General features: G+C 43.5%; 2 protein-coding genes across 4 annotated transcripts; both read left to right on the forward strand.

Annotated features, from left to right (window-relative positions):
* The first annotated feature begins 694 nt into the window (after positions 1-694).
* On the forward strand, positions 695-13124 carry KBTBD8 (kelch repeat and BTB domain containing 8). 2 transcript variants are annotated; one of them, XM_073351049.1, is made up of 4 exons: positions 695-784; positions 3156-3315; positions 5593-6707; positions 9488-13124. In XM_073351049.1, exons 1-4 carry the CDS (start codon positions 769-771, stop codon positions 9949-9951), a joined length of 1755 nt encoding a protein of 584 aa, XP_073207150.1. In that variant the 5' UTR covers positions 695-768; the 3' UTR covers positions 9952-13124. The 2 variants fall into 2 exon arrangements, with proteins under 2 accessions (XP_073207150.1, XP_073207148.1); XM_073351047.1 differs by having other exon boundaries at positions 3105-3315; positions 9488-13123.
* Positions 13125-24814: 11690 nt separating this feature from the next.
* Positions 24815-85991, forward strand: LOC140915228 (monocarboxylate transporter 2-like). Of its 2 annotated transcripts, XM_073354801.1 has the most exons (5): positions 37908-37948; positions 40818-41077; positions 67822-67965; positions 78019-78894; positions 83577-85991. In XM_073354801.1, the coding sequence occupies exons 2-5, from the start codon at positions 40861-40863 to the stop codon at positions 83876-83878; spliced, it is 1539 nt and encodes a 512-aa protein (XP_073210902.1). In that variant the 5' UTR covers positions 37908-37948; positions 40818-40860; the 3' UTR covers positions 83879-85991. The 2 variants fall into 2 exon arrangements, with proteins under 2 accessions (XP_073210904.1, XP_073210902.1); XM_073354803.1 differs by lacking the exons at positions 37908-37948; positions 40818-41077 and adding an exon at positions 24815-24860.
* Positions 85992-144179: the final 58188 nt, after the last annotated feature.

Raw genomic sequence — 144179 nt, forward strand, 5'->3', positions numbered from 1 at the left:
TGGACCGGTATGTCGCGGCTGGTCTAGAGGGGAACTAGCTCGGAATGGCAGCTAAGCTGGGCCCAGGAGCTGGTGTGGGAGAAGCGCGCCAGGGCGGGGAGCTGGGGCGGGACCAAGCGCCCCTGTCCCAGGAGCTGGGGCAGGGCAGCTGCCGTGGGTTCGCTTCCCACCCCAGCCAGGCGCGCGGTTGCCGCCCCATGCGCCCTCAGACGGAGGGGTTGCCAACCCTCCCGGAGTGGCCTGGAGTCTCCAGGCATGAAAGGTGAAGCCGGAATGAAAGATTAGGCCCTGGGATGAAATCTCCAGGAATTCTTCCCACCACACCTGGCAACCTGGCCCTCCTCCAGGTGCCCGGGCCGGGCGGGGCGAGGGGGGTCTGGTGGCCCCGCCAGCCCCGCCCCCAAGGCCTTGGGGCCAGCGCCCCCCGGGGTCGGGAACGCTGGGAGGGATGACAGGGCCCCCCGCCTCAGCCACCCGCTGCGAACTACAAGTCCCAGCGGTTCCGCCGCGGCGGGCCTCAGGAACTACGCATCCCAGCATGCACCGCGCGCGAAAGGCCCGCGCCCCTCCCCGTCCCGGCGCGCGAGAGGGGAAGACTACGTTTCCCGGCATGCACTGCGGGCCCCCGCCAATCGGCGCGTGGTAGCTTGGCTGGTGCGGGGAGGCTGGTTGGCTGGCGAGGCAGTACCCGCCCCCCGGAGAGGAGCAGGGGAAGGGGAAGCGGCCCCGGCCGTGACATTTCCCTCGCTCGCAGCCCGGGCCCCGAGAATGGCAGCGCTGGGAGGTCGGTGCGGCCGGGCCGGGGAAAGGGTGTCTGGGGGGAGGGGTGCCGGGAGGGGGGGGCAGAGCTGGGGGGTGTCTGGGGGGAGGGGTGTCTGAGCGGGGGCAGAACTGGGGGTTGTCTGGGGGGAAGGGAGTCTGAGGGGGGGCAGAGCTGGGGGGGAGGGGCGTCTGAGGGGGGGCAGAGCTGGGGGTTGTCTGGGGGGAGGGGCAGAGCTGGGGAGGGGGGAGGGAGCTGGGGGTGTCTGGGGAGGGGCAGAGCTGGGGGTTGTCTGGGGGGAGGGGCAGAGCTGGGGAGGGGGGGAGGGAGCTGGGGGTGTCTGGGGAGGGGCAGAGCTGGGGGTTGTCTGGGGGGAGGGGCAGAGCTGGGGAGGGGGGGAGGGAGCTGGGGGTGTCTGGGGAGGGGCAGAGCTGGGGGAGGGAGCTGGGGGTGTCTGGGGAGGGGCGGAGCTGGGGGGGGAGCTGGGGGTGTCTGGGGAGGGGCAGAGCTGGGGGTGCCTGGGGGGAAGGGTGTCTGAAGGCAGAGTGAGTGGGGAAGAGAACTGTGGGTGGGGTGTCTGGGGAGTAGTGTCTGGAGGAGAGTGGTTGGTTGGGGGTGCAGATTTGGAGGTGTACCTGATGGGAGGGCTGCCTGTAGAGGGAAAAGAAAATGAGGGAGAAGGAGTAACATGGGGGTCAGAGTGTCTGGGGTGCTAGGTCAGGGGAATATATGTTGGGGAGAACAGAGTGAGGAGGGGAGCAGAGGTGACCAGTCGTGGAACTGATTGGAAAGGGAAATCAGGGAGAGAGCTGGTGGGAGGAGTTTGCAGGTCAGTGGTGTCAAATCCTGCAAATAAAGAAGCTGGGATGCAGGGGTGAGAAGCTATATGTTGCCAGCTCCATTTTTATGGGGAGCTTCTTTGGTTTTGCATGTTGGTTAGGCGACTGGCAGATGGGAGAGTTGTTCTGGACCTGTTCAGTGTTGGTATGTGGGAGTTTGCATTCCCGTCTCACACCTACAGAAGGAAGTATATGTTTTTTTGCAGCTCTCAGAGTTTGTGCTCTCTCTCCAGGCACGAGGAAGTGTTGGAGTTGAACTTAGAAAAGGGTTGCTGTTTTTTATTGAGTAGTATCACTGTTCTCAATACTAAACAAGGACCGGTGACTCACCTGTACTGAGGAGAATGCACTCTAGTTTAGAATATCAAAGTTGTCACATCTTGCTCAGTGCTGTGGAGAGACACTTTTACTGAATACTTATTTTAAGGGAAGTGCTTAAAGTTCTTTCTGGAAAAAGGAGTATTTTTTGAGAATTGCTCTAAGAATGATTCAATGAGATATTGAGAATCTTAGGCCCCAAGCCTGCCAGCAGATTCTTGTGCACATCAGAGCCCTATTGATTTCACTGGGACTTGTGGGACAAGGTTGTGTCTGGCTTTTGTATAGGGAAATGTTGCAGCACACTAGCACAAGACAGGTTTTAAATCTCCCATCTATCATGGTTTTTTTTTTTTAAATGTGTTTAGCCCTGAATGCATTATGACTATTTTCTGTGCAGTCAGCAGCATTATCTGACTTACAGTTTTCAACACTTCATTTTTCCTGTTGAGCTTTCCTTTGTTGTTGTTGAACAGAAGACTCATTTCCCTTACGAAACAGGTTGTTGCGCTGGAAACATTGCTCAATTTTCATTTTGGGCTTTACCTTATTAGGAACCATCAGATATTTTCAGAAGTGTACAGTTTTTAATTTCTTTTCATGATAGACGTCGAGTCCTTTCACATTTGAGTAATAATTTTAAGTGCTAGCCAAATAATTTTTGTAAAATACATACATATTTATACATAATATTGTTTAATATTTGCAGTTGTGCGTATTTGCTATTGAAAATGTAAACTGTACTTTAGGACTGTAATCTTGCCAGTTATTTGGAAAAGTCAGTAGCCAATGTTTATTTCCCATTTCATTGTTAAGCACGTACATAAGTGTTTGGAGAATCGGGAACTGAGTCACTGACTTGTTTCATTCTTTTGTAAAAATGGGATAATAAAATACTTCCAATAGCTCAATAAGGATTGGGATAACTGGGTGAAAGGTTATGTAATATATAAGTGCAAAATATTTATCATGTGACTGTTTCATCTTAAAGTTGATAGGTGTAATTTACAGATTTAGCCACATAAGAGATTGTGGAATTTAGAGAAATGAGGAATCTCAAATCAGTAGTCATTCTTAATGCTGATATATGGTGTATTTGTGTTAATATGGATATATTCTTGATAGTGTGCTCTGTTGCTTTTTCTTTATTGAAATACCAGTGAGGCTATTTTGTTTTTTTTAAATAGAACTAAGTAAGTTTTCACAAACACTGAATGGAATTCCTTCTTCAAACACAGTCAGCAGTGGAATGGATCCCTTTCATGCTTGCAGTATTCTCCAACAACTTAAAACAATGTACGATGAAGGACAGCTGACAGATATTGTAGTGGAAGTTGATCATGGGAAGACATTTTCCTGTCATAGGAATGTTCTTGCTGCAATCAGTCCTTATTTCAGGTATAGTATGTAGGTCCCTGCACTCGTATTTACCAAGTGCAAAATCACTTTTATAATTTATTAAATATTTTAATTATTGATAGCAATTATAAAACTTATACCCATCTGCAGCTGTATTCTGTGTGACTTCTGCTAGTGATGACATTTCAGATTTAAGAAACATCTCTGTTTCTTCAATGATCTCTTCCAATTTGCTTTTAAAATGAATGAATTGGCAGCACCTGCATTTTCAAGGAAACTTACTTTGGAAATGATTTCATCTTCATGTTGTCTTTTTTTAAAAGAAACCTCTGTGGGAGATCCATTCCATATTTTTTTATCATCATAGCATTCAAAATTTATTTATCTTTCCTTAACATCATTCATACATTCTAGCATATTGACATGCAGTGCATTACAACTTATGATCCTGGGTTGAGTGTGCCGATTGGAAATTTGAGAGAACCTATTTATGTGTGTAAATTGAGCAAACTAGATATGGAATTAATGAGACACAAACATGAAACTCCAAACTGTCATTTCTGAGTCACTTGTAAGAGTATAAGTGCACTTTATATTTAGGTAACTGACCGCGACAGCATTATATGAATGATGATCAGATATGTGCTGTTAATAGGGCTGTCAAACAATTAAAAAAATTAGTTGCGATTAATCATGCTGTTAAACAATAATAGAATACCATTTATATCAATATTTTTGGATGTTTTCCACATTTTCAAATATATTGATTTCAATTTCAACACAGAATAGTGCTCACTTTATAATTTTTATTATAAATATTTGCACTGTAAAAATAAAAAATATTTTTCAATTCACTTAATACAATTACTGTAGTGCAATCTTTTTATCATGAAAGTTGAACTTACAAATGTAGAGTTATGTACAAAAAATAACTGCATTAAAAAATAAAACTATGTAAAACTTTAGAGCCTACAAGTCCGCTCAGTCCTATTTCTTGTTCAGCCAATCGCTCAGGCAGACAAGTTTGTTTACATTTATAGGAGATAATACTGCCTGCTTCTTGTTTCCAATGTCACCCAAAAGTGAGAACAGGCATTCGCGTGGCACTGTTGTAGCCAACATTGCCTGATGCGCTAAAGATTCATATGTCCCTTCATGCATCAACCACCATTCCAGAGGACATGAGTCCATGCTGAACATGGGTTCTGCTCAATAATGATCCAAAGCCATACAGACCAAAGCATGTTCGTTTTCATCATCTGAGTCAGATGCCGCGAGCAGGAGGTTGATTTTCTTTTTTGTGGTTTGGGTTCTGTAGTTTCTGCATCGGAGTGTTGCTCTTTTAAGACTTCTGAAAGCTTGCTCTCAGATTTTGGAAGACACTTCAGTTTCTTAAACTGTGGGCCAAGTGCTGTAGCTATCTTTAGAACTCTCACATTGGTACCTTCTTTGCATTTTGTCAAATCTGCAGTGAAAGTGTTCTTAAAACAAACAACATATGCTGGGTCATCATCTGAGACTGCTATAGCATGAAATGTATGGGAGAATGTGGGTAAAACACAGAGCAGGAGACATACAATTCTCCCCTAAGGAGTTCAGTCACAAATGTAATTAACGCATTATTTTTTGAACGCTTGGAAGCGTGTCCTCTGGAATAGTTGACGAAGCATGAAGGGGCATACGAATGTTTAGCATATCTGGCATGTGGCTGGCTACAAAAATACCATGTGAACATCTGTTCTCACTTTCTGGTGACATTGTAAATAAGAAGTGGGCAGCATTATCTCCTGTAAATGTAAACAAACCTGTTTCTCCTTAGTGACTGGCTGAACAAGAAGTAGGACTGAGTGGACTTGTAGGCTCTAAAGTTTTACATTGTTTTGTTTTTGAGTGCAGTTATGTAACAAAACAAAATCTACATTTGTAAGTTGTGCTTTCATGATAAAGAGATCCCACTACAGTACTAGTATGCAGTGAATTGAAAAATACTATTTCTTTTATCATTTTTACAGTGCAAATATTCGTAATAAAAATGTGAGCACAGTACACTTTGTATTCTGTATTTGTGTTGTATTTGAAAAATGTAGAAAAACATCCCAAATATTTAATAAATTTCAATTAGTATTCCATTGTTTAACAGTGCGATTAAAACTGCGATTAATTTTTTTAGTTAATCCCATGAGTTAACTGCGATTTAATTGACAGCCCTAGCTGTTAGAATGGTATGTACGTTATGATAAACTATATTATAGTTATCTTTAGACCTGTAGATAGAAGGGAATTGAAAATAAACTGCTAAATATTTTTCTTTTGTAGATCTATGTTCACTAGCGGCCTTACAGAAAGTACCCAGAAAGAAGTTCGTATAGTTGGTGTTGAAGCAGAGTCAATGCATTTAGTATTGAACTATGCATATACCTCCAGAGTAATGCTGACAGAGGCCAATGTCCAAGCTTTGTTCACTGCAGCTAGTATCTTCCAGATCCCTTCCATACAGGACCAGTGTGCTAAATATATGATCAGTCATTTGGACCCACAAAACTCTATTGGGGTGTTTATCTTTGCTGATCACTATGGTCATCAGGAACTCAAAGACAGATCACAAGACTACATTCGTAAAAAGTTTCTGAGTGTCACCAAAGAGCAAGAGTTTCTCCAGTTGAGAAAAGACCAACTCATAAGTATACTGGACAGTGATGACTTAAACGTAGACAAAGAAGAGCATGTTTACGACAGCGTTATAAGGTGGTTTGAACATGAACAAAATAAAAGAGAAGTGCACCTTCCAGAAATATTTGCCAAATGCATCCGCATGCCTCTGTTGGAAGAAACATTTTTAGAGAGAATCCCTCCCATGTTTGCACAGGCTATAGCCAAAAGCTGTGTACAAAAGGGACAACCTAGTGCCAATGGCTATACACAACGGCTTGGAATGACTGCTTCTGAAATGATCATGTGCTTTGATGCTGCCCACAAACACTCAGGAAAGAAGCAAACAGTGCCTTGTTTAGATTCAGTCACAGGGAGAGTGTTTAAACTATGCAAACCACCAAACGATTTGAGGGAAGTTGGAATTCTTGTATCACCTGATAATGATATTTACATTGCAGGAGGCTACAGGCCAAGCAGCAGTGAGGTCTCCATAGACCACAGAGCAGAGAGTGACTTTTGGATGTATGATCACTCTGGCAATAGATGGCTACCTAAAGCTCCTTTGCTACGAGCCAGAATAGGCTGCAAACTGGTTCATTGCTGTGGTAAACTGTATGCAATAGGTGGTCGCGTTTATGAAGGAGATGGTCGAAATTCACTAAAATCTGTGGAGTGTTACGACAGCAGAGAGAACTGTTGGACAGCTGTCTGTCCAATGCCTGTAGCAATGGAATTTCATAGTGCTGTGGAATATAAAGAGCACATCTATGTTTTACAGGGTAAGGTACATTAACTGTGTAAGCAATCTTGTTTTATCAGTAGGGAAGGGAGTTGTCTAGTTCCAGTGCTTCTACTCCTTTGAACTTCCTAAATTGCTCACTTCCTGCAGATTTTAAGAGTGCCAGAGGAGTAGGGAACCGAGAAAATGGGAGTGGGGGAGAACAGAGGGGAGATGAGAGAGGTAGTGGAGAATGGAAACATGACATTTCTCCTCAAAGTGGGGGCAGCAATTCCACCTCTTGTACACTTTAAGAAGCTCATTGTGAGGGGGAAACTTATCCTCCTTTTGCCTCCACATCCCATGTAATCTGTAGGCTTATTGGGGGCTTTTACAACCTCTCCTCACTTCCTGAGAGGATTAGTAAGCTCAGTACAGCTGGTCAGAAAACTTTCATCCATTGGGGAAGAAAATCCAGTTTTTGACCACCTCTGGCAATGAGCCTCCTATTTTAGCACAAGGTTATACAAGATGGAGGAGATTAAATAGACTTTATGAAATTGTGATTGTTTACAAACATTAGGGATGTGTTGTCTAAAATGGAGTCTACACGTAAGCCCAAGGAGCAAGAGATTTTACAGTGAAGGGGAAATGCTGAAGAACTTGACAGAGTTTACCAGTAGGATGTGCAGCAGTCTGTTCTGAGATCCTGAATTCATTATAGTGACGTCAACTACTGTGCCATAATTAAAGGCCTCAGTTATTTTGTTATTAAACCATTACCAATGGAATTATATCACTCTGCTGTAAGAATATATGCAGACCTAATTGTAACATACTTCATAGAAATGTAGGACTGGTAGGGACCTTAATAGGTCGTCTAGTCCAGTCCCCTGCACTGAGGCAGGACTAAGTATTATGTTGACAAAATAAGTGTTTGTTTGTCTAACCTGTTCTTAAAAACCTCCAATGAGGAAGTTTCTACAATCTTCCTAGGTAATTTGTTCCAGTGCTTAACTACCTTTATTTCCTAATGTCTAACCTAAATCTCCTTTGCTGCAATTTAAGCCCATTGCTTCTTGTCCTCTCCTCAGTGGTTAAGAAGAACACTTCCTCACTTTCCTCTTTTTTGTAACAACCTTTTACGTACTTGAAGACTGTTATGTCCCCCCTCTGACTTCTCTTCTCCAGACTAAACAAACCCAGTTTCTTCAATCTTTCCTTGTTGGTCATGTTTTCTAGACCTTTTAATCATTTTTGTTGCTCTCCTGTGGACTTTCTCCAATTTGTCCACAGCTTTGCTGAAGTGTGGTGCCCAGAACTGGACACAGCCAAGAACTGGCTTTGTAGAATTTGAGATGATTATTTGAGTGGGAGGCCCAAGATCTGCAGAGAAATCCCACACATCTCTTTAAGCACCTGTAGAGGCTCAGGGCTCAATATGTCAGTCCTGGACCTTCTGTTGGCTACTTTTCCTGACAGGCTCCCCTCTCTGATCTTGCCAGTCTTTGTGAAGGGGAAACTACAAAAGATGCTGACAGTTCAGCATTACTTCCAGAGGGAGAAGAAACCAATGTAGGTTTGCAAAGAGGCAATATTGCAAATCAGTGCCATGATTCCCTCCCAGCTGCACACCACAGTTGCACTGAGTGGGATTGATAGGATTCCGTGGGATCTGGAGAGAATTCTACAGAGTGGTTGCTTTTTCTTTTTATTGTTCCTGGACTAAGTGAGCAGGGAGAGCCAAATTTTGTTAGTGAAAACCATGTGGTAGTATGTCAGTCTGGAGTTTCAGCTAGAATTCTGAGTTTACCAACTTTTTATTTGGGTTTAAGTCAAATGACCCTTAGGGTGTGTCTTATTGAAAAGGAATGCTAGGGGTAGATTTGGTGCAATGCATAGAATGTTGTTCATCCGTTAACATTTTGTTTCAGCCTGCTGCTTAAAAATCTACATTCCTCTTCTTAAAAGCTTTTTACAGAAAGTATGTCCCATTTAACTATTTTTCTGAAATAACTAATTGGTAGAAAACTTACAGAATTTTTTTAGTGAAATATGAGAGTATCTTCCAAGTGGGAACTTCAGAATAAGAGTATTATTGTTCACATCTTACCAGATGCATGAGAATGCACCTATGCGACTTTTGCTTTTGGATGGTTCTATGGGTTAACTGGATGCTTACACAAATAAAGAAGCTAATCCATTGTGCTACCCAGCCCCCAGTTACATACAGTATAACTGTTGTGCAGGGAAAGCCTCTGGTGGGTCGGGCCGGTTTGTTTACCTGCCGCGTCCGCGGGTTCGGCCGATCGCGGCTCCCAGTGGCCGTGGTTCGCGGCTCCAGGCCAATGGGAGCTGCTGGAAGCAGTGGCCAGTACGTCCCTTGGCCCACACCGCTTCCAGCAGCTCCCATTGGCTTGGAGCAGCGAACCGCAGCCACTGGGAGCCATGATTGGCTAAACCTGTGGACGTGGCAGGTAAACAAACTGGCCCAGCCCTGCAGGGGCTTTCACCGCACAAGCGACGGAACAAGTTTGGGAACCACTGCTATAGATGATTAAATGGTTTTTATTTCCCGGTAAAATAAAGACTAAGTGAATACTTGAAACACCTTAAGCTTTAGAGCCTTGAAGGACTTTTCCCAGAACCTCAAACATGGTTTAGAAGTAGGAAAGGATCGTTAACATGTACATAGCTAAAGCATTGCACTGCTGACAGCCTTCAAGCTCCCCCCTTTTCAACCTGATTTCAGAGTCTGGCAGCCACGTGGAACTGTGTTCAGAACGATAACTCATAACCTCCGTCTTACGCTTGTGGGTTTTTTTGTTTTTGTCTCTGTAGGAGAATTTTTCCTCTGCTATGATCCACAGAAAGATTACTGGGGTTTTTTAACCCCAATGACTGTGCCTAGAATCCAAGGCTTGGCAGCTGTATACAATGACTCCATCTACTACATCGCTGGAACCTGTGGAAATCATCAGCGTATGTTTACCGTAGAGGCCTATGACATCGAGCTAAATAAGTGGACTAGAAAAAAGGACTTCCCATGCGATCAGTCCATTAATCCCTATATTAAACTGGTACTCTTCAAAAACAAACTCCATTTGTTTGTCAGAGCCACTCAAGTCACTGTTGAAGAACATGTTTTCAGAACCAGCAGGAAGAATTCACTCTATCAGTATGATGAGGTTACTGACCAATGGCAGAAAGTGTATGAGACTCCAGATAGGCTTTGGGATTTAGGCCGGCATTTTGAATGTGCTGTTGCTAAGTTGTATCCGCAGTGTCTTCAGAAAGTTATTTAATTTTATTCGCTAACAAGCCTTAGTGATTTCAGTGGTATCTGATGTTAGAGAAAACATGTCTTAAAAGAAAACAAAGCAATTGTCAGTATTTAATGTCAGCGGAAAGAGAGAGTTTTTTGTACATGGGGATGGGTGCTCTTTAAAGGTTGCAGGCTTGGGAGGGAATTACTCGTTCATTTTAAAATTGCTGATATTTTCCAGGGGAGCAAGAAGGAGGTTACAAAGTGCAATTATCAGCATTTTTTTTTCTGGTAAACACTTAATCATGTCATTCTTGAGGGGTGTGTTTTGTGATAAAAGTAAACAAAGAATAGAAAAGCCAGGATAACTATGCACTACAATGAAAGAAAATTAGCATTAATAGCTAAGGACATCCAAGCTGGTCTGAAGTGACTTTTTTTTTTTAAAATACGGGTAAAATCCTGAGGCAATATCACTAGGTCTTTATGTTAGATCAACTGAAAGTACAAAGAGGAATGCTAGCTCCTGATTCTTTTTTTGTACTGTTTTGAAGTCTACTAAAATGTTCATAATGTTGTTTGTGCACTACCTTAGTTTGAGGGAAATATTGAAGTTGGAAGCAGAACATGAAGTATATTTGTTCGAAACAGAGAAGGCCTACTGTCATTTTCTATCTGTGGGCTTTGTTAAAATCAAGCTAACAGTATAAATAGCTATTTTCTGCCAATTACCGATAAATGTAGTGCTTGAAAAGTAGTTTTGACACTGCTTAAAAACATTTTCCATCCCATAAAGGGCTTAAACCCAAAAGTTGATGGTGCTAATACATTTTTAATACTTGTATGACTGAAATGAATGGGCCAACCCTACACCACTATTTAAAACAGCTTGCTATTATTAATGGAGTCTGTCTTCTTAGGACCCTATCCTGCCATTGTGGGGTTTTTTTTGTTTTTTTTTTAAGTAACAGTTTACTGCAGTGGGAGTTCCTGCACAGAATGACGACAGGATATGGCCTTAGTGGCTGTTAATTTTGTGGAGAGCTCATTCTGCCTCTCATAAAGGGTTTGCATGTGCTCAAGTAATACTGAAAAATGTGGCTTAACTTGATTATTCTCCTCCTTTTTCCAAACCCCCAATTACCTTTTACTATTCTGTTCTGACCTATAATGTGAAAATTTTGCACTACTGAGCTGTCCTCATGATCCAATTTATTAAAACAAAGTTATCCACAGAAATCCATGGTTTAAAGAACTTTAAATGCAGATGTAGAATAAGGATCCAATATATTATAACACTGTCTCTGTGGATTGAACATCTAACTTATTTTTCTAATGATAAAGTAAGTTTAAAGTTTAGCTTCTTCAATCGTTAAAACTGGATGTAAAAGGGAAATGTTTAATCCTAGAGCTCATATCAGCTCTGCTTTGCCAGGTGTAATTTGTTACAAAGCTTATTCTCTCCAGAACGAGGCATGTTGTATCTTCCTATATATTTAACTGATTAACTTCTCAAATTGAGGTAAAGGAAAGCTGTTTTATTTTAAATTGATAATGGTAAGTATTGTAGCAAAGGATGGCCATTATCTGAATTAACAGCTGTTTCAATAAGCCAAATGTTTCACTCAGTAATAGTGTAACACCCTGGCATAACTGTTGAGAGACTTGGGATAACATTAACTCAGTGTATGGCCTTGTTGTCACAAAATAGGGTTTTATTTTTTTTTAAAGAAACAAACTCACTTGGTTTTGTTTTTTAAATCTTGCACAAAATATCAAAAAATGAACTGTGAAACTAAAAGGAAAAGAAAAAAAAAAAAGCCTCTTTGCATTTACATACCTCATTGTCCAGAGATTGACCAGACTGCTTCTTTTAGGTGTGGGTGCTGGAACATCCTTTAAGATCGAGATCATATGAATAGTTGCTAAGAATGCATTTTTAAACAATGTTAAGGTATGTGGCTTCTCTTTTTGTTTAGTTCCTTCAAGATACTATTGTTATCCACTGCCCACAATAAGAATTTTTCTTATAAGACTATTTCCATGGCTTTTTTTTTTTTTTTTAACATTTTCCATAGTCCTTGGCTAGTTCTATTTGTGCTATTGTAGGACTCTAGCTGCAAGCTTTCTGAAGCACCCTCCCTTACAGTATTGCATTAGTGTGTAAAACCTTTTTTTCCTCCAAAAAGTGTTATGTAACTGTTGTTTTTTAAAAGCTTGGTTGACTATTTACAAGATTTCTTGCTGCTTTTTGACAATCTTCTATATTTATTTAGTAGAACAAATTTCAATATATTACTTGAAAATATTAAATAGAATTTTGAGTTAACAATTGACTGCTCATGTGATGTATAGACGTACAATATGCTGTGGTTAATTCTGCAGTAGGTTTGTTAATTTTGTTTATCTGCACTAAAGTACGAAGATCTCCATTTTCTTTAACCATTCAAAATAAGATTGTGATCCAAGACTGTAATGTGCTTAAAAGCTAAATCCTGGAACTTGCATAGGAGGAGAAAATACTGAATCTTATGCATGAATACTTTGTTTAAACAGAAATATAGCTGAGACATTTTGCCACTTCTTAAATGCTTTTAAATTCTTTAAAAGTCAGATAACTGAAGTCTTGCTGTAGCATCAGATTTTAAAAATTAAACTTGCACAGTGTGAGAACAATTGATTAAAACTGCACCAAAGGTACTCGTAATTTACATATGGCTCTCTGCATCCTCTCTCTGCCCATTTATCGTTTCTTCTGCTCTGGTTTAGACTGCCCTTATTAAATTGACACTTACTCTTATGCTGATACTTTAAATTTAAACATTCCCCCCTCCCAATCTTATCAAAACACACAATAATTTGTACTCCCCATTTTCTTCTAAATTTTGATGTTGATTAAATCACTAAAACTGATCTTGGTGCATCAGACATGTGTAGTGCGTATGATCTGTAAGAAATTGAAGAGCTCCCTGTTGCTGTTTAGAAATGGCATCCAATGTTCAGTGCTCAGGTATGTTAGTAAGAAGTACTGTAGTCCTATGAGGGCAAATGTGTGGATTTTTAAACATTTTGCCATAATTGCACAATTTTTGCATTTTTACTTAATGTCATGTTACGTTTCTTATAAAAAAATAAACCTATTGTTGAAATACAACGGACTTCAACAGTTTTTAATTGTAAATGTATTCTAAAATGAAGTTGGTAGAGCGAGCAAGTAGAAATTCATCCGTGTGCTCTCTTCCCAGCTCTGCAGTTCTACATCTCAAATATTTGCCATCCCTGCACTTTGTGGCACCCTGGCACACTGTGGTTGGGGAAGCTGGTGGGGCCTCTGATACATCTCTGCTCCATACACATGTAGGAATGTAGAGCAGCCAGAAACGCCTTTGCCAATGCAGGCAGGACCAACTTGAGGGTCTCCCCACCCCACACCTCCCTTGGGCTGTTATGACTTGTGCCAGTTTTGCAAGGCTGTTTATAATTTTGTTCAAATTGTCCTTTTTTGCATAGCACTCCCTATCCTAGGGTCACTGGGTACTTTACAAACCTTATATTGAGCTTTCCAGCATCCCTACGAAGTAGGGAAGTATTTCACAGGTAGTGAAAGAGAGGTACAGAGTGGTTAAGCAACATGGTTGAGTTCGCATAGGAAGTGAATTGGGAATATTACTGAGACCTCCTGCTCTTTGACTTTAACCACAAGTCCACCTTCTAAGTAACTAGTTAACTCGCTAGAACAGAATGGGTTGTAGCACCCTTATCAGCACAGTACATTCTCCAAGATTTCTCTCCTTGTAATGAATTTCACAGCACTTAAAGCTGCATCTGGAGAATCTCTGCTTGTATGTTACATGGTTTGTTTGTGAGCCTTGCATTCTTGCTGAAGGAATGCCAGATGATCTAGCGCCGATGGGCTGGCTCCGTGGTTTCCGGGGAAGGCAGTGTGAAGCAGTCAGTCCTGGGTGACTGTGACCATGTGCTGACTGGAGCCCACTCTGAGCTTCAGTTTAGAATGTTCTGCCTCCCGCAGCAATATTGAGTAGTACTCTGCAACTCCCACATGAAACCCGTTCTAGCTTTGGCACCCTTACAATGTGTTCTCAGTTTCTGGGCATTTTTTTTTAGTGACTCTAGGCAGGGTTTAGCCACTTGCCTTAATTAATGGTTGGCGTATCCTTCCTCTGATAGTCAATCTACTTTCCTCCCTGCTCACAGGTACTCAGTGATGTTAGTGCCTTTTCTGTTTACAAACTTGCCAATGGTTGTAAGAGACTCATACTTGGGAGGGAGCCATAGGAAGGGAAAGCCTCTTTTTGCCCTGTGTGGCCCAGGCTATACTGCAGGCAGTTCTGGCCATGCCTGAAAGGCTTCTGCCAAAACCCAGGAATGCTTCCCATTGAAGTCCAAGCTAAAAGGCTGATCAAACCAGCATGGAGGAGGTCAGTGAAGTGTCAGTCTGTGTCCTCCTGTGTGTCTTGTATGGGACTGAATACATTAAGAGTAAACGTTAAATTACTCTCCTCCCCAATAGCTATTCCTCTGCTTCAGTCTCCACTTCCAATGTCCCCACCAGAGACTGGGATGGAGTGATGACTTGCACTAGGCAGACAGGCCAGAGTACAGCCAGCCCGAGCTAGTGTGAACTAACATACAGCCAGTGGTGGAGGTAGATGGGAGTTCAAATTGATCCCAGGAGGGTTTGAAATAGCAGATGATTTATTTCCCATACAACTTCTGTCCAGTGTCTAAGAATCCTCTGCTAAGGGAGGATTAACCTGAATTCTCCCCTCCACTCTTTCCATTGGTTGATAGAAAGAAAAGAGGGGAAAGCCCCCAAATTCGGATTACTCATAAGGATGACGTCTCTGGTATGATAGTATAAACCCCTTGGACTAATCCATTACCAGAAAGAGGTGAAGCTGACCAAGAATACTTCACCTCCAAGAACAACACAAACCTTCCTCTGGATTCCCGAAGTGAGGGAGAGATTGCAATAGGGAGATCAGATTAAGTCCCAGTCTTCAATGTGGACAAAGCTGAAGCTTCAAAAGCTTAAAAAACCTATTCTCTCCACAGCAGGAGATTTCTAACCAAAGAGACAATAGAACTGAAGGATCACTGCACAGGAACGTAGGAAGCAGAACATGTATATCAGCCAGTGCCCTATAGTCCTAGCCTTATCTGAATGTTTTTTGTTCTCTGTACTTGCTTGGCTGTGGAGTTCATGGCTATTTCCAAAGGATATCAAAGGAGCTATGAACAAAATTGGCTATAGCGTCATTCAGAGGAGAGGTTTCTATAGATGCCTGTAAATTTTCAGCCAGTGTAATGGTTGCTAACTGGGTATCTAGAAGGCACTTTTGGTTAAGAATAGTAAAGGAGACACCCAGGTGAAACTGGGGCAAGACACTCCTGCAATGGATCACCCCCTTCCCCCAAAGAAATGCACATTATTTGGCTTCCTTGCCCCATCCCCCCAAAAAAGACAAGACAAAACTCCATAGAGGAAAATTGAATTTCCACCATGAGCTCCAGATGTTCCTTTAGTCCTTATGGAAAAAGAGAATATCAGAGACAGGACCTTATCCACCTACCCCTCCCCCGCCATAGAAAAATCCAACCCTGGATAAGATTCAAAAGAGGAAAAGTGAACGGAACATGGGTTGAGTGCTCAGTCTCAGAAAAGGGATTCTTTACTGGCTCTCCCATTCTCCATCTCTCTGGGAGAGCTTTCAAGCAATGAGGGCAGGTTATTCTATTTCCTGCAGCACTGAAGAAAATGCTCCTTGCCACATGTTTCAATGGGAGCAGAGTTAGGCTTGTGCTACTGTTCTCAGGCTTTTAAAAATCCAGTTAGAAAACCTGCAGCACAGCATGTAGGACCTAACACGTTTCTTGTTAAAAATAATAAAAATTACCCAATAGACAAAGTTTCATTAGCACAATCTGCTATGGATGGATTTATGAATGTTCAGCTAACTTTACACGGCCGGGCTGCATTTTGAAAATGTAATCCTCCTAAAATGTTTCACAAGGTTCAGACATTAAGGGCTAGATTGTGTCCCTTATGTCAAACCTTGAGCAGAGGATGGTGTGGGCTCTCTGAGGAGAAGTACAGGGAAGATTAATTGTGGCTCAGGCCTGCTTTTTGAATGGGAGCAGCAGGGGAGGTTGGGCCATGTTCTCTTTCTCCACCCCCACCCAAAGCAGGAGTGAGCAGCCCCACAGTACTGGGACTGCTGTTGTGTCCTGCACTGGAGGAAATGCTCCAGAAGATAGGAGGTTTCTTGTACATCCTTCCACAACTAAGAGCAGCACGTAGTTTGGCCCTAATCTCATAACCCGAGTAGAGCAAATGGAAAAAGCAGGCACCTAGCTAGAACTTCTTCCTATCATTTAATCTGATGAATGGACTCTGAACCGATAAAAAGACAAGTGCTTATTTAGAGCCGTAAGTGTTAGAGCGGCCCAGCAAAGATAGTATAATACTTAGAATCCACCCACCAGAATAGTACCAAATAAATCCAGAAAGGAATATTTTCCAAATGCCAGCATCCTGTATTCTGGTTTGTAGTGACAATTTGTGCTCTCTGCTCTACAGCTCATTTACTTTTGCAAAATGCTGTCAGTGCAGATTCTAAACATACTGCACCTACCTAGTTAACAAAGAAAATCCCAAGACTGAGGTTTCCAGAAACTTCATGCATATTGGTAAAATTAACTTGCTAGATTTTAGCAAACAATTGACAGTCTAAGCTAAGCTGACACAATAGAACAATTACTTTTGTCAAAGAAATCTGTTCATATATTGGATTAGTGTTGGATAACTTCTGCAATAGAACTTTTAATAAATATTTTGAGTTTTTTCAACTAATTCAGATGGTCTCTGTTTATGCTGTGTTAGTGATGGATTTCTGCAAATATACTGATGCACAAGTTTACTGAAAGGAATGTTTACGTGAACAGCAAATTGTGCATAAATCTTGAGAGAATGTTACAGTAAAATACATTTTATGTTGTATGTACTCCAAAACCCTGATTTTCAGAGTTACTTTCCTCCAAATAGGGGCGCTGGGAAGTACGTCATAGCAAAACTAACCAACACAGCTCCAATTTCAAAGTGGAAATATTTCCAGTGTTGGAATTTCAATGAAATTGTGAAATTTGAAAGAATGAAAAGGGAAAATATTTCAACATAACTTTTGCAAATTTTCACCCTTTATATTTGTCAACCGACTATAAAGCTGCTCTAACTTTTTTGATTTGTGAATTTTAAAAAAACAACGCCTCTATTTATTTCTGAACAGCTCTGTTCTCCATGAACTGCATGTCAACAAGCCAGAGTGCAAGAACTGCTTGTGGAAAATCTGAATAATTTTTTAAAAAAAATGCATATAACAAACCTAGAGATACATTCTGCTTCAACATTTTGTGTACAGAAACAGGAAGAATGTGTCTAATCATTATAAGTTATTTGCTCCGTTCTGTTTAGGATATGCATCCAAAAACCAAACTAAGTAATGCACCTTCTTTGGAGAACTCTAAATGAGAGAGCCAGATAAAAGTAGACATATAAGTCTCTGGAAAAAGTCTGACCACTCTACTTGTCTAACCTTTTCTTACCATTATTCTCCTTTCAGCAATCACTCAAAATATCTTGGGTAGCCAAGTAATGCAGAATGTATCCACTATGTACATGTAATGTACTCCCTCATGGGTGGTCTGCAAGGTTTCACCCTGAAACATTTGGATACAAAAGTACAAGCTTCTAAGGACTAAGCTCACAGGAGCAACTTCATTAGCTGATGGCAATAATAGTAGCTACTAGAAGAGAATTTAGCTCCACTTTACCCATGTGTTATGTACACACATTAGAAAAATAGTACAAATATTTATATTTAATAAATGAAAAATCCTAGCTGGTACAAGTTGTAAGGCACCAGCCTGGAATGGCACAGAGCCAAAGAAGCTTTAAACCTGGTGTGTCTGAGCAAAGAAGAAACAACATTTTTGGCCAAAGGCCAGCAATGCAGAAGCTGCTTAATTCTAAAAGTCTCAAGGAATTTCACCTTTTGCAAGGCCGGTAAGATTTACAAAAACATTATTTCTAAAGGGTTTAATCTCAAGAGAAATGGATCCTATGAGCTCTATTTTCCCTGTGACCACAATCGCTTGAGCAGACAGATTCCAGTCCAGTACAAAAATACACAGGACAAAATGTGTGTTGTGCACCATCTCAAACTGTCACTTGCTACTTATCACAGCACAATATTCTGGGATTAGCACGATGTAAGAGAGAGCCAATTCTCCAGATCATCTGCCCATCCAGTTTGTCAGTCCAGGAGGCTTTGTAAATCCAGTTTTGGAACACTCGATGTAAATAAATAAGACAGGAAATTCTAAAGTAGGAAGACTTGCTCTTGGAAATACCATTTAATTTACAATTAATACAAAGGGATAAATGTTCAGACATTGTATGCCAGATGTCAATATTTTAAAATGGAGTTGGGCATGCAATCCAACTTCCAGAGTGCTAATCAGGTTCCTGTAGATGAAAATTGGGAGGTAACAGGTAGGTTTACACATTTATTATGATCCACCAGGAAAGGAGCCATTGATGGAAAGTAGCATGGGCTAGTGCATGGGGCTGGGACTCAGGAGACCTGGTCCTGTTTCATTGACTAGCTGTGTGACTGTGGGTGAATCACTTCCTCTCTCTTTCCCTTTCCACCCATTGTCTGTCTTGCCAGTTTAGACTGTATGCTCTTCAGGACAGGGACTGACTCTCGCTATGTGTTCACAGTTGTGAACCAGCTACGAGCAATGTGCTTCGCACATGGAATTTTTTGCCCCTGTATCTATCTAAAGTGCTTGTGTGATCCTCTGTTACCATAGCATCTTGGTGTCTCACAGTCTTTAATGTATTTACCTTTGTGGTATACTTGTGAGGTAGGAAGTATTATCCGTGTTCTATAAATGGGGAACTGAGACACAAATAGGCTAGCTGGCTTGTCCAAGGTCAAACAGGAGATTTGTTGTGGTGCACCCTAAGCCCCGTTCCCTCTGTCTGTATACTCTACTACAGTACTTCAAAGAGATGCCTTTAAAAAAACAAATAGTTTGGCCTCACTTCTGGCCTCGCTTTTAACCAGTGGAAGATTTGTTTCCATGCTAACAGGAATAATATTAGTTGGCATTTTGCCTCTACAAAGCTCTTCAAAGTTTTCTGTAGCTGTTGGGGGAAAAGAACAAGAAGAATTTATTAAAACTAAGTTGTAAAGGGAAAGGTGGCTAATGGCTTTTAATCTCCAGTGTGCGGTGTTTTGTTCCTATGTTGTTTTGGATGGATACAGAAATCATTACCGGCCAGAATGTTTATAATCTTAAATTAGGTCAGATTTTGGCTTGAACTACTTGAATGTTCCTTTAAGTTCCTTCATGATAGCTGGTCCATGGAAGGCAAATATTGGGAATCAACTATATAGAGGAGTATTTCTTCATCAGTGCTGAAACCTCGTGTCTCAATGTATTACGGAGGGTGTCAGATCTCTATAGAATTTCTTAACAGTCCAACTTAAATGGAATATTCATATCTGGTGCAGTTTAATTCTCACCAGCTTGGACAATGAAATCATATTGACCTGCATATCATCAGCTTTATTTTCTTGGGCCTCACTACTAGGGTGACCAGATGCCCCGATTTTATAGGGACAGTCCTGATATTTGGGGCTTTTTCTTATATAGATTCATAGATATTTAGGTCAGAAGGGACCATTATGATCATCTAGTCCGACCTCCTGCACAACGCAGGCCACAGAATTTCACCCACCACTCCTAAAAAAGACCTCACACCTATATCTGTGCTATTGAAGTCCTCAAATTGTAGTTTGAAGACCTCAAGGAGCAGAGAATCCTCCAGCAAGTGACCCGTGACCCATGCTACAGAGGAAGGCGAAAAACCTCCAGGGCCTTCCAATCTGCCCTGGAGGAAAATTCCTTCCCGACCCCAAATATGGCGATCAGCTAAACCCTGAGCATATGGGCAAGATTCATCAGCCAGATACTACAGAAAATTCTTTCCCGGGTAACTTGGATCTTACCCCATCTAAAAACCCATCACAGTCCATTGGGCCTATTTACCATGAATATTTAATTACCAAAACCATGTTATCCCATCATCCCATCTCCTCCATAAACTTATCGAGTTTAATCTTAAAGCAAGATAGATCTTTTGCCCCCACTACTTCCCTCGGAAGGCTATTCCAAAACTTCACTCCTCTGATGGTTAGAAACCTTCGTCTAATTTCTAATCTAAATTTCCTAGTGGCCAGTTTATATCCATTTGTTCTTGTGTCCACATTGGTACTGAGTTTAAATAATTCCTCTCCCTCTCTGGTATTTATCCCTCTGATATATTTATAGAGAGCAATCATATCTCCCCTCAACCTTCTTTTAGTTAGGCTAAACAAGCCAAGCTCCCTGAGTCTCCTTTCATAAGACAAGTTTTCCATTCCTCGGATCATCCTAGTAGCCCTATAGACACCTATTACCCCTTATCCCCTGTCCTGATTTTTCACACTTGCTATCTGGTCACCGTTCTCACTACCCTGCTGCAGTGTCTGGATTATGAACACTGCAGGGGAATGTTTTAAATACCCAGAATGGAGTTCTACAGTGCAAGTAGTATGGAAACATTCCTATTAAAATTGGATTGTACAAAACTCTTCTATGAAAGTGTGCGCCTGCATTACCTGACATTGATCTTTAAATACTCCTAAGCAACCTATATATTTTGTGTGTGTGTGTAAAATTCACCCCAACTATGTCCTAAAGTTCTGAAATGTGAAGTTTATGATCCCGTCCCCTAATGGTTTCTGAACTATGGTCAATAGTTCACCAACTGCTGATGGATCACGGAGAGCTGTCTTGTGATGCGGTATTGGCTGTTTCTCCTTTCCAACTATTAAACTGTGTTAAAAGAATCTAAATATATATATTTTTTACTTTTCCATCTTAGCTATTGGAACCACTGGCAATGTGTGTAGGTGAAAAGCTGTATGATCATGTTTTTAGTGTAAAGTACATTCTCATTTAACTTTACTCAGTTTCTCTTTTCGCTTTGTTATATTAAGTGTATCCTGGTCTTGGTGTATTACATTTGGTCAATGACGCATATAACATACTTGACCTTATATCTACAAGACAACGGACAACGCTGAGATACTCACCCCAAACACATCACTAAACTCATCCATGTCATCCTCACTCATAACAGTTTTACATCCAACAGCACATATTTTGTCCAAACTATGGAAACAGCCAGGGTACTAAGATGCCAACATTTTATGGACCATCTTGAGGAAGATGACAGACTAAGAGACATCACATCAAAGCAGTGCCAGACCTGCCATAACATCTTTCAAGATCTATGGGTCCTACACGTGCCTTTCACAACAGGTGGTGTACCTCATCCAGTGCACGAAGTGCCCAATTAACAGCTGTGTGGGTCAAACCAGACAACCACTAGCCTCTCAAATGACCTCACACAGAAAAAGGTAAAAGACAAAAACACCATATCACCCATGGGTGAACACTTTTCACAAAACGAACATCTCTGACCTCTCAGTCCTCACGCACCTTGTCTCTAATATTCTGGGACCAACACAGCAATATACCGTACTTGATCTTATTTAGTCAAATTACATAGATGCTGTTTAACAAAAGATATGGACTTAAATTAACAATAAATACACTCATAAACATGAGACTTTAAAGGTATTTTAACTATAACTTTACAAGGTCAATGCTTTGGCTGCACTAAAATATTATCTTCTAGTTAATTCTCAAAACTAAGTTTACAATTCAGAGCTAGCCCTTCTGAATGGCAGGGGCCAGCAGAGGTGGCCAAGGGCATTGGAATGTTGGTCAATTTCCATACCTTTATTCTAACCCTTAAAAATCAAGCAAGATGCTTCCTAAAGGCAACCTATCCTGGAATAATTACCCATTGTTAAAAATGAGCACCATTATTACTTTGCTTCTCTAGAATTATATAACCTTTGGGATACATTTATGAATTTGGTGATGTTTATAATAACCAGTGCCTTATTCTAATTTGGCTTGAATTGTGAAGAATAGCCATTGGCACCAGACTATAATAAGGGGACATGCTCAGTGCAATAAGAAATGCACATATCCTAATGCCACAGCTAGCAAAACCCTTAAGAGATTTCACTGTGGAAGAGAACAGAGTCATTCCAAACCTCTGGCCTTGGAGCTGGATTTCAGAAAGAAAGACATGCCAACAGTATTAAAATTTAGTGAAAAATAACGATCAGAAAAGACAATGTGCAAAATTCCCGCCTTAAAAATCAGGAGAATGGGAAGTTTTGACTAGAGAAAATATTTTGTATCAGAGTAATTTGTTTATTTTTGGATCAAGAACACATGATGCAAGCATGGTTTCACCAATTCTTCCCAGAATGCTTTGTGCCATAGTGATCAGACCTGGCCATGGTAAGGGACCGTGGGTTTGCAAATGCTAGTTTCCCAGACCTTGAAATCATAATGCGCCATTGAAAATCCTGCATTGTGTGACAGTGACAATTTCTCGTCATAGGACCATAAGTTAGTGCTGCTTTGGTGTGGTGATGAACTGTTGACCCAGGATTATTACCTAGGCAGAACACCGAATTCTCTAGTGCTAACTCCATCAAATAAAACACAAGCTTTGTAAGCTAGTGCTTTTTTTTCTGGTTATGATCAGGTTTGGACAGCCTAAAGAACAGGAAGGAAGCCTAAGGAAGTGTGTTCTGAACATGGTCTGTGATAGGGTCTGGACTGGCGGGGTTAAGGAGGTCAGGTAGGCCTATTAACTCCACAGGCTGCACCTGGGGGAGGGGCGGGGGCAGGGAATTGGTCAGAAGCAGGTTCAGCTGTGCAGGAGCAGGCGGGGCCTATAAAGCCAGGAAGCTGGCAACAGGCAGGGGTTGTTGCTGGGAAAGAACAGTCGCGCCCTGGGAAGAGTGTTTAGAGGCAGCAGAGGTGGGTAGGTTGCAGCTGTGGTGGAGATAAGTAGGCTGTTAACCTGTTACAGAATGCAGGTTGCCCTAGACCTATTCAGTGATTCCAGGTGAGTGTGAAAATGATTTAATTGTTATTGTAAGACAAAATACTCGCTCTCCCAGGGGGCCCTACATGAGTCTGCCATTCCGTATTTTAGCAATACAGAAGTACAAATGATACTGAAAACCCCGTTTGCCCCTTGATGCTGCAGAGCACTTAAGCATATGCTTAACTTTAAGTCCCACTGAAGTTAAACACCTGGTTAAATGCTTTGCTGAATTGGAACCTCAACTTTGAAGAGCTGAAAGTGCTCAGCACCTCCCAGGATCAGGCTCTTATCAAAGGAAGGTCAGTGAGGAACGATACTGAGGGGTGAAGCAGAAATAACCGGCTGTTCAGAGCAGAACATCCAATTTTGCACTACAAAAGTGGAGGGATGGTATGTAACATTGATGTATGTATTGCATATATAGTACTGATTCATGTCTGTATTATCAGTGATTATAATATTAAGAATAACACATTGAAACCACCTTATCAAGAGCATGTACCTTTTCACATCCTTTAATTGCTAGATATCTTCTCGCAGTAACACATTCTCAGGATTTTATGCTGGCCTTGCTATTGCACCATCTCTCAGCCAGCCAGCCTCATACCAAATAACATCTCCATGGTGTGACTGACACTATCCTAACGTGGCATATGCCCATCCTTTGGGTCGGCTCAGACAACACTTGCTCACAGGCATAGCGCTCAGTGGGGTGGAACAAGGCATGCCACGTCAGGATCCGTGTGTTCTCATTACCAGGCTAGAAGCAATAATTCTACTTTTAGGAAAACCGAAGTGAAAGGGGAGTGGAGCATTTCTAACAGAATGTTTGTAAACACTATTGTCACAGAATTGAAAAAGAATAGATTTTTTTTATATTTATTTCAACAATTATGTTTTGAATCCTATGAATCAGAATGTCATTTAAAATAAGAATTAGAAGGAAACCAGCTCCCTATGCCTTTTAGAAGCCAATCCAGTCCCCTTCTCTTGAGAGAAAGCTATTTAATTGATGGGGAAAGACCCTCCGCTGGTATAAATTGACCTAGCTGTATTCTCCCTGAACTTTTTTTTCTTTGAGGGATTAGCTAAACTTCCCCATTTCTTTTTTTCTTGCCACTTACTGAACACTGTTTACTCTCTATTCTGCAGGGTGGTCAGCATCAGTCAGGGACAAGGTGACATTCTAATCCCCTTCCTCTGAAGACACAATTTTCCTTTAGTTTTATTCCCTTTTGTTGCAAACATAAGAGAAACATGCAGCTGTGCTGAGCCAATACGTGGCAGTCCACCTTGCTTCTCCCTCCTTGCTGTAGAACTGGCCTTAGAGAAGGCGACTGGAGTGGCTCCTAAAAGGCACAGGGCGGTGACTGATCTTCTAACTCTTATTTTAGTTGAGTGATGGGGGAGTACGGTAAGAATGTTAACCATGCAATATCCCCTCTGCTTTGTCTCGCTTCTGGACATAATCTGATATTCTGGCAAGAGTCCGGCATACTCCAAGGGCTGCTCACCAGGAACTTTCAGTCAGCTCTCCAGAAATTGTCAGTCATTTGCTGGAGATGCTGTGGAAGTCACTAGCTGGGAGAGTCAGATCCTCGCTCCCATGCGACGCTGGGGAGACGGACACCCTGCGGGGCCAATCACCTGCTGCTTATGCAATGGAATTATTCTTTTAAGCAGGGATAACCTGAAATCATGAGGCTTTTCCCTCCCATCTGAAAACTGTACAATGAAGCATTTACCCTAAAAAGAGGGCAAGCTTTGTTTTTTCCCTCTCTCTGGAGGGAAAGCTCGACTGCAGTAAGAACAGCTCCTAGAAACCAGCTTCTAAGGTAAGTCACCTCTGTAATGTTTCCATCACCTCTTAGTGTAGGGAGAGGTTCTGGGCTCCCCTTGTCCTTCAACTCCATGCCCATGTACCTCTGAGCTGCCAAGCTCTCCTGGGGCTCAGAGTGCCCATTATTTAGCCCAAGAGACCTTTGAGGAGGTGGGTCTTTAAATCTAGAGAATGAAATCAGTTAGGGGGCTGGGGAAGGTTCTTCGGAGAATCTGTTACATTGGAGTGGGGAGGCAGAGAAGCTATATGAGAATAAGAAAACCAGCATTACCCCTAAGACTCCCTGTTCTGTGATTCTGTGCCGTTGTTATATGACAGCCCCCATCTCTCTGCTGCCAAAACCTTTAGAGACCATCTATCTGAGATCCTCAAACTTGTGGGGACATAAATGGGGGTCCTGACACCAAAGGACAGGCCACCAGCTCCTAGCCCCTCCAAATCTCAGATGACCCAACTTCCCATTCCTGAATTGTTGTGTATACTTATCCCTGAGACCCCCAAACTCAGGGGTATTTATTTATACCTCTGCCAAGCTTCAGGGACCCCATACCTTACTCCTCAGACCTGACATCTGAGCCCCTTCCCACCACACTTGCTTCTCTAGCCCTTTCCCAGGTAGTCCTCATTTCCAAGCCTTTCCTCATCTACTTCCCATCTTTAAGCGTCTGTCCCCAAGAGCCAGCAGCCTCTCCCCTCTATACCTATTGCAGCATCTGCCAGGTCAAAGTGTAGAAAACTTCCAAGGTTCAGCATCACTCTCCAGTCTCCCCAGAGACCTTCACCAGCACCTTCTTCCCCCCTGAGATCCTCTCCCCGAGTCAGGGACCTGCATTAGTGTCATCCCTCTTCCCCCCACACACGCACACAGAGTGATATAAACCCCATCAAGGTTCTAGCGTTCCACTCTGCTGGTGTGGAGCCTCCAGAAGACTCCTGGACTGTCAATGAGTGAAAGATGCTTCCAGACAAGTGCAGGAGACGCACTTCATAGGCAACTGGAATGGCACTGTGTGTGTATGACTAAGCAATGGTCTTTTAACACATGCAACAGAAGCAGCAAGAGAAAGTAATGTTGGGACACAAATTTGCATTCTGGAATAGAGTCTAAGACCAGAAATATAGAGTTTAAGGCCAGAAGGTGTCACCAGATCATGTAGTCTGACCTTCTGTACATCACAGCCCACCATCAGCACCTGCACACTAAGCCCAATAATCGACATTAGTCTCCTTAGGGCTGTAATACTTTAGTCTAGACTATTATGTGCCATAGACAGAGAATAGGAGGGACTGAGGTGCCCCAATATCTCACTTTCACACAATGGCGATAGCCATCACCCACACACTGCAGAGGAAGCTGGAAAAAAACCCAAAGTCACTGCCAGTCAGACCTGGAAGAAAATTCCTTCCTGACCCCATATATAATGATCAGTTAGACTCTGAGCACATGAGCAAGAGAATGTTGTGAAGGCCAAGACTATAACAGGGTTCAAGAAAGAACTAGATAAACTCATGGCGAATAGGTCCATCAATGGCTATTAGAGTGGATGGAATGGGATGGTGTCCCTAGCCTCTGTTTGCCAAAGCTGGGAATGGGCAACTGGGCGTGGATCACTTGATTACCTGTTCTGTTCATTCCCTTTGGGGCATTGTCAGAAAACAGGATATTGGGCTAGATGGACTGTTGGTATGACCCATTGTGGCCATTCTTATGTTCTTGTGTATTACTGCTCCATGTAGACAAGTACTTACATGTAAGTAACCATTTCCAGTGTTCTTCTGGTGTTCATTGGATAAACATGGATTTCATTTTTTTAAATTTTGTATCGGTAGTGTCTTATCAGTGTTTAATGGTTAAAACCTAAAATCAGAAGACCTACGTTATTTTAAGTGACAGATTTGTTTTTCTTCAAATTTTTATCACAAACATTTTGAAGGGACAAAATAGATCTTCTTTTAAGATAAGATGTTAACTAAATAAAATATATGTGCTGCTTAGGAAACATTTTACAGGCTAGATCACATAAATGATTTTTGCAAACTAATCGAAAAGTAAACTTAGTCCTCCTCATCATTTTTCAATGGGGACTTTGCCTCCTGCACTGAAGACTGATGTTAATTCACCTCTTAGCTCTGACTAGCTGTATACACCTTACCACTAACCGACTGTAAAAAGTTAGAAACTCAGGCCATTATGCTTGGAATAGTGTCTTGATGTTTTAAGAGGCAGTTGTGGCAGGATTATGGCAGAGCAGTTTCTTCTTAATAAGTCAAGTTTCTTATTAACCCTGCCACAAGAACAAATGGTGACTTGAGAGACTCTGGCATTTATTACATATGAATTACCAGCTTTATGTGTGTTTTGATTGCACTTAGTACACACCTCCATAAAGTTGAAAACTAAATATGAACTGCTAATTTGTAGGTATGCACTTTGTTTTTCAGGACTCCCAGAGACCTGCTTTCTTGCCTGAAATCTAGGTTAGCCATGTCTCCCCCAGCTAACACAGACTTAGGCTATACCCCTCCTGATGGTGGATGGGGATGGGCAGTGGTATTTGGAGCTTCCATCTCTGTCGGATTTGCATATTCCTTCCCTAAAGCTTTCACAGTCTATTTCAAAGAACTCCGGATGGTTTTTAATGTATCCTACAGCCAGATTGCATGGGTGACTTCCATCATGTGTGCGACTACCTACGGGGGAGGTGAGTGAAACTAGACTAGCTTTCTTTGGGTCAGGAAGGGAATATCTCTACTTCAAAACTGGGTGGGGGAAAATGTTATCTTCTAGAAAGTTTTGGGGAGGCTTAAACTGAAACTCTGGTTTTCTAGAGGCTGTCCTTTAACAACATAAAGTGTTACCATGACACTTTAGAGACTATTGATAAATGTTTACATTAGAAAATGTTTTGGTGATGAAATCAATATATACATATTGCCAGTTCACATGGTTTTATTCCAAGTCTTGTTATATTTAGAGTGAAATCCTGGCCTCATTGAAGTCATAGGAGTTCTCAGCAAGCAAGTTTATTAGAAGTACCATTTTAAATGGGAAAGGGTGAGATGCTCCCATGGCTAGAGACGTAAGATAACTTTTTTGCAAGCCAATAATAATTGCCTTTACTCAAACTTCTTGATTTAATGACTGTTTTTTCACAAGGGGAATTTTTCTACATCACATTTTCCTGGCATTTATTATGAACATCTAAATGTTTTTATATATAAAAAAACAATTTTATTCATTTGGGGCTAGATCCTGTGAAGTGCTGTGTGCTCCTCAAGTTCCACTCAGATCAGTGACTGGGAAAATTGAGTTTTTTAAAAAATGAAAGCAGATCTTTAAAATGTAGGTTGAATTATTAAATTTTAATAAAAATAGGATCATATCAAGGGAAAGGTGTGTGCAGTCACTGCACATGGGTAATTTCGGTTGCTGTTTGTATTTAACGATGAATACGGCTGATTGAAAAAAGAAACAGTGGCAAAATTTCAGTCATTTTTGTCTCAAACAGGCTTATTTTTGTGTTTTAAAATTATAAAACTTTTTAAAAATTGAAAGTTTAGATTTCAAATGGTCATTACTGCAATTTTGTTTTTTCCTCTTTTATACCACATACACTATTTTTATAATTTGTAAAATTGGCACCTAGGAACCCTATAAAATCTGCAGGGTGGGTTTTTCTCTTTTCTCTTCTCTATTCTCTGCTCCTCAAACTTTTTGCCCCTCTAACTTTTCCAAAGTTGAGGACATTCTGAAAGAGAAAATGAGAAGGAGGGGGACTATGGGTACCCACTAGTGTTCATTCTACTGTATTTAATAGTAAAAAGGGTGGGGGGAATAAAGAGGAAAGCAAAATTCCAAATTTTCAAAAATTTGGGGGGTCTTATGGAGTTTATATTTTTGGTCAAACATTTTTTTTTAAAGACACTTTTTTCACAAGTTTCAATTTTGAAAAAGGCCATTTTTTTTCATAAACTATTTTTCATTATTAGCCCCCCCCCCCCCCCGGCTAATTCCAAAATGGCTTAACAGACATGGCTGACATTTTCTGGTTGAAAGCCTGGCTCTACTGAAGTCAGTGGACATTTTGACATTGAAATCCTAGCTCCTCCTCCTCTTCTCAAACATTCGCCTTTAATGTGAGTGCTAGAAGCCTAGAAAGTGTCCTCCCAAAGGGATGAAGAGGAGGCTAAGGGCTTAACGTAATTTTTTAGAAACCAGTTCCATGCCTGTGATCACTATAAGAATGTTGTCACAGTAGATTCCAACCATGTTAATGGAGCACCTGGCAAAAGGCGCTTGAAAGAAAGGGTATGTCTATCCTGCAGCTCGGAATGAGCGTCCCAGCCTGCGTTGGTGGAATAGCACTAGCTGGCCTCAATTTAGCAGGCTGAACTGCTCCATCTGAGACTCTCGCTAGCCCCCTGAGCTTAGAGCCAGAAGATCAGGTGGGCTTCCGAGTAGACAAACCCCTTCTTTAAAAGACTGGCATTTTTAGAGCTATTGGAAAGGCCATTCCATTGAACCAAGGTTGCAGAGAGCTTGAACGAGCACTACCCTCGGGACCAAAAGCCTCATCTTTTCTGTTTGAACAGGGTACAATGGAACAAAAGTGTCAAAAGACAGTTCAGTGACACTGAAGAGCAATTCAGGTAGGACCTTGAAAGTTAATAGTAAAACCTTATGCTTGATGTGGCGGACAACAGCCAACGAGTGCAAAGAGCAAAGCAGTGGGGGAAAACGTAAGCAAACAGTCAGACCATCTCTACCCACAGGAACATCAAGCTGCAGCGTTCTGTACGAGAGCTCAGGGGTCTGATCCCGTTTCAGACAGCCATGTATTTTCTTCACAGCTCTAGTCCAAAGCAAACCAGGCCATAGCTGATGTGCAGTCTAATCTCTCTAGGCATTTAATGCAGCGATCACCACTGTCCTATCTGAGCGTTTTCTATGTCCTAAAGGTAAACTCAATAAAGCATCTCTGCTTTCTTCCTCAGTTAGTTAGAACAAGTGAGTAGAGCTGGGTGGGAAACAGCAAAAGTCTTCTCAGGAAAGGAAAACTATTTCAAAGATGTATATTTTCTTTTTTCCTGTTCTGCACTGAGCTGAAACTAAGTCCCTTAGAAATTTTTCAAGGGAAAGACACTCAGAATCGCCAGTGTCCTGACCATCAGTCTACTCAGCTGGGGTGTGGAGGACTGAGGTTTAAGTCCTGGCTCTAAAACAGAGAGAAGAGGTACTTGAACCTGGTACCCCATGTTCCAACTGAGTGCCCCTAGCCACTAGGCTATAAAGTCAGTCTACCTCTTTCCATTTTTCTGATTTCCACTTTGTCGACATTCATTGCGCCAGAGAGAGAACAAGATACTGACTCACAATTCAAGTTAAACTGGTACAACTTTCTCTTATGTCAACAAGACCTTTAGACTCCTTTGCACCTGTCTCTCTTCCACTACTGGTCAGTCCAGGACTTAGGGACACCCTGTGTGATGTCACTATGCAACGCAACCTGTGTTTAGCTGGGCATTGTCTTCACTGCTAAAAATGGCATGACTTTAGCCTTAGAATAGCTTGCACAGGTCAGTTACCCTGAGGTAAAAACAGTGATGACTAGGCCCTTAGTTTTACAGCAGGGTAAACTAGGCAAGGTCAGCACTCTAATCCTGCCCTAGTTTACCTTGCAATAAAACTAAAATGCCTGATCTCACCTCATTTACCTATGGTAACACTGAAATGCCTTGTCTTCACTGTGGTTTTTAGCTCACATGTGTTCGCTATCCTGAGGTAAAAACGTACTTTTTGTTGGTAGTGAAGAAAAGGCTATAGTGTGGGAGCAGAAAGCCATGGAATGGGAATGAACAGGATATCCTAGATTTGTAGAATTTAAGACAGAAGGGACCATCAGCATCATCTAGTCTGACCTTCTGCACGATGCAGGTCACAGGTACTCACACACCCAGTCCTGTAATAGACCCCTAACCTCTAGCTGAGTTACTGAAGTCCTCAAATCACGATTTAAAGACTTCATGTAACAGCGAATGTCTATGTCCAGTGGCCTCAATAAACAAGCCCCTTTATATTCGTTGCAAACAACTGTCCTATTTCTTCTCTGTCCAGGGGGACACTGCAACACCCACTGACTTATCTGTTATTTATACATCCTTCTGCACAAGCCATGCATTTGGCCATGTATGTACATAATTTTAAATACTGCCAGCTTTTACTCCCAGTCATGATAGAATTAAATACAGGGGCTGAGATTTTCTAAGCTGTGGAGGGGATTTAGCCCGACATCCTCTTTTAAAATGAATAGCTAAGTCCCCTGCACTGCTTTGAAAACCTCAACCATGTTATTTCCCTCCTCTTAGGTAACCATTTTCCAAATCTAACAGAATAGGGTCCACTCCAGGGTTAAAAGGTAAGAAACGATATTTGCAATGTAGTAGCCAGGGAATAATTCCTAAGTGAAAACATTCTGGTGATATGATTCCTTTAAATCTAATCTGTTTTATCTCTGTAACTTTCTGTCTGGGTTATTAGAGAGACAAGATGGGTGAACTAATATCTTTTATTAGTTAGTGAAGATATTACCTCAACTACCCTGTCTCTCTAATATCCAGGGATCAACTTGGCTACAACAGCTCTATTCAGGTTATTCTCATTGAAACACTTGCTAAAACAAAAATCTCACTGCTAGATCTAGTTTCTGGTTTACAGGAAGCCATCCTTTCCAGCAGTGATGGTATATGTATCTAGACCTGGGCCTAGAGCTATTTAAGCATTTCCCGGGATAACAAATGAATTATTTCTTGTATGAATTCCTCTGGCAGTTTGGCCTCTTCTCTGCTATTTATACTGGAGCTTAACAAACACCAAGTTTCTGTTTTGACCGCTCCTTGACCCCTTGTACAGCATTACTAAATGGAAAGGGACGTGAGCTGGAGAAGATTGCCATGTCCCTAGCTACTTGCTGTACTGTTATCAGTTCATACCAATACACTAGAACTCTCTTCCAGGGCCAGTTGCTGCCCCTGCCAATCCTGCGTGAAGCATGTGAGGATGGAAATGTAGCAGGATCAGTGCAATTGAGCTCTGCAGGCTGCCTAGGCAGCGGGGTGCCTGTGGGCATGTCTGCATTGAAATTAGACACCCATGGCTGGCCTGTGCCAACTCACTTGGGCTCGTGGGCTCTGGTTGCAGCACTGTTTAATTACAATGTAAACATCCAGGCTCGGACTGGGCCTTGGGCTCTAAGACCCTGCAAGCTGGGAGGGTCCCAGACCTCAGGCTGCAGCCCGAGCCCAAAGATCTGCACCACAATTAAACAGCCCCTTGCCCTGAGCCCAGGTCAGTGGGAACAGGCCAGCTGCAGGTGTCTAATTGCAAAGTGGACATACCCTGTGTGATTCGGCACCCCAATTGCCATGCATCTCTGCTTTGTGGCAGCTAGTCCCGTACACCTGCAGAAGGAACAAGGGATTTCGGCGGGGGAGGCCACGTTTTCTACCAAAATACCCATTGGGTTGCTAGGCAAGTGTGCTGTCGAGGTTGGTTGCCCCTCTCTGGTCATCTATACACCCTTAATTCCCAAGCAACTTCATGTTTCTTAAGTCAGTCTGCTGGTAGCTATTCCTCACTAGCTGGCTCCTCCTTGCTGGTAGTGATGCTGCTTTGCTCCTCTCCACACCATGGAATGGACAGAAGGATCTGACCCTAAAGCATTTCCTAATAATGGGCCTATCCACAAACCTACCCCAATGTTATGTCTCAGTCTTTCTCAGACATTATCCTCTAAGTGAGAGAGTTTTTAATAAAATAGCCAACTGTATATGTCACAATTTCAAAGAGCGCAATCTTTGGATTCCCAAAGGCCTGTATCATAAATGTCCAAGAGGTGGGTTTTGGATTGCTTCTGGCACACTTATCTCCACGCTCTTCCACCTCTGCAGCTCCCCACAGCCCTCTGTCTGAATTGGGACCTAACCATCCCAAGAATTAATTTAGTTAGTGGATGGCAAATGCAGAGTTCAGAGGATGCAATGTCCCCTATTGCCACATAGTTTGCTTTAGTGGATAGGTTTCTTTTTCTTGCCTATGTCAGTGACTGTGGATGCCATCCCAAATTTGGGATCATTATCTGTTCCTCGTAGCTCTTGTGAATATCCAGCATCCTGGGTTATACCTATAGTCTCTATTTGCACTGTTTAATTACTTCTCTGCTAAAGAGAAACTCAGGGGGTGAGGAGAGTGAGCCAGCTGCCCAGGCCCCAAACATATCTCCAGTGATAGTGTATCTGACATCTGGGAGGACTTCAGGCCACCTGCATCTCACGCACAGAATGTACAAATGCTAAGCAGGTTGATGGAACCTGGGGTCTCAGCCCAATTTCATCTGAAAATGTGAGTCTTCGGGGGGAACTGAGCCTGAATTTTGGATGGAGATAGCTTTGTTTGTTTGCTTTCAGATTTCCCTGTGAAATGTCCACCCAGTTCTAGTTAATGGGGAATCTGAGCAATTATACAGACTACAGAACTTCACCCTGTGAGATCTAGTATCTAACTGGTGGGATACCTCCCGAAACTGAAATTCAGCGCATGAGGCGAATGCCCAAAATGAGTGGTTGACCCTCATATCTGATAAAGCTGATGACAGTCGAAGTTTTTGCCCCACCAAGAATCTCAGCTTGACCTAGATGGGTGAGGCAGACGTGGTACAACCGCCACTCCTGTTCGGAGCATGACTCTAGCCAGTGGCAGCCCATTCATTTGCAGTCCTCTTTATTGCTGGCTTCTCACTAGATCACAGCACTGGGAATTGAATAAGTAAGTTTTCATTTAATTAAAACTCCTAACTTGCAATTATTAGTGCTAATAAATCCCTAAGGGCTGGAGGGCCTGTGGGCTAAACGCTCTTGGAAGGCATTTTAACTTTGTTTAGTCATGCTCAGTGATGAGGAAATCCAAAGTCCTGGTCAAAAGAGGATAAAGCTATCACTGCCATAAGTTCTGCTATGGTTATTGAGAGAAACTATTGATATGTCTTCAAGCTTGAATGTAATGATTGTATCTGTTTTAGATCTAGTGCAAAGGACTTTCTGGAATTAAAAAACATTGTCTAATGATAATCCACAGTAATACATACTGATCCCTTCAGCAAATTAAGAATATTGTAAGAACTCTAAACACACATGACCATTTTCAAATGTACTAGGTAATCTCTTTCCCAAAATGAGGTCACACTGAGGAAATTAATGGAATTGTTGTACATGAAAAAGGATCTGGATTCCACTGATGTTACAGTTTATGGGGAGTTTCACGCTATTTGCCAGGTTGAACTACCAAATGTTTCCCTTGAACTGAAGTTGATATCTCAGATGTAAGTGATTACTCAGCATAGTGTAATCTATTGTGCCATCTTGTGTATTGGCCCTACATAGTAAAACCAATTAAAAAAAACTGGTTTGTTACGTAAGGATAATGAATTGTTTCTATGGAGATCAGTGAGTAAAGAACTTGGACTGGTTCAGGGATTTAAGATTTATTTATGGTAATTTTTGAATTGTAAGATAACCTTCAACCCTCGTGAAAATTCAATGGCACATGAAAGATTTGCCTTAAATACTGGTCTAAGCAAACATGGACTCTATTGATTCATTTTAGTTCTTGCACTCTTGTATGGTTGGGTTTTCCCTTTGGACTCTAATGACCATGCTTCCTGTGAAATGCATGGACAGCATTCCTCCCTATGACTTTACTAATGTAACTAAAAGAAAATAAAAGCTTTCTTCGATTAGTGGTATTATAAAGATATACATACTCAGGCCCAAAGAAGTCTCTTTTTAAAGGGAATTTTTACCATTTTAAACAGCTGTAAATCTACTTGTATGCAACAAAACAATGCACATTAAGTGGATTAATAATAAGATGTTTAGGGCTACATTTTCAAAAGTAGTGGTTTTGGGTACTCCGCTTGAGACACCTAAAGAGCCCTGATTTCCAGAGGGTGGGTTCTTAGCCTTTTTTGACAATCAGGCCCCGTTTAAATAAGATACTTTTTTAAAATTGCAATCACCAGGCTCTCTTGAAAAGGCAGGTTATAACTGTGATGGATTTGGAGCTGCCCTGTGATAAATTACCAATGTGGTATGTTGGCCTGGTTGTTGGGATGTTTACTATATGAATACATTAGGTTACCTCAATATAAGGCTGGCTGGAAAAACAACCAGGAATGGAAAGATAAAGTCACCCTTCAGCAAACACAAGAGCTGTTAAGGGACAATGCCTGAACCAGTGGCTCTGAGGACTCTGGCTTGATTTCCTGCTGAGCCTACAGGGCTGATTTTTTTAATGGGAGGGCCAAAGACCCAGAACACAGAAGAACAAAAGGAATATAGCAGGGTCTGAAAGGAAACTTCTCTCAAATGAGAGGTGTTAGTCATTCGGGGGAACCAGATTAAGATTCCAGTGGGGGTGCCTAAAGAAGTTAGGCCTATCTAGGTTACCATCAGGATGTGGAACATGCACAATCTAGATGTCAGAAATTACTTACATGAGCTGCTTTCATGCTGGAAAATATTCTCCCTAATACTAAATGTTCCATAAATACAGTGTACCTATTGCTTTATAAAAACAATGAGGAATCTGGTGGCACCTTAAAGTCTAACAGATTTATTTGGGCATAAGCTTTCACGGGTAAAAAAAAAACTTCTTCAGATGCAGGGAGTCAAAATATTGCTTTATGGCTATGAGACTATGTATGGCAACCAGGCTGTGTGGTTCTTCTGACTCTTAGAAAGGAGACCTGCCCTGTACCATCTAACAGACCACAATATTGTGATATGCTAGCATGTCACTGCACAGCATGATGATACTGCATAATAACATCATCACATTATGTCAAAAAAATAATCACAACAGGATGCTATTCCACAAGCCCTGAAGGTGATTTTGGGTTCCATTTACCCTGATAAACACTGTATGGTCCCAGAATTCCTGAGAATAGAGATTGACTTGAGTCACCAAATTCAGATTGATAACTGTATCTGCATGTCTCCAAATCCAGATTAAAATGTCTCTGGTGTGGAGATGGGTTTTGGTTTAGTGTGTTGTACAAAGAGGGACTAGTTGCAAAACTCAGATCTGGATGTGAACTGCCACAAAGTTTGGAGTGGTTCAGAAATAGCTGCCTTATCCCAAAGGTGGTAGATGGGGGGCCTTGAGGGCTTTTTATTGATCTCAAAGGGCTTTGAATCAGGCCCTTATATAAACCAGAACTGAGGAGGCAAAGTTGGACTAAATACGGGTGTGAGAAGGCAACCGAAATTTACTGGCAACTTGTGCTGCTGAAGAATTAAATTGTTACCAATAGGTTTCATAAAGAGAATTTTGATATGTAGGGATATAAATATAATTATGTATTGCACAGCAAACTGCTATGCATAAACATGGTGAGATATAACAAAATGTAAATGATATGCTGTTATATTACACAAACATGCATTTGTAATATGAGATTTTTAGATTAAAAGCAATCCATGTGCCGTTTTATGAGAAGGAAATTAGCGTTAAAGGAGATGTTACCTGCTTAACAGAAACATTGATTTTTCTACTCAGACAAGTGAAGGGATACTATTTAACAAAATCTACAAAACCATTTCTATGTTCACCTTATCATAGAATATAATATCTGGGATTTTGTGATAAATATTTTAAACTTTCTATAAATTCTCCTATCTTCCAAGGTCTGAGGTTTTCTGTTTAATCTCAGATTTTGTAATCATGCAGAAATAACATTTATTTATATGTTTTAAAGATACCTGGTTATGCAGAGCAGCGGGCATAAAAGAATATTAAACAAATAACACAAGACCCAAATGCTCTTTGGTTCATGATTGTTTTGCATTTTACAATGTTTATTTGGGCAATTTAGGATGTGTGAGGTGAGTGGAGATGCGGCTTGCCTGTCATAGAAACTAGGGTGGAGCCGGGCTGCTGGAACAATTTTTATAGTAGGGATGCTGAGAACCGTTGAACCAAACTGCAAACCCTGTAGATAATGGAAACCACTTTGAACCAGGGGGTGTGGGAAAAATGGAACTGAACCTTAACAGAACATGCTCGATCAGGCTTTGGCCCACTGTTTAGGCCCTTAGGTTTGCTTTTATACATAAAAGAACTTAAATAGCTCTATGGAATGTATTAAAAATAAGTGGAAAATAGATTATATTCAAAGACCAATTATTTTGTGCTTCAAATCTTTTCTTTGGCAACATTTTCAAAACTTTTGTACACTTCTTTTTTTGGGGGGCGGGGAGGGGGGGTGGTGTGGCCCTCCCTAGTACTATAAACGCCATTGCCTTTAAAAAAAAATGGAATAAACAGCTTTTCAGGGGGAAGTGGCCTTGCCGTTTCTGCAGTCGGCACGCTGCAGCCTCGAAGGGCTCCGGCGCGTGAGAGCGAGAAAGCAAAACCGCCCCGAGGCGCGGTGAGCGGCGCTCACCCCTGTGAATGAAACCAAGCAGGGGAAGCCAGCGGAAGGAAGCCAGCAACCCAGTCACAAGAAGCCGCTGCCCTTCACCGCCCCTTTGGCGATTCTAGTAGGGTGGGGGGGTCTTGGCAACCCGGGTAAGGAGAGTGCGGGTGACTGGGTCGGGGCCGTGCCCCTTGCAGCCAGGGTTCCCGCTTTTCAGACCAGATCCGTTGTTTGTACAGCGCACCAGGACGGCCCCCCCCACCCCGCCCCAGCGAGCTTGGCGGAGGCCTGGGCAGAGAGCCCTGCGTGGCTGCGGGGGGGCTTGCTCTCCGGCTGGGGGTGCGATTTTCAGCCCCATGCAGAGGCAGGGCGGGCCTGTGTGTGTGTTGGGGGGGGGGGTTCCCGGGGTGGGACTTGTCCCAGGGCAAGGGAGTCACTAGGAGTGTCCTCCCCCCCCCCCCCCCCCGCCCGGGTCTGGGCCGGGCAGGCTGGAGGAGAGACCTTGCTCCCCGGCCCCGCCCCCGCGGGGGTTTCTTGTCCCCCCCCCCCCCCCCCGCGCCGGTTGCGTTGAGATTTTCCGCCCGCTCGGGCGCTTTCCCGGCTCAGCGCGCAGGTGAGTGGCCGGCCCGGCGCGGGGGCCCGGGAAGCGGCCGGCGCGGGGACGGGGCTTGCCCGGTGTTTCCAGCTGGGAACTTGCTCGCGAGCTGAGCTGGTAGCGGGGGGTGCCCGTGCGCGTGGCCTGCCGGTGGCCTGCCTGCACAGCCTGTGTGCCACATGGCACATGCGTGTGTGTCCGCGTGTGCCCCCTGTGCGCGGCCCGTGTGCCACACGCCCCTGCCTGCCTGTGCCCCCTGTGCGCGGCCCGTGTGCCACACGCCCCTGCCTGCCTGTGCCCCCTGTGCGCGGCCCGTGTGCCACACGCCCCTGCCTGCCTGTGCCCCCTGTGCGCGGCCCGTGTGCCACACGCCCCTGCCTGCCTGTGCCCCCTGTGCGCGGCCCGTGTGCCACACGCCTCTGCCTGCCTGTGCCCCCTGTGCGCGGCCCGTGTGCCACACGCCCCTGCCTGCCTGTGCCCCCTGTGCGCGGCCCGTGTGCCACACGCCCCTGCCTGCCTGTGCCCCCTGTGCGCGGCCCGTGTGCCACACGCCCCTGCCTGCCTGTGCCCCCTGTGCGCGGCCCGTGTGCCACACGCCCCTGCCTGCCTGTGCCCCCTGTGCGCGGCCCGTGTGCCACACGCCCCTGCCTGCCTGTGCCCCCTGTGCGCGGCCCGTGTGCCACACGCCCCTGCCTGCCTGTGCCCCCTGTGCGCGGCCCGTGTGCCACACGCCTCTGCCTGCCTGTGCCCCCTGTGCGCGGCCCGTGTGCCACACGCCCCTGCCTGCCTGTGCCCCCTGTGCGCGGCCCGTGTGCCACACGCCCCTGCCTGCCTGTGCCCCCTGTGCGCGGCCCGTGTGCCACACGCCCCTGCCTGCCTGTGCCCCCTGTGCGCGGCCCGTGTGCCACACGCCCCTGCCTGCCTGTGCCCCCTGTGCGCGGCCCGTGTGCCACACGCCCCTGCCTGCCTGTGCCCCCTGTGCGCGGCCCGTGTGCCACACGCCTCTGCCTGCCTGTGCCCCCTGTGTGCGGCCCGTGTGCCACATGCCTCTGCCTGCCTGTGCCCCCTGTGTGCGGCCCGTGTGCCACATGCCTCTGCCTGCCTGTGCCCCCTGTGTGTGGCCCGTGTGCCCTATGCACGTGCCTGCTTGTGCCCCCTGTGCGCGGCCCGTGTGCCACACGCCTCTGCCTGCGTGTGCGTGCTAGGTGCAGTGACTGGCTTGTTTCTCGTGTACCCTGTGTGTGCCACATTCATGTGAGCTTCATGTATTATCCCTGTGCCGTATGGATGTACCTGTGGGGGTGCACTCTGTGTACAGTGCCGTGTGTGTGAGTCCAGGGTGTTTGCCCCATATCTGTGTAGCCTGTGCACTGTGCGTGTTCCATACGCCCATGTGCTTCATGTGTTATTGCTGTGCCCTATGGAGACGAGTCCTGTGTGTGCCCTAAGCGATGTGTCTGATGTAATCTGTGTGCTATGTCCCTGTGTGTGTCACAGATCATCCGTATACTGCATGTGCATGTTTCTTGCATTGTTTCTGTGTATCCATGTGCATTCACAATGCCTGCATGTGTGCTGGGTGTGCATGTGATTCCCATGTACTTGTTCTATGTGTATTCCAGAGGCATGTGCTGTGTGTTCTATGTGCATTCTTTGGATGCAGAGGTGTTCTTTGCATATGCATATCCTATTGTGTTCTTCAGGCATGTGCATTACACATAATAAGGTCCTTGAGTAAGAATCCTTTGATCTGATTTGCCCCTGGTGTGTTCTGTGTGTATGCACGTGTCCTACGTGTAGTCTGTGTGCATGATCATGCATGTGTGTGTTGAGGGTGCATGTTCCCACAGATGGTTCTGTAGCAGTCACGCTGTCTTTGTGCTCCTGGTGGCATTTTCAAGCTGTCCCTTTCTGCCTTTTCCTGCTTATGTGTGTGGTGGTGGTGGTGGTGGTGATGATGGGGGGGGGGGGTTTCAGGTTTTCCCTGAATACACACAGCAGTAGGAAGGAGATAAAGTGATACAATTCTGTTCTTTCCAAAAGAGTGGAACGTTAAACACAGAAGGAATTTTTCCTGGATTTGCATCCCAGAGTGAGCCAATTGAAGCCACTGGAGTTGCAAAGGGGTGTGGAAATGGTCAAAATTTGGGCTGTTATTCTTAAGTAAAGCAAAGATTTTGTCATGATATTTTTAGTAAAAGTCACGGACAGGTCACAGGCAATAAACAAAAATGAACGAAGCCTGTGACCTGTCCCTGGCTTACTAAAAATAACTGACAAAATGGGGAGGGAGGAGGGTCCAGCACTCACCACTGCTGGGGCTCCAGGGGCTACCCACAGTATTTCATCCCTCCCCCCCCCCCCCCCAGCTGCCTGTGGCAGTTCGGAGCTGCGGGCCCACAGCTGGGAGCTCCGGGGTCCACCTGTGGCGACTGGGCATCTGTAGCCCCGCCATCCCGGGGCTGAAGTGGAAAATGTCACAGAGGTCTCTGGAAGTCATAGATTCCATGACTTCTGTGACCTCCGTGACAAAATCTTGGCCTTAGTCTTAAGTAATAGCCACCTCCAAAAGAATAATTATGGAGATGCCTGGTATCTCATCGGTCCTAGGTAAAAGCGAGTGGGGCAGGTAGAGTCACTAGGGGAGGGGGTGTTAATAGATTTAGAATTAGCTGCTATCCATTGCCCTGAATAACCTACAATGTGATTTATCTAGGAATTGTGTTTTTCTAAAACAGTGTTTGAAATTTCTGTTGACTCTGCTCTCGTAGTTGCAAATTTTCCAAACCCTGACCACCGCGATTGAGTGAGTGAGAGAGAGAGAGAGAACTGGCTGTGGAGAACTTGCCCAAGGACTAACTTTGTGTGTGTACACTTTGTTTTTCAGGGCTTCCAGAGGAGTGCTTTCTGGGCTTTAATTTAGCCTGGCCATGTCGCCTCCAGCTAACACAGGCCTAGCCTACACCGCTCCTGATGGGGGATGGGGCTGGGCAGTAGTATTTGGAGCGTTCATTTCCATTGGATTTTCATATGCTTTTCCTAAAGCCATAGCAATCTTCTTCAAAGAAATCCAGGATTTCTTTGGCACATCCTACAGTGAGATTGCATGGGTGTCTTCAATTATGTTGGCCACTACCTATGGTGGAGGTGAGTACATCAGAAATACCCAGTTGTTTTTGTTTTCTTCTAATAAGGGAGTACAGGTACCTACAGATTAAAGAAACTGTAGATTCTGGTTGCACTCTGTTCATGTGTGTATTGGAGTATCATGCATCTTTTAGAAAGCTGTACTTGGATAATGAAATCAAAAATCTTGTGTTGCACAGATCATGTTTAAGATGCTGCTTTGAGTAAAAAATTCAAAATGTGACTTGGGAGCCTAAATGCCAGTATCAAAAGTGATTTAGGGACAGATTTTCAAAGGTATTTAGGTGCCTAAAGATGCAGATAGGTGCTTAATGGGTTTTGTAAGCACTTACATTAGGCACCTAACTCTGATTTCAATGGAAGTCAGGCACCTAATCTACTTAGGCAGCTTTGAAAATCTTGCTAGGTGCCTTTCTGCATCTTTAGGTGCCTACGTAACCTTTGAAATTCTGGCCATTGGGCACTTTGGAGCCTAAATCCCATTCACTTTCAAATGGGCTCTAAAGTGACTCAGTCCCTTTTGAAAATAAGACTTTGCCTCCGAAGTCAGGTAGGTGCTTTTGAAAATTTTACCCTTTTATAAAGCATTGTGGTATTTATTTTATGTCTTGTTCTAAGACTTTTAAATGTTGCAGTATGTTTAAGAGCTAAGCTATGGTGATTATAGATCTGCTTGGTAGCGATTGTCTTTGTAGAATTTGCTGTTGAGCAACCTTAACTCTGACCCAGCCAAGTGTTTGTTTGGGGGAAATTCCCTGTTTTGTTAAATAGGTAGATATCAGTATTGATAGGTAAGTCACATGGCCAGTTATCAACATTAATGTGCATTATCCTTCCAATGTCCCCCATGGACTCCATTCAGAGCTGTCATCCTCAACATCCTATTGCCTGTGTGAACAGGTGCAATATATGGGGACTCAGGGCGGCCGTGGAAGGAGAGAGCATGGGTGTAGCACGGTTGTGTGTGTGTGGGAGAACATAGGTGGAGTGGGGTAGTGAGAGGGGAGTGCGGCTGTGGGGGGACTTGGGCTGCATGGTCAGGGATGGGGAGAAGTGGGGCTGTAATGCCAGAAGGGCAGAAGGACTGAAAGAAATGAGCAAAAACCAAGTATGTCAATGCTGGAAAATATCAAACTGAGTCGAGGGACATGGGATGTGGGACTCAAACCTAAAAAATATTAGCCCCAGGCACCAAGTTCGTGCCATGCCCAGCGGCCTCGGGTGTTTGCAGGTGACTGGCCTGAGTGATCGTACTGAGGGCGCAGGATGTGTGGGGTTTAGCAGCGTTGCTCAATGCACCCTTGAAACTGCACTCTTCTGTTCTACGGCAGTGCAGTCTGGTAAGTTTTCTGCTCAGTCTGATGGAACATGCAGGGTTTTCCTGGCACGTGTGATGTTTTGGGTGTCCTCTTTTATCATTACACGGTTGTTCACCTTTGCCCCAATTTGCGGCGTACATGATACCGAGATGGTTTTCTGCTTGCTACACACTATGAGAACAACCTGTTTGACCTCATGTTTTGTCTGGCTTCACATACCCAGAGCAAATTTTACATGACTTCTGGCCCTTTATTGGCAGGAACTTGGACTTTGACTCTCTCTGCCTATGATAAAGCACCTGTTGAGTTCCATCCATAGGAGCCAATGAAAGCCTGCCCCACTTATTTCCCAAGTGTGAAGGAGACACAGGATGCCTGCTTTGACAGCGTGCCGGAAATGTTTTTCCTTGTTTTGGCCTCGATGGGTAACTTCTCCCAATCAAGAGGGCAGCTGTGAAACAATTTGGCCTGTACAGCAAGGGCATTAATGTCTTTGGGAGTAGCATTGTCAAATGTCTAAGGCCTTGATATGATGCCCATGGAAGTCAATAGGAGTAGCTGGCTATGGTGTTTGGGCAAAGCCAAACATTGGGCAGAGCAATAAATGAAGCAGTCCCCTGAATTGTAGCTTATTGTTTGTTGGGACCGGTTGTAAGTTCTGTAATACAATAGCAATAGCTAGTCACCCTCATCAGCTCACTGAACAGAGCATATTAGGTAGTTGTTACTTTTTGCTACTTCCATCATAACAGGCTGTGAACAACCTGGGCAGTCTTTGATAAAACTAATGTAACGGCATGTCAATACTGAATCCTGAATAGATATTACAGGTGGTTACTCCCATTTTTTATGGCAATAAACTGTCCCTTTGCATTCTTTAAAAATAAAATGACTACAGTTTTCCTCCCTCGTGGACTAATGCACTCTGGGAAGTTTAAAGGCATACACATGCTGAATGCTCTAGGGCTTGTATTTGTTGACCTAGTGCTTGATTCAAAAGCCCATTGAAATCAATGGGAGTCTTTCAGTGGACTCCAGTGGGTCAGTCCCATAGAGCCCAGCCTTGCAAGGACCTGGGCACATCCTTCCATGGGCCCGTAGGGCTCTCCTCACCTCAGAGGAGTGCTCGGAAACATGCAGGCCCATTAGCGCCAATTCACAGGAAGGATGTATAATTTTTGAAAGGTCAGTGGTCGGGGTGATGTTTACACGGTAGTAGTTTGGCAACTGAAGCTCTGTCCCACCAACCCCAGGCATAGCTACCCTGCCCAACCCCCTTCTCCCTCACCACAGTAGTCTCTCCATACATGAAATGCATGACTTGGCAGGGGCTGGGGAGTGCTGTGAGAGGTTCCTTTGTTCCCCTTGATGCTCATTATTTGCTGTGCATTTAATCCTTTTGCATTGATATTGATAAATAAACATAGAAGTGCAGGACTGGAAGAGACGTCGCTAGGTTATCTGGTCCAGTCCCCTGCACTGAGGCAGGACAAGGTATTATCCAGACCATCCCTGACAGGTGTTTGTCTAACCTGTTTTTGACAGTTTGGAAGTTGACAGTTTGGAAGTTTGGAAGTTTTTTCTAATGTGTAACCTAAATCATCCTTGCTGCAATTTAAGCCCATTACGTCTTGTCCCATTGTCAGTGGATAAGGAGTGCAATTTCTCACCCTTTTCTTTATAACAACCTTTTACTTACTTGAAGACTGTTATCATGTCCCCACTCAGTCATCTCTTCTCCAAACTAAACAAACCCAATGTTTTCATTCATTCTTTCCTCAAGTTTTCTAGACCTTTAATAATTTTTGTGGTTCTCCTCTGGACTTGTCCAGTTTGTCCACATCTTTCCCAAAGTGTGGTGCCTAGAACTGGACACAGTACTCCAGATATCAGCATGGAGTAGAGTGGAAGAATTACTTCTTGTGTCTTGCTTACAACACTCCTGCTAACATATCCCAGAATGATGTTTGCTTATTTTTGCAATGGTATTACATTGTTGACTCATATTTAGTTTGTAACCCTCTATAACCCCCAGATTCTTTTCTGCAGTACTCCTTCCTAGGCAGTAATTTCCAATTTTGTATTTGTGCAATTGATTATTCCTTCTTAAATGTAGTACTTTGCATTTGTTCTTATTGAATTTCATCCTATGTAGTTTAGACCATTTCTCCACTTTGTCAAGATCATTATGAATTCTAATCCTGTCTCCAAAGCATTTGCAGCCCCTCCCAGCTTGGTATCTTATGCAAACTTCATAAGTGTACTCTCTATGCCATTATACAAATCATTCATGAAGATGTTGAATAAAACCGCACCCCGGACAAATCTCTGTGGGACCCCTCTTGATATGCCCTTTCAGCTTGACTGTAAACCATTGACACTGACCATCAGACATTGTAATCATAATCAGGCATCTTAGATGCTAAAAACAAGCTATCTAACTCAGTGGTTCTTAACCTATTTACCATTGTGGGCCACATATGTGGCCCACAATGTGTTATGTGAGGTGAGGGCCGAGGAGTGAGACTGTGAGAGCGAATGTAGAGCTGTATGGCAACATAGTAACTGAAAAATGTTTCACGACCATTTTATTAGATTTAACTCTTGTTTTAAAATCACACAAATTAAAGTTGGCTACTCAAGCCTTCTACATTCTTCTTGGTTTCTTGTTGTACTTTTGCACAACTCTGTTAACAAACTTCTCGAATGCAATGCGTTCATCTTTGGTGGCTTCTCATGTGTCCAGTACTTCCAGTCCTTCATTAGTTCATTCACATGATCAGGCAGAAGGCGACTTCTTTCAGAACACAAAATTCTATTCAATGAAGAAAAAGAATGCTGAACTGTAGCTGTTGTGACTGAGAGTAGCAAGAGATGAGTTCCCATTTCTTTCATCCCAGGAAACATAGCACAAAGATCAGGTCGAGCCACTAGAGATGGTAGTAAAGAAGTTGAAGTCAAATCTTCGTTCATTCATGGTGTGACACTCCACTCTGTGATCAGATTCTCTGTGTTGTCCTGATCACTTGGCAGCCCCATTGCTGGTAATGCCTCACTTCACTCAACTCATAGGTGCTGGGAATGCTGCTGCATCCCCCTGTCTTGCAGTGGAGTCCATTGTCTACAGGGTTTACAGTTTGGTTCAGTGGCTCTCAGCACCCTCACTCTCAGCACCCCTGACTAAACTGTTGGTATTTTATATTTTATAAGATTGGTATCTGTAAAAGCTACATAGAGGTTGAGTAGAATCCAGAAGTTGCTGTTGTAGATTTGTAAGAATCAAGTCTGTGTACTTTTTAAGCTGGCTTAACAAACGCTTCTTGTCCTGAAAAAACAACGAGGCATCCTTGTGGCACCTTAGAGACTAACAAATTTATTTGGGCATAAGTTTTTGTGGGCTAGAACCCACTTCATCAGATGCATGGAGTAGAAAATACAGTAGCAGGTATATATATATACATAGTACATGAAAAGTTGGAAATTGCCTTACCAAGTTGGGGGTCAGTCTAACGAGACAATTCAATTAACAGTAGAATACCAAGGGAGGAAAAATCACTTTTGTAGTGGTAATGAGGGTGGCCCATTTCCTGTTAACTGAATTATCTTGTTAGACTGACCCCCCACTTGGTAAGGCAACCCCCATCTTTTCATGTACTATGTATATATATACCTTTTACTGTATTTTCCACTCCATGCATCTGATGAAGTGGGTTCTAGCCCATGAAAGCTTATGCCCAAATAAATTTGTTAGTCTCTAAGGTGCCACAAGGACTCCTCGTTGTTTTTGCTGATACAGACTAACATGGCTACCACTCTGAAACTTCTTGTCCTCTTCACCTAAGGATTCAATATAAGGGCCTTCATTAGTCAACTTCAGGACTGATGTCTTTGCTTCTTCCAGTACGTTTTCAATGGATATCTTTCTGATTGATCCAAGTGTAGCTTCTATTGCTGGAGAAAGATCTATGACTGTTGTAGCAGATGCCTGGATTGCATTGTTTAATGACCAAGTCTTAACAGTAGACTTATAAGAGAGAAAGACGATTGTATTCTCTGAACATAGTAGCCATAGCCCACCAGCCTCACTACTTAGATCCGTCCCATCTTGGTAGATAAAGCCAGTAATAATGGTTGCATTAATTTTAAGAAAACAGCCAAGGATTGCGCATGGGAAAGCCAGCAAGTTTTCCCAGTTTGGACTAATTTGAACTTCAATCCCAGAGAATCGTCTGTTTTTTCCAAGATGTTCAGTCTTTTTGGACTCTTCTTGAAAAAAGAATATAACAAAGACATTACATTTATAACTCTTTAAATGCCTTTTGAAGATTCTGCAGCTCGTACTAGTGCTAGTTGAGTAAATCACAAAATCAGAGGACTGGAAGGGAACTTGAGAGGGCGGAACAGCAGCATCACTGGCTGCACAAGGCAGTGGAGCAGGGGGAGGAGGGACACCCCTGCTCCAGAGGAGTCACCAGGCTGATCATCCAACTGCCCTGCTGTAGCTCGGGTCCCTCTGCCCTCTCCAGACGCTGCTGCTTGCCTGCTGCCTGCCGCCTCCGTCAGCCCAACTGGCTCTTGGCAGGTCAGGTGGGAATCAGGCAAACCCTGTGCACGGCGCCCCAAAGGCCAGCCCGCTTCCAGGGAAATTTGCAGCTCCATCAAATGCTCAAGCAGCCATCTGTTTGGGGTCCAGTTTACAAGCATTTAACTCTTCTAAGATGTGGAGTGTCACAGATGCAGCCAATGTGTCTTCTATAACCTGCACATCTAGAAATGCATCTACTGGTCTACCAATGATATCAAGATAATGTATACAATGACTTAATACTTGATGTCTATTTGCATCGGTGCATTCATCAGCCATGTATGCAAATTTTTTGAATGTGGTGAGAGTTCTTCATTTTCTCAGCTGCTGAGTTTTTCACTGTTGCATGGCATGCTTCTAACCAGTCAGTTGTGTTTCTTGCAGAAAGATAGTGAGCATTTGCTGGTCTTGTTCGGAAACAGTGTCCAACTTCAGGGTTAATAAGTGACAATGCACTTAATGTTGGCCTCCAGTTTGTAGTGTGTGGTATCTCTTGCTTAAAAAGAAAGTGTGATGCGACAGCCATGTTTGTTCACATAAACTGTCTTGTGTCTCCAGCATTCTTAACAGCCTCATTGAGCACTTCTAAAATTGGCTTTGACAGTGACTGGCTTATAAGCCTTGGTGCATCTCGATGTAGTCAAGATGTCATGTTGGTATATTCTTGGTTCTTGGAATGTTCTTCATTTTGGTTGGTTTGACCACTAGGGGGATGAAGGGGGAGTTCAGATGGAGTGTACACCCCTCCCCCCCCCCCCGGGGGGAATTCAGTGGCAGCCTTTCCATTGGCTTCAGGGGGAAGCTGGCCTCCTGTCCACGAATCTCCTGTCAAGGAGCCCACATCTCAAACCCAGGCCCGCCGAGTGGGAGCCTTATTGTCTGTGCCACTGAGCAAAATGCTGCTAACACTCCGCTACCAGGAGCGGCACAGGTTGACTCAACCAGGTCAGATGACTAACGGCAGCCGGCTGATTGGGCATCACCGGGTGCAAAGCTTCCTGTTCCTGTCCCATCCCTCGTCTGAGCAACTAGTCTCTAAGCCTGTTACTGCCTAGACCTCTGAGACCAAGTTCCTTGCTTCCCTGCCTGGTTTCTGCTCCTTGTTCTTGCTGTCTCGCCCTGTTCTTTGTTCCTGCCACCACACCTTGTCCCTGACCCTGTCACCACTCCCTGACCCAGTTGCTGATTCCAGCTTTCACCCTTGGTATGACCACAATTCTGACTCCAACCACTACTCCTGGCTCCAACCACTAGGTCAGACAGCGCAGGTTTCGGGCCCTGACATCAGTACACGTTCAGTGGAAGTGCTACTATGGGGACGTCCACACTGTGGAGACGTAGGCTAGATTAGGTGGTTGGGGAATGTCAGGTATGCAATTAGCTGTGGAACTCACTGCCACAAGATATCAATGAGGGCAAGAGCTTAGCAGAATTAAAAAGGGCATGTATATTTATTTGGGTAATGAAAATATCCAGTTAGAATCATAAGTGGTAAACCAGAAACGAGTTCTGGGAGGAATATAAACCCTTGTGCTTCAGGGGTCAATCTAACCTCTAACTATTGGGGATCAGAAGGAAACTTTCCTTCACGGTAGGTTATTGCATAGCTGCTAAATTCAGGATTTCTTGCACCTTCCTCTGACACTTGGGATTGGCAACTGTTGCAGAAAATATGCTGGGTTAGATACAGTACTGTTCTGATCCAATCTGGCAATTCCCATGTTCCTACATTGCAATTCATTTTCTTCTGGCTCTTACACTGTTCAAAACAATAGGGCTAAAATACAGTGTATGCTCTTTAAATAGGACCTTGGAATGGAAGGCATTTTATCCTAATTAGCTAACTGTCCCTTTGAAAGGATCTTAAATGTTACATATGAATTGCTACCACAATTGTAACACAGGGTCAATGAATGCATAGAAATCCATCTTTGGAGCAGCTGTATGATCAAGGCCTTCACCTTTGCCTTGCAATCCTTTAGAATTATGTACATTTATTTGTCCTCTGCTCCCCTTCTCCATTCCTGCATTGGGTTTATGTTTGCTTCAGTTTTCCTCAAGTTGGTGATGCCAAATTGCTTAGTGACTGCAGACTAAGGTAGCAGTGGGAGTTTACAGAACATTAAACACAATTGCCCCGGAGTGTATTTAACACATCTAATGTGATTGACTGGGTATTTAACACTAGAGCAGGCTGACATAAACAGCTTGAGTGATTTAGAAGATGTCATTAAAGGAACAGGGCACCAGTTTGTATGAGTTTTCAGAGTTTTGTTCTGCTAAAGCAGCTATTGCAATTCTCTGCAAGTCAATAAATAAATAAAGCCTGTTTTACTATGCAAGCTAGTTAGTAGTTTGACATCAGGTTTTGTAACTTCGTTTTTTTAATTGAAATAATAAAGTAAGAACATAAGCTTTTTTTATATGTGCACTTTACTAGAGCTGGTTTAAAAAATGTAATTTTCACAAAAATGTAACCTACTGTTTGCTGGTCTTATTAAAATTTTGATGAAAATGTCATCAGAATTTCTAATTTCAATATGTTTCAACCAGCAAAACAGAACAAAAATCTTGTAACATTTCCTGTAGTTACTGATGCAAGAGACGGAACCCAGAGCTAGATTCTGAAATGCCTCAGAAAGGTCAACCCAGAACTATAGACTGCAACTGCCCTGAACTTTGGAGAAGCTTGTGTCTGGATTTAGATTTGTACTCTGTGGTTCAGGGTCTTCTCTAAATAATACCAAATGCTGGCATCAGTGCTTATTATTTTTCTGACCGATAATGGTATCCTGTCCTCAGTGGAGAACTTTAAATAATGCTATTTCCAAAGTAGGAGAAATCCAAGCCATCACAGGTGACTAGATATTGCACTGATGGGCATGAAATACAAACTTGAATGGAATAATAAATTCATATATTCCAAGCCCAGAAGGGACCATTGTGATCATCTAGTCTGACCACTGTATAACACAGGCCAGAGAACTTCCCCAAAATAATTCCTAGAGCAGATATTTTAGAAAAACAACCAATCTTGATTTAAAAATTGTCAGTGATGGAGAATCCACCACGACCCTTAGTCTGTTGTTCAATTGTTTAATTACTTTTGTGTCAAAAATTTATGTCTTATTTCCAGTCTGAATTTGTCTGTTTTTAGCTTCTAGCCATTGGGTCATGTTATACTTCATATAATCAAATCTATCTTGCTGTAATTTCTATAATTGAGCCTAGTGCCGTACTAATATATTCTCTGTGTATATATAAAGTCTGCTGCAGTTTCCACGATATGCATCTGATGAAGTGAGCTGTAGCTCACGAAAGCTTATGCTCTAATAAATTGGTTAGTCTCTAAGGTGCCACAAGTACTCCTTTTCTTTTTGCGAATACAGACTAACACGGCTGTTACTCTGAAAACTGTAGGAAGAGGTAACTCGTCTCCAAATATTCATTTAGCCTAAATGAAGATTCATGAAACTTTAATATCTTCTTATGACCTGCTCCTCTCACCTCATTGAGTCGTTGTGGTTGACTCAGACCAAGAAACAGAACTGAAAGGCAATAACACTCCTTTGACAGAATGCCAAGGTTCAAGGGCATTCCTTGCCACAACCTTTCCAGCATAGTGGCCCTAGCTCGTCTGACCCAAAGATCTACCAGTGGCTTCAACCTCCTGACAGGGATTGCTCAGCTGGCTGCCGGTGCAACATCTGATCTTCCCTCAGTATCTTCGCAAACCTTCCCCCTCCCCCCACCACCCCAAATCTGTATATTTGGGCATCCAACTTGAGACCCTTTTAAAGAGGCCTGGTTTTCAGAGGGCGAGTGCTTAGCACTTTCTGAAAATCAGGCCCTTTCACAGTGTCTCAAGTTGGGACCCAAAATCATTGGTCACTTTTGCAAGCTTCGGTCATATATTCATCCTGCTTGAAACATGGGGTGAATGTGGGGTGTCTTGTTGTGGTGTTGTAAAACAATGCAGTCTAAAATGGATGGGGAGTAACCTTGCCTGGATGCCAGTGTAAATATGTTGTAACTGACTAGTGTGAAACTGAATTAAATTAGATTATCCAGTTGGTGTTAGCATGAGAAAGAGTGTATGTCCATACTGTGCCTTTAGGGAAGTGAGAGGACTGACTGGTTTCACACCTCAACAATCAGCCTTTTAGCAATGAAATCAAGGCACAAGACTTACCCAACCTCCCCCTGGAGCGGTGTGGCTCTGTTCGAACCCCCACGCCAATGCAGCCCTGTATGTATGATAACCCAAAGTTTGCTATGTTTTACAGCAGCGAAAGGGCCAAATGCAGTTATTTGGGATCCAGCCATGTAGATCAAAAGCTTTATTCAAAGTCAACAGTCTGTGCTGTTTGTTCATCTCAGTTCATTGACGGGTCACTGTCCTCCACTGGCACCTGGCCCTGAGCAACTTTCCTTCATGGAATTCCTCTTAATCCTGCGGGGCTGATAGAGAACAGAAGGATATCCTTGATTATCGGCTTGAGTAACTGCCTGCTCGTGTGCTGACGAAGATGGAAGTGGTAGCAGTGCTTGAGAAAGACTTCTTTAAATGGGATTTCTAAGTCTGATAGAGCGAAATAACTGTACAGCAGATTGAAAGGCATTGGAGTGGGATGCTGGAAACCAGCATAGCTCCATTGAAGTCAGTTCCCCACCAGTTGAGGAACTAACCCTGTATGTTTCAACAAAATGTAGAGACACTGATGTTCTGATTAATAATAGCCTTTATTTTCAGACATCCTCAGCCTGCTGTCCCTCATTGCCTTGACATGATCCTCATTATAAAGGTGTTCTTTCACTGCTTACATTATACCATGCTCTCTGTCTACATTTCACAAGTGAATCAGAAAGAGCTTGTTTTCTGGCACTTCTTTCATACGCCAAGCCAGACGTGCAGCTGGTGGAAATTGGTGTAGATCTGTTGACTTTGGTGGAGCATTGCTGATTTATAGCAGCTGCGGGGCTGGGCCATAATATCAAAGCAGCCCTGGTTTTGGGAAATAAGATTGAAGAAATGGAATACTTGTGTTTAATCATTATAAACAATTTACATTTTCCTTAACGTGTATTCAGGGAGGCAAACAACAGACTTTGTTTTAAGATGGAACTCAATAAGCTTAGGAATGGGATTCTGTGAAGGGGTTGCCTGCAATAGCAGGACTTGGACTCAAAGACTCGGAGTGGCCTTTTAGTCCTGAGTCCGGGGGTGAAGGCTGCAAAGTGCTGAGCAGATTCTGAACACCCGGTGATCAGTGGGAGTTGAGGGCATGCAATATCCTGCATAATTGTTCCCATTGTACTGCTGGCTCTAGATTGACAGGCCTAGAGAGTGTAGAATTTGGTCTGTCTTTCACAGACCTCTTTTCTAGCCACAGAACAGTCAGTACGCGGACAGTTGTCCCTCCAGTGGCCTGATCCAGAGAGTGGGTCGTTCAGTCTCCATATCTGTTCCTCCCGTGGCACTGTTCTAACACTGCTAGTTAACCAACTGCTTGTAATTTTTCATAGATTTTTAAGGCCAGAAGAGACCATTATGACCTCCTGCATAGCACAGTCCAAGTATTATCCCAGTTTTACAGATGGGAAACGGGCGCCTAAATGCCTTTGGACAAGTAACCGAGGCCCAGATCCTCAAAGTCACACTAGAGGTCCACAGAACAAGAAGGAACTGAATGGGGGTCTCCAGAGTCCTATCTGCCCCATGGCTATCGGCCTAATTACTGGATAGGGTGGCCACTGACGCATCCCCAGAATACCGGACATTCTGGTACACATGGGAAGGTGCAAGGTCAAGCCACACGGAAGACGCCATTTTGAAGAGTGTGCTGCACTGCCCCTGTTGGCGTGACCTCTGTGCATGATGCAGTGTGTCCTCCATGCGAAATACTGGACAAAACCATACCTGGTTTTGTCTCGGTGCCAGACAAGGAACAAACCACTCCAAAACAGGACTGTCCAGCTTCAAACCAGACGAATGGCCTACCTATCACTGGACCATCCTCCTTCTTGAGGATTAAAGCTGTTCTGGAAGCCTTACGCCAAGCAATGTGGTTTCTATCAAAGTTGACGATCCTTGCGGGAATGGTGCTCCATCCTTTCACTGTTACATTCGCATTGCTCTGCAACGCGGGGGTCTATCAGAGTAGCCATTCTCAGCCAAAATCACATGAGGTGTCTGGGTCTAACTGGCCAAACAGTCTATTAAAAATACCTGTTGAGGTAGTTGGTGCAGTTTCTCGTTAAATATGCTCATCATGCTCCGAGGCAAAGCGTGCAGAAGGGGTAAAATGTGCTCTCCACTGAAACTTGAGGGCTTGTACGGCATGCCCACTAGCACTTCCACTTGTCTTTTAAATAGTCCAATTGAGAGCGCTCGACTGGGATGCAGGAGACTTGGGTTCAATTCCTGGCTCTGTCACAGGCTTGCTGAGTGACCTTGTGCAAGTCATTTCCCCTCGCTGTGCCTCAGTTTCCTCATCTTCAAAACAGAGCTAGCACTTCACAAGGTAGGTCTGTGTCACTGTGAGAGCTATAGAGGAAAAGCAATATATGCCAGCGAGGTATTATTATATATATGCAAAGTATTACTATTTATATTACTATTATATATATGCAAAGTATTACTTTTACCTGTTGGAGCTCACTGTTAGAATGCATTAGAATTTGTGCAGGTATTTGCACCTGTGAAGCACAGATACGAATGTGGTGAAAAATATGAGCAAAGTGATAGGATGTGGCTCTTAATGGAACCAGTGTCTTCATGGATGACGTGACAGGAAGGTTGGTTGTGGGGTTAAGGCACAGAAGAGCCACTTAAGAGACTTGGGTTTGATTCCTAGCTCTGCTGAAAAATCCTTGGGAGACTGTTTAATCTCTGTGTGCCATAGTCTCCCCATCTGTAAAATGGGAACGCTACTGTTGTCTGTTTGGATTGTATACAATGTGTGTCTGTAGTTTATAGGAATTAGGTAGTCTCCCTTTAAATAGTTAGGGATTCCTTTCTGTCTTCTGTTGCAGAAGCCACCAGAACCTAAGAGAGTAGCAGGGTGTATATGTACGTAGGCCTTGTATGTTTTTAATGACAATTGTTTGCACCCTAGCTGTGTCCTTGTGGTTTCCTCATACTCTTAATGATGAGTAGAGAGCAAAAACAAAACTGTGTGTTTGTACAGCACCTTGCACAATGAGATCTTGGTCTCTTTTAGAGCCTTTAGCTGCTATTGTACTACAATTAATAAATAAACCAAAGGACAATCAAGGCAATGTCCACAAACTAATATTTATGCTACTGTTTTGAGAATCACTGTCTGAATGTTTTGAGATACAGGAACATACAAGCCAGCGTCTGAAAACTCCAAAGAAATTGTGATTTGTTTTTGAATAAACCTGTGATCCCTGAGCCAGGCAGTGTTTATTACTGTCAAAATTTATTTATCAATTTGAACTTGGAAGAAAAAGCCAGAGGATCTAATTCTGTAGATCCCCTGATTTGATGTTTTTTTTTCTCTCGCAAAGCTTGTAAACTCTTAATACAGCATCTGCTAAAACAGCAAGGCTGGGCTTGTATTGGACTTGGGAAGTTGAAAGTCAACAATTGACCTTGCACATTTTAATCCAGAATTTTATTGTTCCATTGTATTATGCTGCTAGTACTATAAATTACAATGAGGGGTATAGAAAGGACATGCAACTGCATAAGGCATTATGGATAATGGGCCTGATTCTGCAAACTCAGACGAAACTCCCCATGAAATAAAGGCTGTGGGATCAGGCGCAAAGGTAACTTTAGGCCTAATTCAAGAGGCACTGAAATCATTCCATCAGCTTCAATGGGCCGTGGAACAGGTCCTTTAACCTTTCAAATCACTGTACAAATATCAATCCTCAGGACACCCCTATGCCAAATATGTAAATAGTATTTTCCTCATTACAGGTGGAAAAGCAGAAAGGGTAAGTTACTTGCTCAGCACATCAGGTGACAACTCCGAAAGTCCCAAGCTTTATCCATTGGATCACACTGCTTGTTAACATTTTACAATGATCCTACTGCATATAGGTATTTTCATCTCTCTTTTCAACTCCCCACTTAAATGCAGATCTGTTCAAAGGGAGAAAGATACGGTGCGTGCTCCAGTTCAAGAAATGTTTCCTCCAAACTGCAGTTATTTTAGCAGGCATTCTGCTCCGGCAGGGGTCTGTTACCAGCGTGTTTAGTCTAGCGTCATCGAGGTTTGACAGCTGCAGCAGTAAGTGCTGCAACTCTTGCATTGCCTTCTCCAGAAACAAATCACCGCGCGGATTCTGCAAACGCTTATGCATGTAATTCTACTCATGGGAAACCAATGGGTTAGTAAAGATACACGTGTGCTTACATGGGTTCAGGATTGGGGCCCAAGGTTCTATATAACTTAGTCTAAATAGAGACAAAATGCCTATGAATTAGGTACTTAATACTGTTGAGGATCTTGGCCAAAACCACCACTTCAGGGTATATCGATGACTCTAATCCGTGGGCAGCATTAGCACTCAGCTGTTTGGTACTCACTGTTACCTGCTTGTAATGCCTATTTCTTATCTGGCCTATATCCAATCTGTCCCATAATACTGTCACGGATAGCCGTGAATTAGAGTTGTTGTTTGTGGAATCAGTAAATGTTGGTAAATGTCAATTTCACCAAACACATACAAATCGACGAAAAAATATTTCCATCAATGATAATAGAAATTTACAGACAGGTGTGACAGGGTCGGGCCGGATGGCTATAGGAGAGTAATAGAAGGCAGATATATTAGCCCCAGGTTAAGTAGGTCCCTTTTCCCTGGGTAAGGTAACAGGGGAGGTTCCAGAACAATCAGGAACCTTCTGGAGACAATTAAGACGGACAGGCTGATTAGAACACCTGCAGCCAATCAAGAAGCTGTTAGACTCAATTAAGGCAGGCTAATCAGGGCACCTGGGTTTAAAAAGGAGCTCACTTCAGTTTGTGGTGCGCGTGAGGAGCTGGGAGCAAGAGGTGCTAGGAGCTGAGAGTGAGAACGCATACTGTTGGAGGACTGAAGAGCACAAACATGATCAGACACCAGGAGGAACACCCTATGGTGAGGATAAGGAAGGTGTTGGGAGGAGGCCATGGGGAAGTAGCCAGAGAGTTGTAGCTGTCGCACAGCTGTTCCATGAGGCACTCTAGACAGCTGCAATCCACAGGGCCCTGGGCTGGAACCTGGAGTACAGGGCGGCCCGGGTTCCCCCCAAACCTCCCAACTCCTGGTCAGACACAGGAGGAGTTGACCTGGACTATGGGTTCATGAAACGGCCAAACTGAGGGCTGCTGTGAAGCTCCAAGGTGAGCAAATCCGCCAATAAGCACAAGACCCACCAAGGTAGAGGACGAACTTTGTCACACAGGCAAAGTAAGAAAAATGCTGTTTGAGAATTTATTAGAGTTTGATTTAAGAATATTTACTATATATTTTGACATGTGATGTTGACAATCTGTGTTTGAATGATTATAAGGCTAAAACTTTTTGAAACTGAATGTCTGCTGTCATTAAATAGTTACTGTTTCACCCTGCCCATAATTTGCTACAAGTGTGAACATTTAAATTGATAACAATTTAAAAAAATGCTTAAAATCCATAATTTTGCTCAACCATGAAACTTGAAATCGATAAAAATTGGAAAAAATGCTTAACAATAAACATTGATATTCTCTGTTGTAAACAAATAAAAATCAAATTCTGCCAAGCCTAATTATGATTAAGCTAGGCCCGGCGCTCTCCAAAAACAAAAAGAAGTGCATGGCCTTTGCGCTGAGCAGTTTATAATCAATGGGATTGATTCTCCACAGTCCTGCGCCTGGCTTCTGTTCCTGGCCCTGCCACTGTTCTGCACTTTGTGCCTCTGTTTCCCTTGTGCCCTCTGACTGCCATGCCTGTGTGTTTGCGGGGACTGTCTCACAGTGAGTTGGGGAGTCTCTTGGCGCTACCTTAATAACTACTAATAATTTGCACTCACTTTGGGCAGTTGTAAATTCTGGCAAAAGAGGGACGTGATGGAGAATCAAGCGCTAGGTTTAGCCATTTAGTATCAAGTTGAGGGCAACAACAGAATGGAGTGGGGAATGGAGGAGAGAAGGAAAGTCAGTATTTACAGAATACCATCACCTGGTGACTCACGATAGAGATGTGTTCAATTTCATAGTGCTGGTTCAATGACAAAGATTTTTTTTGTATTGTATATGTAAAAGTAACTAATTATCGCCTCGTTTCTTGTGGCCATCTCTGAAGATGTCTAGGGAGGGACTGGAATGATGAGAGGGTAGCTGCAGAAATAAGAACATAAGAATGGCCATACTGGGTCAGACCAAAGGTCCATCCAGCCCAGTGTCCTGTCTGCAAACAGTGGCCAGTGCCAGGTGCCCCAGAGGGAGTGAACCTAACAGGTAATGATCAAGTGATCTCTCTCCCGCCATCCAGCTCCACCCTATGACAAACAGAGGCTAGGGACACCATTCCTTACCCGTCCGGGCTAATAGCCATTAATGGACTTAACCTCCATGAATTTATCCCGTACTCTTTTAAACCCTGTTATAGTCCTAGCCTCCACAACCTCCTCAGGCAAGGAGTTCCACAGGTTGACTGTGCAGTGTGTGAAGAAGAACTTCCTTTTGTTTTAAACCTGCTGCCCATTCATTTCATTTGGTGGCCCCCTAGTTCTTATATTATGGGAACAAGTAAATAACTTTTCCTTATTCACTTTCTTCACACCACCCATGATTTTATATCTCTGTCATATCCCCCCTTAGTCTCCTCTGTTCCAAGCCTCAAATGCCAGTTGCTGAAAAAAACCTTGTTGTTCTACTTAGATGTAAAGTGTCTGGATCAGGGATGATCTTTTTTTTTCAGTGTTTGTACAGCATCTAGCACAACGGGGTCCTGGTCCGTGACTGGGACTCCTAAGTCCCGCAGCAATAGAAATAATTATAAATAATCATTATTCAGTATTGTTCTCATGACTTTTAATTCTGTTGCCTTTTCGTACTGAGTAGTTTTTTCTGGACCTTGATTCCATTTAGCATTTATAGGTCATGTTTTAATTCCCAGAATCTAAGGTCCCAATCCTGCCAGCACTTAAACACATAATTCACTTTACACCCGTTGCGTTCAATGGCTCTACTCCCGTAAATAAAGAGACGCATGTATGTAAGTGTTGTAAGGATGCGGAACTACGGGCCAGATTTTTAAAGGCATTTAGACACCTAACTAACTCCCATTGATTTCATTGGGAATTAGACACCTAGATACTTTAAAAGTCTACCACTAAGTCCTTAACTTGCTGTAAGAACAAGAACCCTGACTGTTAAATAACTTCATTATAATCTGAATCCTTCCTGTGCCATCAGATGGCTTATAGGGCATGAACAAGACTTTGCCATCCCTATGTATTGTACTGTTTACTGTTAACCCTTGTTGTATTAACTGTTCTCTCTGCCTGTAGCAGACAATAGTTTAGTCTCCTGAGGGCTGGTTTCAGAGTAGCAGCCGTGTTAGTCTGTATTCGCAAAAAGAAAAGGAGGACTTGTGGCACCTTAGAGACTAACTAATTTATTAGAGCATAAGCTTTCGCTCACGAAAGCTTATGCTCTAATAAATTGGTTAGTCTCTAAGGTGCCACAAGTCCTCCTTTTCTTTCTCCTGAGGGCTGTAATTCTTTGGTCTGAATCTGGTTGTTGGGCCTGGGACGGGGATGGCTGGGTAACATTTAGCAGCCTGTAATATACAGGAGGTCAGACTAGATGATATAGTATCCTTTCTGGCCTTAAACTCAATGGATACGTCTACACAACAAAAAAAGACTAGCGGAAGCAAGTCTCAGTGCCCGGGTCAACTGACTTGGGCTCACGGGCTGGTGCTGTAGGGCGAAAAATGGCAGTGTAAACGTTCAGTCTTAGGCTGGAGCTCAGGCTGTAAAATTCGGGGAGGGGTTGAGTCTCAGAGCCCAGGCTCCGGCCTGAGAAGGAACAGCTACACTGCCATTTTTAGATTCCCAGCGCAAGCCCAAGGCAGTTGACCCAGGGTCTGAGACTCACTTTGCAGTGTAGGCATACCCTGTGACACTATGACAAGGCTAAGTCGTGGGAAGTGTGGAGGAGCAGTCGGCTGGTTTTCCTTTGCTCCCTGCCTGTCCGGCGTGGGTGGCCCTACCAGGAACTAAAACTCCCACCAGCATAGCTCTCTGGATCGTTGGGGTACATAAGCCTTCCCACCAAGTCGAGGTGCAGTCCCCAGGAAAGGATCTTCATTATAATGCTGATTTATATTAAGAATCCATGCAAATAATGATTTTGGCTCTGTCATTGATGGTGGTCAGTAAATTTGTACACGTCTACTGAACATCACAGACCACTCCAGCCCTACAAGGTCACTACCTGTGCACTTCATTTTTTATTTTTTTTTAAATAACTCCATTCTAGTTCACAGCAATAATAGCACCAGGGATTCAGGTGAAATATTTTGGTGTTCTTGGTCTTCCGTCATCACAAAGCTTTATCATTTTGTCCTTCAGTGCAGCTAGCAAGGCCACCAGACAGGCGTAACAGAGTTGTGACAGACTTAAAAAAGGAGAATACTGTGTGCTAGTAAGGAAAAAATCAAAGGGATTTTTGTTAACCCTTTGGAGTGATGGGCTAGGTATTGCGGTAAATTACAATCTGTTCAAAAAAGTAAATTTTAAAGCCAGTGTATTAAAGCTTATTGTATTAAATCTGTATAGTATGAATTTCATCCTGGTGATGCAATTGCAGCCACATGGTTGCCATTAGACAGATGGTGTCAAATGTGGGCAAGAAAGATCTGCTAGGGCTTTCCCAAAGCTTTGCTAACACAATTAGCAGTGTTCTTCTTAGCATATGCGCAATGTGCCTCAGGTGGCATGTGAGCAGGATTCATCACCAAATTTGGTCTGCTGGTTCGATTATTAGCTTCCCTGGCTTGGGACGGGTATTGACGTGAATGCTGATCCATGCCCCCCCCAATTCGTGGTGACTAGCCATATTACAACTATTTTAGCCCTAAGTGTGTCTTGAACAGGACCTACTAGCCCTGCTTATTCAGGCCAGATTATATAGTGCTGTGGATGTAGACAAAGAACCCTTATAAACATGTGTGAAGAAAACTAGCTTCCTTGTAGACTCAAGCAGGATGTAAAGCAAAGCCTTCTGAGGTCAGCAAATAGGTGTCACAGTGGTTTAGCAAACTAGCTTTCTGCATTTAGACATTGGATTGAGATAGATTATGAGGGGGATATATTTCTGTCAAAATTTCAGCAAAGATCGGGGGGTGGGGGGGAGTGGAATTCACAAAAATGCCAGGCCAAGATTTTCTGAAACTGGGAGTCTAAAGTTAGGCTGTCATGTCAATAATGTGAGCATGCTAATGAGCAGTCTGATGTTTCAGAATTTCTAAGCAGCACCCGCTGAAGTCAGTTAAACCTGCTGCATGTTCGGTGCTCTGGAAAGTACGGAGGTTCACTTATTGTGGTGCCTAAACGTGAATTTAGGAGCCTAACTTTAGACATTAAAAAAAAAAAAATTGGGCCCAAAGCTTTTGAACATGCCATCTGAACCCATGCACGTAGGACATGTATCCTGGAAATTAAAATGTAAAACCATAAATCCAGTAGATCAGAGCTAGGATCCTTTGTCTCTTCAAAGCTGTTTCCTCTTTTTTTACATTGAGTGGCAGACTGATAAGAGGTGAGAGACTCCACCCTTCTATATCTCAGAAGTATGGCACACAAATTAGCATCACAACACTGGATAGTGTTAATGTCATTAAAATTTACCAGCCCCATAACATTTGCTTCAGCTTTTAAAAGAAATGATTTTATTGTCTCAATCCAGGTTTATCACACGAACACCTTTCTTATCCAGAGTGAATGGTGGCTGACACCACTGTCATCTTAATTGTCAGAGCTGCCACCACGTGTCACTCTTCTGCTCATTTATTTAACAGTAAATATTCATACATGCTAATTAATCCAGTGTTGACAAGGGACAGATCTTGAGTAAGCCCTTTGCACAATGGTGAATAACACCAAAGGAGTATTTGTTAGTGCAACTATAATTTGGGTCTCCTTCCTTCTCAGTAGTAGCCTGGATTTTGGGCTTCCAGGTCATTTAGATCTTTTATGTGGATTTTTACAACTCCTTTTAAAGAGTCACTTTCATTTTTGAAAACTCAAAGCTCAAGGTGAAAAGTAATTGGACAACATAACAAATGAGAAGGTGCCTGCGTTTATCTCCCGTAGGCAAGTTACTGTATTTTGCTGCCACCAAAATCTGATTCTTTGACACAGCCTTTTATGTACAAGCAAGCGATGAATGGAAACCTGACACAGGTACGAGAAAACAGATCTTTTAAGCAGGCCAGGCATTAAACTGGTATGATTTATATGGGCTAAGTACAGTGCTTTACATTCTATCAGTCTTCCAGGAGTGATGGGTGGACATTATTCCCATAGTCCTTTAGGGAATGCTTAGTATAGACCGCTGTTCCTTAGTCCATAAGGTTTTCTGAAGGACAGGACATCTTGCTGGTGCACACCCCTCCCCATCATTGCAGGATTCTGGAATGGAAAACAGTTAATGCATATCTCCGTTTCTGAGCCTTCACATTGCAAATCTTGGAAATCTCTTAATCACCTCCACTGGATCCTTTTCTCCTTTGTTTCACAGGAAGGAACCAGTAAAGAACAGACCCAAGTGGTGGCTCTTGGATAGCTTTCCAGTATCCTCCAGCAGCACTAAATGCTCTGACCACTACATGTTGGAGCTACAATAATGAATGCTCTGAACGGTTTAACATAGGGGATACTGTGCCATGTCCAGATTCAATTCCTCTCTCACTTACATGGGGACAAATCAGGAGAAGCCCCGCTGAATATAATGGAGTAATACTGGGGTAATTCCACAGAAGAGAGAGGGGAAACAGGCCCATCTCTGAATGTCCTCTGCTGGCTCACTTCTTTTGACAGAGGATTAATGAAATTCACGGAGACTGAAAGTTCATCGAGAAGGAAGCGTTTTCCTGGGTCATGTAATTGTCTGCCTCACTCATTAAGCTGGGGTGGGGGGGAAATGTTCATCCATTTTTATCAGCAAAATATCCATTGCAAAAATCTTGATGTCTATTCCCCATGTCAAGCAATCTACCAAATATAATATATTTTGGTCTAATAAGAGGCTTATTCAGCTTTATCTTCTATTTCCTCATTAGAAGATACCAGGTGATCACCCTTTCTTTGTGAGGCACTGGGCTAAAAATGATGGATCTCAGGTGTTTTGAAAGCTGTGCACTTTATTGGTGACACACTCGACAGCTGCTGAATAGACCTCAAAGGCTTTTTCCTCATTTCTGAGACTTTTCAGAGGATCTGTCAGAGCTTGCATTGTTTCTTCTGCAAGGTCAAGGCAAGTAAGTGGCAGCTTTATGAGTGTATGGTAGAGATATGCCAGCTGTTTCTCATGCCCTGTCCTCCCCTAGTTCTATTAATTAAGAGGCAAAAATCACAGAGGCTCATTTTAACCCCACATTCTTTCCTACTTACAAGAAATTGGGATGATTTAGCACAGACTGCAGGACAGGAAGCCTAAGGCTCCTGCACATTTGGCCACGCAGGTATCCGCAAGGAATATGGGCTTGGGATCTGAACTATGCACATTGCTGTTGTAATTGGTTTCCGCGTGGTAATATTCAGTATCTTTATTCCATCCATGTGCTCTAAATAGCTTGTAAATGACAGGTCCTGCCTTTCAACTCCAGCAGTTCCCAGAGATGTTGTCACAGATTTAATTTTTGCTGTAGCCTCAAGCGAAGCAATAATCATGTTTCCTTTTTCTGTAGCTAGGGTCCCGGCTCCTTTGCTAGCTGATTCTAATTCCATTCCATGGTATTCAGCTGTTTGATGTTTTCTCAAGCTCCCCAGAATATTTCAGGGGAAGATTTACTTATGTAACATTTTTTGGATTGCCAGCATGTGAGAAACCCCATCTGGAAGGTGGTGGGGTGAAATGTAGGTATATTGGACTGGTGAGGTGCATTCGGGCTGGTGGGTGCATGAAAAGACATTGGAATGGGTGGGGGTGTATTTATCTCTGTTTTTCATAGTTGCAAAAATCAGCTGGGGTTGTGTGCTGTACTGAGCACAGACGTGTGATATGCTGCAGAGATGTGCTAGCCATGGAGCATGGGTGTTTCTGGAGAGTGATGATAGTGTGTTAAATACCATCTCCCCTCATAGCTTTCTCAAGCCTGCTCCATTCAAGTCGATGGCAGATCTCCGACCAGCTTCAGTGCATGCAGGACAAGGTCCTAACTATTCAAGCAGAAATAATTTGTATGGGATTTTCAACTTGCTTAGGTGCCTTTGGAAATCCCACCCATGGCTGCTACAAAAAGAAATGGTAATTAATGCCCCAACGTTCTAGAATCTCAGTGGTGCTATCTGTGTGACCTACGTCACCACTGAGATTCCGGCTCATATATCAGTACAAATACACAAATTAATCTGGTTATCACCAGGTATAAATGATAACACTGATCATAAAGATGAAGCCAGGTCATTGAAGATCACATGGGCCTGCTATAAAAGCAATTCATTGAAGATCAAATCTTGTGGCATGCATCAATAGATGGAAATACAATTAAGAACAAGGCTCTTGATAGTAAGTCGTATTTTGCTTGGACAGGAGACAGAGCTTTCTTGGGGGCTGGAACGAACTCTCAAAGGATGTAGGAATCACCAGAAACCCTTCTCCCTGTATTCCCGTAGAAGGTACACTTTGACCTGCCTTCACTCAGGCCTTGTCTACAATATGGGCGGGGCGAGTGAATCGATCTAAGTTACGCAACTTCAGCTACATGAAGAACGTAGCTGAAGTTGATGTACTTAGATCTACTTCCTGCAGAGTCCACACTACGCGATGTTGATTGGAGATGCTCTCCCATCAATGGGAGAGCAATCGGCAGTCGATTTAGCAGGTCTTCACTAGACCTACTAAATTGACTGCTGATGCATCAATCGCCATGTGTCAAACCTCCCGTAAGTGTAGATAAGGGCTAAGAAATACTCACAGCACAGCACACAGAAATAAGCTATTTTGAAAAAAACACACACACAATTTTCCCCTTGGGGAGAAGAAGACAGACAGAAGGAAAGACCACAGTTAAAGATGCTAATCATGTCACTTAACACTATTGAAAGGTGATCAGGTATGTTGGTAGGTACAGTATAGAAACCAGACATTTTTTCTGGATCTGCCTGGCTGCGAAAATCATGTTGGTTGTGCCTCATGATGGTCTGAAGTCCCACTGGGACTCTGGAAGTACTTCCTGTGCAAGAGGGAACAGGTGATTCAGTAAGATTCTACTGTCTAAGAATTCTAAGAATCTTCCCATCGATGGAGAGGAGAGCAGTGCCTCGATAGTTGCCAAAATCGGCCCTGTCTCCCTTTTTGAAAATGGTGGCGATGTCAGCATTACATAAATCAGCAGGGATTTCTTCAGTGCGTCGGATTTTGAGGAGCGGCAAGTGAAGCTTGTTAGTCAGTGTTTCTCCCCCCCACTTTCAGTACTTCAGCTGGTATGCCATCAGGACCTGGTGCTTTATTGTTCTTCATTTGTTTAATTGCTTTGCAGACCTCCCCTGGTGGTGGTGGGTTGGCAAGAGTTTCCAAGATTGGGTGCTGAGGGATGGAGTCGATGCTGTCATCAGGCACCGTCGTTTCTCGATTTAGAAGCTTTTGATCGTGTTCCTTCCAGTGCTCTGTGATGGATTTGTTATCTTTAAGCAGGGTACTACCATCTTCGATCCCAGAGGTGTGAGGCCACCAGAAGCTGTATATGGCCTTCATCAATCTGATCAAAGCCTTCAACTGTCAACAATGAGGCTGTGTTTAAAATCATGTCAAAGTTTGGCTGCCCAAGCAAATTTGTCACCATTGTATGACTCCTCCATGTCCAGGTGACTGTCTCCATCCAGTGCTGTGAGGCCTCTACCTCTGAGGCCTTTGTCATCCGAACAGGTGTAAAACAAGGCTGTTTACTGGCACCCACCCTTTTCTCCATTTTCTTAGCAGCTGTGAAAACACTAACCCAAGACCATCTACCCCAGGGCATTTGACATAATACTGTCTTCCCATCCCAGGACTTCAGTTATTATTCTGAGGACAGAGTTAACAGATTGATATAAGGCATAGGAGAAGCTATAAAGGTCTTTATGTGCCCCAGTCCTCTTTGGAATGTTCCACTGTTTTACAAAGCCCTAATGTAAGCTTGCAGGAGACTGTAATTGGAGCCACATTTTTCCCAATTGCATAATTAGGTTTGCATAATGAGAAATGAGCATTTTGTAAAATTGAAAAATGTAAGGCTCATGCCCTCTTTGGCTGCAGACCAGTTTCGGAGGGTTGGTGCCTTTCTCAGCCCTGGCCAAAGATCCTCACTTTCTCTACTGAATTGCGTGACACATCGGGACAAATTCAACACTGATGTAAGCAAAACAGCTCCTAGTCAATGGCACTTCAGTAAAAGTTGTGCCTGCTTACATCGGGGCTGAATTAGATCCAGTGTCTCTCTCTTACCCCCAGGTCCTCTCATTAATTTCAGTGGAGCTCAAAGGGCTGTTAACAGGGATCCTGTTGCAGGATTAGGGCATAAAACTAGAAACCTTAATTATCTACACAAAGTTCCTTTAACTGAATAATACAGTCAGTGGATGCATATAACACATCATTCAATTAAAGGGACTGTAACATACAGAGATTAATGATAGAGGGTTATATCCCCCGGCCGGCCTGGGAAGTCGGGGGAAACCCCCAGGGGGCGCCGGAACCTGTTGTGGAGGAAAAGGAGGTTTGGGCCTCCCTACTCTCCATGCTGCCGCTGCTGCGAACCTCACCAGGAAAAGTGCCATAAAAGTGCCAGGAAAGAAGAAAATTGATATGAGGTGTACATTGTACACAGGGTACTGATTTTAGCTTTTAATCAGTAAACGCCAATAAAACACCCTAATTACCAAAAAAAAAAAAAAATCAGTGTTTATCCAACAAACACTAGAAACACATTGGAAATGGTTACTTGTATCTAAGACAGCAGTTTTCAATCTTTTTTCATTTGCAGACCCCCCCTAAAAATGTTCAAATAGAGGTGCAGGCCCCTTTGGAAATCTTAGACATGCATCTAGCTAGAAAGAAGATAAATGGGTATGGTTTATGGTGTGAATTTAACAAAGGTGCTGAGACTTGTTTGGGATGGGAATCAGGCATGTATTAGGCTATTTTTCCTTTTTACCCACAAGGATGAAAAGTGCTTTGGAAAGAAATAACATAGGAATATTTAGGAACTGATCAAAGGTTGTATAAAGAAATTCCATAGGCTCCCTCACTGTTTGCATTTTCTAACCAGACTTGTGGATCTGAGCGTGCAGGGCCATTGAGGGCTGCCAGCTTTGTCACAGGAATAGGGGCATGGAGGGGGGCTACAAAATCAAGATCTGCTCTACAGTGTTGATACTTTGGCCCCTTATTAAACAGAAACACAGACCTTCCATCTAGCTATTTGCTGCTTTTACAACTGTCATTAGTGCAGATTGTGTCAGGCAGCAGGGCTGGTCTACACACAGGTTTTGTACCAGTCTATCATATTTTGTGTGTGTGTGGGCGCATGTGCGCTTTTGTAACCATAGTTATACCTATACAGCCCCTCGTGTGAATGCAGTTATACTGGTGTAAATGTACAAGCATATCACTATAGCTTATTCCCCTTCCTGTGTGGGAATAGCTGTGCCATCAAACGCATCTTATACCAGTATAACTGCATCCACACTAGTGGAGCGGTACTGCTTTAACTACACTGGTTTAACTAACACGGTACCGCTTTGGTGTCTAGACGGGCTCTGAATAAAAGACACATGAAGGTCTTATGGGGGCAGCGCGGAACTTGCTTTGCCCAAATGGACCAATGTTCTTGATAGCCCTTTATTTCCTAATCCCATTGACACTGACAGTTGGGATCACTGGACCATAAATGCTAGATAGGCAGTGTGGGGCAATGCTTGATCTGGAACCCAGGGAACCTGGATTCTGTTCCCAGCTCCGCCCCCAACCTGCTGTCTGACCATGGACAACCAATCTGTGTGGCTCTATTTCCCCTCCCACTCTTTGTTTCTATTGTAATCTCCTTGGTGCAGGGACTGTCTGTTATTATCATAGACTCATAGAAATGTCGGGCTGGACGGGACCTCGAGAGGTCATCAAATGCAGCCCACTGCACTGATGCAGGACCTAGTAAACCGAGACCGTCCCTGATGGGGGTTTGTCCAACCTGTTCTTAAAAACCTCCCAGGACAGAGTCCACACCCTCCCTTGGGAGCCTGTTCCAGAGCTTCCGCACCCTTACAGTTAGAAAGTTTCCCCTTAATATCTAACCAAAATCTCCTGTGCTGCAAACTAAGCCCATGACTTCTTGTCCTACCTTCAGTGGCTATAGGGAACAATTGATCACCGTCCTCTCTGTCCCAGCCCTGCACATTTTATGTGTATCTAGAGTGTCTTGCGCTGTCTTGGTTGGGGACTCTACATGCCACCACCATACAAATCATCTTGCATTCTTCTTCACTTCTTAGCATGAGCAAATTCAAGCAGCTGTACCAACAGCTTAAGTATTAATGAAACTACAGTGAGCTTTAACCACCTTATTTTCAAAAGGCAGGGTGTTTGGAAGCTATTTAACACTTGGATTCTTCTTCTGCCTGTTTTGTTCAGGTCCTATTAGCAGTATTTTAGTGAATCGTTTTGGCAGCCGACCCGTGGTTATATTTGGAGGCCTGCTGTGTGGAATTGGGATGATTTCGGCGGCATTCTGCACTAGCATTTTACAGCTTTACATCTGCGTTGGAGTCATTTCAGGTAACAAAAAAGCTTTCCTTTTGCCCTTTCTCTTGAGATTTCTTTTCTAAGGCAAACCCCTGTCCTCCTGCGGATACTTAAGCATGTGCATAACTTTATGCATCTGAGTAGTCTCACAACCAGGGCGACTCACCCAAATAAAGTTACACATGCTTAAATGTTTGCATGACCAGGCCTACACTTCTTCATAACTGTGTTTTCAGCTTACTTTGTGTGAGTCTAAAGTGTGGCAGGCTCTTTGCAGATGAGTGCTCTCCTTCAGGACAATAATGGAGATGGTTATTAGTGCCCCTCAACTCCTGCTGAAGTCAGTGGATCACACGGCACCTTGCATGATCAGATAGGGCTATCTGTTAATATTTTTCTCTTTCTGAAGATGGCGATTTGTACACAAATAGTGGATCTACGAGAGTTCAGGTTTTGTTGATACTCATTTTGGTGGGGAAAGGGGAGATTTATATTTATATAAAAACAATAAAAACTAGAGTTGGTTGGAAAGCAAGAAATTTTTCCTTTAAAAATTTCCTAAATTTAGTCCCTTTTTTTCATTGAAAAGGTGGAATTCTAATAACCCTTTAAGCCAAGAAGTTTTCCTTTCCTGGAGTTCAACGGTTGGCCCAAATGGCTAAAGTCAGCAGGGATTTTGCTGTTGACTTCAATGAGAGTTGGGTACAGCCCTCCGTCTGCCCGTCTGTGTGTGAGGACAACAGTATCCACGTTTAGCTGGGTCGGTACATCACAGCTCAGAGCACCAGTGGGCAGAGTTCACCAGGAGGAAGAAGTCAGGTTTTGTGTGCTAGAGCAAGAATCCTGGGAGGCAGAAAGAGTCCAGGATTATAGGAAAGGTTTGCCGAGAGGGGCTCCCCCTCATTTCCCTGGCTCGGATGAATTGCTTCCCTACAGTTCCCCCTCCTGGGTTGGTACCGTGAGCGCTTCCCCTTGTTCCTGTTACATTTCACTTTAGCCACTGGGAAGAGCTTCAGAGAAACAGCCCTGGCTGAGTTCTCCAACTGCCTCTGGGAAGAAGCGTGGCAGGGAGGAAGCAACCAAGTCCAGCTACAGGCATCCTCTGTGTTTTCTGAACCCTCCTCCTCTCATCTCCCCTCCGCCCTCCATACAGCAAAAATAATCCACTGATTGCTGGTGAAATCTGTTCCCTCTCCAGTCTATACAGCTTGTTTCTGTTAAAACCCTCAGAGTGAGCCAAACCCGGCGGTTCCCAGTTAGGTTAAGGCTGGCTCTGCACTAGGGCGAACAGCATCTTCTAGCGTGAATGCCTAAAATTAGACTCTGAAATTCATAACTAGTCTTCTCTAGGTGCCTAATTTTCAGCATCCATTTGATCATTTTAGAATAGATGTTTATAATGCTGCCTCCAGGGCAACAAAAACATCTGTTTGAAAGCATGACGCGTTACGCTAAAGTACTGACTTTACAGCATCTGAGATGTGGAATTAATATACTCCCTGCCATTGTGGCTGCACCAGATAGCCCTGACGTCTGATAATGAACTCCAGGGGCTAAACTTGTAAGATTAATAACACAGTTTACTGGCAATGGGGAAAAACATTAATTGGGACAGAAAACTTATGACCATGCTCCCCTGCACACAGACTGTCTCATTAAATCTGGTTGTGAAATGTTACTTCATGCACCTAAGTAGCTTGGTTTTTTTTATTTCTTACGCGGTTCTGATTGTGCCACCACATTCAGGTGACACCCTGTTGTCACTGAGTGAGCAACAATTCACACAGCTTCTTGGAAGGAGAGTCCAGAAATAAAAATAACCTGCAATTCTTAACCTCATGTGCTAGTCAAAGGGGCAATGGATCCAGCTATAAGCCATTGCCGAGCACTGGATTGCTGCATTCCCTTACAGACAAATGCCCTTTAAGAAATCATAATAGTTAATGTAAAACACAAATCCTTTGTGATAGACTATATAAGCATTTCACACTATCAACCGGGAATAGAAGTGCACCAATATGGAACATTGTATGCCTTGGGATAAATGCTGAGCCACAGTGGATCAGACCAGAGGACTGTCTCATCTTGTATCCTGTCCCTGACAGTGCCCTGTACCAGCTGCTGCACAGGAAGGTACTAGACTCTTCCCCATAATGGACAATTATGGAATAAGTTGCCCCTAGGGGTAGCGTCTCCTTCAAACTATAATTATTTATTATTTGTATTGGGTTAACACACAAAGGCCCCAATCAGAATCACGTCCTTGTTGTTCTAGGTGCTGTACAAACACCCAGGAAGCTTCAGGTCCAGATATTTGCACCTAAAGATGTTTCTAAGTAACTGGTGTGCAAAGTACCTAACTCCCAATGGGCCTACATGGTTTTAAAAATCCCACTAGGCCCCAAAGAATTTACCACAGGAATTGAGTCTCTTTGAAGAGGTTTACAGCACTGTGCTGATAAGACAAAATGACACAGTTGCAAGTTGCCTCACAAGATCCATCAATCCGACAAAAATCCGGGAGTGGTGTTATCTGATAGTGCAAGCGCAGAACACCCCCCCCCCCTACTTATTTGTTGTATAACTGTACTGGTATAACTGGTAAAACTCCCCCAAGTGCACAAGGCCTTAGACACACCTATAATTTCCTGGGTCTGCTGCTAGTGTGCTCAGGAGCGAATGAGAATCCTCTCAGGAGAGAAGAAAATGCTTTCAGTGCTCTTAATTAGCTTGATGCTCCTAGTTATATTTGAAAATTTTTTTCAACTAGTTTGTTCAGATCTGACATGGGAGCATTTAAGGATAAGTATAAAGTCAGCCTACTGATCACATGACTGTGGAAAAGTAATTACCTGAGAGATACATATACAGCAATTTACAGTGAACTACACTTCACTGCTTAGTCTGAAAGGAGACACACTTTGACTGGGAAAAGCATGCCCTGTGTACTTCCAAGGGACAGAGTTAAAATGAGAAACCCACCAGCAAAAGATCTCTGCTAGCGGCCCTTGCCTTTGGCATGTTAATAGCGTCTCTTCAGAGGTAGAGGTTAGAAACATAAATGTATCAGTTCATACTGTCTAGATAGACACACCATTCTCAGTTGCTCTCTCAGTTGAGGTTTGTCTTTTTTCTATTCATATCAGGTGTGGTCAATCCTTACTTACCCTCCGAGCTGCATACGACAATCTTCAGAAGTTCGAGAGCCGGAGTGCACCTGCCAGGGCTTGGGGCTTCTGCCCTGCAGCAAGGTGATGGGGCTGGGGGCTTCTGCTGTGCAGGGTCAGGAGTCTCGAGGCTTCAGCCCTGTGGGGTGCACCTGCTGGGGCACGAGACTTCAGCCCTGCTCCAAGTCCCGAGCCCCGGAAGGTGCCTCCTGTGGGGCTGAAGCCCCAAGACCCCCCTCCCTGCTGGGCAGAAGCTCCTAGTCCCACCACCGCACCACAGGGCAGAAGCCCTGAGCTGCCCCAAACAATCTGGTAGGCAGAGAATGAGGGGTGGGGAGAGGGCTCTGAGAGCCATAATTTAACTGTAAAAGAGCCGCATGCGGCTCATGAGCCAGTTTGGCTACCCTTGATTTATATGTAGGTCAGATGCAAATTCATGTAATCATTGAGTCAGGGAAGTGGTACCCTGCCTGATGCAAGGGAGCTGCCATCTTTTGGATGATGTATGCAGTGTTGTTGTAGCCGTGTGTCCCCCAGGATATTAGAGAGACCATATTACCTCGTCCACCTTATCTTTTGAATGAGACATAAAACCAAATACCTGACCACCAGTGGTCATTAAATATCCCCAAGCACTTATGATAAGATGAGTGGCGGTTGCTCTTTTGTTCTGGCCAGTTCAGATACATACATTCTGCTTAACTCTAATTGCCTTTACAGTTTCAGTAGGGCAGGGTTTTAATCTTCACTTCCTTTCCAAAACAGTTTTGTAGTGGTGCTGTGTATTGTTTAACGGCTGCCGTGTTCCACCCCAGAGGCTGCAGCCTTTCAGATTGTGTGATGTCATCCCAGTATCTCTGCTACTGAAGTCATGGGGTGGTCATGAGCACTGGTTAATGCTGGCAGAGAAAGAAACAATTCACAAACATTGTCAAAAATGTTTGTTTCTGGGTTTTTTTGTCAAAATGTTGTTTTTGTGGAAATTTTATGGCCAACCCTTATTTACACTGCACTTTGAGGCAAGACCTCCATAGAAATGCAAATATTGGTTTATTAATTATTATTATTCCTGGCATTGAGAGAGCTCTTTCCCCTTTCAGGATCCAACCCTTGTTCTTGTTGACTTCAATGGGAGTTTTGCTTGAGTAAAGACTAAGGGCCTGGGGTACTTAGGTGCCTAACCTAACGCTGGAGGGGAGGGATAGGATACAGAAGGACCTAGACAAATTGGAGGATTGGGCCAAAAGAAATCTGATGAGGTTCAATAAGGATAAGTGCAGGGTCCTGCACTTTGGACGGAAGAACCCAATGCACAGCTACAGACTAGGGACCGAATGGCTAGGCAGCAGTTCTGCGGAAAAGGACCTAGGGGTGACAGTGGACGAGAAGCTGGATATGAGTCAGCAGTGTGCCCTTGTTGCCAAGAAGGCCAATGGCATTTTGGGATGTATAAGTAGGGGCATAGCGAGCAGATCGAGGGACGTGATCGTTCCCCTCTATTCGACATTGGTGAGGCCTCATCTGGAGTACTGTGTCCAGTTTTGGGCCCCACACTACAAGAAGGATGTGGATAAATTGGAGAGAGTCCAGCGAAGGGCAACAAAAATGATTAGGGGTCTAGAACACATGACTTATGAGGAGAGGCTGAGGGAGCTGGGATTGTTTAGCCTGCAGAAGAGAAGAATGAGGGGGGATTTGATAGCTGCTTTCAACTACCTGAAAGGGGGTTCCAAAGAGGATGGCTCTAGACTGTTCTCAATTGTAGCAGATGACAGAACGAGGAGTAATGGTCTCAAGTTGCAGTGGGGGAGGTTTAGATTGGATATTAGGAAAAACTTTTTCACTAAGAGGGTGGTGAAACACTGGAATGCGTTACCTAGGGAGGTGGTAGAATCTCCTTCCTTTGAAGTTTTTAAGGTCAGGCTTGACAAAGCCCTGGCTGGGATGATTTAACTGGGAATTGGTCCTGCTTCGAGCAGGGGGTTGGACTAGATGACCTTCAGGGGTCCCTTCCAACCCTGATATTCTATGATTCTAACTCCTGTTGATTTCAAGAAGAGGGTTTTGGCCTAAGGGCCTGATCCAAAGCTCATGGAAATCAGTGGAAAGACACTGATTTTAATGGGCGTTGAATCAGACACTAAGGAGATGTCAGAAGACGGCAGCTGTGTGTTGAGCTTTTTTTGAAAATCTAGCTCTGATTGTGGGTGCTGGGCGCTTGAAAAATCTGGCCCTGTGCTCTATGGAAAATCACACCTCCTATGAGGCCATTGAAATTTAGCCCATTAGGTTATGTCTAGGCTCTAATCACAGGGTGCGATTGCAGCTTGAGATGACCCACTGCAGCTAGCTTTAATCTTGCTAGCTCGGGTCCTGGAACAACAAAGCCACGGCAGTACGAGCTGCAGCCCTGGCTGTACAAACCCATCTGGAGCCCTGAGTAATTAGTTGCCGGCTAGCCTGTGCTGAAACACATGCTGCCAGGACCTGAGCTAGTGACAGTAAAGATAGTTTGGGTGTATTGTCTTCAGCTGCAATCACAGGGTGTGATTACAGTACAGACATACATACCCTTACTGATATGTAACAGAGAACAGTAGTTATTGAGCAAGGCTCCTGATAAAATCATTTTATGGACAGATTCTCAGAATAATGGGTGAAAGGATGGTTTCCATCATACCCAAATTACTTCTCTTCATCTCAGACTTCCTCTTCTAGGCCACCATGATACAGCCTCTCTAATTTATTTGGAACAAAATGCCATCTGCTGGGATCAATTTGAGGTCTGGGATCCCTCTTGCTGTGAGAACAAATGAGAAGAAAATGGATATAAATATTTCAGAATAAAATTAGCAAAAAGACTAAAGTAATTAGAACGTCCAGTCAGTAAGTTTGAAACTTGGATCCTAATTAGCAGGAACAGAATGAGGTTATATTAAATTAATTTGTGTCGCTTGTAAATTAATGGTCAGATAATACAAGATTCTAATTGATTTGGTTAAATGGATAGTTGGCTTCTTACCCAATTTTTTTTCGCCTAAAAGTGACTCTTTTGGCCAATGCATATTGTAGATTCCTGTGAAAGACAGTCCATTAAAATTAACGGTAAGTTTCCAGACTCACCTGAGAGAGGTTGGAAAATCTGGAGTTAAAACTGCAGTTACTTCCATTTGTGCAGGTCTCTATGATCACTGGGTTATCTTAGCAGGGGAAATTTACCGCTATTGCTGAAAGCCAGCAGAAGAACTATATACCCTGTAAATCTCACGTATGCTTTTTTTTTGGAGATCTTAGGCCAGATTTTTAAAGGTATCTAGGTGCCTAACTCTCAATGAAAGTTGGATGCCTAAATACTTTGAAAAATCTGGCCTTTAGTGTTAGAGGCCTTGAGCTAGACTTCTGCACAGTGGGGAATTTCACCCGTTGTGCAATCTATACCAACTGAGGATTTGTCCCACCACATTTACCGTCTACCTAGACCCAACAGGTCAAGTTAAGGACTGTGCTTCATACCTATGTCTGAATTTCCTACCAAGGATATAGCCCTAAGGTTATTTTAACATGTATTTGTTTTGTAACTTCTTTTGCATTTTCAAAACATTAGGTTAATTTTTTTAAATGGAAGCTTGACAGTTGGAAAGCAATCGTTTAACACCATCTTGGTTATCATAGCATATATGGAATTTGAGCTGCACAAAACCAATGGAATTCTGAGTAGCTAATATTTCTTATTAACAATAGTTTTCCTTAATTAATTTGAAGGACCTTGACATTCCTACTTTTTATGCTGTAAAGTGATATGCTTAATCAGGTACTGCACAATTAAACAAACTAATTATATAGATTAACGAACTGGAAAAAATCGGCATGGTGCTGTTTTCAAGATTCACATTTTCCAGTATTATCAATTCAAGGATGAAATTTCAATTTTGTTTTACAGGGGATCATTCTTTAGGTAAGGGCTAGGGTGGAAAATGTGCTATATTTCTAAATGTAACTTTAAGGCCAATATGCATTACTTACATAACTTTATTTTGTGAGGAATAGCAGGACACAGATGCTTAAAAACATCTTTTAAGTAGAACAGATTCCTTACTGGTATCCTAAAGAACCCAAGAATGATCTGATCGTCCAACATTTAACATCCATTGTGGCAGAAAACAGATTTCAGCTTGTGCAATAAGAGAGCTAATGGTCAGTTAGGTGGTTGAGTTACTTATGGAGATTTATAATGCTATTACTATTTTGTTTAAATACAATAAAAAAGGTATTTTAATTTAAACGTCTCTAGCTCTAGGGACCTTCTACATTAGTATGAGCTGCAGTGGGGTCACTTTTGGTATTACAATGTACTTGTGCTCTTGACAGCTCAGGGCTTGTAATCTCTTGCCTAAATTGCTCACATCAGCATACTAACTAACAGTGGAAGAGATGGGTGCTACTGCACTTGATTCCTAGATCTGCTTGCCCTTCTTTAGTGGGCAGGGACGCCACAGCCCTCCAGTGGCTGGGATGTGAGTCCTAATCAAGCATGTAAGCACGTTGCCCTCTAGTGGTTAAATACCAAATGCTGTCTATGACATAATGCTGACATCGCCAGTAGTCTGGATGTAGCAAAAGCATGGATGACCAAGGAGAGGTCTGCATGTGAGTGGAAAGAGTTGATTCATCTGGTCAAGTTTTTATAAGGTTGCCTGTCACTTTGGTATCTGAGCATAGACTCATAAGACTGGAAGGGACCTCGAGAGGTCATCTAGTCCAGTCCCCTGCGCTCGTGGCAGACCATTATCTAATGGGTGTTTGTCTAACCTGCTCTTAAAAAATCTCCAGTGATGGAGATTCCACGACCTCCCTAGGCAATTTATTCCAGTGCTTAACCACCCTGACAGTTAGGAAGTTTTTCCTACTGTCCAACCTAAACCTTCCTTACTGCAATTTAAGCCCATTGCTTCTTGTCCTATCCTCAGAGGTTAAGAAGAACAATTTTCCTTCTTCTTCCTTGTAACTACCTTTTACATACGTGAAAACTGTTATCATGTCCCCTCTCAGTCTTCTCTTTTCCAGACTAATCAAACCCATTTTTTTCAATCTTCCCTCATAGGTCATGTTTTCTAGACCTTTAATCATTTTTTGTTGCTCTTCTCTGGGCTCTCTCCAGTTTGTCCACATCCTTCCTGAAATGTGGCGCCCAGAACTGGACACAATATTCCAATTGAGGCCTAATGAAGGCAGAGTAAAGCGAAAGAATTACTTCTGGTGTTTTGCTTACAACACTCCTGCTAATACATCCCAGAAGGATGTTTGCTTTTTTGCAACGTTACACTGTTGACTCATATTTAGCTTGTGATCCACTATGACCCCCAGATCCCTTTCCTCAGTACTCCTTCCTAGGCAGTCATTTCCCATTTAGTATGTGTGCAACTGATCAGTGGTAAAAAGAAAGCAGCCTTGACCAGCACTGTAATATGGCCCTCTGTGCTGTCAAAGAAGTGAAGATACAAATTAGTTTGACTCCTCAAGTGCCACACCTTTCTCCCCTCTGGCAATTGGGGACAGAGTGAAATCCTGCAACTCCCCAGAAGGCTCTCAGTGAAAAAGGTGAGTGCCCATAAGCACCCACAGTAGTTTTTCTATTCAGGAATGATCCCGGCCACTTGAAAGCAGCTCTACAGCTCTGAGCCAGAGACCACACCATCTTCACCGACACTTGATGGTCAGTGGTCTCCAGGACTTCTGATGGAGCTACTGTGGTTACTAAATACCATACTCTATTGCTCATTGGCAGAATGAGTTTGGCAGCAGCTATATTAACGAGGACAACTTCAGCACCAGGAGATGGTCAAAAGCCTGGTTTAAAGTCAAAAGCGCCAGTCAAGTCCAGGGCTGTTTAGTTGCGTGGTCACTAAAGTGTGTGTGATCAAGTCACAGACACCAGGCCATAATATTATTATACAAGCATGATAAGATGCTAGCAGTGGCAAAGCAGCCATCATTTTTTGTAATAGATGGGTACTGTTATCATGCCAAGCTGTTGTGTCTGGACAAAAGCACTTGGGACCTGTTAACTTCTATATGGTCTTGTAGGGATACAGATTTCCATATTCTGTGAGCCATGACTATAAGGGTGAGATTTGCAGCCCATGGTAAGGGGCTGGAAAGTGGCTTTAAGCCACCTTTGCACCTCCTGATTTTGGGTTGCTCTGGGGTTGAACGGTTTCAGAGTAACAGCCGTGTTAGTCTGTATTCGCAAAAAGAAAAGGAGTACTTGTGGCACCTTAGAGACTAACCAATTTATTTGAGCATAAGCTTTCGTGAGCTACAGCATCCGATGAAGTGAGCTGTAGCTCATGAAAGCTTATGCTCAAATAAATTGGTTAGTCTCTAAGGTGCCACAAGTACTTCTTTTCTTTCTGGGGTTGAAGCGGCCCGAGACATAAATTGGACAGCACCGGGGGACTTGCAAAGTTACAGCAGCATCTCAAGGTTACTCTATGGGCCACAATGCTGCCTGGAAACTCCTCAGGACTGCATGCTGCCCTGACTTCTTGTTAATTATATTACCATAAGCACCTAGGAGCCTAGTCATGGCTTCACTGTGATAGGTGCTGTACAAACACAGAACAAAAACACTTGGGTCTTTTGCCCCCCGCATACCCCCTTTGTCAAGGCTTGCAAAGGAGTCCTTGGAGGCAGCTTTATGGCTGTCTTCCTGAGTTCCTGCATTGGGTGAATCCTTCCCCTGGCCAGAGCTGGGGCTTTTAGGGCCGCTTCATGCCAGTCCAGTCCTTGCACCTGGTATAAAGGGGGCCAGAGTGACAGTGAGGATCTCACCCTTGATTTAGACAGAGCCATATTCTGAAATGAGCAACTGGCAGTATAATTTATACCTTTTGTCACTGTTTTTTTTGCTCCATTACAGGATTTGGCCTTGCTCTTAACCTTCAGCCTTCAGTGATAATCATCGGGAAATACTTTTTGAAAAGGAGACCAATCGCCAATGGTCTTGCCATGGCTGGGAGCCCCGTAATGCTTTGTACCCTTGCTCCTTTGAACCAGTTCCTTTTTGACAATTTTGGCTGGAGGGGCAGTTTCTTTATTCTTGGGGCAATTTTATTGAACTGCTGTGTGGCTGGTGCTCTCTTCCGGCCCATTGGAATGGCAGCTGACCCTGCTCAGAAACAAACCATCAAGCAAGCTGAAAAGACTGTAAAAGAGCAGTCCAATAAAAGCTCGGTTGAAATGGTCCATCCCAAAACTGTCAGTTTGTTGAGCGGAACAGAAGAGGAGGAGGACAAAGACTGCTGTGAGAAGTTTAATAAGTACCTTGATTTTTCCCTCTTTAAGCACAGAGGTTTCCTGATTTACCTGATTGGAAATGTGCTCATGTTTCTGGGATTTTTTGCCCCTATTGTGTTTTTGGCCCCTTACGCGAAGCACCTTGGCGTTGATGAATACTCAGCAGCCTTCCTCCTTTCTATCCTTGCAATAGTCGATATGATCGCCAGACCCACCACTGGAATTATTGCCAACAGTAAATGGGTGAGGCCAAAGATCCAGTATTTTTTCAGCTTTTCAATTGCTTTTAATGGTGCCTGCCATCTCCTGTGCCCCTTAGCCACAGGCTACACAGGTCTAGTCATATACGCTGTCTTTTTTGGCTTGGCCTTTGGTATGGTTTGTGCCATGCTCTTTGAAACCCTCATGGATCTCGTGGGAGCTGCGCGATTCACAAGTGCTGTTGGCCTTGTCACCATAGTGGAGTGTTGCACTATACTTCTTGGACCACCTATTGGAGGTGAGTATGTTTCTATACTATAACTCTAGTAACATGTCAGCTTTTGCTCTAATTCCCAGATTGATATTGAGATAAATACAGTTTGCAGAGGGGTGCGTCTAACTTCATCTTCTCCATTTCAATCCCACTTTGTTTGGGGTTTTTTTTGCAAGTAATTATGTATAGAGTAATAAAGGTCATAGATTTGTCCTCCGTGATTTCTTAGTGAGGATTTAGCAACATTAAAAACAAAAAGATCATCTCTCATGTGTTTGTTCCTTGGATCTTGAACCTGCATATGTTCCATATGTAAAAATTCCCATTGGAACCAACAGTTGTGTGTGTGTGTGTGTGTGTGTGTGTGACATGGATGCAGGCTGATGCCTTTAGGCCTCATCCGTCAAACACGTAGGTGTGTAAGTGGCTTTACGCAATGCGACTACTCATATATGTAAACTTATTCACATGCATAAGTGTTAACATGCCAGGGTCTCTATCCTGCAGAGCATTGACTGCTTAAGGCCACCATCCAGCACATGGTTAATTTTAAACATGATAATAATCCCATTGAAACCCTTCGCTGAATCGAGCCCCCCGGATTTTAGCTGATGTTTTTTATTTGTCTGCAAGGACACAATAGATCCATGTAGCCACAGATGTATATGCTTTTAATTTCTGTGCAGGTGTACATTCTGGCCATAAAGGAACTCGGCACACTTCCATTTATAGATTTCCATCCTCTCAGCTTGGCCAATAGCATTCCAGCTGTAAAGTCTGTAATGAAGAAAACGGGCTGTTTTTTAAAAGGAAAAATAATTTATTTTGAATAGATTTGAGAATTTTTGCTTCTCCTTCTTACAGTTTTTAAAAAATATATCATATATTCCTAAAACATTTGACAAAATAGAAAATAAATATGAATGCGATCTGGGTGCCTTTATTCTTTTCTCATATGTCACATGAAAAACTTCATTTTGTGTGTTATCTTAGACTGAAAGCAGTTCAGAGCAGGGACCTTTGTTATTGTAACAAATACTGCTAAGTGCTAGACATATGGGGCAAAATGGTCAGCACCGACCAGCTCTGTCACAAGGTTTCCTCAGACGCGGCTTTCTTTCTGTTATCAAGCACCATTTTACAAGTTGTTGCACTGCAAGCTGATGACACAAAAACAACCTGTAACAACCCTGGATCAATACTGCAGGAAAGGTATGCAGCATCTCGGTGAATGTGATAGCACTCTTGGAAAGGAAGCTAAGCACCTAAATGCCTTTGAGGCTCTGGGCCTACCTCCCACTGAAATCAATGGGAATTAAGCACCTAAATATCATTGAGGATGAGAGCCCTAGATATTATCTGTTATTCAGAGTAAGAGTCCTAAATCATTCACAGCTCTAAGTGCCACTCTGATAAAGGATTGATAATTTAAGATGACATCAAACAAAAACGAGGCCACTTGCTGTCAGTAGATGGGCATCTGGGGACCTCGTTTATGATTATAACCCTCCCTCCCACATAGAATCATAGAATATCAGGGTTGGAAGGGACCCCAGAAGGTCATCTAGTCCAACCCCCAATACACCCTGAGAACCCAGGCTCCAATAGTCTGTCCTCTCATTGCATCTTCAGTACCTTTTGGCTTTGAAAGTACAAAAAAGTCCCACTTGTGCAGAGCTTGCAAGTTGGTTGCAGTCACTGCGTGTGCTCCATCTGATAAAGCAACCAGAGCAGCACTTACCTTTATCAGCTCTCACCTGCCCCAGCCCAGTACTTGAACACACCTGTAACGAAACACGTGAGCAGTACGACTGAACACAGCTGCTAATGATGCGCACCAGTCTAGTTGATAACATCTAGCTTTAAGTTCATTCTCCTCAAGGGTCCAGACTAACAGTACGTGTTCAAACCTGCAGCAATGCCCATAGTCACTTGGCAGGAGGTAGAAGGATTTTCCCGCGAAAAAAATTACCTTATATTGTGTCATTATGTGGCATGTACTGTAAATTCCTTTCCCATCAAGGAGCCAACAATATCTACATGATATAATTATTTAACACGCTTTTCACCTCTCCGGGCCTTTCATCAAACCTGACGTGGCCATGAGTTAAATGAGTTTGTATGTGACATCCAGCTGGCATTTATTCTCCATCTATCGCTGGAATAGCAGAGGGTGGTGCAGGCGAGGAGGAGCGGCTTACACAGCACCTGCATCTGGATAGGGTAACTGTCTGCTGCTAGTCCAGTTAATCTGTCACCTTTCCACGCGCTGAATGGCCGTCAACTTTGAACGAGGCTCAGTGTTCGGCAGGTATTTGGATATAAAGCTGCTAACCAGTGATAGCACCTTTGAGCACTACTGTACGTGATAGTAAATCCAAGGAACTCGCAAGGGAAAGGTAGCGTTAATATGGGTTTGACTTTCATAGGATGACAACCTAAGAGCTGACTAAGCTTCATTCTCGCACATTGTACAGAGCAGTTTAATTCTTCCTTTCGCGGTGCAGCTTGCACTGTGTGGCAGAAGCAGCTGCAGTCTCTTCTTTTCACACAGAGCCATTATATAATTCATGGCAAACGGACGGTTTGAAGGTGACTGTTTTCTAAATTCTGTCATTTTTACGCAAGAGATTAAGCTAATTGCCAAAGACCACTAATGAGGCCAAAACAGTGCTGTGTAATAGTTAGTAATATTAGTTTTGGAGTATTTTTCTCATCATTTTAATAAGCAACAAATTTATTGGTTCTTTGGCATTTAATAACCCACTGCAGGGTTCTGCTTTAATGAACTAAGAAAATTGTTCCCTGTGTGGTTTATGGCTTTTCTTATTCTCAAAGGACAAGAGGCAAGACTAGCCTACTGTTGAATTTTCCAATACTCTACTCATTAAAACCCTCATTGAAACCTATTTAACAGACTTCCAGATCATCCTGATTACCAAGAAGGAAGAATTGCTGTAATGAGCCTTTGGTTGATGTTTTATGAGTAAGTGAGCTATAGCTCACGAAAGCTTATGCTCAAATAAATTTTAGTCTGTAAGGTGCCACAAGTACTCCTTTTCTTTTTGCGGATACAGACTAACACGGCTGCTACTCTGAAACCATTCATAAGACAATATATTGAAAGCTGTGTACCAGGATGTCTATAGAAGAAAGCAGATTGATGACCAAAACCAGTTGAAATAATAATTTCTGCAATCAGTAAATATATTTAGTGGCCATAAAATACCAAGTTAGTGTAAGCATACTTTGGGATAATTAATCCCCAGACTTTCAACAGATTAGTTGTCACTCAGGAAGTAATTAAAGGTTCCCCTTCTCAATGAGAAAAAATGGTTTCAAAAAGTCAGAGCTTACATACAGTGTATTAATTGCAAGAAAGAACTAAAAAGGCTATGCTTGAGGTCAATCTTATTTTAATTAGGATTCGGGATGTTAAATTCAGTCCATATTGCTCCAGTGGACAGGCATTAATACTCAGCATCACAGTCTCAACAAGGTTTACATTATGTTACATTTGACATAATGGAGAACATTGACATTTCAATTAAACCAAATCTCTTCAATGTTTCCATAAATCCATTGCCAAGGCATTAACCTTTGAGATGAAACTCACATTTTTCCTGTCGTTGAAAATAGCTGTGTGCAGTGTTGCTGTAGCCGTGTTGATCCCAGGATACTAGAGTCGCAAAGTGGGTGAGGTAATAGCTTTTATTGGACTGGCTTCTGTTGGTGAGAGAGACAAGTTTTCAAACTTACACAGGTGACCTAAAGAAGAGCTCTGTGTAAGCTTGTCTCTCTCACCAACAGAAGTGGTCCAATAAAAGATTACTACCTCACCCACTTGGCCTCTCTAATTGAAAATGTTTAACATTGACGGCACCCTCTTTGCTTTCCCTGCAACTAATGTTTCAAGTTCTATGGAAAGCCCTTTCGCCTCTAGTTCACCAGTTCAAGTCCAGGCAAGGCTGGTAATGACTGAATGTCATTGCCACCCGATTGCTGTTTAGTGGCTTGTGAAGAACTGAATTGGTGGGTCTCAGTCCCATTTCTTAATGGCCAGGTGTCCCATCAGATAGGCCACTGTCACAATTATCATTTCTGTCTGCAGCCCCAACATAGAGGCTGAGGACTGAGTCAGCGAGGTGGATCTTATTCACCCCATGCTTGATCCAAAGCCCATTGAAATCAATGCAAAGACTCCCATTGACTTCAGTGGCCTTTAGATCAGGTGATTCTTGCAGCTAAGGCAGAGACTTGATGGCAAGGTGATGGAGACAAACTGGTGTTGCCAAAAGGACTTCAGTAATTTGGTATTTTGCACAAGCCCTAAATTCATTTAATAGCACAAAAACATCCGTTTATAATGAATTCTAATATTTTATTTTATAGTTCTATTTTTCATGTGCCTAAGAAATCTGGAAACTACAGTACAAGGCCTCCATCACTCAAAGACTTAAGCACCTGGTTAACGTTACGCAATGTGAATAGTTTAATTGACTTCAATATGATACTCATAGGATGTGAAGTTAAGGAAACACTAAGCCTTTGCAGGATCAGAGCCTAAGTTATTAGAAAGGACAGAAAATATCCTATTCTGCACTACAATCACAATAGTAGCCCTGGTGTTCAGAAATGGAAGCCACCGTAGATATTTCAATTTTTGCCTTCATGTCTAAACTGCGTTTTTGTTTTGCAATTCACAGGAACGCTTATAGATACTTTTGGAGATTACAAATACATGTTCATTAAATGTGGAGCTGTGATGGTCTTGGCAGGAACGTTCCTGTTCATCATGAATTACTACAATTACCGTATGCTGGCGAAAGAGGAAAAGGAAAGAAAAGCGATGGAAGAGACAATGAAGGACAACAAACATATAAGGACAGAAACAGAGGATGGCAATATCTGGGCCAGAGAAAAGATGCAGGATGGTCCAGAGGTGGAATCTTTGAGAGATGAAAAAGAGGGACTAAAAAAAGAAGTGAATGGCAAAAGTGAAGTCTAAGCTTGGTTTAACAGGTTGATTGGGAAAATGCTTTTTGTGTTTCTTAAATTGACTGTAACAATGACATGACTTTAGATTTCTAATTCTGCATTGATACTGCTCTATTTCTACACTTTGCTTTGTCTAGGAAAAGCCTAAAGGAAAAAAAAAAAAAGTCTAGCTTCTCACGAAGTGCTGGAACGTACAGTGCAATACCTGTTCCTATATTGTTGGAGGGCCGCATCATTTTTCTTTAGCTATTTCCTGTTACCAAGAGGGACCTTAAAAGCACCTAGCCCCCATTCTGCTCTTAGGCCTGCTCCAATGTCCATGAAAGGCTACATCTACGCTGTGAGCTAGGAGTGTGATTCCCTGCTGGCGCACGCAGACTGGGGATGGCTCTCACTGAGCTCGCGTGAGTCTAGAGAGCAGGGTAGCTATGGTAGCACCGGGAGCGGCAGCAGAACTGAGTACACACCCACCCGTTTCAGGCAGGCGTGTACTCCGCATGGCTCAGCCAGACCTCCACTGCCCCCAGCCAGGCTGCCACAGCTCCACTGCTACTCATGCGTCTGCTAGCTCAACGACAGCTAGCGGAAGGCAGGGGGATCACTCCGCTCGCTCGTAGAGCCGATGTAGCCAGAGTCAGTGCAAAACCTTCCGCTGGCTTCAGTGAGCGTTCGATTCGATCGTATCAGAGAGGAATCTTCCACTGCTAGGGAACCATTTAAATACTGTCATCATGGGCCTGATCAGTGTCCATCGGAACCAACAGCAAGGCTCCCGCTGACGTCAGGGTGTATTGGATCAGGGCTCAGGGACCCATCATGAAGGCTTAAATGTCACCCTCATTTAGTCACTTCACTTTTACTAATGCACCTTCATCACAGGGCAAATTAACTAGGCTTAATAGCAATCATCTTCATTTTGAAGCCATGCTCGGTTGGCAATATGCCTTGGTACATGGCTGTGTGTGTACAGTAGTTCATGGTCTTGTGGACTGCGTACAGGATCTGGAGCCAGGCAGTCGCCAGCTCTAATGCCAGCTAGACCAACGACTTGCCGTATGGCCTTGGGATAATGGCTCTGAGCCAAACCCACAGGCACCATAAGCAGAGTAACTTACCAAAGGTGAAATTCACCCTGTGTAGAGGACCAGCATGAGCCCGTGCACCACTTAAGGCTTCAAGAAAAGGGCAAAGTTAATTCCATCGACATCAAGAAGCAGGGAAAACTAAGCGGGAACAACTGGAGTCCTGCAACGACTTACACACAGGGGCGCTGGGAGCCATTGAACCAAACTGTAAACCCTGCATATGATGGAAACCACTTTAAGCCAAGGGGTGCGGCAGCATCTCTGCTTGCACATCTGCTTAACTTTACTCCTGACTCGTCCCATTGACGTCAGTGAGCCAATTCACGTGAATAAAGATAAGCCCGTGGGTTCAAGGCCGCTGGATTCCATAGAGTTTCACTCACCATCAACAGTCCTATGTATCCGTTTCCTCATCTATAAACTGCAGATAATAACAACAGGGAGTTGTGAGGGCTCATTAGTTAAGCTTATAACGGTTTGTATAAACACCAACACCCAGGTCCTGAGCGGTATTTAGGCACCTAACTCCTATTCCTTTCAATTGCCATTAGGCACCTAAATATCTTTGAGAACCTGGGCCTAAGTATGATTAATGACTTCCTAACTCACTGCAAATACTGGTGAAAAATCATATTTCTTAGCTCTGTCGTCTGAGAACAGGATTTAATTACACCCAATGTACAGACTGAGTAAGCCTTAGCTGTGAATGATGGCTTTTTAAAAATGAATCTTTTCTACGTACTCTGCTGCCCTTTAAACATAGGTCAGACCAATCGTTTCCACCACAACACTCGAGGATGTGCAGTGGGGTTGAAATGCTGTTTCCATTGAAGTCAGCGGGGCTAGGCTTTCATCCTTAGGCACCATCTTGTATTTGTTGTGGACAGTAACATTAGATACTTTTTTTTAAATACTCATTATCACAGTCATGTAAATATGAACAAAACTAACGGTGTTGATGGAGGTGCCAGAACATTTCCTGAAAGCACATGTCATTTGGAAGCTTTAAGCTATTCAATAAAGCTCTTTTAAAAAAAATGTAATGGATCCAGTGTCAGTTTGTGAGGATAATGTTGTGCTTTCCCTTTGTTGAGAGTCGGGTGATAGCATCACATACAGTCGTGTCCATTCCAGCTCCATAGACGTGGGCGTATAGATTGCTGCAAACAGAGGGGGAGAATAAGCCTCATCCTTTTCCACTCCAAAAGCCAGTGGAACTCATTGCCACAGGGTAACACTGAGGCGAAGAGCAAAGCAGGATTCATACAGGGATTGGATATTTATATGGATAACCAGAATATACAGCATTAGAGCAGTAAATATTAAGCCTAAACAAGAGTTCAAGCAGGGATATATACCTTCCTTCCCCAGGGCATAAACCAGCCACTAATTACTAAGGGACAACAGGTTATCCCATACCTGTATGCAGCTGGGTTTAGTATGCCGCCTTCTGAAACAACGGTATTGGGCATTATCAGTGAGAAGCTAGTGTGCTAGAGAGACCCTTGGTCTGTTGCAGTCTGGCTGTTCCTAAGTGCACCCCTAGTTTTTAAAATGAATGGGTTTTTTTAATGTAGCTGGGCGGAGTGGGGGGTGAGTTGCATTTGATATTGCACTAATACATGATAGCTTTGCCTTTGCCCTCAATGGGAACAGGATTGTGAACCTGCTTCCTATCCCACTGAACTGAATAGAAAGATTTCCCTTGACTTCAATGGGCTTTAGAGCAGGTCCTGTACCTGGCGCAGGTAGTAGTCACAGTGACCTTTTACTACAGCTTTTTGGAAGAGGAAATATTTTACTCCTTGATTTAAGTGATACAGCTTCTCCAGACTAAGCAATCTCTTCCATTTGTTTCTGCAAGCATCACCAGGTCTAACACTGACTTGCTTCTTGCTCGCTGTGATCCCTGATGTATTTAGAAACCTTGGGGTCTAATCTCCTTTTGATGCATGTGCATAACTTGTTAGCGTTAATGGCAGTTAAACAAACAGGACAAAAGACTTTCTTGTCACCATGCCTGTTGCTCAGCTCTTGGTGGAATGTTAATTAAACCAAACCCATATGCAATTCAGGTAATGTCCTAACAAGATTATTATGAACGTGCTTGCCATGTACCTGCTAATCATGGTACGGACGCTGTGCAACTGACGCAGGTAGGCCAGCGATCTGCGTCAGTTGCCCAGCATCTATATCATGATTTAATAATGGGCAGGAACTAAACCTTAATTTACTGTATAAGGACTAAGTATTTATTAACAGTTTGACCATGCAGAACTCCACTCAGAGCATAGGGGATTGCATGGTTTGGGTTGTGCCTTAAAAATGTACCTAATCTGGAATCTTGCAGCTATCCTTTGCTCCTGCTTTTCAACTCTGATGTCACTCATATTCCAGACAGATTAAACCAAGATGGTTATCACAATACATGCAGTGGACATGTCAAAAAAAACCCCCATATTTTTGCATGTGTTCTCTGATAGATACATAGATAGATAGATAGATAGATATAATGTGGGCCAGGATTTCCGAATCTAAGTCAAGCGTTTACTATCATCCTCCTGGACCATCACATGTTTTATCTTCCATTAATAGCTACAACCCGACAGGCTAAATAATGTCTCGACCTCTTTATAAAGAGTTGCCCAGAGAAACGTTATGACATATTGGAAAGGTCATTTACAGAATGGTTTAATAAAATCAGATTGATACTTAAGTATGAAAAAAAAAGCAGAGCCATAATCTCTCCTACCAAGGCCTGGAACAGTCTACTGGCCCTTACAGAAATATCTGTATTTTTCTTTTGATACTGCTTGTCTTGATCAAGGTCAGCCCCTTCTTCTAATCATTTTCTGTCACTTGTAAGGTGTTTTTATATTACATTATTCTGCTGTAACTATTTTAAAAGTTAGAAGACCCGGCACAATTGAGTAACAAATATTCTGCGGTATGTAAAGCTAACATACCAAATACACACCAGTTACCAAGAGAGTCATCTGCTCTCTACTCTCCTTAGCTGGGTCAGTACACATGACCTTGCAAGCCTATGACAGAAGAGGATTCTAATTCAAGCACATTTTATTGGCATAATTTTCAGCTTTGCCCTGCTGATTCCTCCCCACACCCCCTTTTGTACATGCAGCTGGTGGCAGGGGAAAGAACGGACATGTCTCCATCTTCAAAACAGACACACCCAGTTTGGGTATCTGAAGTGCCATGGTCTAAATTTAAGCTGACCCAGTAGTTGTGTTGAAGAGCAGAACTTCTGGAATACAATGCTTTGCAAGATATTAGGTGGAATCCTGGTCCCAATGAAGTCAGAGGCAAAATTCTTATTGACTTCAACAGTGGCAGGATCTCACCAGCTGTATCTTCTCTTTCTCTAAAAGCTTCTGTGTTTAAATAAGATCCTTGTAGGCCAGCAACTCACGGATGCCTCCTGCTTAGCTCTCACTTGTCAGCCTGAGCCAACACCAGCCCTAGGATACCTACTCCCTCTACCACACCAAATATCATCAGCTCCAGCAGAAACAGCATCCACATTCCCCTTGATGAAGAACTGGGGAAAGATGAGGATCCATCCTCCTTCTCATTAATCTAGTTCTTCTGGGACAGAATTCAAAGTCTGCTGGCACCAGCATGAGTCTTTCCATTTACCACGCTAGCCTAGCACTCCCAATTGCATGCTGTTCTCCTTGATGTCATTGAAAGCAGCTGAGAATGATCTCCGGTGAGTCTGATAAGGAGGGCTCCACTACACCAGGGCTGCTTTCATATCTCAGCCTCTCACCAGCTCCCATCAATCAGTTCACTCTAGAAACAATCGGTTAGATCCTCAGCTGACATAATGCAGCATAGCTCCACTGAAGTCAATGGACATAATGCTGATTTACCCCAGCTGGGGATCGGCACCATGATTGAATGGAGCTCCAAAAGAAGCTTAATAAATGTGTTGTAAATAAAAATAACGCTACCAGAGACAGTAACATTTCTAATGCAGATAAATAAATGTATCCATATTTGTAAAGCATAAAGAAACGTATAAATCTTAATGTTAGCACAGCACATGTGCAGAACAGGCTGCCAGTATGTTTCATAACAAGTTCCTTATGTCTTAATAACGCTCCTTAGATTAAACCACCAGTTCTCTCATAATTTCCTTCAAGCTATATTCTTTCTTTATTACTTGGGCAGCTCCTTAGTACATATTTATGTTGTTTCTGTAAGCTTACGACACCATTTCTATCATACGAGAGGCCAGCATGTTTTAATGGAGTCGTTAGGTCCAAAGTAACTTTCTGAATGGCCGTTCCCCGGCTCTATCAGGATTTGAGGCTACGAAGTGTGGAACACTCTGACTTTAATCCAGCAAAGCTTTTAAGCATATGAGTAGCCCCAGTGATCTCTACTCATGGGTTTAAAGTTAAGCATATGCATATATGCTTTGCTGAATTGGGGCTAGCGTATTCAGCACCTGGCAGGATCAAGCCTTAAATTGGGCTTCCAAAGACAATCACCGCAAGTCAACTTTCATCGGCTCATTTTGAAGTTGTTGAAAATGAAAGTGATGTAATGAGAACCATCCTTTAGAGCGTGCTCTTGAGACGCAATGCACTCTGAGTGTGCATCTAATTTGGTGATTTGCATGACAACTCGGACACACAAATCATATTTACATGCGTGCTCGAGTCTGGAAAGCAGCTGTGAATGCAAGTCAAGAGGAACGAATGTTGGTTAATAAACATACATAACAGGCACATGGGAGCATGACTGAGATTTTAGATGTGCAGAGATGGCTTTCAAACCATATCACTTGAGTTCAAGTACTAGACATACATTTTATATTAAATTAACTTGTAACCGTATGGAAAGTGTGTTGCTCAGACACGCACGGATTGTTTGGGGTTTTAAAAGAAGCCTTATTTTGTTGTTTAACCAAAAAGTCCCTTTTATGTAGCAAAAATCCAGGCCAGATGGCAAAACCAGATCCATGAAATAGCCCTTGAAGAAACAGAAGCGAATGAAGGACTGGGAAAGATTTCTCCTGCCCCTCTGCTACTGTAATGGCCCTGTCAAGGACTCCCAGGAGACTCTCATGGGATGGACTCCCATTTATGTTCGGTCACAGAAGCCGTGCAAGCTTCACTTGCTCTACTCTGCAGCCTGCCCTGTCTTCTTTAAAAAATGGCAGCTGTTTCACAGGAAGGCCTGACCGGCACCACCTCTGGGTCTGTAAGAGAGCTGGATGAAGCTGTGCAATTGCTTTCAGCTTTGGCCTGGGGCTGAAGAAGAGCTCTGTGTGTGTAGCTCAGAGGTGGGCAAACTACAGCCTGCGGGCTGGTCGTCCTGCCTGGCCCGTGAGCTCCTGCTGTCCCTCCTCTGCTGTCATCCCCTGCTGTCCCTCCTCCCTCGCAGCCACGCGGGCAGCGTGGCTTGCACCCACCCACCTCCCAGGCTTTCCAATAAGCCTGTCCTGCCACTCTGAGCGGCATGGTAAGGGGGCGGGGAGCAGGGGTGGGGGGTTGATAAGGGGCAGGAGGCCCTGGGGGGCAGTCAGGGGACGGAGCAGTTGGATGGGGCAGAGGTTTGGGGGGCCGGTCAGGGGATGGGGAATGGGTGGGCGTTGGATAGGTGTGGGAGTCCCGGGGGCCTGTCAGGGAGCGGGGGGGGGGGGTGTAGCTAGGGGTTGGGGCAGTCTGGAGACAGGAAGGGGGGTGGTTGGATGGGGGTAGGGTCCCTGGGGGGCGGTTAGGGGTGGTGGGTCCTGGGAGGGGGTGGTCAGGGGACAAGGGGCGGGGGGGTGTTGGATGGGTCCAGAGTTCTGAGGGGGGCAGTCAGGGGGCGGGAAGTGGGAGGGGTCAGATAGGGGGCCAGGGTGTTTGGGGAGACACAGCCTTCCCAGCCGGCCCTCCATACAGTTTCACAACCCCGATGCGGCCCTCAGGCCAAAACATTTGCCCACCCCGGTGTAGCTCAAAAATTTTCTCTCTCACCAACAGAAGTTGATCAACACAAGATATTATCTTGCCCACCTTGTCTCTCCAATTGCTTCAAAGAAAGCACCTCACACAAGATGAGATGTGCAAAACTTCAATATTTCAAAATTTCCTCTCCAATCAATTCCACCTCGTTAGATGCAACAGAATGCCTGAGCTATCACTTTTCTCCATTAACAATTATATTCTGTATCACAGCCTAAGAGAGAACCACAGCACAAGGAATGTGGGATAATTTAGTGTAATTTATAATATTTTAGAGATGGTCTTAGACTTAGATTCACCCACGTATTACCTTGTAATTTACAGGTCCCCTCTCCATTCCCTTACACATTGCCTCTGAATTTGACCCACTGAATCTAATGCAATGGAAGGGACCCCAGCTGGCTGAATGCTACACTGATGGGCCAAAATAAAGGAACGTAACAAGATAAGCAACTAACAGGAGAGTATAAAATTGTGTTAGTGAGAGTAGGCTAATCTCTACCTTTAAACTTGATTATACTTTCTTCCTGTTCCTTAATCTCGGAGCTGCACTGATTTGGGGTCCTTCATTTTCCCAGCAGAAAGAGAGAGAGAGTGTGTGTGTGTGAGAGAGAGCGAGCAAGCGAGCGAGAGTCTAAGGAAGTGTATGTTTGACAGAGTGAGAGAGTCTAAATTAGTGTGATGCAGCCTAATTTACGCAAGTGGACACACCACCTCTGAATTTGCCCTGCTTCAGGCTTTGTTTACACTGTAGTCCAAGGTGTGATTGCAACTCATGTAGACCTTATCCAGGATAGCTTTCATCTAGCTAACTGGTTTAAAAGAGCAGTGGTGATGTGGCAGCTGAATTTTCCACGCCCCTGAGGGCCACAGCTATGTCAGCCTAACACTGAAGTGTAGTCCAGGCCTATTTCAGCTCATGCTGTGGTTTGGTGAACACCAGCGGTACAGGGTCTAACCCTGCAGTCTTTGCTTACATGAGTAGCCAGAGATGCAAGATTGGACCCACAGAGTTTACGGCAAGAAGGAGCATTAGACCATCTCGTCTGCCCTTCTGCATGTCACAGGGCCTCAAACTTCATCCAGGGACACCTGTATTGAGCCTGTTAACTGAACTAAAACATACCTTCCAGAAAGGAAGCCGGTGTTTATAAATGTTTTCCTTCTTAGTTTTTTTTTTATGTTTGCTGTTGCTAGGGAAACCTGTCTGAAGCAAAATGCCAGCCAAGATGGCGTCAATGGTCGCTAGTTAACAAAATGGTTCAGCAAGACTTTCTTGTTGAGCCAGCACAGAAGGCTGGAGTTCCTGATTCTTCTTCACGTGCTGTCCCCATGGGTACTCCATTGTCGGTGGCCGTGCGTTCCTGGGCTGCTGACCGGAGAGCTTTGGTAGCAATGTCCATTCAGCCGGCGTCTGGTTTTGTAAATAAAAAGGGTGTACGTTTACCGCTCGTTGTGCACACCGGCGAATGTGACAGAGATATATTAAAGCCTAGGAAAGGGAAGAGGCTTTTTAGCAGCCCATGCACAAGCAAAAAGAAATGTGTTTGCGCGCCTTTTAAGGTAGGCAACTGTTGGGTGAATCAAATCCAAATGTTCCATAACAAAGCTGAAGGGAAGAGATATTAGTTATGTTAAACAGGTGCAGGCCGAGCTTCCCGTATGTACCTCCATAACCTGACTACATGTGTATTTGAACTATACAATCATTTTGTGTAATACTATGTAGCCATTGCACGAGAGACTGGCCAACAAGGCCATTTTTTTCCCCCATGGCAGTTGACACCAGATTTCTTTGGCTGCATTCAGAAAGTGCAGGTTGATAAGAATTAGCTAAGGCATGACTGTCATGCCACGCAGCAGTGATGTTAACATTGATTATAAAATATGAGCAGGCAGAGTTAGACATACCAGAAACCAGTGTGAGTGTTTAAATGTATAGTATACATCAATGGCAACATCACCTTCCATAATGGCAGTATATCTCAGGAATAAAGGCCCTATTTGCCATCCACTGCTACCTCTCTATCTGCCTTGGCATTTATAATGGGTATAATTTAATTATTATTTATATTTGATGGCATCAAAGTGGATACAAATGACACCAAAATCATACCTGGCATGTCGTGTGATATCACGTTATTGGCAGGTGTCAATATTTTATGATACATTTATAAGCAATGGGACGATAACAAATTTTTCCACATGCCGTTTTAAGTGAAGTTCAGATTAATGCTTTTCCAAGCCAGCCCTGTTCCTGATGCCCTATTGTCTTGCCTTTACATATTCTATTCGAAATAGATTCTTATACCATGTTCATCACCATAGGATCTAAGCCAGGGGTGGGAAAACTACAGCCCACAGGCCATGTCTGGCCCATCAGACCTTTTAATCCAGCTCTCGCGCTCCCACCGGGGAGCGGGGTTGGGGGCTTGCCCTGCTCCACTCATGCCATGGCTCCGTAAGGCTCCCAGAGGCAGCCGCATGTCCCCCCTCTAGCTCCTACACGTAGCAGCAGCCAGAGGGCTCTGCATGCTGCCCCCACCCCAAGCACCAGCTCTACAGCTCCCATTGGCTGGGAACCGCAGCCAATGGGAGCTTCAGGGGCGGCGCCTGTGCATGGTAGGAGCCAGAGTGAGGGACATGTTGCTGCTTCCGGGAGCTGCTTGAGTTAAGTGCTGCCTGGAGCCCTGTCTGCCTCCTGCGCCCCAACTCTGATACTCCTCCTGCCCTAGCTCTGATACTCCTTCTGCCCTCTGAACCCCTCTGTCCCAGCCCGGAACACCCTCCTGCACCGCAAACCCCACAGCTCCAGCCCCACCCCAGAGCCCGCACCCCAAGCTAGAGCCCTGATCCCCTCCCACACCCCAATCCCCAATTTTGTGAGCTTTCATGGCCCGCCACACACTTTCCATACCCAGATGTGGTCCTCAGGCCAAAAAGTTTGCCCACCCCTGACCTAAGAGTCTTCCAGTCATGCATTAAGTGCTATGACTGTTACATTGTTTGTTTTCTGATCATCTCCAGGGGGGAGAAGTGTGTGCACTAGAGTGTTGTGTTTTGGTAAGTTTTTTTTTTAACACACACACACCCATGCACACACCCACCATATGTTTTGTTAGTGAAGGCAGGTCAAAGAAATGCACCTTGCACTTGAAGTGGAAAGTGGTGAGGTTTGTGATGCCCCCCTGTGGGAGTTCATTCCATAATGTCAGATCGGCCCCCCTGAGAAAACTCAGTATACTAGCTTTATCCTAATTGTAGCAATTTCCATTATGCTGAAGTAGTGAAGCTGGTGACCACAGTCCCCATCCTGGAGCTTTAGGCTGTATGAGATATCCTGGTCTTTGAGCACTTTGACGATAAGGACTGAGGCCTTGAATGTGATTTGCTATTCTATGGGAAGCCAGTGTAGCGAGTAGAGGATGGGTCTGATGAGTTTGCAGTAGCCTATCTGTTGAGGAGACGCACTGCAGTGTGCTGGAGTTTCTTCCATGTGAAGGCTTCATGCCCAGATATATCACTTTGCTGTAGTCCAGCCAAAAGGTGATGCAGGTGTGAATGATTGAGGCATGGGCATCATTTGCTAGGATAGGACAGCATCCCCTAGCCAGTCAGAGAGGACAGAAAGCATCAATCATGAATACTGCCTTGTGAGAGCTCAGCAGCAGCAAGGAATCCAAGAGCATGCCTAAGCTGTGGACTGAATCCACCAATGGCATGTCTGTGCCTTTAGCCAAATGTAACTACATTGCGGCTGCAAACTCTTAATCACCATTAATTTTTTTGTGTTAATCGTGTGAGTTAACTGCGATTAAGCGACAGCCCTACTTTTTGCACTTGCAGATGGTCAGCACAAGGCCTTCCAGCCAAAACGCTCTACTATGAAAACGTTTGGTTCGCGACCAGAAGATAGGGGAGTATCGCTCTTTTTGACAGGCTAGTCACCCCCAATTAGCATACTTTTCATTTTTTTATCATCGCATTCCGTATATTTATGAGAAAAGACAATCATTTACGCATCAGTGAGCTTTATGGATCTAATTCTGATTAAAACTGGCACATATTAAAGCTGTATTATAGATGGCCTTCTCTTTCTTGTGCAATGATAGCTGAAATGAAAAAGTGAGGTTTGCGGGGGAGAAGTTTCCTACTAGTAGCGGCAGGGCTTGCATTCTCTTCCTGAACAGATGACCCTCTTACATTTTTAATCTGTGTGTAATTCAGTATCAATGCTGATAATCAATGCTGACCATCCTTTATATCAGCACAAAGTTTCTCAGAATGCCCAGGATGACCTTCCCCACATCCTCCTTACAACACAGCATCTGTCATCGGCTCTTGGACAACTTTTCTGCACCTTCTACAGCTCTGGAGGGAACTGCTGAAAGCCTGATCATGAAAGAGGCATGACAGAGGAAGAAATCTGCAAAATTTCCCCCATTAGTTCATCAGGGTGGTTGGCTGCCTCCTCCCCCTCACCCAATCCCCAGTGGATCATGGAGGAACAGCAGGAGGTTAGATCCACACGTGCAGAAGCTTCATCTCTGAGCCAACTCTTGGTTTCCACTGGCACCCCTTCCCACAGGAATGCATCTCTGAAGGAGCCATGCTGACAGAGCTTTTGCAGCTGACAGCCATCCCTGAAGGAACCCCTTGTCCTTTTCTCCTGAAAGATGGTCCAGCAGCTAGAGAGTAGCCTGGGACTTGAGAGACCAGAGTTGTACCTCAGACATCCTGCGTGACCGTAAGCCTCTCTGTGCCTCCGCTCCCCATCTGTAAAATGGGAACCACAGCATTGCCCTACCTCACAGTAGGGTGGCCAGGAGTCCAATTTTTCACCTGAAATTTCAGTCAAAAAGGGGACCTGACAGTTAGGGTGACCAGATGTCCCGATTTTATAGGCACAGTCCTGATTTTTGAGTCTTTTTCTTATATAGGCTCCTATAACCCCCCACCCCCATCCTGATTTTTCACACTTGCTGTCTGGTCACCCTACTGACAGTGTCCGGTCAGTAGTACGAACTGGACACCCAAAGTCCGGTTACTGCAGGTGGAGGAGGTGGGGAGGTGCTGGGTCATGACCTGCGCCTGCTCCTACTCAGCCAGGGCCACCTCCTACCTGCGTCGGACAGCTGCAGCTCCCAGCCCCGGTTCCTGACCATGGCAGGGGTGCAGTGAGGGGAGGGGAAAGCAGCAAGTGACAGGGAGGTAGGGAGAAGAGGAGTGAATGAGGGGTGGGGTCTTGGGGGAAGAGATGGGGCAGGGTGGGGCCTCAGGGGGAAGAGGTGGAGCAGGGGGCTTCTGGAGCTCCTGCTGGCATGTCCGGTTCTTAAATATTATGAAGTTGGCAACCCTACCTCACAGGGATGTCAGGATAAATGCATGAAAATACTGTGAGGTGCTCAGCTACTATGATCATAGGCCCATACATGTCCTGCAGGCAGATAGCTACCTCCCACTGATGGATTTTGACAGCATCTTGGGGTACAGAGAAATCCAAACAATGACTGCACTCCAAGGAGAGTGGGGAACACCTATGCATATTTATTCTTACAAGCATAGGGCAGTAGGGTACTGAAGGGACTGACCTATGGCTGTGACCCCCTCAAAAATGTAGGGTTTGTTTCCAGCTCATGAGCTGAGATTTTTAACACGGATGTAGGCCTCGTTTCTGAGGGATGAGCTTTGGGATGCCACATTCTTCTTCCTCTCTGTGACTGAATTTTTGTAGCTCCCCCAGCATTACTCTCACAAGCCAGTCTAGTAAGAGTAAGGGGGTGTATATTGATGCAGAATGACTTAGGAGAAAATATATTCCTTCCTGACAGATTGTGTTCTCCACAATGCGTGTCATTATTCTCTCTGGCAAAAGTGTTAGCAAGTTGATATGTTGAAGATGAATGAGTCTTTGCGTTTCATTCAAGAAGCTAATAGAGAAGATACATTTTCTCTTAATTACATGTGGTGATAAATGAAGACCAGGAGCGAGACCTTCCTGTTGTGTTGTGAGTGGGATAAAGCTTTGTGGGGCTTCTGAATGATGTGCAAACAAGTTATCCATTTTACCATAGTCAAACAGTGACCTATTCCAAGAGCTAGCTAGTTATAATACCACGTACCCGGCGTGATTTCAGGTACCTCCATTTATGCTGCCCAACATATACTATCTTTAAGAGCCTGTTTTCACAGGGTGCAGGCTCTTGTTCACTGAGCCACACATTTTGCTAAAGTGGCCTCTAATTCTGGGTACCCTTATTTCTGGGTCTACATCACATCTCTCTGGGTCAATCTGGCCACCAGTGTTTAGCCATACAAGAGGGGAGCAGTGTTATAACTCACTGGCTCTTTCCTAGACTCTCTTGAAAATCTTAGTCATGATACATTAATAGTAAATATAGGCTGAGATTATTAGTATATACACATCAGGATGGGTTACTGAAGAGGAGGGTCTTGAAATATGCCCTGAATGTGGCAAGATTGATTTGCCCAAACTTTGTTAGGTGCTCATTCCGCAGCTGACCCACCATTAAATCTTCATTTAAACATCTATGTCTTCTGAGGAAGACACCATGCAGTGCTCAAAGTCTATACTGCTAGCTAGGCTCATCTCTCACATTTTTCTATGATGTCCTCCAGTCTTGGCCTAAATTCTTCATAACGTATTAACTTTTCTGATTTTCTTATTGCAAGTAAAATATTTCTACTCAGTTTATTTTAAAACATTTATAAATAATCAATTATATTGACTAAGTAAATTGCTCAATGTAAAATTAGCTCAGTCATTCACAAGTTTGGATAAACTAAATACAGGTACATTAAATACAGTATAGTTACATTATGGTATGAAACTGGAGGGATAATACTAAGTAATTCAGCTATTAAGTACCGCTTCCACTTATAGGAGTTAGTGGTAATCACATGTAACAAGGATTAGGACAGTACTGTAACTGGATTGTAATTGCAACCTAACTACACTGTAGTTAATTTACTTGCCTTGTGAAGTGTATCTAAAGCTAGTAATTAGGGTTGGTGATAATGTAATGTACTGATTTTAATAGAAAATTATAGAATAGGATAGTTCCTGGGGATTAATGACTGCCTGTGAAGAGCGGATAGCCTGAAAGTCAGCTGAGGGTTATTAACTCCATCTGGTCATGTCTCCCTAGAAAATACCCTTTGCCAAGTTTAATATAAAGGGGAACGAAGGAAAAATGTACATGGATTTCTTTCATAGCTGATTCAGTTTTTAGCTGCTATGTCTTGGGCATGTCTATAGAAATAATGCTTAGTTAGCTAACCAGGTTTCTTGAATGATGTCTAAATATTCTAGTCAACTTGTAAACACTATTTAGATTCTAATATTTTGTATTTGATGTATAAGTTTAGGGGCTTGTAGCCATATACTCCATTAAGGGGTGCCAATATTAGAATCAAGATGGATAGCTCAAATGTTAGTGCGTATATTTAGCCACAATACTCTTACAATGTTTATGTTAGATTGGCCCTGGGCTTCCTGAAACACAGCTCCAGCTTTCCTGAATTCAGAAACGACAGTGCCAGTCGAGTAAAAATGTCCACTACCAGTGGGCTATATAAAAATGCGGTTTCATCAGTCTTCCTGCTTGCGGGAGCCCATCCCAGAATGGAGGGTGGTAATTAAAGTAATTTAACATACATCTATAATTAATTTACTACGCTCTTCCTGATGCTGGCAATCAGCCTACCTAGAAAAGTTTGTGAAATTGATCTTATAGCACAAAAATAAAGACGGAAATATGTTAAAGCCAATGGTTTTGCTTTACTCCCAAGCATGTAGGCATTATAAGCACCATTGGAAGAAATGGGCGGGGGTTCATTCAGCAAAAGAACCTGCTTCTTAGAAATGCTAGTGACTATAAACTGGCCAGAACCTCCCTCCTTGCAGGCGAAATTTGCAAGCCCAGATCAGGTAGCAGGGGGCATAAGTTATTGGATTTGCTCTGACAATTCAGTGTGGCAGAGTGTGAGCAGAAGTTCCATGAGTGTAAAATGTGCCTGCAAATAGAGAGGCCTCAAGGAGGGTGGGGGGCTATGCTGCATCACGTTTTTGGATGCACCAGGGAGATGGCTCGAGCCTCACGATCTTTCATGGAAGTGCCAGCTACCCTGATGTGCTCAGAAGCAACTCGACAGAAGTCAGCGGTGTTACATGACAGTAAAACCTGTGGTGGGAGTCACAGGAAAATCTGGCCCAATAGCTTTAGACTTATTCTTCCCTACGCATTTCTCTCCCATCACATGCCCTCCGTATATGACATTGTTTTCATTGTTCTTTCTGCTATTCACTCATACTATTTAATCAAAAATATGGCTTTGTGCAAGAACAAATGTCCAACACCAGCTAATGCAGTCACTTGATTCAGATCTCACATCACTTTTACACTGGTGTACCTCCCCTTGGCTTCAGTGGAGTTACTCTGGATTTACACTGGTGTGAGTGAGCACAGAATCAGCTCCGGTGCCTAGGTTAAGAGTCCACAGAGACCGTTTGTACAGCAGAGGCATGTAGGCAATAGGGCCTTTTGTAGAAATGCCCTCGCTCTTTAAGTCATGAAAATCTAGCCCATAACATTCATTTTGACTTCATGGTAACAGCCAAATAAGTAAGTAAAAGATTTCTAGTTAGTTGGCATCACTGTCAGATTAGAACAAGAAACCATTTGAAACAGGCACAAGAATATCCCTAAACCTGACCCTCTAGTCTGGGTGAGCGTCGAATAGGAAAACGTCATCTCTACTTTAACAACAGCCATGGAGCTGTGACCAAGCCGGTCTCTCCTGAATTGTTCCATGGGAGGCGACGCCTGGGAGAAGGGGCAGGGGAGGGGAGTCCTTGTTCTGGAAAGGTTGAACGTCACTGACCTATAATAACCACCAAACATCTTTGCCCACCTTATACTCCCTGACCTTAAGCTGCCATCTTTGCATACTAAATTATTCTTCAAACATATCAGGGTCAGAAGAATTAGGCCCCGAATCAGAGGATTCTGTTCAGCATCTTGCAAGAATAAGGGTTTCCTTTGAGCTGGTTTTCTGCCAGTGTAATGCCATGGAGTTATTCCTCATTTACACTGGTGAGCGAGTGTTTACAGAGGGAGGCAGGAACTGGCCTGCAGTAGGGTGCTTGCCTAAGGCGTTTTATGGCCTGAAGCATGTTGAGATGCTCCTTTGTCACAAGGCAGCAAATGCTTTCAGTGTTGGCTGCTGGAGACACAATAGCGACGGCCAGCAGCAAAATGTGCAGACCTGCTTTGAAGTGGACAGCAAACATGCAGGGTTGCTTTTAAAATGCCACGGACATCAGCCCTGTTTAAGATGCCTCCCAGTTCCTCCCACTTGCAGCAAGCGCGGTCTCTCTCACGCGTACACACAGTCTCTCTCACTGCAGGGGATTGGGAAACTAGCACTTTCCGAATCCAAATGAGACTTTGGGGACGTATTTCCCCACGAGTGCGCGTGCGTGCGTGTGTGTGTGTATGAGAGACAGAGAGACAGCACTCATCAAAAAGTGGCAGAAGAGGCAATAAAATGGATGGGGTATTTCTATGTAGTTTTGTGCTTTCGTTTTGCGGAAGATGGAAGCGTTGCACAACCACCTACACCAAAACAGTTATTGCAGCATTTTAAGATAAGGGAATCTGTGCTATAAATTCCAGTGTGTTTCCCATGAGAACTCTAGGAGCCTTTATCCGACCAGGTAATGGCATAGCCTACTGTATATCTGCCAACTCATGCAAAATTTAAATTTGCCGTCCATTGCTCTGCTATACTGACAGTCCCATAAAAGCCTGTATGCCATACGTTAAGGCATTTACATGCCCAGCTGGCCTGCCTGGAATGTCTCCCTGCCCTATCTGCTGGTAGATTACAGGGTGGATGGATACAGTGGAAAACTGTTTAAGCTCTCTAGAAGGTGCCATTTCACCCCTATGCAAAAGCTATTTAGAAAACCAGCTTTGCCTTTGCTGGAGAGGAAGGGTTAATGGTTTTAGCACTGGGTAGGAATAGCTAAATTCCTTGGAGCCCCGGGTTCAAATCCCACCAAGACAAACTCACCCTTCCAAAGTAGATAAATAGAGTCTCAAGCAGTTCACGATGTGGAGGCATTTTGAATGATATCTTAAAGACTAGACCAGCTCCTCCACTGGTGTAAGCTGGCATAGCTCCAATGACTTCACCCCAGGACAGGATCTGGCCCCAGACATGCTGTCTGCTCTGGGTGGATAGTGAGGATGGGATTTTCAAAAATGCTCACCATTGGCCTAACTCTTCTCTGGCTGAAGTTGATGGGAAGCTTACCATTGACTTCAATGGGAGTAGGGTTGGACCAATGCTGAGCACTGTTAACAATCCAGTCTTTTGCAAGAATTCGTGTTCTTTGCCAACTTTTCTCCACATTGCAATGTGTTGATTGGCTGCTACTCAGCCCCCCCCCCCCCACTGTGGAAATGGCTGCTTTTTCAGTGATCTTGTTTATTATTTGTATAGGGTAGCACTTAGAAGTCCCAGTTATGGGCTGGGACCCCATAGTGCTAGGGACTGTACAAACACTGAATAAAAACATAGTCCCTGCCCCAAGGCACTTACGTACTTAAATTGGCTTATATGGTATCAAGGTTGTGTGCAGAGCACTGCGGCATGAAGCATACTACAATATAAAGGATTAATACATTTCTTTCCTAATTATTTGGGGAAAATTGGTTTGCTATTTCATGTGAGAGCTATAGATGAAGGCATATTTTTCTGAACTCTTCCCAGTCTTTTTCCCTGAGTTTTGCAAAAGTTCATCAATCAACATTAAGTAATGGCTGCTAATGAATCATATACAAATATACATGATACCACTATTGTTATTTTATCAGCTAATTTAAAAACCCCACTTGATTAAAGATAGGTGTGGACTAAATCAGTGTCAGGATGCACTTCTAAGAGTTTGTTCGTTTTCAAGCACTTGTCAACAGAAATAGTCAGGTAAGTTAGAGTCACTTACAGCATGTGAACAAAGTGGTGTTTCTATATTTTTGTGTTTTATACATCACAACTTAATGGAAATCCATTTCTCTCAAGACTTCCAATATTTCTTTTAAGTTGATACTAATTACTTTTATTTTGTTGTTGTTGTAAATTCTCCTAAAAATTCTACCCAGGGCCAGAACTCTGAGACAGAACTGATTTCTCCCAGCGATTCCAATGGGTCTTATGTACAGCCTGTAAAGTACTTATTTATGCATGTCAAAGCCAACTTAAAAAAAGGACAAAAATTACAACTCATGTAATTTTTTTAATGTGAGCATTTTAAAAAAAAGGGGAATATTCAGAAGTACACTGGGGTAATGACACGTGTTGCAAGTAAATCCCAGAGAATGCAATCACTTTTCAATGCGTGTGACCTATATATGAAGGCAGGAATCTGAGTCACACCAAAGAGATCAAGCCAAAGAGCTCAAAAGTTTTCAAAAGCCACTAGTGATTTTGGGTTCCTCCATTTTTTTCCCCTGGTATCAAAGCAGAGGCACAGCAAAGGGGACTAATTTTCATAAAGTGCTGATCACCCGCCCACTGAAAATCTAGGCTATGGAGACTCAGACTGGGTATCCAAACATCATAAGTCACTTTTGAAAATGTGAGCCAGGGTAGTTCAAGAATTGAAGCAAAAGGTGAGTGGGGGTGACCAGTTCATTAGAAAGAAGAAAAGAAAAGAAGAGAAAAGAAAAGGTTAACAGGTGATGTGCTCACAGTCTATAAGTAACTACACGTGGAGAAAATTTCTGATAGAGAACTCTTTAATCTAGCAGTCAAGGCATAACAAGATGCAATGGATGAAAGCAGAATTTAGACAAATTCAAACTAGAAATAACACACACATTTTTAACAGGAGGGTAATTAACCACTGTCACAGTTTACCTGGGACATGGTGGATTCTCCATCACTTGAAGTCTTTGAGTCAAGATTGGATGACTTTCCAAAAGATATGCTCTAGTTCAGGGGTGGGCAAACTACGGTCCGGGGGGCCACATCCAGCCCTTCAGATGTTTTAATCCAGCCCTCGAGCTCCTGCTGGGGAGTGGGGTCTGGGGCTTGTACAGCTCCCGGAAGCAACAGCATATCCCTCGTCCGGCTCCTACACATAGGGGCATCCAAGGGGCTCTGCACGCTGACCCCACCCTGAGTGCCACCCCCCCCCCAGCTCCCATTGGCCAGGAATTGCAGCCAATGGGAGCTGCAGGGGTGGCGCCTGCAGACGGAGCAGTGCACAGAGCCACCTGGTCATGGAGCTGGAGGGAGGACATGCTGCTGCTTCCAGGAGCTGCTTGAGGTAAGCACTGCCCAGAGCCTGCACCCCTGACTCCCTCCTGCATCCCAACCCCCTGCCCCAGTCCAGCTCCCCCTCCCACACCCTGAACTCTTAATTTCCGGCCCCACCCCAGAGCCCTCACCCCCTCCCGCACCCCAATCCCCAATTTCGTGAGCATTCATGGCCCATCATACAATTTCCACACCCAGATGTGGCCCTTGGGCCAAAAAGTTTGCCCACCCCTGCTCTAGTTCAGCTGGAAGTTATGCAGGAATCACTTGATACAAGAACTATTTAGCATCATTCTGTGACTGTATTATGTAAGATAAAACTAGAGGGCCATTATGGTCTCTTCTGGCCTTAACATTTTGGTGCATATCTCATTAGGAATGGTTTGGGTAAGGACTAAAAACATGCATGCTTTAAAGAGCTGGTTCTATTTTTCTTTAGTGGCATTTTTCCCACTAAAAATGCCCTTTTCAAACAATATAAGCATTTCTTGTGGAAAATTTTTGTATTGTTTGGTTATTTTTGTTCAAAGTGAAAGAAAAAATTCTGTTTCTAAACCAAAATGAAAATATTTTGGTTTTCAGTTTTGGGTTTCTTCTTTCCTTTCCCCCCTCTTTATCCTGGGGGGCGGGGAAAGAGGGTCATGAGAGAAGGGAAAATTTAGAGAAAAAAACACCACTGGAAAAGCATTTTTTTCATTTGGAATAGAAACGAGATTTTTTTATTTTTTTTTTATTTTTTTTTTACGAAAAATAGATTTCCAAGAAAATGACTTAAATCAAAATATTTCTTTCATTTATTATTCCAAAAGTTTTCATGCAAAATCCTGATTTTCAGCCAGCCCTGATGTTCTGTCATCAACTACGTTCCAAGAAATACATTATGTGATAGGAAAGGTGTTACTTCTGTTTAAGGTAAAATATATATTGGTACATTTGTGTTGTCTGTTAAAGAGACTAAGGGGCAAATTTTCAGTCTGCTCTTAACCTGGCCTTGATTGTAATCGGTGGAAAACTGCACCACCCAGTTCCACGTACCTGGTATTTGTGCCTTCAAAACAGCGGCCAACATGTAAGAACCTAACCCTCTCCTTTGTAATTCTTATTTTTTTAAACAGCCTATTTTATGTTTTAATTAGTTACCTGCACAATGCGAGCAATGGCACACAGGCTAACGTGCTGAACATGTATTCTATTAAGGAGAAGAGGGGTTATTTTTGTCTTATAGCAACTGCTCTGGCTTTTAGAAAATATGCTGTAAAGAGCTTTCTCAAGCTGAATGCAGTTTCTGGATTTAACCACTAGAGATCAGTCTCTCTCCGCATTCAATGCCAGGCTGGAAAGAAAGAGTTTCATTTAGAGCATGCCTTTTGGCTTTTAACATCTGATTTTCTGAATGTACCTGTTCTCCCCAGGGAACATAAGGTTTTCTTAGAGGATATTCACATGCCTTCTGAGGCCTGGGTGTCATTAATTAATTACAGGCAATTTATAGATGAGTGACATCTTTTTCTTTAAGATAGGTTTTGTTTCTCTGTAAGTACGGCCTCAGTCAGTAATCACTTGCTTTATTGACAGGTTTCAGAGTACCAGCCGTGTTAGTCTGTATCTGCAAAAAGAAAAGGAGGACTTGTGGCACCTTAGAGACTAACCAATTTATCTGAGCATGAGCTTTCGTGGGCTACAGCTCACTTCATCAGATGCACAGATGTGCATCTTGCTTTATGTGTATGTGTTTTGAGGGGTCAAGAGGATCAGTGCTTGGCATCCACAGCAGTGTATGTATGTGATACACATACATTCTAACCACTGCCTCACAGGAGAGATGCACTCTCCTCTCAGAATGTTTCAGTCTGGGGGAAAGATTTTTATGCAGAACTTATTTTTCTATTATGTTCCTACCTGTTTTTATTATGTCTCATTAGTGCCACATCTTCGTATAGCAAACAATTTGTGTTTTAATTTCCTATTTATACAAAAGAATCTCAAAAAAACTAAAGGGGAAACTTGCAGCTCTTCCTAGAATGCATATTTCTAATGAAGGAATACAAGGTACCACTGCCTGTTGCCCCATGTATGTATGTGTTGGACCTTCTAGCACAACTCCCATCCTATCCCCAAGAGATATCTGTTGGTCTGGGGACTGGGCAGCCTGTCATGGGCAATCCCCACCAAAAAGTGAGTGGACAGTCTGTACACCTGTCAAGGTTCCTTCCCCACTCTGAACTCTAGGGTCCAGATGTGGGGACCTGCATGAAAGACCCCCTAAGCTTATTCTTACCAACTTAGGTTAAACGCTGCCACCACCAAAGTGTCTAATAGTAATAACAGGGGAAGTGCCCACTTGGAAACGTCTCTCCCCCAAAATATCCCCCCAAGCACTATACCCCCTTTCCTGGGGAAGGCTTGATAAAAATCCTCACCAATTTGCATAGGTGAACACAGACCCAAACCCTTGGATCTTAAGAACAATGGAAAAAACAATCAATCAGGTTCTTAAAAGAAGCATTTTAATTAAAGAAAAAGTAGAAGAATCACCTCTGTAAAATCAGGATGGTAAATACCTTACAGGGTAATTAGATTCAAAACATAAAGAATCCCTCTAGGTAAAACCTTAAGTTACAAAAAGGCACAAAAACAGGAATATACATTCCATTCAGCACAACTTATTTTATCAGCCATTTAAACAAAACAGAATCTAACGCATATCTAACTAGATTGTTTACTAACTCTTTACAGGAGTTCTGAACTGCATTCCTGCTCTGGTCCCGGCAAAAGCATCTCACAGACAGAAAGAGGACCCTTTGTTTCCCCCTCCTCCAGCTTTGAAAGTATCTTGTCTCCTCATTGGTCATCTTGGTCAGGAGCCAGCAAGGTTATCTTAGCTTCTTAACCCTTTACAGGTGAAAGGGTTTTTCCTCTGGCCAGGAGGGATTTAAAGGTGTTTATCCTTCCCTTTATATTTATGACAATACCCCTGGTGGAGCCTGCCAGCTGGCCGGATTGAATGCAACCCAGATGGGGTGAGTGGAGACCCTGAGGGAGGCAGAAACAGTAGAAGCTTCAAAAGAACAGCTATTAGAACTTAGGAATGGCCATACTGGGTCAGACCGTAGGTCCATCTAGCCCAGTAGCCTGTCTTCCAACAGTGGCCAGTGCCAGATGCCCCAGAGGGAATGACCAGAACAGGTAATCATCAAGTGATCCATCCCCTGTCACCCATTCCCAGCTTCTGGCAAACAGAGGCTAGGGACACCATTCCTGCCCATCTTGGCTAATAGCCATTGATGGACCTATCCTCCATGAATTTATCTAGTTCTTTTTTGAACCCTGTTATGGTCTTGGCCTTCACAACATCCCCCGGCAAGGAGTTCCATAGGTTGATTGCATGCTGTGTGAATAAATACTTCCTTTTATTTGTTTTAAACCTGCTGCCTATTAATTTCATTTGGTGACCCCTAGTTCTTGTGTTATGAGAAGTAGTAAACAACATTTATGTACTTTCTCTACACCAGTCATGATTTCATAAACCTCAATTATATCTCCCCTTAGCTGTTTCTTTTCCCAGCTGAAAAGTCCCAGTCTTATTAATTTCTCCTCATACAGAAACCGTTCCAAACCCTAATCATTTTTGTTGCCCTTTTCTGAACCTTTTCCAATTCCAATATCTCTTTTTTGAGATGGGGCAACCACATTGGCACACAGTATTCAAGATGTGGGCGTACCATGGATTTATATAGAGGCAACATGATATTTTCTGTCCTATTATCTATCTAATCTGGTGACACTTTCCCCATTTTGGTTTGGATTCTGGACCCAGAGTGCTGCAGTGACTCCCAGGCCTGAATGCCGACATTGAGATTAGGAGCCAGATGTTGCTAGGTCAGCCCCGCTCTATTTTCTGAACACAAGCAAAGCTCCTTTGGTCAAAGCTCTGATGACATTGGCCCTGCTCTTGAAAGCTGGGCCATGCAGGCAGATCCTTGTGCCCACCAGAGCCTCACTGAAGTAAAAGTTATAATAGGTTTTAACTCCATTTTTTGGAGTGTCCAGTATTCATCAAGTCTTCTCTTGGCCAAAGAATTATGGCAAAAAATGGAGGCAAGTGGTTCTTCAGCCTTTTGATATAAAGTAGACTCATTCGGTGCCCTGGTCTCTGTAGTTTTTTGAAAACTACAAATTCATAAGAACATAGGAAGTGCCATAGTGAGCCACCCCAGTGTCACATCACCAACAGTGGCCAGCACCAGATTACAACTCTAACCCTCCTGCCCGGTTCAAATAGCTAAGGGTCATTGTTAGGATATAGATATTCAGACCTGTCTGTAAAGGCCTGTACTTTAAGAATTTAGGTGTATTCTTATCACTTGGCTAGTTAGAGGTATAAAAGAAAGAATCAAAATCACTGTCTGCTGGTGTAAGGGCCTTCTCTCACTGTGACAGTCTGAGGCCCTGTTCTTAGGCTAAGGCCTTTGGCTAAGCAGCAGACGTAGCCATAAGCTAGGAAGCGAACAGTCACATCCTCACATTCCAAACTAGTCACATTGAAATAAGGTGCTATTGGGCTGTTAGGCACTATCAGGACAGGATTGTATTCCTATCACCTTCAGAGAAAGGGAAGTGCCTAGAAGATGTAAAAGGAAATTGAGGTTGATAGTTTTCTGTCTGGTAAGAACTCACTTATCAATAGACACAGCTGGGAAACTCTTATGTCTTCATAAATGTAGTTGTGAAATCCTCACTTCTGTATTGTTTTGTCATTATAGTTCCCACTTTGCTATTGTTTATTGGCATGGTCTCTGTCTGGTTCTGTGATTGTTTCTGTCTGCTGTATAATTAATTTTGCTGGGTGTAAACTAATTAAGGTGGTGGGATATAATTGGTTAGCTAATCATGTTACAATATATTAGGATTGGTTAGTTAAATTTCAGTAGAATGATTGGTTAAGGTATAGCTAAGAATATTACTATATAAATTAGGGGCAAACAGGAAGTAAGTTGGGATTCGAAAATAAGGGAAAAGGAACTTGTATTTAAGCTTGCTGGAAGTTCACCTCAATAAACATCGAATTGTTTGCACCTTCGGACTTCGGGTATTGTTGCTCTCTGTTCATGCGAGAAGGACCAGGGAAGTGGGAGAGTGAAGGAATAAGCTCTCTAACAGTCATTCATAAAAGTAACAAACCCCACTAGCTTGAGCCCCCACCCAGAGTTTCTAAGGTTACTAAATACCGTCCCTGAGTGTCCTTAATAGGCAACACTTCCCCACTTGCAAGCACTGAGTCTGTGTATGAAAAAAGGAATGTTTTATTAGGTGAAAAGCGAACAGAACATCAACTTGGGAAAGCACAGCAACCATACCTCTAAATAAATGACAAGTAAAACATCCTCCCATGGTAACTTTGGCAAAAGTCTGTTAACTGAGTTTCCCCACCTGCCTATGTGAACATCCAGTAGGCAAACATCCCTTTACCACATCACTTCCCCCTTCTCCATCTGCTCATGTCTCCAGGCCATTGGAAAGTGCCACCTGGTCCTGTTCTGAGGCTCCACCACATAACCCCAGTATAGTGAGTTCAGCTTTATTTAACTGATAGATATAGGGGCCTCAGTGCAGTATCATAACCCAACCAATTCTGAGTTTGTGTACAATTATGATGGCTCTGAAAGGAATTCTGGGTAGAAAGCTTATGCAAATGAAACTCTCTTTCTGTAACCCATACTTCCCCCTGTTCACCAATAGAGAGCTTCTTCCCCTCTAGATCTTCACTCCACAGGGTTTACACAAGACTCCTACAGCACAGGCAGGTATGGGATAATCTGGGCCCAGGGAAAGTTTCTTTCTCACCCCTATCGTCAGAGATTGGATTTGAAGCAGGATGATTTATATCCCTTCCAAACCACTTGTTTCTTTGTAATATTTACTGGGTATGCTGGTTATCCACATAAACCCCGATCCGGCAAAGCATTTAAGCATGTGTATATTCTTAGGCACATGAGTAATCCCATGTTGTGGGGCCAGCCCTGAGAAGACTTTCACTTCACTCCCCTGGTTCCATTAACATGCTGTAGTAAATCTCACATCAGTTCTCTTTTCAGCTACAGAATAGTTTTCATATCACATTACAATCTACATTTAATAATATTTTAAAACAGAGTTACCCCTAAAAAGATTACCACTGAGGGTTTTGTTTTGTTTTTTTAAAAAACCTAAATCTTTGATAAATACTAAGAAGCAAAGCAGAAAGATTCCACTCCCTGCACCATCCATGCAGACTCCAGTTCCTACAGGCAGACATATCTACCCGGAGTGATTTTCTATTACATTGGTGATTAAAATGGTCTCACAACAAAGAGGTAAAATCGATGGCTGGATGATGCACACACTATATGCAAGGAAGGGAGAGATCACAAGGATCCATTGCTTTCGTTCTGTCCCCTGAGTAGGGGAGAAGCATAATAGGAGCTGTTGTATTTGGGGACTAGCTCTGATGTGGGGAGGGATGGAGGCCCTTTCCCCCCACTCCTCCACACTGGCTCTCAGGGCTGTGGATAGTGCAGCTGTAGCCACTGGAGTTGGTGGAAGCTGACCCCATGTTGCATGGAACTCCTGACCCCCACTAGAGAGAGGAGCACACACACGCTTGACCTTCCTGAGCAGTGACACAGCGGCTGGACTGCCTTCAAACAGAGCTGTCCCGTCTGCCCTCTAGCTCAGTGCCGTGTCTTAGCCGTTAGTTCAGTTTCAAATATTTCCCAAACTTGTCGAATCATCTCTCATTTTGCTTCTCAGTGATAAATTGAACATGATGTGCCAATGTAACCAGCCATGACGAATTATCGCGGAGAACTGAAAAGCACAGAGAATGGGGGTGCAGGGGAGGTAAAAAAGCGACATACTGAAAATTGTGCTCCAACTCTGGATTTCTGTCACGCCACTGATATGCCATGAGAGTCTGCCTCAGTGACTGTGTTCAAACTCAGCAAAGAGTGCAGAATTCATCTTAATGTTTTAGGAAACATTTGGCATTGAACATGTCTCCTTAAATCTGAGGCGTTAGATTGAACAGAACAATGTACTTAGGGAAACATTTTGTTATCAAGGATTAACAGCTACATCTCTACTACAGACTGTGGTCACCTGTAGAAAATCAACATTTGCTAATGCTCACTGTACATCTGTGCCATCCCAGGGCATCCCCTTGTGGCCTGGGGTGGCCCTGCAGGCACCCTGCCTCAGTTTCCCTGAGGCTTCCAAAAATAATCCACTCACAACAATGGTTTTAAAGTCATGTTCCCCCTTTCTTGGGCTCTAATTTATTCTTCATAGGTCCCACTTCCCAAAGTGAGGCCCCATTTATCTGCTGCTAATTCAGGGGCTGTGTGGTTCAAGTCCTAGTTTCCTCAGCCTGCAAGTTCATCCCTTTAGATCAGGGCTTCAGAGCCCTCCTTCTAGACTGTATCATCGGAGTCCTGGCCTCTGGGGCCCACAAACTCACCCCTTTAGATCAGGGCTTCACAGCCTTCCTCTTAAAGGTTGCGTGCTCGCTGAATTCTTCCTTTTTCTGGGCTCTTATCAGTTGGCTTCAGCAGCTCCCCCTTAACTGGGCTTGGAGACTTCTATTGAGATCCACCCACCCAGTTGTCTGACCACTCCCTTAATTTTTCCCAAGTGGGTCTAATACCCCCCAAACACCTATCTGGGCTGGCTAGGAAATAGGTGAGTTTTGTCCCATGCACTCAACAAGGTTCCTGCTCCCGGGCCCTTAAAGGAATAATAGGCTGGGTTTTTCTATGCCTTCCCCTCCAAGATACTATTTCTCATGGCCAGGGCATGGATGGTCAAGTCTAATGGGTGAAGCTGGAGTTGGGCCAGAGCTAGAACCAGAAGCAAAGAACCAGGGTTAAGGGGCAGAGCTGGAGTTGGAAGCCAGGACCTTGGGAGCACTGACAGTCAGATCCTTTGTGGCCAGTTCAGCCTGTAGTGCTGGGCCCCACAAGGCTCAGGCCCATCGATTGCTGCTCTGCTGGAGCTACTGGATGGTGACATGAATACAGCAGTAGCTGAGGGACCAGCAAACCCAGGTTCTAGACCTGTAGGTCCTCATGCTATCTGTTCTCTGCAACCATCTTCCTCTCACTCAGTGTCTGCTTTGGTTACTTGGAGCAGGGTGACCAGCCTCTCAAGCTACCCCTTCTGGACTCAAAGGTCTGGTACTCCATTTCTCTCATTGTACAGTGGTATCCAAAACACCACAGTATCAGATTAGTCTGTGTTTAGGAGATGGAATAACTGTGGTATCTCACATATCTCCTAAATGACGGACTGCCCGTGCTGTACTGCCGCAGCTGAAATCTACAGAAGTGCTTGGTCTAGTCTGCTTTCTTTGTAAAGGAGATGGGGCTGCAGCTCTGAGAAGTAACTAGAGCTGAGCAAATAGGTTGTTATATTCATCCTGTTTTCTTGCAAAATAGCTATGAGCAAATTGTGATTAAGTTATTCAAGAACGGTTTTGAAAACCTTTAAAAAATACTGATGATCTCTGGGTATCCAATATTCATTGCTCATCACCTTAGCTGGCCCGGCGAGCTATGAGCAGTCACAAAAGTCGCATGGTATTCTTTTTGACACCTGGTTGAATGAATGCTGAATTCCTTCCAGAGTGGGCAAACTTAAAATTCCATTTCTGCAAATGTTTGTGCACAAGGTTTTGAAATCCACTTTTTACAAACATTTGCGCCAGTAACCTTCAATCTCTGTGGAGAATGAGCACAAAAGGGACACGAATACGTTTACAAACTCAAGTGAACATCGGCAGAGATTTCTTTTAGCATTTGTCTATTTCTAGAGTTGACTGTTGGCCAACATGGCATCATATGGTTATTTTCTGATGAGCAGAAGAGGCATCTGCTTGTCAGATAGTCAGATCCTGGAAACGCTGTAGCCCTCCACCCTGAAAGCCTAAATTGTTGATGTTCACCCATTAGTCTTGTGATGAACCTCAAGCCTCTCTGAAATGCCAAAAATCACAGTATGCATCTGCTGGGGAGTGGAAATTACAATGAATGCAGGAGCCAGCTGTTCTGCTGGAACTATAAGATACTGCTCAGAAAGGATCCCTGTGAGATGGAGAAAGAGAGGAGGAAAAAGGAGAGAATGGGGAATCACACAAGTAGTATTACTCCCAAATGGCCTTATTTCCTTCCGCAGGTGCCAGACTTAGAACTTGATTCTGATCTCACAATCAGCAGATGGAGACATATCATCATTAAGTATTTGCTTAGTATTGAAAAAGTGCTTGTCACTACATAGGAGAGGAGGAGTGCATTATCATATTAGCTGCTGAATCTGCGCATGGATACGCTGTAGATGATTTTACATGAAGTGTGACAAATATGCAATCATATATCCAAGATCCTAATCTTGCTGTAAGAGAGAAATTAACCGGAAAGTATTTGACTGAGTCCCAAAAAGAGATGTCATGGCATTTAATTTGTATTTATGTGGCAATTTAGAGACAAACAAGAAGCACTGATTAAGTGTAGAATAAAATATAACAGCAAATTGAAATTGTTTTAGTTTGCACTCTATCTAATTAGGCAGGAAGAATGACAGATTTATATGCTATGACCAAACAAGAAATACACTAAGTTTAAATGCTTCAGTTCTGGGGGATTTATTTGGTGAATCAAAAAGCAGAAAGTCAGTGGAAACACAGATAGTATGGGCCCAGCCTTGCAGGTGTTCCATTGAAATCAATGGAAATTTTACACATGAACCATCTGCAGGATGAGGCTCTGTTTTGTGACCCACTCGTACAGGCTCAAAACGAATGTCAGCTAACATTCCTGGTGACAGCATGATGATACTATTTCCTTTACTGCTGCTATTTATATCTAACAGACTCCAACAAGAGACTGCTGAATTGGAATTAATTTGCAAACTGGATACAATTAACTTAGGCTTGAATAGAGACTGGGAGTGGATGTGTCATTACACAAAGTAAAACTATTTCCCCATGTTTATTTCCCCCACCCTCCACTGCTCCTCGGACGTTCCTGTTAACTGCTGGCAATGGCCCACCTTGATAATCACTACAAAGGTTCCCCCCCGCACCCGGTTCTCCTGCTGGTAATAGCTCATCTTAAGTGATCACTCTCCTTACAATGTGTATGATAACACCCATTTTTTCATGTTCTGTGTGTATATAAATCTCCTCACTGTATTTTCCACTGAATGCATCCAATGAAGTGAGCTGTAGCTCACGAAAGCTCATGCTCAAATAAATTGGTTAGTCTCTAAGGTGCCACAAGTACCCCTTTTCTTTTTGCGAATATAGACTAACACGGCTGCTACTCTGAAACCTATTTATATCTATTGTCACTGGATTGCAGGGCAGGACAGAGGGGCAGAGGTGAGAAGCCCTTCCAGCAGGCTTTATGCATGGAGGAGCTGAGCATTATGGTCCATCACGTCACATTCAAATCCAGTCCCCCACTTATTTGGGCCTTGATTAAGGCCAAATTCTGCTTTTGAAGGAGTATTTGCACAACTCCCATTGGCAAAGGAACTTCAGACACCTGCATCCGAAGATACAATTTGGCTCCTGAAGTTTGCCTGGAGGAGTACAAATTGAATGCTTATAGGTCAGTTAAGCCCCGATTCAGCAAGATGCTCAAGCATGTGCCTCAGAAGTCCCATTGTGGGACTGAGTTGGGGCCATGTATTTCAATCGCTGTGCCTTGGACATGTTTGATTTCTCACTTTCTCTATAAAATGAGATCCCCAAATTGAGTTGCAGCTCCTAAGCAAACACAAGAACTTGTGCATCTGAATACAGAGCTGCAAAGGGTAGTGTTTAGTGCAGAGAACTGGGATACAGCACTCCTGATGCAGAAAGCAGCTGTCTCTTGTATTAAGTGTGTCACATTCGAGTGGCATATGCCAATTTACACTAGCTGAGGATCTGTCCTTGCAAGTGCAAAGTTTTCTTATTATTGCTGTACGGAGACGTCTCCAAAACACATCATCACATTCCAAGTTGTTAAGACTGGTCTGTTTGCAGCATGCCTCAAGAAACAAGACTTGAAATTGACCAAAACAGGATAAATCTGTTTCACACAAAGGACCTAAACCTGCACTGTGCCATAGAGGTAAAGCCTTTCTGTGCAGGAGACGGAGCTTTCTGAGGGGCCCGTCTGAGAGTGCATAAGGAACTAAGCTCCAAGTGCAAAGGGCACACCTTCAATCTTGCTTTCTCTAATAAAAACAAACAAAAACCAAACCCTACCGCGACAAAACCACTCCAGTGCACACACAATTCTTCTTCTGGAGATAGGATGGGAGAAAAACGGCACATGAGGTTTTAATCATGGCACTTAATGCACTACTGGAAGGTACTCAGACACTATGATGATGAAGGAGGTACAAGAACCGACATATCACACACACACACACACACACGCACACACTACATTAAGAGAACATTATTATACTTGTAAAGTCAAGCATTCACAAGTTTGGAAACCCCAGAATTAAGGTTGCCTGTGGGATTGGTACCTGCTCAGTCTCATCCGCATGACAAGCTCTCAGAGGCTCGAGTACGGTCAGCGAGGATGACTCTTTGGAGATTGTAGCTGCTAAAAATTGAAGTCGCCTCTATTGAATATCTGCAAACTGCCTTTTTAGAACGGCTTATCATCCGGCCCAATTTAGGCAGTTTCACAGGGACGGCCAAAGGCACCTCTCTGACAAAGGCCACATTTCAAATCCCTGCTCCAAAGCATGAGGGTGGTAGAGCTGTTAAAAAGAAAAAAAGAAAAAAAAGTTACCAGAATTTTTTTTAAACACAGGGAAAACAGCATTTCCTCCCCCATACCCTCACTCTCAGAAACAAGAGAACCATTTTGGCTCCAACTGCCTGGACAAATTCAGTGTGAAGCAGCTGCCCAGCATGCAAAATATCATTCTAAATGGCTAGCGATTGGCAAGAGTTTTAAGCAACTGAAACCAGTCTCTTATAAAGGGAAGTGTTGGGCAACCTTCATAGTAGGCAGAGCTACCAGCCCCCACAGGAGAATAGAATGGACATTCCACACAAATGCAAAACTCAAGTCCAACTTCCACTGAACTGGAGAGGTCAAACAAAATTCACCTTGAATACACACAAAGCTAATTGTGCCTGGAAATGAACTCAAAACTTAGCTACTTTTCCACACAGTATGTTTTGCTTTATCAGCATGAGGAAGAAGACGACGTGAACCAGTGTTTCCATTTTTTTACCTACCTATACCTTTTAAAGCACTTTTACCTTTTAAGATTTCTTAGCCATTAGTGTTCTATAAGTGACGATAAAGGGAGATTTCCTATCCAATATGCTCTGCTGTAAGTACTGTTGAAACAGTACTCCATAAACATTTAAACACATGCCATCACACACACAAACATGAAAATACTGCTCTTTGTCCTGATTATAACCAATTGCATGATTCTCAAGATGAGAAAGAATCCTATTCAGCACAAAGAAAGGTCAGCAACATAATTCTCCATTGCACACTCAAAAACGAAGATCCATTAGAAGACACATCCCATGCTTTTAGAAGACATGTTCCAGCAGATCTCTAAATGAGGAATGGCAATAATTTTATAGCGTCTGGCACGAAAAAGGTCAGAGTTAAGACTCAACGGCCAGAATATTGAAAATGAATAAAAACAGGAGTGAATTCACAGCAAGAAGGAATCTGTCCGGGTACTCACTGGACTTTTGCTTTGGCGTTCACTTTTTTTCAAATACAACTTTTCAAAGTAAACGTTTGCGAAGAAAAATCAGATTGCGTACTTAGTTGTCATTCATATGGACATTTATGATCGTCTGGTCCGAGCTCCTGCACAAATGCAGGCCAAGTATTTTTATGGGCCAGGTGCACAGGGAAAAGCATGCTGCACTCCGACAGAGTGTAGCAGTGGCCACACCCTCACTGTGTCCTAGGAAACACCAGGAGGAGTTCTATCTGCCTAAGAAGCGGAAGTAGGGGAGAAGGGTCCAGCAAGAACTGCACTTCCCGTGCAGTCACGCGTACAGGGACCAAAAACTGCTGACACGCCAAGGGCTGGGAAAGAGGTAGCAACATGCTTTTGTCCTGCTGCACCCTTCACCTTCCTAAGGAGGGTGCAGTAGGCTACTGACATGTGCATTGAGGCTCTCTGGGAGACACTGGGCTAGACCCTTAGTCTGTGTAGTTAGGCAGAGCTCCATCAGTAGCGAATCTGGCTACTGTCATGTCTCCCCAACGCCTGTCGCAGCATGAGCCCACACCACTCTATATTCAGGGCAGTGACTGAAAGGCACAAGCTGGCCCACAGGTAGAATACTGGACTCAGCATAACAGTAAGGATGGTGCAGTGGTTGGGGCACCAGCCTGGGACTTGAGAGACCTGGATTCAATTCCCTGCAGCTCAAAGACTTCCCATGTGATCTTAGGCCAGTTACTCTCTGTGCCTCAGGTCTCCCTCTGAAAAATGGGGTAATATCACTTCCCTATATCATGTGGGTATTGTGAGGTGCTCACATACTATGACAATTGGCACCAGATAAATCACTTGGACTAAAATATCCCAAGGATTCCAACTACATAACAGCACCACAGCCAGGTATGCTCTCAACAGATGGCAAAGGAAATAACCCTAAAATAACATCACTCTGAGTAAAGCTGGGAGATTTCAGCATACCTCCCTAACTGCTCCATCTTTAGACTTAAATTAATACCCAGGTGTTCTTTTGAAAACAAAGCAAAGTGTGTAGAGTCCTATATATTCAGCGGCTGCATGCAGCCATCTGGAGAGAATTAAGGCATCACATTCCATGCTCTGCAGGTCCTGGGTGAAGTCTGGGAACTTTATGTGCATGGGCTGGGTGAACTGAGAAGCAGCATTTGTAATCCTGCTATGAGGAAATGCCTGCTTTGATTAGGGCATTATGCCCTACATTTATCATGTCAGCTCATCCTTTCTTCAGCAGGTTGGTGAAGTTTTATGTTGGCCACATTTGGAAGACTTCTTTTTCATAAACCTTTTTTTTCTCTCTCAACATAATTGCATGCAAAATTCCTGGATTACATATGCTGTGCAATGACTACTGTATCTATGTTATGAATAAGGACTATCATATCCCATAAATATATTATAAAGATCAGAATGTTCAGCTCTCATTACAAGTCAGTACCAGTTATAAAGTCTGACAGCGCCCGATGTCAGCTCTAAAATGAACGACAGTTGTTCGGCTGTACACGAGGAACAAAATGCATGCAGAGACAAGACTAGATTTTTGAATGTACCCTACAAGATCCAGTGCTGTGGACTTGCATTACAAATGGTGCAGCCATCCTCTCTGCAAAGTGAAAGGCTTGGGCTTTCCACTTTGGGCTTGTTATTTTGCATTAGTAGTACTGAGACCCAGAGCTGCAGGGACTGATTGGAATTTACAGCTGTCAGCTCAAACAGCTGACCTATCGGGTTGGTCCAGGAGTGACTGGCCTTTCTAGTTCTGTGTACCCCGGTCCCCTTTATTTACATACCATCCACCCACCTGCTTCTTACTGCATATCCTGCTAGTCAGTCCTTGCCAATAAAGCATGATTCAGAACAGCAACTGGGTCTGTACCTCCTACTAGAAACATACTGGAGGTCTTAAATCAACTAGCATCTGATTGGATTATAGATGAGGCCTAGATAAACAATCAGAAGGGTAAAAATCTCATTTGCTCCTAGCACAGTGTGCATTTGCAATTATCACATGGACGGGGCCCTGTAACAAAGTCCCAGGTTACTGTGATAGCACCAGTTACCAGTGTACATGGATCTGAGCTGAGTTTTGCAAGAACATGCAACCCGGTTTAAATCTGGTTGAATAGGTTCAGTGGGTTATTCAATAAGGACCTGATCCTATTTTCATTTAAGTCAACGGGAGAAGGATCAGGATATTAAAGTTGCAGCCACGTTGACCTCCACAGCCCTGTGCTTTGGCAATCAACTGCTGCACCCCAATTAAATGTTTGACAGTAAACTTGCAAGACCTAATGGCACCCCTGAAAGAACCCTGGGCGTCTCTGTGTTCTCAACATCTCCACATGCAGTAAATGGCTATAAAAATATGCCATCACCACACAGTATGGGCATTTTAAATTACATTTAAAAGAGTATAGCAATAAAGCAATACATTCTCCATTTTAGGGTGGCACATTATTGTACATTAGGATCCTTAAATGCATCCCCACGAGCAGGAAGTACTTATGCAGAATGTCTATTACTGACCTTGACGCCACATGAGATGTTACATACCTAACTGCAGACTTCTTTCACCTTGGCTAGGAGGACTTACATAATGTTGTAGGCATGCAAGAGATGTTTAGACTACACACAATGTCTGGTAGTCAATATTTTGATTTGTCTGGTGTTTATTAGTCTACAAAAAAGGAATTTAAGAACAAACAAAAATATCAATGAACCAAAAGAAAAATCTAGTAGGCAACACCTATAAGACGCCAGCCAATGCTTAACGGCTAGACTGAGGGATGTGGGGGAGGTGGCTGAGGGGCAGTTCAGGGAAGTTGATACTATGTAGCAAATAGTGCCTTGGGTTCTTTAGCAAACACAAGTGATGGGACTTTGGTTTTGCATCTGCTTAAACAAATGACACCACCAACATCCAATGCCTCCAAAAGCCATGCTGGAGAGTTGGTTTATTATAGACTCAGGAGGAGGAGTGTCATCCACTGAACCACCAAAGCATTCAGTGGGAGGCTCCTATCGAAGTTTTGATCTGTCTTGATGCCTACATGGCTTGTGAAATATGACAAGATCGCACACAGGACAAGATGAGGGTAATTTAGCTTATTTGTTTTTTCCAGTGCCAAGATAAGGAAGCATTTCCGCTTAGCCCCTTGTGTGTCAACTTGAGATGATAATCTTATAATTGTAATGAGAATGAGCAAAAACAGGACACTACTTTCTATTCTCATAATGATCTTTGTGATGAAAATTGATTGATTTTATGTCACTTTCTGTTCTCTTTATAATTTTTATGAGAACAAGGTAGCAGAATTTCATCTAATAAATTCTATATAAATTCTGCTTTAGCCTATGCAACTTGCAGCATTAATTTTGGCCAGCTATTTCACTGCTCCCCTGTTTACAACCTGGCAAAGAGGAAAAATGGCCAATCAATCAAAATATGGAATACTGAAAAGGTCAACGTAGTCCAGCAGGCAACCACAATCCCCTGCATGTAGTAGGCATTTTTATTCTGTCGCATCATTCCAGATGTGCCCAGATGTGGATTCCCTTTATGATTGCCTGGAACTTCTTCAGCGCTGCACAAAGTAGGGAAAGAAAGATTCTTAACTAAAGGAAATGTAACTGAATGGGATGGGGAGACTTTTCTACAACCTCTCCAACTACCTCAGCAATTCCAATGTGGCATATTTACTACTGGTATTGGAAAGAGCCAACGAGATCACTTATGACAAAAAACAAACAAACAAAACAAACACTGCCAACATGGACTATCTTATTGCCAGCCCCTTGGAGTGAAATGGTATTAACTACTTAACAGGTCCTTATTATAGGCTTGAGACTGTTCTTTTGCATAGCTGCCTTTCTCAAAGAAGTGAGCTCATTAATCAAACATGAATAATTTTCCTTTAAACCCCATGTGACCTTGATTAGTCTCCAAACACCTTGCATACTGCTTTTTTTATTAATCCTCTTTCCCTCTCATTCAACATCCTCCAAAAGGAGTGTGAAGCAGTTTTCTCCATGTACACTCAAGGTAATAAAAGAGCTGAACTTTGGAAGCCTCCATGCTCAGTGTTAAACAGGAGCAGGTATACTAATCAATTGTCATATCCTGCACAAACTGGTAACTCAAAAGCCCTGTTCAGGGGACAAGCTGCATACTATGGAGACACTGGAATGAAATTCTCAAAAATGGACAAAATTCATAAGAATAGCCATGCTGGGCCAGACCAATGTGTAGGTCTGAGACCTCCCCATATTTGTGTGGTAACAAATGGTCCATCTAGCCCAATATGCTGTCTCCCGACTGTGGCCAGTGCCAGACGCTTTAGAGGGAATGAATGGAACAGGGCAATTTTGAGCGATCCATCCGCTGTCATCCAGACCCAGCTTCTTACCGTCGGAGGTTTAGGGACAGCCAGAGCATGGGGCTGCAGCCCTGACCATCTTGGTTAACAGCCATTGATGGACGTATCCTCCATGAATGTATCTAATTCTTTTTCCAGCCCTGATATACTTTTGTCCTTCACATCTCTTGGCAATGAGTTCTGCAGGTTGACTGTGCACTGTGTGAAGAAGTACTTCCTTGTGTTTGTTTTTAAACCTGCTGCCTATTCATTTCATTGGGTGACCTCTGGTTCTTGTGTTTTGCGAAGGGGTAAATAACATTTCCCTAGTCACTTTCTCTGCTCCAGTCCTGATTTTACAGACCTCGATCATATCCCCACTTAGTCGTCTCTTTTCTAAGCTGAACAGACCCAGTCTTTTTAATCTTTCCTCATATGGAAGCTGTTCTACACCCCTGTCATTTTCGTTGCCTTTCTCTGTACTTTTTCCAATCCTAATACATTTCTTTTTTACTTTGTTTAACTGACTTCAATTGTGTGGGCACAACTAAGTGTAGGTGCCCGTGACAGAAGCTAACTATTTGTGACCACAGATCGGATGTAACAGGTAGGAGCCAGATCCCCAGCCAGCATAAATCCGAGTAGTTCCATTGAAAATAATGGAGTTACACCAGTTCAATTAGCTGTGGATCTGGACCCAGGATGTCAAAAGTATAACACCTGTACCCACAATTAGATGGCACAAAGGTAGAGGGCAGGTTGAGCCTCTGAAAAAAATTAGCCCATTGTCAACAATGCAGCTTATTCTTGAAATAAGTGTGAAAGCCATTGCTTAACTCTTTCAAATGGGAAAGCTAGATCTGGGAAAGCCAGAGGGTGGCATTACAGTTGTGTATTTTGTGCTATAAGAACAGCGAGTTGGAGAACGGGCATGCACTGGCATTATTGTACAAATGTCATGGCTGCAGCAAAGCTCCAAGAAAAACCATACAGGTTTGCCCCCATTAGGGATTAACATCGGGATAAGAAGTTCAAATGCTGATACTGCACAATGATGCAAAGATGCAACTTCAGTCGTTGTCTTGACTGCACGTTTGCAGCTCACGAATTTTATATCCCTTGTTTCCCATTCAATTATTTATCCTGAGCATCTGTGTTACATTTACATTGTGTCCCAAGTGAAGTGGAAGAAAGCAATAGCACCTCCTGCAGCTACCAGGTGCGAAGAATATCAGCTGCCTCTTTTGGTCCTCTGGTACTAGCTTTGGCAGGTTTGCAGTCTCCCTCCCTTCCCAAACATAACTGAACCGTCATCCATGAATCTAACGCAGGAATGAAAAGGCCATAGCTTTATATACACAACAAGACAACGCTACCAGTGCGAATCGTGATCATCGTAGGAAATCAAACAAAATATTACTTTAGAGCCCCTCCGACCTGCATTGCTCTTCAAATTACAATCACATTCCAGTCCAAGAGAAAAACAACAACCCCCTTCAACTTGAAAGTTAAATATTCTCTGTCAACCTCTTGAGAAACACACACACACAAATTATATAAATTTACCACTCATAGAAGTTTTACCCTTAGATTTATTATAAAAGTAAGCGGATCATGAAATTCTGACTTTAAATAAGATCTCCAATCTGACAAGCCTGTGACACACTGTTCTAGACCATCTCCTTTTGTCTCTGTTAGACCATCCTCCCTACCTTACCCTCTGCAATATTTTGGCTAAACTCTTGGCATGCCCGTGCGGTCTGTCCCTGCAAGCTGTGATGGGCTCTTTGTTTCAGGAATGAGACAACATTACCAACCTCTTGTGCCTTTCCCCCTTTCCTCTGGAAATTATGAGAATACTGAGGATAATTAGCTATACAAAGCTGCAGTCTCAGCCATTATAACCAGGATTTCTTCACTAAGGGTGAGCCTGTGACTAATGACAGTAGGTTTGCTACCTCCCTTGCCTTTAAATTTATTAAACTTTTTAGTCCCTTGCTTTTATTCTAGCCAGTTTTCTCTCTCTGCAGGCAAGCAACAACTTCTTCAGTTACTACTGATGACTTCTTTCCTGGCTGTCAGAAAACCATTTTTACTAAAAAAACGGGGCAGATTTAAATCTCACCTTCTCACAGAGAAGATGGCATTATATTATAATACTTCCATCCTGATTATAGTCCCATTTGTGCTGAACACAGATTCTCTTAACTTAGTCCCCTCTTTTCACTAAGATGGGACTGTGACAGTGTTTCTTCCTAGATCCTGGAGAGGTATTTAATTGCAAATAATTTAAAAATGTATGTAGAACGTATGCTACAAAACTCCACAACACATGAAATATGCCAGGTTGAGGTTTGTTATAAACTAGAAACCGACCAGGTTTATTAAGTCTTTTGTGTGAACTTGGGTTGAGTTTTGACATAAACTATACTCACCTGAATGTAAATGATCTTGGCCATTTTGGCAAAAATAAGATTAAGGACCATCTAAACCACTTTACTTATTGGCTGTACCAATTGGCTGTACCTTCCCTCTTACCTGTTTTTCTATCCATCCTTAAACTCCCAGCAGCTATGCTTTGTCTATCCGGAAAGCAAGGTTGCCAGTTCTTGCAATATTATCCCAAGTTTCATGATATTTGGTATTTTTTCCTCACATCCCAGCTCCTGGATTCATATGAGTATATGAGAATCTCAGCTTTCATTTAAAAAAAAAAAGAGTAAGGTTTTAGTTCATATGGCTGAGGAGAGAAACTAGTAAACATGACCTGAGTGCACCCTAAAGCCTCAAAAGATGGAAGGTCAAATAAAAAGAACCCAAATATATATTATATTAAAATCTCATGATTTTTTGCAGCCTGACTCATGATGTGTGAATGCTTAGGGTTGCCAATAATAGGAAAGCATCCAGCAAAAGAGTGGATGCTCCCATAAATAAACAAAAGCATGATCAATAAATAATAAGCAGACCAGGACGGTTTTGTATTGAAATCATACCCATCTCTTGTTTCCTCATGCATCCAAAATAAACTCAGAACTTTCAAATGAATTTCAATCTAGGATTTTGAAATTACACAAGGCCAAAACTTAGAGAAAAGCTTGGGGTTTCTGAAGCCACCAGAATGGGAAGAAAGTCGAAGAAACTCTACTCAGAGCACTAGGAAAACGAAGTAGGTGTGGTGGGTTTTTTTGTTTTTGGGTTTTTTTTTTGCACAGCAATAACTTTCATTTTAATAAATGAACTTTTACAGTGAGGGAAAACAAGGCAGGAAGATGTGTGTGTTTAAAGAAAAAAATCTATTTGCGAACCCAGGAATGTGATGATTTATTTGGCTGTTTGGTATAGCAACGAGATCCTCCATCAGCTAATTCAAAGCTAATTGACTCATTAGCTCAAATACATATTCTCTTGCTGTGAGTACTGGGAAGAAGAAGAAAAAGCCAGCAGGGAGTCCATGTTAGTTTTTCTGGTATGCAAAGCTCACATTTCCTTGGCATCTAATACACGATTATTCTGCACGACATTATTACTTAATATGGACACTCTAATATGTTGTTCACATATTGAAAACACAGTGGTTTATAGGCCTCTTCCATTTTAAGACTTCTGCTTTAGCAAGCCAGACATCTAAGGTGCTTTTCATTAGCCTTTGCTCCTTTTTACTGTAAAAGCAACACACTGGAGAAGGTTGTGAGGGACAAAGAATGGTTTCTATTTGACTGCTATTCAACTTCCCTAACAGATGCAGAACTCTCAGAACTAGAATGTAAGAAAAGTTTGCCCAACAAAAGCCTCTCTCAAATCCTGTATCATAGATATTGATTTTGTGGTAACGCTGCCATCATAGTTCCATGGCATACTTACCATATAAAACTGCAGAGCCATCACTGACAGCAAATATATTTTTTAAAATTTTTAAATCAGGAAAAAGACATCTATCCCATACTTTCAGTGAATCTGGACAGGGACAATGGAGCTCAAATACTGTCTCCTTTGCATCTAAGCATCTCTGAACCCTCCATCCCCCCTCTAGTCTATTCAGCATCATGGCGTAGACAGAGCACTGGACAGGAGTGCAGAAGACCTGGTTCAATTCTTGGCTTTTGGGTGACCAAGTGCCTTTGCCTCCCTGTGACTCAGTTTCCCCAGCTGTATAATGAGGATGATACTGATCTCTTTTGTAAAGTGCTTTGAGATCTACTGATGGTAGGCAAGTATGAGGGGCAGGTTCTTCTATGCAATGCTTAATGCAGGTGAAGCATCTCTACACCCAGACACCATAGCGGGATTACGAAACAACATGGTGCTCTACTCCCCATCGGCAGGTGTCACGGGGTGCTCTACTCACCATTGGTGTGCCTCCTTGTGGCCACATCTGGGGATTAGCTCTGCCAGCCTGACACCCCTTCCTGCAATTGCTCATTCCATCTCTCTCTCTCTCTCTCTCTCTCAGGACTTGTCTGCTCCTGCGTCATGGCTTGGCCCTCCAGCCAGGTCACCACAGTTGTTCCCCCTTCCAGTTCTGTGTGTGTGTATCAAAGTCTCTTTAGAGACCCACTCTCCCAGCCAGTCTTCCCATTCACTGCCCATTAACGGGGCCACTTCCCCAGTGGCTGGTAGGGGAACCCAGGTCCGCCATCTACACTGGGTTCCAGCCCAGGGACCCTACAACCAGCAGCCAAGGTCTGCACAGTCCTAAACCTTACTGCTGTATCCCTGAACTACCTCCTACCTTGTCTTCTCACATCTTGAGAGTGACTGCAGATATACCCTCTCTGCCCACCCCCTCTACTCTCAGCTACTGCGCTTTACACAGGCCCCTCCTGTTCCTCTCCAGCTTCGTCCTCCTTATTCCCTGGCTCCCCCTCCAGGTGCAGCTCAGACTGTTAATTGGCCCACCAAGCCCCCTTAGCCTCTTCATCCTTGTGTGGAGTGGACACCCCATCACAGCAGGTTATTCTAAAATTGTCTATGAGAGAATTTCTCGCACCTTCCCGGCCACAGTGTTAGACTGGATACAGGACTCAAAACAAAGCCTGTGTTCCAAGGTGCAGTTTCATCAAGCAATTTTGATTCTATATCGGTCTTATTTAGGGCTTCTTTCATATGCAATCAGGCAGCTGGTGTGCTGTCTCTCCTACTTATTATGCTCATTGGGATTGTTTCACTATTTACCTTGCCCTCTCTCCCTTTGATTTGTTGTATCCACCTGTTGATGTCTCAGCGTGTGTGTAGATTATAAGCTTTTTGGGGCAGGGACTGAATTTGTACAATGTGTATGTGTGGTGCCCAACACAATGAGAGAGGCATAAAAGCCTGTGTAGAATAGAATAGGGCCCTGATCCCAACTGGTGTCATTAGCTGCTATCATCATAGAAATAAATAATCACCTAACTATACAATTGTATAACTTCTTGAGTGCCAGGCACGGAGATTCCTTTTAGCCCCACACCTTACCCCACCAATCCTAGGTGGTTGACAACAATTAACAACACTTAACACTTCTCACCCAATCTGGGAAACATTTATTTGCATTCCTTTGATTTTTCATAAATGTCAGCTTCACTGTTAGATTTGTTTGTTAATCCTACTTCTGTGCTGTCCAAATGCAATTAAACCCAGATGATTATACATAAAGGGATAGCTGCATCAGATCTCATGGTACATTGTGTTATGTCATATAAAATGATTAACTGCTAACTGGAGAAAATGGTAAAGAAAGTCTTTTCTCCATGAAACTAATATTTCCTATGCATTGCATGGCCTACTGTTGCGCTGTGACCATTCCGTGCATGTGGTTAGCTACCCTCATTCTGGACGCAGCCTCACTTAAGTCAATGGAAATATCCCAATGTCCAGTGGGAGCAGGATCAGAAAAGAGGAATTATTTCATGCTAGTGTGTCAATATTTTACAAGATCATTATAAATCTGGAATCTTTCAGGGCCAAATCTTTAGTTGGTGTAAATCAACGTCACCCTATTGACTTCAGTGGAGCTCTGCGGAGTTACATAGTAATTATGAAATTACAGATTTCCAGCCTTGTATACCACAATGTTCAGAGCTGTGGCTTCCTTTTCATATTTAATTATTTGGGCCAACAAGCTCTCCAGATATGCGTTGCTTAGCAGCAGCAGATGCAATAAATTACTGGAAATCACCAGACCCAACCATTGTTGGTTCACTTACTCCTTAACGACAACTTGTTAACCTCCCCACATCCCGTACCCTCAGCGATGACTCATCTGCTTGGCATCTTTAGTCGCCATCCATCAGCACTACCTCACAAAGTCAGCAGTCTCCACCATATTCTGACTTCTGGGTCTGAGATCCTGCATCAGGTCTGCAGCTCTCCCATGTGCCTGGCCTCATCTCACCGGATCAAACTCTGGGATACTCATTCAACTGCCATCTGGTCCTCACTCAGAGAGCTCCCATCAAACTGGGAGTCACTGTAAGTGTGGAGGATTGAATAAGAACTGAGTAAGGAGCTCAGCACATGACCTACCGTCAGCTGTTAAGAGTTTAGTTCGCTCATTTGGTTGTACATGTTACTGTAGCACATTCAGGAGGATACGGCTTTAGATGGTGTATGAGATAAGGGGTAAACTGGGTGTTTTTCAGTTTTGATCAGTTTAATGATGTTCTATGTATATAAATAGAGTATACATTAATATTTTTATGCATGGTTTTGACTCATACTCCAAGTTCTGCTCAAAAATTTCAGCCCAGCTCCTTAAAGTCAATGTCAAAGTCAATTAATTTACACCAGCTGAGGATCTAGCGCTCCTCTTTGTGATCAACAGCATGGCCAGAATAGTTTTAAATACTTCAAAATAATGTCATAGTGACTTGAGTTGATGACATGCAAAAGCGGTAGTTTAACAAAGCATCCTAAATGGAGCCATCAGAAGGTTATTATCAAGGTTATTAAAAACCAATTATTCCTTACCTCATTGTAACCATGAGTTGCAGGGCTGAGCATTGTCTAGGTCAGAATGTGTCCATTAATCAAAGGGCTTCCTATGGTCTTGCTGGATAGCATGAATGTGGATAATGATTGATTTACTCTTCACTTAGATTAGCTCACAATCAACAGGGGGAGTTGAACATCTGACCAAAAGAGTTAATTCACAATGCTTGGCACCTATTTTGCAATTTTCTCACATCTGTTCTTTCTGGCAGAGATAGTAGCTTTCTTTTAAGCGCCTAGAAAATGGCACATAGAGAAACAGTTGTGCTACAGTATCTATTACTCTCAAATGATGATGATCCTGGTAAAACAGCTTTAAATATAGTACTTTCCTAGGAAAAATAAGGTATATATTTAGTAATATGCCAGATGTCAAAGTGGTGGACAATGCCAATGGTCACTTAGTAATCAATGAGATCTCCACAGCAAATCATAGTGGACTAAGTACCTCACTAATGAGCCCTTCAAGCCCTGTTTGGATTGAGCCACCAAATTAAGTATCAGTTTCAGGAAATAAAATTACACATATTTCCCTACACAGTTAGCCAAAGGACTGTTAAATATCATTCTCAGGTACCTGTAGCAAATTCCTGAGACACTCTTCTGTTATTATAATTTCTTTGAACCACAGTAGAGTCATTCTGCAGCCTCAGCTTTTTCTGCCCACTCTGTGCTGTCAAGGAATATATTTCAGGGCTGGCAAAACTATCGCAAGGCTGTCAAGTTAGCCATCGCTTCCAGCATTAAATGTTTTCCCGTTTGCTGTTATCATCATTTTCACAAGGTAGGTTTCAGCTTCGCTGTGCACTTCTACCGGTTTCAATATTCCTTCTTACAAGTGAAGAGACCAGCGCTGCCAAGGCACAGACAAGTTCGCTCCAGCCTACTTCCAAGCAATCCCCATGACAGGATAATGAAAATAAAATGGCCACCAAGGCAGTTACATTACTATCCAGCACATCACTCAGCTGCATTTGTCAAAGCCACTTGAACTTTTTCTGGAAGGTGTTGCAGATGAGCTGGAAAGTTTACAAATGTGTAGATGGATTAAATAAGGAGCATTCAGATACCTCTGCTATGGGTTAGGCTAGTATGTAATTATATAACACAGTGGGGCCCAATCCAAAGCACACTGAAGTCAATGGAATGACCTACGTTGGCGTAAATGGACTTTGTATTAGGACCTGTATCCTTCATCCTCAAGTGTGGTTATTTCACAACATAGCCCATGCAAGGAAAAGGGCTCATCTTATCAAGGGCTAACCACCTCATGTGAGGTGCTGAGCATCTTCAGCACTAGGAGTTAAGGGTACTTAATGTGTCCAGGATTTACATATTAAGCAATGCAGTGCATAACTAACCAAGCATGATGTCTTCTGTAAGCTGTAGTTCTGGAGAATTAAATGGATGCATTGATTTTGCATAAATACCTGAGGTAGGGAGATAGAATTTTGGGGAGATATCCATATGTACCAGGAGGCACTGGGTTGTTCAGGTTATCATCACTAGTATCATCGTTGCTATGTGTGCAATTAGCAGACACTCAGCAAGTCTAGAAACTAGAGATGGTGGAGATAGCGATGGGCCACTGAGTTTAGATCTGGAGATGAGAGATGAACTTCCCCAAAATGTAAGGCTGTTTGGATGCTGGGTTTGGGTTTTATCCCATCTTTTCCAGAAGAATATATAAAAAAATGCTAAAAATGTCATCATGGAGAAAAAAACGTGACCACTTATTCATGAGGAATAAACTATTTACCTACTTTATTTGTTTTCTTAAGAATTTTTCTTATTCATAATGGCCATTAAAAAGCCTCCCATGACATAATTCAAATGATCCCCCAAAGGCTAACAGCTGTGGAAGGAATTCATGATGCACCCTTGCTAATGAAAGCCCTGATCATGCAATGAGCTGTGCACAGGCAGATCCTTGCATTGAAATCTCTGGGGCTCTGCGAGGCTCTGCCCACATGGAACTTTTTGTAGGGTCTGGGCCCAAGGATAAAATTTACCTGAAGGATCCACAGGATTTTAGGGCATGTTCTGTGATCCATTCCTTGGGACGGGGAAGGCAGGACAAATGCCATGCCAGCCCCAGACTCTGGGAAAGGATCCTCATGGAGTTTAAAATCTAAATAGACAAGGCTGATTAACAACAGGAGAGAGGAAGTATTATCATTGCCATTTTACAAATGAGGAATTGAGGCACACAGAGATTAAAGGCTTGTCTACACAGCAAATGATTGCACAGCAAGTCAGGGAGTGAATCTACCATGCACCAGCTTGCCTCACAGTAATGCTCCCTAGGGACACTGCTACAGCTATAGATTTGCACTTTGGCTTGACATGCAGCAACCTGCCTTGCAGGCAAGCCCTAAGTGATTTGCTCCAAGTCACATAAGAAGTCTGTGGCAGAGCTGGACCTAAATCTCCTGAGTCCCAGTCCAGTGCCTTAACCTCAAACCATCTTCCTTCTCTTCTCTAAAATGAAAACCCATTTATAATGCCTGCTGAAGTAGTTGAATGCACTCAGGTATCTAAACTGCCATCACTTTCAACTGGAGCTAGGTGTCTAAATACCTTTGGGGATTTGGGCCTCAACCATTAACCTTGGCCATCCCAGCCCCTTTATCTTGCTAACACATGCTTGGTTATGTCTTATTGCTGTCACTTATCAACACAAAGAAAAGCATTCCTGTAACAGAGATTACTAGCTGTCAGACTGCAGAATAATTTTTCAATAAGAAATAGAACAAAACTCTTACGTTTTTAACACAATTTCTCAGTTCACTGATGCACCTGGTGATAATTATGATTTACATTAAGCATAACATGGTCGTCTTATACCAATTTAACTTAGTGAAGAATGAAATAGGTCCTTGTTGAATGTTTCATGAAATAATTCAAATTATATAGCCTAAAAATCCCCTCCTACCCTCAGATTAAAAAGAACAATCAACATTAAGAGCAAAAAGTATTCCTGTCTACACTACAGACTTCGGCTGAAACAGCTGCATCAGTCAGAGGTGTGAAGAAGTGTGAAGGTTGCTGATCGATATAGCTGTGCTGGCAGAAATCCCTAGTGTAGGTGCAGCTCTTCCAGCAAAACTGTGCTTTTACTGGTATATCTTATTTCACTCATGGTTTTACTATATTGGTACCAAGTGAAGCTTTGCCGGCCCAGTAGCATCTCTGCTCAGAGTGCTTTGCCAAGTAGAATGTAGCAGTTCTCCTTTACTGGCAAAGTGTTCCTCGTATAGAGATGGTCTAAGCCCCAATTCTGCGTAAAGGACTACGGGCAGAACCACTGAGCCCATATGGAGCACTGCTGAATTTAATTATAATCAAAAAAGCAGAAATGAATGACACAAGGCAATGTGCTACTTTACTTAGAAAATCCATGCAATGAGATTATGCTCTAGATAGCTTCCTTTCTCCAGTGACAATTTACCTGTCACCATAAAGAAGTTGCTCCCTGAACACAGCTAAGTTCACACTTTCAAGATCATCTAATTAATTAATTTTTTCAGCTGGCAGAGATCGAGTGAGGCAAAGAAATCTGCAATGTGGTCCTGTGCTGCTCTAGGATCCTGCATGTGCGTGCATTACAGAATGAGAAACAATGATACATTTTGCTAGTGGAATGTGTTGCTAACATTTAATAAACACACTAAGCTAAAGCAAAAATGAAAGTTGATCTCACATTCTTTGATTTTACCAAGGAAAATAACAATTTGCCTGTTAAAGTACTTCACACAGAAAGCCATACAATTCTGTATGTTGTTAGCCTTGGAAACAGAGAAGTAAAATAAAATTGAAAACTACCCTAATGATCAGTTTTATGAGTTTGAATAATAAATAGTTATGATTTTCTGATTTTCAGTTACAGGTATGGGTTCCAATTCTGCAACCCCTGATTTTGCGCTTGATTGTGCAACAGTTACCTCACGCTGGTGAGCACACAAGTGAGCATGACCAAGGCTTGAAAAACCTATTCCAATGCAAGTATGACTTACTCAAGTGAGGAGTCTAATTGAGGCCAATGGGACTGTTAATCACAATGATTATTATTTACTGGTGCAAGTAGTCCCACTGAACCCAACTCAAGTTGAACACTGAGGGACTATTTGCACAAGTGCTCCTCATCCTGGGGTGAATTCCTCAGATGAAGAAGGGCTGCAGGACTAGGCCCTTCTTTCTTGAACATTTATGAATTTTACTACAGTAAAGTGCCTTCCTGAGTCTTTGCACACATGGTCACTATCGGCTGAAATCGGTAATAGCTTGTTTTTGTTGCCACTGCAAGACTACAGTTCAGCACTGTACCATTAATTAGGATGACTGGAGACTTTGGGATGTAAAGTAGTGATTAATGAGCCTTTAAACTACTAGCTCCATGTGAGCAACTATCTAGTTCATGTTATATTTAATTTATTTAAAAAACTCACTGTGACAGTAAATCTTACCGAGAAGAGTTAGCGGAGGAAAAAATAACACTCACCCCACATTCATAGTGTTGATTGCAAATTCATATTCACACTTTCTTATAGTAATTCAACTGCCGGTTTAGAAAAGACAAGATAATTTATGCTGTAGAGAAATGAACTTTGAAAATCTATTCAGTAGTGGGAATGGTGTAAAAAATCATCCATATGTTATGGAAAATAATTCCAATAATGCCAATCTAAGCAAAAACACAATGCTTAATGTCCTTCTTAACCTTGGGACAAATCTTCTGTTTCCTTTTGTGGTCTGTAAAACAATATATTCTGCCAAGCAGTCAATCTCCCTTGTATTAGCTATCTAACAAAGTATGTTCGAATTGTGCTATTCATATCTTTATTCAGGTGCTTAACCCACATACGAGCCATCCAAGTTAAAAAAAAAAAACAACAACAAAAAACCAAAGGTTACACTGGGTGTCTGGCCTGTGCATCGGAAATAACATTTTCAAATTCTGCTGTTCAGTGCATTAATCCACTCTTAAGCTTCCTGAGCTCCCAAATGATACATAACAATCGAAGGCTGGGAACGTGACTTGCTGAGCAATGCTGGGCACCCTTACATCTGCATTCAGACATTATGAACTCGTCAAAGGCCACCAGTCTTAACTAATTCCTTTAACGAAGTGCTCAGTGATCTCCCTTCCAGGAGTCAATCCCGGGTCTCTCCAGATTTCCATATGTTGGAAGTTTATCACCCTTTGGCAGCTCAGAACTTTCTGAATGCTGTCAAAATCCCGCTGTAACCTCATGGAGTAACCAGTAAGAGATTAAGGACATACCCGCCTATCATCTCATCTACAATAAATATGTGCAATAATAAACAGGTTAAAGAAATAAAATCCTCCTCCTATATATGGCTGAATTACTGGAGCAACATCAGAGAGTTAACTTTTGCATTGGCAAATGGATAAAAAGATATTAAAAGCAGCAGCAATTTATCAAAAAAGGGAACAGCAGCTTCTGTGCCAGCCTCTAATAATCTTTCCACGGCATCTGGGGTATGCACTGGCATGGTCATTCTGCCAGCACTGCCCCCGTGTGTCATGGAGGGTGAATTAAATTTTGCCGACAGCAGCAATGTAACAATGCAGGTGTCTGAGCTAAAAACACAAGGTTTTGATTTGGCTCTGCTCCTAGCAAATGCTTTCAACTCCACTTGTCACCATGAGCAAACTGAAGGGAGAACTTTTAGAGGTCTTTAACTATGATTCCTTCCCTCCCTCCCCAAACCAGACAATAACTAATGTGAAATCCCTTAGTCTCACATAATAAGCAGTTGGCAAATAACCCTAACATGACTGCATTCCCTAGCATACAACTTGTAAAATCGAGAAGGGCTTACGTATATCTGGCAAAAAAAAAATTGTGCAATTTAACAAAAAAATAGCAATTAACTACTCTTTTAGTCCATTTACAGTATTCCCACTTCCATGTACCACCCACCTTTGGTTTTCTGTATCTCTTCATTGACTGAAAGGGTCATTCTGGGGGCTTAATTTTCAAGGCTATCCCCAGCTCCCACTGATTTTAGGTGGAGTTGTGAGTGCTTGGCATTTCTGAAAATCAGGTCCTAAGTTACAATAGCCAGTAAAGCTAAGGTCACGTCTACAGTGGAGACTTTTGATGGTACAGCATCGTTGGTTAGGGGGTGTGATATTTTTACAACATTTTGAAACCAGCAACATCCCTAGTGTAGACTTATTTATACTGATATTGAAGTGCCTTGGCTGGTATAGGTTATTTGCTCACCAAACTGATGTAAACTACACAGGCAAACCCTAATCCCCCCCGGTATCAGGAGGCATGAGTCGTCTATGTTTCTATAGCTATCGCAAACCTTTTCTAGTGTAGATCTGGCCGAAGACTGATGCTCAAATTGCCTTTTGCAGGTACAACCTAACCCCACAGCAGAGAACTGTTCTGCCTGTTCTGAATGGTAATGGCAAATCATGAATCGATCACTATCTCCCATTGCTGACACCACACCACTCTGTTCACAAAGGGACACACCTCAAATCGCAGCATAACCTAGAGGTTACAGGACAGCCCTCACTTTGTTAAGGGTTTGAGCAATAAGGTTCCTGAAGACTTTGATTTCAAACCATTATTCAGAAATGGTTAAGCTCCTAAATTGCATCCATTACCACACAAATGAAGACACATACCAGTAAGCTAATTATAATGTTTCTAAGCCTATTCTTGAATAATTAAATGTTTTATTGTGATGTTACAATTTGTATTTATTACCCTTTGCTGGGCAATGAAATTAAACATAATGAGGGCAGTTAGTATCTTTTTTCAGAGCCGATCCTGCATTACAGGAACCTATGCCATTTGCACCAATGGTGATTAATGCGTTTAATTTACCTGACTTGCATATGTCTGAATGTTTGAAGAGGGAGGCAAAAGGGGACCTGGATTGTTAAAAACCTTTTAATTAGACTAATAATGCCAAGTCTGCATGTGTTAGCTAGGATGCACTATTAATTAGGTTTAGTAGGCTATTTTTGTGAACGATGGTGTTGTAGCATTTAAATGTTTCTTGTGATCCCGGGAGAGCTATTAAGTTGACAAACAGAGCATGACATTATGTATAACTGCACAGAAACAGCCTTGTATCTGTCTGGGATGGAGAACTTTTGGATAATTGATGGCCAAAATAGTCCTACATTACAGTTACCCTTGCTTCTGGTGCGGTTAGAGTGAGTAGTATTTAGTTAGTTGTAGTATAAATGTATTCTGTTAATAGTGGGCATTATTATGGCCTCACTGTTGTCTCATCTGTACATCTGTCTCTCTGCTCCTAGGTATATATACACTTTGCTTTGTCTGGGGGCAATATAATACTCCTGGGAAAATTCTATGTCATAGCTGACACACAGAATTCATGTTCCCTGCAGATTTTCTGTCTCCATAGAATATATATTCTGCCAGAGAGGTGCTGCTATTATGCCTTTCACCCACCAGATGGTGCCAGAACAGAGATCAGCCTGCTGACCAGCAGTAGCAGCCAGCAGCCAGCTGCCCTCCTCACAGCACCCTGTCAGTGGTGCCAGGTGAGGCGGCATGGGATATGGGGGAGGGGACAGATAGAGCCAGGGCCCATGGGGGGCGGGGGGTGTGACGGACTGGGGTTCAGAAGGGCTAGTGGAGGGGACAGACTTGGGCGGGGCTGAATGGGAATGAGGGTGTAAGGCCACATGAGGACAGAGGGCAGAGTGGGGATGCAGGGACACATGGGGTTGCAGGGCATGGGACTGCTGAGTGGGGATGCAGGGACACATCGAGATGGGGGGAAGGAAGGTGCAGGGACATATGGGGACGGGGCAGATGTGCCTGATTGAATGGGAGAGGCTAAGGGTCAGTCAGGGTCTGCATAGGGGAGGCTCCCCAACTCCCTAACAATTCCCCCCCCCCAAAAAAAGACCTGTTCCATACTTCTCCCCACCACACCCAACAACCCTCCAAATTAACAACCAGGCTCCTTCCCATCAATTACTTCCCTCTCCTTCAGCTCCTCCCTTACCCTGACTACCCCTAGCCTTTGCTCTGCTTCTGAAGGGTGTGGGAAATACATTTCTGTATTGTAGTTTAAATGAATTATTATTCAAAATTCTGTTATTAATTTGCCCAATAAAGAATCCATTTGTCAAAAAGCTTTTCCTGAATCTTTTTTGTTGTCTGTATTGTTATAGACATACTTGCTGACAGGTATTTTGAAATAAATTACCAAAATAATTGAAACTGGTGTAATTATATTGTGTTATTTTGACAAATAAAATATGCAGAATTTTAAAATACTGTGCACGGAATTTTTAATGTTTTGGCACAGAATTCCCACAGGAGTAAATATGAATGTCTCTGTAAGGCTGAACTTTGTGTCTTAGCTTCTCCTATGTATGTTGGGATTTTTATGAGACTGAGCACTACTGAAGAACTGGGGAAACTCACTGCGCTAAGAAAGGTGTTTGGAGACATCAGGACAGATCCTCAGCGGGTGTAAATTATCTTGGCAACACTGAAGTCAATGGAGCTATGACCATCTACACCACCTGAAGCTGCCTGCCTGTGACTTAGTGCCTTCAGCTCACTTGGAGATGCATGCTTCACAATACATTTAGCTTCCCAGTACATAAGGCTATATACCTCTGGGATATTCATTGCTTTCTGAGGCAGTGGGTAACCCTGTTGCACTTGTATAACAAAATCCTCAGAGGTAAGTTACGTTTGTTCTCAAGCAGGTGCATTGGGGAATGTGATCTTTGCACCCTCCCCTTATCTCACTCCATCCATGCATGAAGGTCATACACAGCTCTGTGACAGAGTCCCCCTCGCCCCCATGCACCCCCTCACAACTAGACATGGCACAGCAGTCCCTCACTGAGCTAGCACCCCCTGTCAACAGTCACCCCAGCACTGTGGTGGTTTCTCTGTCAGGTAACTCAGCCTGCCAGCTGGGTCACAGTCTTTTAATCCTCCCTTCCAGGGTCACAACTGTGCAAACTAAACTTCAACACCGTCTTTAACAGAAACAAAACCCCCTCCACCCTCTCTCGGGCTTGTCTACAGCCAGTCTCTTGCTTGACTACACAGGCTTTCTTTCAAGGCTCCCTGCCTGGAGAGCTTTCCTCACTGCTCACTCCAGGGCCCTGGAGGAACCTTTTAATGCCCTGCATTCTCTTCCCTGCAGCCTTTTGCTACCTGGGCCCTCTCTGCACTGGCTTCTTTTATACAGCAATCCCCTAATTTCTCTGAGGTGAGGCCCATCCTGTAATCAGGGCTGGCTTGGCCCCAGGCTCTCCAGTCATGAGGCAAGTCACTCTGTTACAGGCTCCCAGTGGGGGAAAGCATACAGCATAATTCATATTGGTTATCCACACATTGGCTATTCTATGCTAGCAGTCACCGGGTTCACACGAAATGTATCACTGACCAACGGTGCTAACAAGCGCTGTGTTTGATCTAGCTGGGGCTAGCACAGCATCCCCGTTTTCACTGAGATATACAGGCTCACCGGTGCTATGGACCCTCTATAGCAGTTTTCTAACAGGTCTCAGACCCCAAATAAGAAATCCTTCTCTGCTCTCTCTGTTAAACCACGCTAGAGCCCTGCTGGCAATCGTCACATTAAATACAGGTGTTATTGCAGTTTCAGTGGTCATGCGGATACAGTCTAAAAGTGTTCAAGATGTAAATCCTCCGTCGGCTTTTTCTAGCCCTGCTACGTAGAGTTGCACTCATCCTTTGTGTGGAATGTGCATCCACATCCAGAAAGGCACGTCGCAAGCAGAACAACTGGCGAATGTGCAATAAAGAGTCTTGCTACAGATAAGGGAGTGTAGCTCACAGGGGAGAATTTTGCCCAGCGCTATGTGCTAACCCCCAGAAGTGTGGGTGATTCAAACCAGCAAAAGTCTCGGGTGTGTGTGCACACACACTCTCTCTCTCTCTCTCTCTCTCTCTGTTCTGGAAAAAGTGCCAAATCGTTTCAAACCCAGTGGAACCTGTTGCTGGACTTGGGAAGAAATTTGTTTATCTCCAGCTCAGCATGAAATCTGCAGAAATGTAACCAATGAGAAATGGTTGCAGACACTCAAGAGTCACTGGATGGACGAGAGGCAGAGGGAATAGTTTTGCACTTTGGACATTTCTCTTCATTTTACAATTGATCACAAAGCAAGAGGTGACTGCTGCAGAAATTAATGATCCAGACGGAGTACCCCTTTAGGTGACAAAATCTATGATAAGTAGGGAGGGAAATGACAGGATGTTTACATGGTGTGGGTGTGGCTGTTATGTGTATGGCTGTGTTTTAGGGTTGCCAACTTTCTAATCGCACAAAACCGAACACCATTGCCCTGTCCCCCGCCCTGCCCCTTCTCTGTGGCTCCTCCCTCCATCACTCGCTCTCCCTCACCCTCGCTCACTTTCACTAGGCTGGGGCAGGGGGTGAGGACTCTGTCTGGGAGTGCAGGCTCCAGGGTGGGGCCAGAAATGAGGGATTCAGGGTGCAGGAGGGGGCTCCGGGCTGGGGCAGAGGATTGGGGTGCGGAAAGGAGTGTGGGCTCCAGCTGGGGGTGTAGGCTCTGGGGTGGGCCTGGGGATGAGGGATTAGAGGTGCAGGAGGGGGCTCTGGGCCGCGGTCGAGGGGTTTGGACTGTGGGAGCAGGCTGGGGACTGTGGCACGGGGTTGGGGTGTGGGAGAGGGTGTGGAAGGGGGTGTGGGCTCTGGCTGTGGGTGCGGGCTGTGGGATGGGGCTGGGGATGAGGGGTTTGGACTGCAGGAGTGGGCTCAGGGCTGGGCCAGGGGGTTGGGGTGTGGGAGAGGGTGTGGGAGGTCTGGCTGGGGGCATGGGCTCAGGACTGCGGCAGGGGGTTGGGGTGTGGGAGGGGGTGCAGACTCTGGGATGGGGCCGGGGATGAGGGGTTTGGGGTGCAGGAGAGGGGTCAGGGCTAGGGCAGGGAGTTGGGGAGTGAGAGGGGGTGTGGGCTCCAGGAGGGAGTTTGGGTGTGTGAGGAGGTTCCGACCTGGGGCAGGGGGTTTGGGTGCGGGAGGGGGTTCAGGATTCGGGCTCCAGCCAGGCGGCACTTACCTCAGGGCGGCTCCCCGTCAGTGGCGCAGCAAGACTAAGGTAGGCTCCCTGCCTGCCTTGGCTCCGTGCTGCTCCTGGAAGTGGCTGGCATGTCCGGCTCCTAGGCGGAGGCGCAGCCAGGCTAATTTGTGCAGGCACCGTCCCACAGCTCCCATTGAGCGCGGTTCCCAGCCAATGGCAGATGTGGAGCCGGTGCTCAGGGGAGGGGGCAGCACATGGAGCTTCCCTGATCACACATGTGCCTAGAGGCTGCAGGGACATGCTGGCTGCATCCGGGAGCTGCACGGAGCCGGGCAGGCAAGGAGCCTGCCTTAGCCCTGCTGCACCGCCGACCGGACTTTTAATGGCCCGGTCCGCGGTGCTGACCAGAGCCGCCAGGGTCCCTTTTCGACCGGGCATTCTGGTTGAAAACTGGACGCCTAGCAACCCTACCATCTCCTTCATTGCGTTTTACTCAGACAAGAGAAGGAAAGAGGCACTTGGCTACGCTTTGCCGTTCCCGGGTTTTGCTGGAAGTGCTTAAATAAAAGTTGTTGCTGTTTAGGGTTCCTGCTCGTTTATCGGAACCCTTTGCGCCAGTGAGTGGAGCTGGTGCCAAGGACAACCTACATGGAGACTGGGACCCTGGGCAGGCTCTGGCCTGCTGGGACTGGAGAATGGAGATAGTACCAACGCTGGATAATGGCAATGCTGAACCACGGGTGAGATCTGCATTGTCTATTTCTGTTGAGCATGGCTCATTTGTGATACGTCTTCTCTACGTGATGCATTACTGTCTGTAATGTATTAATTCATGCCTAAAGTTAGCCTCACCAAGGTAGGTAGCTATAAGTATCTTTCTAATGATTAACTATATAGTTTGCAACAACTGTCAAACCTTGGTAGGACTGGGGTTTTGGCTTCAGTCCAGATAAGTATTCAAAAGCCTGGGAGCTGAATTCCTGGCTCCTTAGAAATCAATGGCAGAACTCCCATTTACTTCAATGAAGCCAAGATTTCACTCTGGAAGTTCATCTGAAAGTAATCTAAGCTCCCTGGAGCTCCTGACTCTGCAAAACTGAGCAGCAAAACGCCAAGAAACGACTTCTCTCGTGAGATTTGCAAGACCGCTACTTCCACTTTTGAGTGTTCACACCACTACAGCAATGGACGCAGACAGACAGCAGAAATGGAGAAAACTCATCCAACCATTTCAGAACCTTAAAATAGTTTTGGCTGGAGTCTAGCTCTAGAAATGGGTGCAGATTTGAAGAACTGCACTGGTTTGCCCTATCTGCTAAATATAACCATAGTTTATCTTATGCATCTATACTTCCTTTGCAGGAAAGGACAGGGCCTTTTGCACACTCCCTCGCTCCATTCCCTTCCCTTGGTATTTGCTGTATGGCACAAGCTGTTGTCCCGCTTAAGGGCTCCCTCTGTATTCTGCCCCTCTGCGGTTCTGAAAGCCAGCCTGGCAAGCTGTGGGTGCAGAGGATCAGTGGAGTGGGTGCAGAGCTTTATGAAATGCAGCTTTATGGAATGCTGCTCTTTCGCTGAATGCATGTATTAGAGAGCATGGTTGACTGGCGAAAGCTCTAGTCTTGTTGGATGGCTGGCTGAAGCTATTTAGCGATATCACCAGCATGCACCAACACCTTGTGGTACACAGCTGTGAGTTCATCAGCCCCAGACACCAGTGAAGTTAAGGTCTCTGTGGTGTCTTTCAAGCACAGACTTCTGCTGGGGAAGTGCAGAGTCGCACCATGCCAGCAGGAGCTCCTGGCGGCAGTACATCCACACACACAGCACCAATTGCCATAGCCTCAGCTGGGAAAGCTGAAGAGGTTTCGCTCACTTACAGTCACTTAACCATAGATTTCTGCTTCATTTGTGATGATAAAGCTGTTTGCACTACACCAAAGTTTCTTTGGTATAGTGTTGCAGTGGGGGAGGTTTAGGTTGGATATTAGGAAAAACTTTTTCACTAGGAGGGTGGTGAAACACGGGAATGCGTTACCTAGGGAGGTGGTGGAATCTCCTTCCTTAGAGGTTTTTAAGGTCAGGCTTGACGAAGCCCTGGCTGGGATGATTTAACTGGGAATTGGTCCTGCTTCGAGCAGGGGGTTGGACTAGATGACCTTCTGGGGTCCCTTCCAACCCTGATATTCTATGATTCTATGAAACTAAAGCTTTCAGCCCTGCTTTATGGTAAATCCCTGGGCAATGGGACTTTAAAAGGAGCTACATGTGGGAATAATTTAGCAAAGTAAAGAATCAGTGTAATTTATGTTATTTAAAACTTGGGGGAAGTGTATATCCATCCTCGAGTACCGGGATCATATGAAATGAATAGAAGATCACAGGCATTTAGTGAAGTTCAAAAGGAAAAGATGTCAGAATAATCTGTTTTGCTTTATAGCTGAAATGTATTGACAGGTTAAATAATGTAAGTGACCTGAGTGATAGATAGCCTATTTATTTATTAATGTATTTATTTTTAGTGGGATAATACAAAGGATTTCATGTCTCCCATGAAGGTGCCTAAAAGAGTTCTCCAATCCAGGCTTCATCTGCCTAAGCAACCTACCATGCTGTACTTTCCCTAGAAATCCACAAACAACTATTTTTTCAGTTGCCAATTCCTTTTTAATATTAGTATAATAAATAATAAATAATAATAATAATAAATAATTAACACCTTATGCTTTTCATTCATAGATCTCAAAGTATTTTAAAAAAGAGTTGAACATAACTGCCTCCATTTTACAGAGGCAGAAATAGAAGCACAGGGAGGTGAAGTGACTCGCCCAAGGTAACCCAGTGGCAGAGCCAGGATTAAAACCCAGGTCACCCGAGTCCCCGTCCAGTGCTTTAGCCATTAGGTCACGCTGTCTCTCCCTCCCCTTATGCCTCACATATGTGACCACTGAAAGGTATGCTTGAGTTCTATCACTTCAGGAAGTAATGCCTCCACAAATGAAGTCACAGCTTCACACCATCATTTTGGTAGGACAATATGATGTTGTTTATGGCTCCTAGGAAAATACTTCTTGGAGTAATATCATTCTAACTGTTGCAGTTTAGCCATTCATTGTATAGTCCATGTTTCCAAATCTTTGCTAATCTTGCTTTTTTGACAATGGGCCAAATCCTGAAGTTCTTGTTCAGTTTGTACTCAGACAAAACTCCTGGGAGGGGTTGCAAGTGCTTTGGAGGATAGGATTAAAATTCTAAATGATCTGGATAAACTGGAGAAATGGGTCTGAAGGAAATAGGATGAAATTCAATAAGGACAAATGCAAAAGTACTCCACTTAGGAAGGAACAATCAGTTGCACACATACAAAATGGGAAATGACTGCCTAGGAAGGAGTACTGCAGGAAGGGATCTGGGGGTCACAGTGGATCACAAGCTAAATATGAGTCAACAGTGTAACACTAATGCAATAGAAGCAAACATCCTTCTGGGATGTATTAGCAGGAGAGTTGTAAGCAAGATACGAGAAATAATAATTCTGCTCTACTCCACGCTGATTAGACCTCAACTGGAGTATTGTGTCCAGTTCTGGGCGCCACATTTCAGGAAAGATGTGGACAAATTGGAGAAAGTCCAGAGAAGAGCAACAAAAATGAGTAAAGGTCCAGAAAACATGACCTATGAGGGAAGATTGAAATAATTGCATTCATTTAGTCTGGAGAAGAGAAGACAGAGAGAGGATATAAAAACAGTTTTCAAGTACATAAAAGGTTGTTACAAGGAGGAGGGAGAAAAATTGTCTTCTTAACCTCTGAGGATAGGACAAGAAGCAATGGGCTTAAATTGCAGCAAGGGTGGCTTAGGTTGGACATTAGGAAAAAATTCCTGTCAGGGTGGTTAAGCACTGGAATAAATTGCCTAGGGAGGTTGTGGAATCTCCATCACTGGAGACTTTTAAGAGCAGTTTAGACAAACACCTGTCAGGGATGGTCTAGATAATACTTAGTCCTACATGAGTGCAGGGGACTGGACTAGATGACCTCTCGAGGTCCCTTCCCATTCTATGATTCTGTGCCAGTGGATGAGACCCTTAGCTGCTCTAAATCATAGAATCATAGAAGATCAGGGTTGGAAGGGACCTCAGGAGGTCATCTAGTCCAACCCCCTGCTCAAAACAGGACCAATCCCCAACTAATCGGTATAGTTCTATTGATGTCAATGAAGCTAGAGTTGCTGAGGCTCTGACCCACTCGTGTGACTCTAGATTTGGCATTAGATTTTTTATCTCAGTTTTCTTCAATTAACATTTGCAAAGGGGGATTTATCATCCTGACAGTGTGGAGTACCAAATAACATAAGTCAGCCTCTGTACGGAACAGAATTAGAAATAGCTATTTTCTCAAGCTGTTGTAGGTCTGTGTTTGTGGAGTGGAGTGTGGCTCGAACAGGCTTAAGTTGCATCTAGATTCTGAGGCTATATCTTCACTGCAGAGTTAACTTGAGTTATCTCCACCTGCATTAGCTCCTCTCCAATTAGCCTAGCTTGACTGAGGCTATGTCTACACTTAAAATGCTACAGCAGCATACCTGCAGCACCGCAGTGTGGATGGGGTTCTCCCATCACTGTAGGTAATCCATCTCCCTGAGAGGCAGTAGCTAGGTTGACAGAAGAATTTTTCCATCAACCTAGTGCTGTCTGCACCAGGGGTTACGTCCACATAGCTACGTCGTTCAGGGATGCGGACTTTTCCCAGGGTAAATTTTCACTGTAGACCAGCCCTGAGTGCAGACACACTGCAAAGTCACATTTCAGCTGATCAAAGTGTTTGTGTTAGCAGCTCAGGTTGTGCTAACTCAGGGTGTAGCTGACACTCCTGGACAGGTCAGCCAAATTGAGTTAAAGGCACCACTAGGCTCAAGTCAAGGGTGTTTGTGTGGGGAATGGCTTGAGTTATAATTCAAGATGACTCTGCAGTGAAGACACACCCAGATATTCACTTCACCTCCCCCCATAAAAAGACACTCATTTTTCTTTCCTTTGAAACTTAACTTAAACTTGGCTCTCTCTATTTTTCTATTCACTCTGCTCCACAAAGAAAAACCAATCTATATAAAAAATATTCCAAACCTAGCAGTTTGCTTGTTTGAGATTTCCTGCCAAAAGACCTGCTGAATTGCTTCCAGGCTAAGCAAAGGCAGACAAGGAAAGTGCATCCCTTAGAACTTTTGCCTTAAAATCCCACCCTCCGCAACAGAAGCTGGAGCAGAAACATCTTGCAAACTTCACAAAGACTGCAGACCAAATGAAACGGTTGAGGGGAAAGAGTACCTGGCTGGCAAGGCTGTTTGATCTATGTGCTAATCTGTCTGTTGGCCGGCAGCCCTCTGCGTTTAAGCACAAGCTTCCCTCCACCCTCATTATCCCTTAGATGAAAGATAGCACTGTGAGCTCTCAGATCTACCGCTATGCATTGCCACGGCAGCCTATTCCACAAGGAAGGGATTCTGTGCATATTTCAAATAGACTTCTACTTATGCTTATCTAATTCACTCATTTGCTGTCTCTCCTAAGGCCAACCTGATGCAAAGTCCTTTGACAATAGAAAGATGCCCATTGACTTCAGTGGGCTTTCGCTCAGGCCTGGAGTACTGGCAACCACTTCAGGAAAGGGTGTTCGAATGCTGGGATTATAATTAGTGTAGGCACCTACCAGACCTTGGCGTTTTTAAACAT

This window comes from Lepidochelys kempii, chromosome 7 (genome assembly GCF_965140265.1).
Source record: "Lepidochelys kempii isolate rLepKem1 chromosome 7, rLepKem1.hap2, whole genome shotgun sequence".
In the NCBI taxonomy this organism is placed as follows: Eukaryota; Metazoa; Chordata; order Testudines; family Cheloniidae; genus Lepidochelys; species Lepidochelys kempii.

Bases quoted from the DNA above. Each gene is read 5' to 3' on its own strand.
- KBTBD8 (XM_073351047.1), top strand. The intron at 3,316-5,592 runs GTATAGTATGTA...TTTCTTTTGTAG, and splicing joins GCAATCAGTCCTTATTTCAG to ATCTATGTTCACTAGCGGCC. The intron at 6,708-9,487 runs GTAAGGTACATT...TTGTCTCTGTAG, and splicing joins GCACATCTATGTTTTACAGG to GAGAATTTTTCCTCTGCTAT.
- LOC140915228 (XM_073354801.1), top strand. From the start codon at position 40,861: ATGTCGCCTCCAGCTAACACAGGCCTAGCCTACACCGCTCCTGATGGG. The intron at 41,078-67,821 runs GTGAGTACATCA...TGTTTTGTTCAG, and splicing joins GGCCACTACCTATGGTGGAG to GTCCTATTAGCAGTATTTTA. The intron at 67,966-78,018 runs GTAACAAAAAAG...GCTCCATTACAG, and splicing joins CTGCGTTGGAGTCATTTCAG to GATTTGGCCTTGCTCTTAAC.